At 47.7% G+C, this 144179-nt stretch overlaps 5 protein-coding genes and 1 pseudogene across 8 annotated transcripts; 3 read left to right on the top strand and 3 right to left on the bottom strand.

Moving 5' to 3' along the window:
- The first annotated feature begins 9587 nt into the window (after nt 1-9587).
- On the top strand, nt 9588-13029 carry sbp12 (SBP-transcription factor 12). The gene is made up of 4 exons (NM_001136780.1): nt 9588-10001; nt 10599-10735; nt 11106-11339; nt 12360-13029. The coding sequence occupies exons 1-4, from the start codon at nt 9688-9690 to the stop codon at nt 12671-12673; spliced, it is 999 nt and encodes a 332-aa protein (NP_001130252.1). The 5' UTR covers nt 9588-9687; the 3' UTR covers nt 12674-13029.
- Nucleotides 13030-14134: 1105 nt separating this feature from the next.
- Nucleotides 14135-17047, bottom strand: LOC103626906 (serine/threonine-protein kinase STY13-like; annotated as a pseudogene).
- A 2764-nt stretch (nt 17048-19811) lies between these two features.
- On the bottom strand, nt 19812-48612 carry LOC103628330 (remorin 1.4). Its single transcript, XM_008648550.3, has 7 exons — nt 48594-48612; nt 45225-45337; nt 44643-44722; nt 20888-20951; nt 20458-20798; nt 20301-20382; nt 19812-20122 (listed from the first exon to the last, which is right to left on the bottom strand). Exons 1-7 carry the CDS (start codon nt 48610-48612, stop codon nt 19931-19933), a joined length of 891 nt encoding a protein of 296 aa, XP_008646772.1. The 3' UTR covers nt 19812-19930.
- Nucleotides 48613-50202: 1590 nt separating this feature from the next.
- On the top strand, nt 50203-74083 carry LOC100191872 (uncharacterized). The gene is made up of 2 exons (NM_001137296.1): nt 50203-51157; nt 73307-74083. The coding sequence occupies exons 1-2, from the start codon at nt 50284-50286 to the stop codon at nt 73594-73596; spliced, it is 1164 nt and encodes a 387-aa protein (NP_001130768.1). The 5' UTR covers nt 50203-50283; the 3' UTR covers nt 73597-74083.
- Nucleotides 74084-86548: 12465 nt separating this feature from the next.
- LOC103626677 (pollen receptor-like kinase 5) lies at nt 86549-89634 on the top strand. Its single transcript, XM_008647073.3, has 3 exons — nt 86549-87656; nt 87768-88445; nt 88560-89634. The coding sequence occupies exons 1-3, from the start codon at nt 86969-86971 to the stop codon at nt 89168-89170; spliced, it is 1977 nt and encodes a 658-aa protein (XP_008645295.1). The 5' UTR covers nt 86549-86968; the 3' UTR covers nt 89171-89634.
- Nucleotides 89635-92072: 2438 nt separating this feature from the next.
- LOC100193879 (Transcription initiation factor TFIID subunit 7) lies at nt 92073-95328 on the bottom strand. Of its 4 annotated transcripts, none has more exons than XM_008682983.1 (6): nt 95087-95326; nt 94787-94926; nt 93256-93389; nt 93050-93169; nt 92888-92948; nt 92073-92467 (listed from the first exon to the last, which is right to left on the bottom strand). In XM_008682983.1, the coding sequence occupies exons 2-6, from the start codon at nt 94908-94910 to the stop codon at nt 92313-92315; spliced, it is 594 nt and encodes a 197-aa protein (XP_008681205.1). In that variant the 5' UTR covers nt 94911-94926; nt 95087-95326; the 3' UTR covers nt 92073-92312. The 4 variants fall into 4 exon arrangements, with proteins under 4 accessions (XP_008681205.1, XP_035823608.1, XP_008681208.1 ...); NM_001138956.1 differs by having other exon boundaries at nt 92075-92467; nt 94787-94956; nt 95087-95300; XM_035967715.1 differs by lacking the exon at nt 93050-93169 and having other exon boundaries at nt 94787-94956; nt 95087-95328.
- Nucleotides 95329-144179: the final 48851 nt, after the last annotated feature.

The following is a 144179-nucleotide window of genomic DNA, read 5'->3' on the forward strand; positions in this document are numbered from 1 at the left end:
CTCCAAGGAGGTGCCAGACGTGAAGCGTCACGCCGGCAACTTCGAGCCAGCGGAGACGGTTAAGGCCGTCCCTCTCGACCCCAAATAGGAAGCAGCGCTCGTCGACTTTCTCCGCGCAGACGCTGATGTCTTTACGTGGAGTCCCTCGGACATGCCTGGCATACCGAGGGATGTCGCCGAGCGCTCGCTGGATACTCGGACCTGAGTCTGATCCGTCAGGCAGCCTCTGCGCCTCGGTCATCAAGGAAGGGTCGGCCTCGCCTCGGCAGAGCCCGACCCTCCCTCGGGGGCTAAAAAGGGGGAACTCCTCTGCATCAAGATTGGGCATACTTCTCCGCGCCGAAAATTTTCAATCAAAAAAAGGGCCCCTTGCGTTCTCCTGGCAATGTCAGAAGCAGGGTCTCGAGGAGCGAACGCGGGTACATGTAAATGGCGAGGCCGACTGAGCCGAGGGACTCCTGCGCCTCCGGGTTAGGGACACCTCACTCATCACCTGCCACGAAAAATGACCCAACTCGAGAAGCCGCCCTATTGTTGACAAGCTAGGACGAACACGCAGATGGAAGGAAAAGAGAGTACGACTTCATGCAAGAAAGACAAAGTGTTCAGGCCTCAGCGGCCGCGGTGGGACACGCATCCAACAAGAAATTGTTTAAACAAGAATTAAGCGCCGCCTTGGGAAGGAGCCGCGCCCTCAGCTTCGTCCCCGCCGTCGGTGAGGTCTATCTCGGCCTCCGGTGACAGCGGAGGGGGAAGGATCTCCGCTTCGAAGGTGGTCGCCAGCACCGCGCTCGGACCCGCGGCAACTGCGTCAAGCCGCTGGACCTCTGCCAGGGCAGCATCGTCTTCGTCAGGAAGACAGTACCCCTCACTAACCCGCTCCAGGTCCACGACGTAGTGGGAAGCAAGCACGGCGAAGGCCCGCCTGACGCCATGGTGTAGCGCCTCGCGGACTCTGCCGCGCGCATGATCACCCAAGGCTCGAAGGCGGCTTTGAGGGGAGCTTCCTGAAGGGACGTCGCCGGAGCCGAGGGTACGGTAAAAATCCGAGACGGCCTCGGACATGGCCACGAGGTCAGCTTCCCTCTGCTCGGCAGCTCCGGCAAGCGCCTCGGCGAGCGCCTTGGCGGACTCGTCAAGGGCGGACTCGAGCTCTGTGAGCAACCAAGAGAAACACCTCAAGCACAAGCAAAGGAAACAGACAAGAACAAGAACCGGTGAGGACCAAGATGTACCTCCGGCTCGGACACGATGCTCCGAGGCCGCGACCTGGGCTACGGCTAGGTCGGCCGCGAGGGTCTCAGCTCGGCTTTCGGCCTCGGCAGCCCGGCCCCGAGATTGGTCCCGCTCCTCAATAACCTGGGCGAGCTCCGATCGCTGCCGTTGCGCCTCCGCACGCGCTGCTGCCGCCTCGGCTCTCAGATCGGTGCAGAGCAGCTGGAGGTCCGCTACCTTGGCATCCTGCTGAGAAAGGCGCGCGGTAGCCCCGGCGAGCGAGGACCTCATGGATCGCAGCGAGCCCCAGACATCGACCTCGCGGCGGATGAACGACGACTTGGCGGCGCTTCGGTCCGTCAGATCCTGGGGAAAGGAAACAGGGCGTCACGACGAGTGTCTCGCTCGCAGAAGGAAAAAGGTACGCCTGAAACTGCTACCTGGAGGATTTTGGGGACGTCTCTGCAGAGAACCTCCAGCGACGACCGGAGCAACCCCACCGTTGCCTCCGCACACTCGCGGAGCTCGTCCCAGGACTGGTCCTCCTGCTCATCATCGAGAACAAAGACAGGGTCCGAGGCCTCACGGGTCCGGAATCGGAGCAACGGGCGCCGGGTCTCGGAGTTTCGCCGCACAGCGATGAGGCTGTCACCCGGTTGGACGGACCGCGCGTCCACGCCCACCTCATCTGAGGCCTTGGGTGCCGATGCATCAGCCATCCCGACGCCGGCAGCAACTGGTCGCTCTCCGACAGGGACGGCGGCAACCTCGGCGGTGGCGGGCGCCGGCGTGGCCGGCAGGACAGGCGGGCTCAGGGCCACGTGGGCTGACGCCAACGCCTCCTCAACCACGATGGCCGCCTCGGCAGAAGAGCCGGCCTCGGGAGCCCGCTCCTCAGAGACCGGCGACACCCGAGCCCCCTGCGGTGAAGTACCCCGCGAAAGGGTCGGCAGGATGACAAGGTCCGGGGCGGCGCTGGCCACACAGTCCGGCACCGTCTTGAGGGCCTTCCGGGGCGCCAGGTCGGTCTGGCCATGACTGCGCTTACTGGATAAAAGAAAAAAAAAAGAGGAGGAAAGAAAGATCACGGCCGAGACATATGAATGGGAAGCCAAGACGAAGACATTCCGAGATACTCACCCACTTCGGGGCGCATAAAGCGGCCCGTCGGCACACCGAATCCCCGCTCATGGAAGGAGACGAAGCTCACGACGTACCCCGGCGGTGGGGACGGAGCGGCTCCGCCCACGGGAGGAATCCACTCTGGCCGCTGCTTGTCGGTGAGGGGGCGGAGCAAACCCTCGCCGACCAGCTCCTCCAGATCACTCGCCGTCACCGTGGAGAAAGGCCATGGATCGCGCGGGGGGATTATGGTCACTCGATCCGCCATCACCAAAATGGAAGAGATGGCGGCGCGGGGGGCAGGGAGGGCGGGTTTTTCTCTTCTCCGACTAAAGTTTCCCGGGTTGCGAAAACCTAAAGGGAAAAGAAGGGAGCGGAGCAAAGAACCGTCACCGGACCCCCTCTCGAGTATATGAAGGCCAGGGCGAAACCGTTTTCAGTGCACCGCCCGGACCGGACGCGGGATTCGAAAAGCGCGAGGCGAAACAGCCGTTCTTCGAACGGCTCGCGCACGCGCAACGGCCGCCCCGCCAACCACTCGCCTCGTCGCATTAACTCCGCGGCGGGACACGCGGCGCCTCTGGCAGGAGAAGCGGACGACGCTTCGCCTTCGCCGTAATAACCGCGTCAAAAAAGAGGTACGCCACGTCGTTCGATTTCGTATCCTTTTCCTTTGTCCTCTTTCTCTATCTCTTGCAACAGGGACCGGGAAAGGGGGATACCCCGAAAAGGATCCTTCCCTGTGAAGGAACCGGGCTCCGAGCCCCCCCTACTGATCAGAGGTTCAAAGGCTGGCCCTCCGAATGGTTCAACAGTCGCCTCAGATCGCGTGGGCCTGACACCCACTACTGGTCAGGGGTTCGAAGGCCGGCCCCCCGAAGGGTTCCATGGCCGCCTCAGGCTACTCGGGCTCCGCGCCCATTACTGATCAGGGGTTCGAAGGCTGGCCCCCGAAGGGTTCACAGTCGCCTCAGACACCGAGCGAGGGATGACCAGGGGTACGTTCGATACATAACCGAGGCTCGGGCTGCGCTCCCGAGGTACCCTAGGACATTTCCGGGACCAGCGGGAACGATCTTGTAACGGAATCCCATCGGAGGGAGGCATCGAGCCCTCGGACCCCGTCGCCAGGGGACCGGGTCCGGCAAATCACCCGCAGGTACTTTTGGGCGTGCCTCTGGGCCCCTAGCCGACCCCCAACGAACGGGGCACGGACGTCCACTCGGATTACCCGCTTGCAGCTCACCGGAGACACCATGTTCGGTGCCCATCGAGGGTAACATGGCGCTCTCCCCCCCCTCCTCCTTGCGGAAAGGCGACGTAGGGGCGTATGTAAAAAAGCCGAGTCTGTCCCTGATCGTCCTCTCGCCCTGTGCAGAGGCTCGGGGGCTGCTCTCGCAAACCTGGCTCCGGCCAAAACCGTTGACAGCGTCAACATACCAGCCCGAGAGCTTGGGCCCCGACCGTGCACCCGGGCTACGGCCAGTTCGCATGAGGGAACGACCAGACCAGCCGAAGCATTACGCAAGGCATTAAGACCTCGAAGGAGTGTAACCACTCCTCCGAGGCCTCGGGGGCTACACCCGGCGGGTGCGCTCGTGCGCACCCACCGGAACCAAATGCAACCGAGAAAGGCTGGTCCCCTTGCAAAAAAGTGCGACAAAAGCCTCCAAGCGAGTGCTAACACTCCCTTTGAGGCTCGGGGGCTACTGTCGGGGACCATAATTAGGGGTACCCTCAAGACGCCTAATTCTCAGCTGGTAACCCCCATCAGCATAAAGCTGCAAAGGCCTGATGGGTACGATTAAGTCAGGGATCAGTCCACACGAGTGACTCGATCACGCTTCGCCCGAGCCTAGCCTCGGCCAAGGGCAGCCGACCTCGAGAGACTTCCGTCTCGCCCGAGGCCCCCCTTTTTAACGGCGGACACACATCCGGCTCGCCCGAGGCCCTGGCTTCGCTTAGAAGCAACCCTGACTAAATCGCCGTGCCGACTGACTAAGTTGCAGGAGCATTTAACGCAAAGGTGGCCTGACACCTTTATCCTGACACGCGCCCCACGGCAGAGCCGAAGTGACCGCCGTCACTCACCACTCTACTGACCAGTCTGACAGAAGGACAGCGCCGCCTGCGCCACTCCGACTGCAGTGCCACTCGACAGAGTGAGTCTGACAGGCAGTCAGGCCTTGCCAAAGGCGCCATGGCGAACTCCGCTCCGCCCGACCCCAGGGCTCGGACTCGGGCTAAGACCCGGAAGACGGCGAACTCCGCTCTGCCCGACCCCAGGGCTCGGACTCGGGCTAAGACCCAGAAGACGGCGAACTCCGCTCCGCCCGACCCCAGGGCTCGGACTCGGGCTAAGACCCGGAAGACGGCGAACTCCGCTCCGCCCGACCCCAGGGCTCGGACTCGGGCTAAGACCCGGAAGACGGCGAACTCCGCTCTGCCCGACCCCAGGGCTCGGACTCGGGCTAAGACCCGGAAGAGGGCGAACTCCGCTCCGCCCGACCCCAGGGCTCGGACTCGGGCTAAGCCCCAGAAGACGACGAAACTCCGCCTCGCCCGACCCAGGGCTCGGACTCCGCCCTGGCCTCGGCCGAACAACCTCCGCCTCGCCCGACCCGATGGCTCAGACTCGGGCTCAGCCCCGGAAGACGACGAAACTCCGCCTCGCCCGACCCAGGGCTCGGACTCCGCCCTGGCCTCGGCCGAACGACCTCCGCCTCGTCCGACCCGATGGCTCGGGTTCGGCCTCGGCAACAGAAGACAGACTCAACCTCGGCTTCGGAGGAGCCCCCACGTCGCCCGACCTAGGGCACAGGCCCGCCACGTCAACAAGAAGCGCCATCATCATCCTATTCCGAGCCGACTCGAGTCACGGAGAACAAGACCGGCGTCCCATCTGGCCAGCTCCGCCAGATGGACAATGATGGCGCCCCACAAGCTCTGTGACGACGGCGGCTCTCAGCTCTCTTACGGAAGCAGGGCGACGTCAGCAAGGACTCGACCGCTCCAACAGCTGTCCCTTCGCCAGGCTCCGTCGCTCCTCCGACAGCCACGACATCACGCCAGCAAGGTGCCAAGACCTCTCCGGCTGCCACATTGGCATGTACCTAGGGCACTAGCTCTCTCTCCGCTAGACACGTAGCGCTCTGCTACACCCCCCATTGTACACCTGGACCCTCTCCTTGCGACTATAAAAGGAAGGACCAGGGCCTTCTTAGAAGAGGTTGGCCGCGCGGGGACGAGGACGGGACAGGCGCTCTCTTGGGGCCGCTCGCTTCCCTCACCCGCGTGGACGCTTGTAACCCCCCTACTGCAAGCGCACCCGACCTGGGCGCGGGACGAACACGAAGGCCGCGGGATCTCCACCTCTCTCACGCCCGTCTCCGGCCACCTCGCCTCTTCCCCCCTTCGCGCTCGCCCACGCGCTCGACCCATCTGGGCTGGGGCACGCAGCACACTCACTCGTCGGCTCGGGGACCCCCCGGTCTCGAAACGCCGACACTAATGAATCGGGATGGAGCGTGAAAAACTGAACCCTAACACTTCAGGTCTTATTTTATAGACGTCTAAACCTGGTCTGGCTCAACCAGATTACACCGTCCGACCTAAACTTTCTCTAGTTATTGGAAGCTCAAGTCTTTATATATATATATATATATATATATATATATATATATATATATATATATATATATATATATATATATATATATATATATAGTTATTAGCATACCCAACGTAGTAATAGGCGGTCCTTGAATAAATAAATTGTGGGTGGGTAGGGGAGGGGGTGAGGAGGATGGAGGCGTCGGAGTCGCAAGCCAGCTCACCATAACAACCATCGATGGATCCTTCCATGTCCATCCATCAATCAAAAGGGAGGAAGAAGGGCAGAATTTTATTTGTGTGTGTTCTGATGAAGAGGGGAAACAAAGGAGCCAGAAAACGACCTCTGACTTCCCCACTTGTTTACATTAAATAAAAGTTAATTAAGTGGCCCACTAGCAATCGGCATTATTGGCCGATGAGTAACCATTTCTATAGTCACCACTGGAGGAAGATACATGCAGGATACAGTGAAGAGTAAAGGCGTGAAGTGAGAAGCCTTCACTTGTTTGCTTTTGTCACCTCTTTGTTCATTTCATATGTCGTTTATTTTTATTTACTCATCTAGATACATTTTTTTTATTTTTTGAGTCATGGTAACTTCTTTATATTAACTAAACTTGTTTTGTTTTGCATTTCTCAAATAAAAGAGCGTTCTATGTGGGATAATTTTTACGAATAAATAAAAAACAATGCATGTTCGGAAAGTAATATTTGGGATACTCTTCTTCACAACTAGAAATGGCTCTCTCTATAGGAATAAAAACACGTAAAAATTATCTTCCAACGAGTAAACGGGGACGACAAACATTCATCATCACAATTTTATGTGGGGAACCGTTAAACTTATATGTGGCGATGTTTTCTGTAATAGGTAATGATAAAAATAAATAATTATCTTATCAAGAAATCACTTATTATACAAATATGTTCATTTTAATGTACACATAATAATTTTAATGTGTATAAGTGACAATATTTTACATTAATAACAAAAGCATGTGTCCTAATTATAATTAAAGCGTAGATGGGGATCCTCGTCGGAGATATATCCCCGTGAAAAACGGAGATGGGAAGAAATGTCCCCCACAAACATTCGAGGGGATTTTTCGTGGGGAATATTTTTTGTCCGAGAACAAGGATGAAGAACTATTCTCCGACTGAGATTTTCCCATTGCTATCCCTATACAACCGGCCAAGGGTATCTTCAATAGTTGTTAGAACCAACTCTAAATCTTAATTTTTAGCAAGATAAAAACAACAACTCCTAATCTCAACCCCCAATATTTCCGCACCTACCAAAATATAGACGCCATCACGCAAAATATATATGTTTGCATTCATATATCAATCTAGAGGTGGAAGAAAGTAGAAAAGAATAGGACATACCATCTCTATAAATAGTTACTAATACAATATCCGTGCGGTTATGATGGTCCATAAATATTTGATAAAATATTAGAGTACAACGATTACATGAAAACGAACAATATATATTATCATCGATCTTAATGTCTCACAATTTTTTTGCCAATAACCAATACAAAACTGAACTCGGAATCCGGAATGCCGCCTTCTCCTATTCCTCGACTGTTCAGCCATGTATCGCCAGCGGGGACGCCTCTCCTCTTCTTGCCTTGTTATCTATAGAAGCGTATGCTGGCGGAGAGTCACGGCAGCAGCTCGAGGCGTATCAAAATGGCCTACTTGATGTCCTCTGTGGCGGTACAGAAGAATCTAGGTGAAAGAGACAGAAACGAGCAAAAAGATGAGAGGTTGGAGGTTAATATATGACGCCAACACCGAGGAGGAGGAAGAGGAGAAAGTGCTCGTGGTGGTTGCATGGTTGGTTGCGCATGCAAGAGTAAGACTTACTTTATCTGATTGTTTGGGGAGACATGGGGGAATCAGATCTACACACTTCACGCGTGACACACGTGCACAAAACTCATGCTTTAAAGGAGCAGAGAAATTTTCTTTCTTATATAAATATATGGTATAACTATTGAGTTTAGTAGCATATAACACATTGTTGTAACACTTTGGTCTTAGTATATAGATCTATTAAGGTATGGGAATTGTAAGCTACAAAATTAAGCAGTTAAGAAAAAAAAGTTATAAGTAAAAGCAAAACTAGTTAGGATGATCTTACCTTCTATGTTTTAGAGTGAGATTTTAGAAATTATTAGAGAAACTCACGAATATGCTCCTAATATTTTTAGCCCTTTAAAATTCATTGATTTAACAAAATTTTAAAACTATGAACATGCTCTAAATGCTAAGGTGAACATTGTGGGTCTATTTGATTCAGTTGTAGATTTTTTGGAAATTTGATTCTAGCTATGAGCTGCGAAAGCTGTTGTGAGCTGACGATTATGAAAAAACTAAAATTTATTTGGTTTAAACAACTATAAACTATAGATTCTATAATAGCATGATAATTTGTAACATTGACGACAAGAATATAAAAAATCTAGGATAGAAGGTAATTCTAAATTAAACTAGAGAAATATGTAGATTTCAAAAATATATTCTACTGTTATATCTGTTTAATGTTATATCCGTTTAATTGAGATTCTATATTTTCTTACAATAAATTTGGTTCAGATTGCTGAACCAAACACGATTGCATATACACACATCTTTTTGTACCAACACTATATTTGAATAAGACATACCATACCATTCCTAATACAAATATAGAAGAGACAAAAAAGTATAAAACTATGCAAAATTTTTACTCTATGTTCTAGAGTGAGATTACGTCATTCTCAATAGGGGTATTTAAGTATTTGCCATCTTTACGAAATGTTCTTAATCATATGCCACTGACACATGTGTCACTGACATGGCAAAAAATTTGTCACCCACCTTAAAATAGTTAATTTTTCCTTCTCAATGGGAGTTTCATGGCACAATTAACTAGAGTGACACATCATCTAAGGAAGTTTGAAACTATGATGAAATAGTCTCACACAGTGCATAGTTTCATCTTTATTGTTTCCTAGGTCACATGCAAAACACAAACATCTTGAAAAAACAATGTACACATGATTTCATCCCCACGAAATTGATTTCATATCTTTCATAATAAATACACTGTCATACCATAGCCTATTTAATGCCCATGACACTTGAGAATGACCTTATAGAAAGTATTAGATAAACTCACGGATATGGTCCTAATATTTTTAGTCCTTTGAGAAACAATTATTGGTTTTTTCGGATTTTAAGGTGATGCTCTTAGTTTTGCTAGTGTTATCATTTTTATTCTTAGTCGTGGGTTTTTCTCAGTTTTGCCCTTCCAGCGCTATAGAGCAGAAGAGTAAAACTGAGAAAAAAATTACAACAAAGGGTAGAAATGAGAAAGATGCCAAAACTAAGGGCCTAAATTTAATAGTCCTTTTTTAACTATGAAGATGCTAATGCTGAAGTTGAACACTACGGTCATATACGTAAGCGGTACACATCTTTTTTTTAAGGGATGCAAACGCAAACTGAGAATTGTCCGTATAAAAATACCTCAAAAAAAAGAAACAAAAGGCACATGCAAAAAAAAAGAACAGAAAAAAAAAGAAAAAGGAGGTCAAAATATAAAAAAGACCTGCCTTTTTTTTCTATTCCAAATTCCCTTTCCCCATCTCGTCTTCTCCACAGTCCACACTGTTCACCACCTCTCCCATCCTCTCTTCGATCCCCAAATCCCGAATTGACCAGCCCAAATCGTCGCCGCGGCGCATGGAGTGGACGGCCCCGAAGCCCGCCTCATCGCCTCCCCTCCTCTGGGACTGGGGAGACCACGCCGCCACGGGCTCGGGCTCCTCCAGCGACGCCCCGGCGCGGCGCGGCGGGAAGGAGCGGGAGGCGAAGCGTGCCAGGGCCGGCGAGGACCGCGGGGGAGGTGAGCTGAGGTGCCAGGTCGAGGGGTGCGGATTGGACCTCAGCAGGGTCAAGGACTACCACCGTAAGCACCGCGTCTGCGAGGCCCACACCAAGTCCCCCCGCGTCATCGTCGCCGGCCAGGAGCGCCGGTTCTGCCAGCAGTGCAGCCGGTGGGTCGTCTTCTCGCTTGCTCTCGCTTGCCTCCTCCACGCCTCTTCTCTCGCTTGCTCTGTGCGATTGCTTCCGTCTTCCTTCCTTTGATTGCTTTCTGCAACGATGGTTCGCGCTTTTGCGCTGCAATTATCGCGTGATTTGTTGATTGGTTTGGACAAGCAGTTGTTTTTTACGTGTTCTCTATTAGTTTTGTGGCTACATGCTGTGTGTGTGTACGGCGCGTGAGCTGCGTGCGCGGTTGTGCCGTTTTTTTGGGTACGGAACTACATTTTTTTCCTGATCTAGCAATGAAAGATGCTTCCTTTCCACTATTGGTACTGTTGTACTTGTTGTGGAGAATCGTACGCATGGGTGAAATGAGAAATGGCTACTATGCCTGTTTCCCTTTTCCAGTTTTGGTATGGCTCTCGATATATGGGTATGCTTTTGGGATGAGCGTTTTTTTGTGGGCTACTGACCCGTGTCTATTTTATTCCATTAAAACTATGTGAATATTGCAGGCATATATCTCCTGTATTGCACTTTTACATGGCATTTAACCATAAATAGTGTCTATTTTGTTTTTGCTGATTGCTTGGGTTCTGGCAATCCAGATTCCATGCGCTGTCAGAGTTTGATCAGAAGAAGAGGAGCTGCAGGAGGCGTCTGTCTGATCACAATGCCCGCCGCCGGAAGCCTCAGCCAGATGCATTCACCTTCGCCTCTGCAAAGCTGCCTTCGACATTGTTTGGTAATGTTTTCATATCTTGACTACTGTTCGAAATTTGCTATCAGTGGAAGTGGACACTAGAAAAAATGGTGGTGATGGGCTCTTAGCCAGGTTCTAGATTCATCTGCATGTACGTCATGCAAACAGATGTCTTGTTACGCAAATGGCAAGCTTTCTATCTTTTATACTTAGCAATAAGTTGTCTGTTGTGTTTCTTCGTGTAATTAAATAGAAACTAGGCATTGGACTTGAGAGTATCGTGATTAGTAATATATGTATCTTGTACTATACAGCTAGCAGGATTATCGTGTTTCAATTGTATTATTCTACCTTCTTACCTCCTATTTATAAAGTGAAATATTCTTATCCCTGAACTTCTCTGCCACTGCAGATGATAGGCGGCAAATAAGTTTTGTCTGGAATAAAGCTCCTGTTAGCCATGTAAGACCCTTCACTTCTCCATGGGACAGCTCATCTGACTTAAAGCCCCCTTATGCAAAGGAAATAAGTGATGTATCAACAAAAGTTGGGACAATTACTGGACAAGTTCATTTGGATAAATCTCACATGTTCAATGCTATTCCAACACTTAGCCATGGCAAAGATGAGCCTTGGCCAATGAAAGGTTTGATTTTCCAAACATTATCCATACTTGCTGCAGAAATGTGTTCATCAAGGAAGAAGCTTTGTTAAGTGGTTTGCCATATTTGTTGACAAAGGGTTGTAAACCATCTCCGGTTTAGTCGGACCTTACCTAAAACATCTTCCGCAGTTGACACATAAAAGGGACCTTTATCCATTTTATCATCGCTTGCAGAGATGGGAAGCTGATTATTATTACACGAGTACTTTGAATTTTCATTGCAGAAGCTTGTGAACTTAAAAGTCAAAATATTTTTGTAGCTATTCATATGATTTAGCCTGCATAGAATGTATGGCGGAACAAAGATTGCTGAACTCCTTGCCATACCTCTATTCAAACTGGGCTTATAGATGTTTTGTTGTAGGTTGCTTGATTCTTTACTCTGTAAATTTACTACCAGAAAAAAGAAGAATGCTACCAGAATTGAACTGTCAGTTGTATTCACATGTTAGTTTAGGATGCAAACACTTGATTATGTTGGATTTATGGGAAATAAAATGTTGCAGGGACTGATACCATTTTCTCCAAAATGGTATTGGGACTTGGTTATTAGCGATGATGGATTTTGAGTGCCAAGAAAACGTAGATGTTTTTCTATCAATATCATATTTGGTAGCATTATTTTATTTGTTTAGTTTCACCTATTCTAGGTTTCTGAAGTCCTAGATCACTGTTGAGATAATTAATTACTCCATGTTTCGTTTATGGATGACATGTAAACTTCATTTTGCTTGCAAGAAATTACTAATAAACTGCAGGTCTATTTGACTCTCCTGCACTTACATTTTACTGTGCTAGTGACCAGTTTAATAATTCTGAGCATCAGAGTTAGAAATTGTAATTGACTGTCATACAACTCTGCTTGTTTTCATGCTAGTTTTATTGAACCATGTCATGTGATTTCATTTGCCATGCCGTTCCTGTTCCTGCACCGTCTGCACTTCGATGTTCTTTTGTTGTCCCGATGGGTGTATGACATAGTCTGAATGATCGGTTCTACAGGTCTGGACATGTCTATATCTGCTTCAAAATTCGATGGAGCAGCGGATCTTCAGCATGCTCTCTCTCTTCTGTCAGCCGGCGCTTGTGGACTGCCTGATTCTGTACATCAAACATCTTGCATTATCCAATTCAATGGTGCCAGCGAGAACAGCAGTGACCTTCATGTAACGCATGGCAGGAACTCTGGTCCAGCATCATGCGCCGATGCGCAGCATATAGCTGCCCAGCCTCAGTCTCAGCTGTTTCATTTTACCACAGATACCGGCAATACTGTTTATGAGCCCAGTTTCTTTGGTGTAAACCAGATAAATTAACCATGGAAGACACATGCCACTTGATCACTTGGATGAATAGCCCTGAAGATGGTCTGGGCCTGTGCAAGTTCTTCAACCAACCACCGGACATAAGGATCTTTGTTAATGTTATCTTCATATTTATTGGCCATACCTGAATTCAGTTGAACCGAGCTTAGGCCAGCTTATGTTTAATATGCAGTTCCAACCTGTGATTGACCCATTTTTTATGTTCTTTTTGCCCTCTGTGATGTGAGTGTGACTACTCTGTAACATTATAAGTGTGATACTATTGTAGTCTCTACTGCCCTGACGATGTAAACGGTTGGATATCTTTGAAGCTGTCCTTGATGAATCTGGACATGTATTTTGTGTGTATATATGGTCTGTTGCTTCAATACTGCCATCATTAAAATATTTGAAGGACTTCAGCTATTGCTGTTTTTTTGTGTGTTTTTATTGATACAATAGACCAATTTATGGTATAATTTCAAGTAAAAAATCAATAGTCTCCAAACCAAACAGCTGGTGTGATTTTAGGGGTGTGGAATCGTGCAATTTGGTCAGCATCACAGTTGTCTCTCCTCTATACAAGCCTCCCTCACCCACACGTCTATGTGGCGGACGGAAATCTGCAGCTAACCAGACAAATCAGCATACAGCTTCCCATGTAGGAACTACCAGCCAAATTCTAGAAAGCAAAATGTCCATGGTCGGCACAGAAAAATCCATGTGTGCGACTTCGACGACAGATGGTGACACATACAATAAGAGAGAGACAGATACCAAAAACTAAAGACGTATCATTCTGAAGTGCAGCGACTGCAGTAGTCTTGGAACGCAGGTCAACAACCAAGTACAAGGAACAGATGGTGCAAGCAAGCTTGCACAAGCCAACAGATGGTGCCACGTAGACAAGAGAAAGACATATACCAAAAACTTCAGTCATATCATCCTGAAGTGCATACTGGAAACTATAAAACCATATCATTCTGAAGTGCAGAAACCGCTGCAGGGGGTGTTTAAACGCACTAAACCTAAGTTAGTTGGCTAAAAAATTGCTGGTAGAATTAGATAGCTAATAAATATCTAGCTAACTATTAACTAATTTGCCAAAAATAGCTAATAGTTGAATTATTAGCTAAACTGTTTGGATGTACACTACTAATTTTAGTAGCTAACCGTTAGATCTAGTACATTCAAAACATCCCTTTAATTTGGTCTTGGAACGTAGGTCAACAACCAAGGGCAAGGAACAGTAATGGTGCAAAGCAAACTTGCTGATTACAAGAAACTAGCAGATGTTATTAACATAGGAAAGCTCCATTAAGGTAGATCTTGTTAACATTCAAGGAAACATCACCTATATTTCCAGAAGAGATTACTCCAGCTATGCAACTTAAAAAAATGCAACAACAACATTGAAGCTCAAACCCTAGGGTCTCTTCGGAAGAGTCAAAGAGATCCTGGCACTGACGCGAATACATTGGAATAGGATCTTTATCATTTTCCCTCTCTCGTACCCACCATGTGGCATCTAGCCACCACAGCTTCCACTTCAGTCCGTGGTCATAGGTTCAGAAATACAGCAGCGGAATCGTGCTTTGCGCACGTTGCTTACAAGTTCAATCTCAGCACTCTCAAGCAAGCAGACAATCTCAATGGTGGGCGAACTTCAGGGTTCGCATCCCAGCAACGGGTCATAATGTGGCTTAGAGAAGGCAGGCAGTCCTGAGGGATTATCGGGCGGGCACCCTTATTTACAACACCAAAAGCTGCCTGAACTGCTGTCATGTTGGTGGACGGAAGCGTGCCGGTACATGTACAGTGATATTTAATGTAGAGGTTCTTAAAGTGTTTAAATGGTTTATTTACAAAAAAATTCGTGAAGCCGTCTCTCCGCGAAGAGACGTATCTGGCTCGTAACCCAAGTAACAACAGATGCCTCACTTCACACTATACAAATTCGTCGTCTGTTCTATTGATCTGATGATATATAAACGCATTTACTTCTATATTTATTAATAGACTACATTTATATACACTCCATTATATAATAGAGTTTCTTAGTTGTCTCTTGTGTTTAGAGCACCATTTTTATGTCTCCCCACTATATATGCTCTTAGTTCCACAAGACGATACCAAAGCTATAGACATCAACTTTATGATCATAGGGCCTGTGCTGGATCATATACGATATACACGGCATTAATGAATCCAAATTATAGAGGCAATGGTAAGTTGAACACTGATATCTGATTTCTTTTTGTGACAAAAACCAATTAGACCATGTATACAAAAAAATGAAACATGTTTTCAGTTATTTTTGTTATATTGGTATAGTCGGCCACTTAACCTTCCCCACTGTGGACAAAATAAGTGCAAGCGTACCACCTCAGCAATTGTTTAGTAAAAAACTGAAAGTGAACACAATAATCCAGTAACTTTGGAGTGAGTCTATCCACTGTTTTATGTGTAAGCACGAAAGCCAGTTCCAATGTTCCATTAATATGATTTGACTTATTGAATATGCAACAATATATTGCTAATATAATGAAAACCCTGGACAACGATGCAGAATGGAACACTCAATAATACAGCTAAGTAATCCAAAAGGCTACTATGCAGCATGTACAGTTGAGTACTTGAGTTTTCCAGTAATTATGCATGTAAAGTTGGATGTACAACTCTACAAGTAGTAAGACTACGGAAGTGTCTGAAAATTTTGAATACCTGCACTTCAGGAACTTTGCGGTTATTCGACATAATACTGACCTACAGTACTTGTGAGCTATGCAAATTGTGTTTCAAAACAAATTAAGGGGGTGTTTGGTTACACCCCGCTAAAATTTAGCTCATGTCCCATCGAATGTTTGAACCTCCGTTCCGGATATTAAATGTAGTCGGATTATAAAACTAATTTGTCAGCCGAAGATTAAAAGACGAGACGAATCTAGTCCAGTTGGTTGGGTCTATATTTCATACTCTTATTTAAAAGTCAAACGCTTGATGTGACCCGGGCTAAACTTTAGCCGGAGCAACCAAACACCCCTTAAATGCCAGAGATACAATGAAATTTCTGCATAAGACAATCTTCAGTAAGGGGAAACTATAACTTACGGTGCCATCCAGCGGTAGGTTCCTGTCTCTGGTGTCATCCCTTCTGTTTTCATTTCGATCCGAGCAACTCCAAAGTCAGCAATCTTAGGCCCTGTTCGGTTGTTCCGGATTGGAGCTCTGGATTAATTCCTAGCCGGATTACTTCTCTAATTTATATAGATTTTGATGAGCTGGAATAAATTCTGCCTTATTCCGGTATAACCGAACGGGCCTAATGGATTTGTCTGCTACAATCAGAAGGTTATCTGACTCGAGATCTCTGTGAATAAATCCCAGTGCATGAACATATGCCGTTCCCCGGGCTACATCCAATGCCTGTTTCACAGCCAACCGCAAAGGCACTGACTTGGTCTGCCTTCTCGCCAGGAATTGCCGAACTGATCGGCCTTTTTCATACTCCATAATAATACACCACACAATTATAGAGTGTTTGGTTTGAGGAATGATATAGTCCATCATCTTCCTACTCCTTACTTTTTTGTTTGGTTTGTGGAATGAAGTGAGTTAATCCATCACCACCTCATTTCTCATAGTTAGTTGTTTAGTACTAATATGTGGATTGGAGTCATCCCACCAAATTTGAGGAATAGACTCATGATGAACCATTTTATTTTGGATAGAGTGATTCATCAAACCAAACAACTCATTAATTTCTTGCATGCGCCTATGAACCTTACAATATTTGGGTGACTCAGCCTCGACAACATCATAACTTCTTGTACAAATTGCTGCTCCATCAAATGGGCTCTTTCTGGATCATTCTCAGGCTTCTCCAGCAGCTTAATGGCTCTATTATATCTTCTCCATTATATGTTCCCCGGTACAGCTTCCCAAAGGCTCCCTGAGCAAAAGGACCCCCCATGTCCAACCTTCCGAGATCAATGGTCCACGCTCGTAGCTGCTCAGTATCTCTGTAGGGTGATTCGGGTCCATCAAAACTCGGCCCAATGCATCCTAATTTAGCGTGTGTGCAGCCACACGGTTGGGGCGGAAGACATTATTGCGGACCGAATAGCTTGCGGTCGGAGCATCACGGAGGCCCGGGTGCTTTAGTATGACCGTGCGGGACTCGCGTTGGAGCCCACACTGCTGTTGTCCACTGACATGGCAACAGATTTACCAGCACAGTTGGTTAGGTTGAAGCCATCGACGCTGTCTTTAGCCCTCCCCAAACTTTTGGTAATAAGGCATGTTGTAGAAGCCATTGATCTCATTGTCTTGCAGCCTCTTGCCACTGCCGCCTATCATACCATGAAACCCCGCCCCCTCAGCCATCTCACAGGATCCAATCCTAACAATAGAGCTGCTGTAGGTTGCCCATCCTCAAGCAAGAAATGCCATCTTCTCTGCCCCCTCACAATCTCTAAAACAAGGTAAAATTAATGAATTGAGCTGGCCACCACCAAACGGCATGTAATTCTAGCTTAAAACTGCAGCAGTAACTCCTTCCTACTATAGCCAACGAACGAAGCCCATTTTTCCATAAAAAAAAAGAAGCAAGAAGCGTCTACCACTAAAATAAAGAATTTTCCTAATCGCCGGGAGCGACTGTATGACAATCGTTTGGTAAGGCTCTCGAAGAAACCCAATTTTTAATAAACTAGTTTTTATCTTTTAGCTAGCAGAGACTAACTTCTTAGTTTTAAAAAACTGATAATATAATTTCTAGAAACTAAATTATAAATGGAAACACCTCAATTCTATAAACCAGTTTCTTAACAAACCGGGCCTAAGTATTCTCTCCATCACAATATATAATTCGTTTTTGGCTAAATATATATTCATTAGTTAATCTACGTGCAATCCATATATGTGTCTATATTTATTATCATTTATTCGATTGTGAACGAAAAAATTAAAAAGAACTATATGTTTTTGGAACAAAGGGAGTAATAGATAATGAGGTAAAAGAATAATTTTTTGACAGCCCTAATAATTCACAACACATATCTACAATTTCCATGGCGTACAGATCTACCTAGACCAATGCGTGAACTAAACATATCTTGCAATGCAGATAGAGATGGTAATAGGTATCTGCAATCTGATATTTGATGGGTATTTACTCCATCTATATGTGTGAAATATTTTACTCGTAGGTTTTTTATTGGGCGAAAATCTTCACCCAATAGGTAAACAGGTAGTAGAACATTTTACCCTCACACATACCCGTTAACCCGTGGTATAAAATACTCAATATAAATTTGACTCAAAAGCATGAACTTGGGTTTCAGTTATCCATATCTTTTGACTATTTTAAGAAACTTTTGGACGATAATGTCATAGAAGGCATAACAACTATTTGATGATCATGTAATGAAACATGCAACGTGTTATATGATACTATATATCCTAATATTGCTACTTTATGTAATTATCTATGGTGTTCTTGAATGGACGACTGAATGACACTAGAAATTTTGTAATGATATTTATATGGATAGACTTGATGTTTGTATATGTATTATTTTAATAGATTTTTAACCTTTGTGGATATAGGTGACCCGACATGTAACTCATACACACGAGTATGAGTATGGAGGTAAATCCATACCCGCCAGTAGGGATGAAAATGAAAACGGTAATTTTCGGATACCGGAAATCGTTTTCGAAATTTTACCGAAATTTAGGTCTAAACGGAAACGGAAACGGTTACCGAAAATACGGAAACGGAATCGGTAGAAAAACTCGGAATCGAAAACGGAAACGGTTTGAGTCTCTTCCGACCGTTTCCGAAAATTACCGTTTTTATTCGGTATTTTACCGCCGGTAATAAATTCGGTATTTTTCAGAAAAAATATTAAATCTGAACTGATCTTTATAAATTCGTAATAAATTCATCTTAGCTTAGAAAAATATAATACTAATTTTATTATTTTTCTAAAATCAAGATCTATCTAATGGTATATAGTTTAGAATCGTTTGAAACTTTTATAAATCTTATTTATAATTTGAATGAGAACTTAAGAAGTACCAAGAGGACACTAATTATATTGACTATACCAAGTAGTAGGTGTATAAATAGAATGTAAGTGCCATATCATTATACACAGCTTGATTCTACTTTATTTAAATACATAATAATGATTTTATTGTTTTATGATTTCTTACTTTATATATTTATTGTGGCCTGCTACCTTATATATTATTATTGATTTTATATAAATGTATGACTTACGTGAATTTTTGAAGTCGATTGAGGGTACAAGTTACAGTTTTTACCGATCGAATTTTTAGATTCCGATCGTAACCGGTGTAATTTTTGTACCGAACTTTCGTTTCCGATGTTTCCGAATTACCGATATCGTTTTTGTTTTCGGAGTTACCGTTTTCGATCTTGTTTCCGAGGAGAAATATGAAAACGAAAATGGTTTTTGTGTTTACCGATCGTTTCCGACCGTTTTCACCCCTACCCGCCAGTAGGGGTGGCAATAGATCACGATCCAAATGCCCCTTCATAAAGAGTTAGGCCCTTAAACAATTTTAGTTCAAAAATGAATAGATATATGACCCGATCATAATCCGATTTGATCCTTAAAATTTGTAGTGTAAAATATAGAGCCCATTACTACCCACCCGTGGATATTGATGATCCGACATGTTAATTTTTTTACGAATATAGGTATAGGATACTAATACCCATTGCCATCTCTAAATACAGATATTTAATATTATTTTAGTTATTTTGTTTATAAATCTCGTTATATTTAATATTAGTTCGCCGAAATCCAGTTATATATACTAGAAGGTGAAAATGGAGGACTATGCATCGGTTTAGTTGAACATGGTCGAGCTATTCTACCCACTAGAATAAAGTTGCGCCCTATCGGGCGCTATGCCATTTACGTAATCATATGAAATTGTAGTTTACAATGAGTAAAAAAGCCGTTGATGCAGCAACCAATTCATATAAACAAACTCAGCATGATCATAGAACAATTTGTTGTTACAAAGACACCATATTACTCAAGTTAGGATCAGGTTTCGATCAGAATACAGTTTTGAAATACAATATACAATTTGTTGGTTACAATATACGCATAACTTGGCAAAGCCAAATGCATATTACAATACAAAACGTCACTATTGCGTGCCTTTTACAACCGTCCAAAATGGCGCCCTTCATTTGGTTCCAAGTTTCAGCGTATGCAGCTGTTCTCAAAAGCAAGCACACGTGCGGGGAGGCTTTCCTGTGGATCGCATCTTGTGCGCCTTCTCTCTGATCTTTTTCCCATCGTTGTATTTTCGCTCCTCCGCCATCGCCCTTGCTCCTCCAGAGATTTTGCTGATCCTTGTCATCTCCAGGTTGTATTCTTCTAGTGCCTTTTCTCTCTTTTTGTCTAGCTCGGTCTGCAAGTTAAGAAGCTCGGCTCTGAGTCTCCTCAAACAATGTGATTTAATCAAATAAGTTGTCATGACGAATTCCTAGCGATACCATTTTTTAGGGCTTGGGGCTTGTACTATGGATGCTTTCGACGAAGGAAATACTGAATTAATAGTGCAGTGTTTCTTTAAACTACGATAAAACCTCTTTCTGCTCTTTTTGGCGTCTCGCCTTCACCTTCTTCTCAGTTTCCCATTCGGCTATGGTCTCCATCATCTTCTCATACCTAAATTTGAAGTCCATAACTCCATATTAGCATAGCTTTAATCGAGTGACCTTCAAAAAAATAGATCGTACTCACTCCTCTCTAACTCTTCCAAGCTTTGCCTTCTCCCATTCATCAGCCTTAGATCTCGTGCCGCCAGTAGCAGCCACTCCTGCTGCGCCTTCTCCATTCCGTCCAGAGCGGTATGACGTGGCTGGCCTCACGGCCGAGGGCGCTTTCTGAACAGCCTGTTCTTGCTCGAACTCCTTGCTCCCTTTCCTGTCTGCCAACCTGCTGGAAGATCCTGAACCTTTCCTCACACCCAGAGAAGTCTCAAGCATCCTGGGTGCCACCTTGTGATGATCTGCAGGCACGTCCTCAGGCTTTCCAGGTGCTGGTTTCAGTGGCCTCCTTACCGATATGTTAACTGCTAATGTCTATAAGTGAAATGCCACTAATAGTACAGTCTTTAACTCTTTATAAACCAAGAAAAGTATATCCCATGAAAACATAACAAGCAGGATACATGATCCGCTAACCTTTCACCCTCACAATGTTTCTGCAAGAACTTGTGCAGACCCTTGCTAGGCCTGCTGAAAGAGAATTAGGCTTACACCTAGTTCCTAAATGATTTTGGTGGTTGAATTGCCCAACACAAATAAATGGACTAACTAGTTTGCTCTAGTGTATAAGTTATACAGGTGCCAAAGGTTCACACTTATCCAATAAAAAGACCAAGTATTGGGTTCAACAAAAGAGCAAAGGGGCAACCGAAGGCACCTCTGGTCTGGCGCACCGGACTGTCCGGTGTGCCACCGGACAGTGTCCGGTGCACCAGAGGACTCCAAGTCAAACTCGTCACCTTCGGGAAAATCCAGAGGCGCTCCGCTATAATTCACCGGACTGTCCGGTGTACACCGGACAGTGTCCGGTGCTCCAAGGAAAAGCGGCCTCAGGAAATCACCAGCTTCGGGAATTCGCAACGGCTAGTCCGCTATAATTCACCGGACATGTCCGGTGTGCACCGGACTGTCCGGTGTGACAACGGAGCAACGGATATTTCGGCGTCAACGGCTACCTGTGGGGGATAGATATCCCCTAGGTCCACTAAAGAAGTAAAAGGCCTCACGAACGGCCCGAGGGCCCAATAATTCGTAAGGTCATTCTTTCGTGGGCCTAGGGAAAGACAACCAGCAAAGGAGACGTGAGACTGGTTAGTGCAAACACAGGCGGCCCACAACGTCGAACGAATGGATCACAACAGAGACCCGACTTTCCCGCGCTGAAGCCCTCATGCAACAGAGCCATGCGAGGATAAGTCGGCGAAGATTACGTAGGGATAAACTCAAGAGGTTCACTATCTTTTAGCTAACTGTTGTTATCGTATCACATGTACTGCTCCACGGCCGAGTATATAAGGCCTAGGGGGCACCCCTTCAGATCGATCGACCCTGTTCTACTTAGCCACCCACAAAAACTCTCTGTGCCCTCTATCCAGAGAATTCTCTTGTAACCACGCTCATATACTCACCAGGACGTAGGGTGTTACACACTTCTAAGCGGCCCGAACCTGTAAATCGTGTCCATTGTCCCTCGTGCGATCGGCACGAACCATTTTGCTACAGTTGTCGACACCGTCCTACTCCTAAAAACACCTTGAGGGGCAACCCCGGGTGTGCGGTCGGACCCAAAACACCGACAGCTGGCGCGCCAGGTAGGGGGTGTGTCGACGATCCAAGCTAGCTCAATGGCCGTCACCTTCCACAGCAAGATCACCATGCGTCCCGGATCCATATTCTGCTTCGGGACAATCTCATCCGTGGCGGACGAAGAAGGAATCCTACACCGCCTCGCGGATCTGCCGGAACGGAAGTCTCCTCCAACAAACTCCGAAAATGCTGGAAAGACGCTACCGCCGGCTCTTCGGAACAAGATCGTCTCCGGGGAGGCTGGAGCTAGAAGCTCGTTGACCCGGAAGACTCCGCTGTCTACTTCCCCGACGAAAGAATGGACACAGATCATGAGAAGGAAGGAGATCAGGGAGAGGCCGGTCGTTCTTCCCGTTCCTCCGACCTCAAAGGAGAACGGAAAGAAAGTCGCCGCGGCAGCAATACCGTTCTACCCCGACGTCCTCTTCATCGGGAGGGCAGAGTCGCCCGCCGTCTCCGACGATGAACCGACCGCGCCCGGAGAAGAACCGCCTCAGCGAGAATCCCGCCGACGAAGGAACCGACGCAGAAACGTTCGACGACATCACGCAGCTGGAGAACGGGATCCGGAGCAGCCTGTCTCGCGAGACGAGGTCTCAGAGATAGGAGAAACTCCGGAAGAACGCGTCTTCAGGGAACGAAGGAACTCCCGACGACGTGATCGCCGTCGGACTCAGGAGCAAGCCGAACAAGATGCAAGGCAACGACGCGAGAATCCGCTCTTCGGGCGCAACTTGAACCCTGACTTCGCCCGAGCTATGAACACGCCGAGCGAGGTCGGAGGCGTTCTAGCCCGGATAGCTGACGGACTTCCTCGGACCCCCGACGCCGAGGGATACCGGCGCCTGTTCACTCAGGCAGCCAACCATCTTCTACCGCTCGCTCACCCGCCGAACGATCTGCGACACGCCATCAACAGTCGTCGAGACGCGCGGAGCTCTATCAATGCTTCGCGCGAACGGCGGCACGAGAACGAAATTCGCCGTCGGGAGGAGTATGACCGAGATCATGGCTTCCCGACTCAAAGCCAGGCCACCCGAACTGAGTCGGCAACAGCTTCAACTGGTGGAACCACCCGGGGACGGTCGAGGAACCACCACCGCCACTCCCCTCCCCGGGACAGACGACATCCTCGACGACAGGAGGACACGTGCGGAGTATCTGCCCTTACTCCGCGCCTTAGGGCCATCCAATGGCCTCCCAACTTCAAGGTATCCAATTTCGACAAATATGAACCTAAGCAGGACCCAGGGGGCTGGTTGGCCGTCTACACCACCGCTGCTCGGGCTGCCGGGGCATCCGAGGACGTCATGACTGCGTATCTGCCCATCGTCCTCGGGCAAGACGCGCTGCAGTGGCTACGACATCTACCCCGACACTGCATCGACGACTGGGGAGACTTCAGTCGACGTTTCACCGCCAACTTCCAGTCTCTCTCCGACAAGCCAGCGCAACCATGGGACCTCAAATCCATCAAGCGCCGGGGGGATGAGACTCTCCGGTCATACCTTAAAAGGTTCCAGACCATGAGAAACCGCATCCCCGAGGTCACGGAGGCGGCCGTGATCGAGGACTTCTACAGAGGATCTAACGACTCGGCTTTCATCCGAGCCATACTGCAAAAGGCGCCGACTACCTCCGAGGAGCTGTTCCGGGAAGCCGACCTCTACATCACCGCTGACGAGCGGGCCCAGGACCTCATCGGAGGAGCAAAGCCCGCACCGGCGGCACCACGACGCGACGCGAACCAGCCGCCCGACAAGCGCTGGGAGAAGAGGCCTCGCGAAGAGGTACACGCCGCCGGACCACCCGCCTCTCGTGCCCGAGGAGGACCTCGTGGAGGCGAACGCACGCTGGACGACATCCTCGACGCCCAGTGCCCGTACCACAAGGACATGCGACACACTCTCCGCAACTGCCGGGATTTCAAGCACTCCGTCGGGCATGGCCGACCCTTTCAACCTCTACCACCTCCTCCGCCGAGGGGAGGACCAGATGAACCACGACAGCCCCATCAGCCAGAGGAGGGGGGAGGAGGAGCTTTCCCGCGCGTTGACAGGGAGGTCAACGTCATCTTCGGCGGACATGGGTCGCAGGAGAACAAGAGACAACAAAAGCTCAACGACCGCCAGATACTGGTGGCGACCACCGGCCCTCCCGCCCCGTACCGGTTGTCGAAGCACCCAATCACATTCACTCGGGAGGATCAATGGCTCAACTTCGACCACCCAGGCAAATACCCGCTCCTCGTCGATCCGGTGATCCGAGAGAGCCGGGTGAAGAAGGTGCTAGTGGATGGGGGGAGCAGCATCAATGTCACCTTCCCCCGTACGCTCCAAGGCTTGGGAGTTCACCTCAAAGAGCTCCACGAGTCGGACACTCCTTTCTTCGGCATCGTGCCGACGGAAGGAGAATACCCGCTGGGCCACATCTACATGCCGGTCACCTTCGGGACTCCGGATAACTACAGAACCGAGTTCCTGAGGTTCGAGGTGGCGAACTTCGACTGCGGGTACAACGCCATCATCGGGAGGCCGGGGCTGGCCAAATTCATGGCCATCCCACACTATACGTACATGATACTGAAGATGCCAGGGCCGCAAGGAATCATAACTGTACGCGCCGACTTCCAAGGCGCCGCAGAATGCTTCCGAGTGGCCATCCAAGCAGCCCTCACCACCAAGCCATCAGCGGTTCCTTCTACACCGGCGAACTCTAAGCCTGAAGAAGACCTCGCTGTGCCGGCAAACGAAGCTCAGGCCGCGACCTCTATGCGGCCGACTGAGGACACCAAGCGGATCAACCTGGGGTTCGCTGATGAGCGCAAGACGGCCATCATCAGCTCCAGTCTGAGTGACAAATAGGAAAGCGCGCTCGTCCAGTTCCTGCAAGATAACCGAGACGTATTCGCATGGCAACCTGCGGATATGCCGGGAGTCCCGAGAGAACTGGCCGAGCACAAATTGAAGGTCTATCCCCAGGCGAGGCCGATCCGGCAAAAGCTGCGTCGTTTCACGCCCGACAAGAGAGAAGCCATTCGTGCCGAGTTAGCCCGCTTGGTCGCGGCCGGATTTATTAGAGAAGTACTACACCCCGAGTGGTTAGCCAACCCTGTTCTTGTACTCAAAAAGAATAAAGTGGATTGGCGCATGTGCGTCGACTATACTGATCTCAACAAACACTGTCCGAAGGATCCCTTCGGGCTCCCAAGGATAGATCAGGTGGTGGATTCCACCGCTGGATGTTCGATGCTGTCTTTCTTAGATTGCTATTCCGGGTATCATCAGATTAGTTTGGCAAAAGAAGACGAGGAAAAAACGGCGTTTATCACCCCGTTTGGTGCTTTCTGTTATACCTCCATGCCGTTCGGTCTCAAAAACGCGGGAGCGACTTATCAGAGAGCTATTCAAACATGCTTAGCCGATCACTGGGGCAAGCGTGTGGAGGCTTACGTAGACGACGTGGTGATTAAAACGGAGAATCCAGAAAACTTCATTGAAGATTTACAGCTGGTTTTCAACAGCCTGAGAAGATATAGATGGAAACTCAATCCTGAAAAGTGCGTCTTCGGGGTACCAGCAGGAAAGTTACTCGGATTTATTGTCAGCCACCGGGGAATTGAAGCTAATCCAGATAAGATTGAAGCTATCATGAAGATGGAAGCTCCTCGATCGCAAAAGAAAGTTCAGCGACTCACTGGATGTATGGCAGCCCTGAGCAGATTCATATCCAGGCTGGGAGAAAAAGGTCTGCCATTTTATAAATTGCTGAAGAAGGTGGATAAGTTTCAATGGACTTCAGAGGCACAGGAAGCTCTAGACGCACTGAAGAAATTCCTGACAACACCGCCAGTATTGAAACCGCCCCGGCGAGCTACGCCGACTCAGCCAGCTGAAGATTTGTTGCTATATATCTCTTGCACGACTCACGTGGTAAGCACTGCGTTGGTAGTCGAGCGAGCGGAAGAAGGGCATGCCTACCCGGTACAACATCCTGTCTACTTCATCAGTGAAGTTCTGGGCCTATCGAAGAAAAAGTATCCTCAAGTTCAGAAGCTATTATATGCAGTACTTCTAACTGCCCGCAAGCTGCGCCACTACTTTGACGACCACAAAGTCATAGTGGTTACTGGTTTTCCAATAGGGGACATTCTTCACAACAAGGAAGCCATTGGCCGAATAGTCAAGTGGGCTTGCGAGTTGGGGTCTCATGATATCGAGTTCCGACCTCGCACTGCCATCAAAACTCAAGCACTGGTCGATTTCGTATCAGAGTGGACAGAACAACAAGTGCCGGATAATCCAGAAACCGCAGAAGTATGGCGAATGTATTTCGATGGCTCGCTGAAGCTGCAGGGAGCAGGAGCAGGAATTCTTTTCACTGCACCTGGAGGCGAGCACCTCAAGTATGCTCTCCAGTTGCTATTCCCGGCCTCTAACAATGCTGCCGAGTATGAAGCTTTGATACACGGATTAAACATCGCCATATCACTGGGCGTCAAGAGACTGATGGTGTACGGAGATTCTCTGGTAGTCATCAGTCAAATAAACAAGGAATGGGATTGTTCAAGTGATTCAATGGGAAGATACTGCGCCGCCGTCCGAAAGCTAGAAGATAAGTTCGAAGGTCTGGAGTTTCATCATATAGAAAGAGATCGGAACACGGCGACTGATGTACTGTCCAAGCTTGGATCCGGTCGGACTCAAGTCCCGCCCGGGGTCTTCGTGCAAGAAATTCTCCAGCCAAGCATCTCGACGGATCAAATAGAAGAATGCATTATCATAGATCAACCCGAGTCAGACTCTGATGACTGGAGGCAACCGATTATTAAATATATAAAGAATGAAGAAGAGTCGGATGACAAGAACTCGGCAGAGCGCATAGCCAGACAATCAGCTCACTATACACTCATTGGGGAGGTATTATACAGGAGGGGCGCGTCAGGCGTCCTCATGAAGTGCGTTCTCCCGTCCACCGGGAAGCAACTTCTGGAGGAAGTCCATGCTGGGCAGTGCGGAGTACATGCAGCATCCAGAACATTAGTCGGGAAGGTTTTCAGGTCAGGATTCTATTGGCCGACGGCGAAGAATGATGCAGCCGAGCTAGTTCAGAGATGCGAAGCTTGCCAATACCTGTCAAAACAACAGCACTTGCCAGCACAGCAGCTACAAACCATACCAGTAACTTGGCCTTTCGCATGCTGGGGATTGGATATGATTGGACCTTTCAAGAAAGCTCAGGGAGGATACACCCATGTATTGGTGGCAATTGACAAGTTCACTAAATGGATAGAGTTTCAGCCCATCGCCTCCTTAACCTCTGCTAAAGCCGTGGAATTCATACAAAGCATAATATTCAGATTTGGGATACCGAACAGTATCATCACTGACTTGGGATCCAACTTCACCAGTTCAGAATTCTTTGACTTCTGCGAGCAAAAAAGCATTCAGATCAAGTATGCATCTGTAGCCCATCCGAGAGCCAACGGGCAGGTTGAGCGAGCCAACGGAATGATATTAGAGGCACTTAGAAAAAGGGTCTTTGATAAAAATGAAAAATTCGCAGGAAAATGGATAAGAGAATTGCCTTATGTTGTTTGGAGCTTGAGAACCCAACCTAGCCGGGCCCTGCATGGAAACACTCCTTTCTTTATGGTCTATGGGTCGGAGGCAGTGCTACCCGCCGATCTCAAGTTTGGGGCGCCAAGATTGATCTTCGAAAGCATAGCAGAAGCCGAAGCCACTAGGCTGGAGGATATTGACATACTCGAGGAAGAACGACTGAATGCGGTGATTCAATCAGCACGATACCAGCAGACTCTAAGGCGCTACCACGACAAAGCTGTGCGGCAACGTTTCTTTTCGATGGGAGACCTCGTCCTCCGCCGAATTCTAACGGGGGAGGGACGGCACAAGTTATCACCCTTATGGGAAGGACCTTTCATAGTAGCAGAAGTCACTCGTCCCGGATCATATCGCCTCACCCAAATGGATGGCACGGAAGTTGGGAACTCTTGGAACATAGAGCACCTCCGAAAGTTTTACCCCTAGCTGTACTTCAAAACAGCCGGAGCGGCCATGTATTCTGTATAATGGAAATACATCATCAATAAAGAGAGATTTCAAAGATACTTGGCTCATTTATAATTGACTTGCATTCTTACTTAACTCGGGGTGACCACTATGCCCCACAAACGGAGCAATCGACTTAAGTCGGCAACGACTTAAGGCGGTGCAACATGCTCACGCTTACTTAACTCGGGGTGACCACTATGCCCTACAAACGGAGCAATCGACTTAAGTCGGCAACGACTTAAGTCGGTGCAACATGCTCACGCTTACTTAACTCGGGGTGACCACTATGCCCTACCAACGGAGCAATCGACTTAAGTCGGCAACGACTTAAGGCGGTGCGACATGCTCACGCTTACTTAACTCGGGGTGACCACTATGCCCTACCAACGGAGCAATCGACTTAAGTCGGCAACGACTTAAGGCGGTGCAACATGCTCACGCTTACTTAACTCGGGGTGACCACTATGCCCTACAAACGGAGCAATCGACTTAAGTCGGCAACGACTTAAGGCGGTGCAACATGCTCACACTTACTCCACAGGGGGTGACCACTATGCCCTACTAACGGAAGTTACCGGCCAAAAGTCATTAACGGCTTAAACCAGTATAGCATACTCGCGCTTATGCAGTTCAAGGGATGACCTCCATATCCCACAAACAAACTTCATAATCATCATGCAGCGTTACCACAAACTTGCGAACTAATAAATTCTGATACAATAAGGGAGTAATCACGTCATTCGAATGATAAGCCGATAACCTCTAACGAATACTTGATCATGCTAACTGCGCGCTCAGAGCACGCGAACTGTTTCTTTATTTTCCAATGTCTCTCTCAGGAACGACTGACGAAGAAGGGCGATTCGAGGAATCAGGGGCAGCAATCACATCGGCTCTTATATCTTCGGGGACAACCACGCCGGGTCTTCTCATCAAGATTCGTCCCGCCCGAATGGCCTTGTCCAGGGCCTTATCACGCTGAGCTTTGAAAGTGACAGCAGCTTCTTCAGCAACTTTAACAGCCTGCTGAGCAGTTTCTAACTCCTGAGCAATGGATTTCTTAGAAGCTCGGAGTCCCTTGATGATGGCGTCCTTTGCCGATAGCAACTGGGTAAGGCGGGCCACTTCGTCCGAAGATTCTTGCAGTTGACGGCGCTGATTGTCAAGCTCCTCCATAGTAAAACGGTGGCTCCTCTCCAAGATGGTCAGCGAGTTACTGGAATCTCGGTACAATCTGTCCAAGTTGTCGCGAGAAGCAGCAAGGATGCGTTTTTCTTCCTACAAGCAAAAATCAAACTCATTCAGAATCCAAGAGCATGATAAGGCGAAGCACAGGTTCGTAAGCTACCTTCTCAGAGTCAAGCTGAGCATGGAGAGAAGAACTCAGAGCGTTGGCATCATCCAAAGCCGCAGAGACCTGACTCAACTCGATCTGACTTTGAGAATACTTCTCCTCGAAGTCAGCGCATCGTCGAGCCATTTCAGCTTGATCCTGAAAGTGTTTTTCTTCAAGAACTGTGATCTGCCGAGTCATCCCTATCAAGAGGTATTCAAACAAAATGAGGTCAGAAGGTAAAACAACCTACGGGCAAGAGCAAAGAAGAAGAAGAAAGGACACTGACCAGCATTTGTGGCCTCCAATTCAGATACACGACCCCGAAGCAACACCGGATTCCAACACTCAAGAGATGAAGCCACCTCCGGGATGGAAGCATCCTGCGATTTCAGTTGACTGGCCAATCCATTCACCAAAGCCTGACGAGAAGAACATATGAGCATAATGGCAGCAATTCATGCAACATAAAGATCAAATTAAAGCACAGCACAGCACCTGGAGGTTGGAAAAGAACGAAGGGATCCCCAAGTCAGGAGAAATCAGCTGATAATCAGGTGTCAGACCACCACCTGAAGCAGTTTGCAGTAGACCAGCAGGAACGAGCTCAGTACATTCAGCAGAGTTTAACGCCAGACCAGTGGGGATGCTGCCCTCCAAAGCGACCCCCTGATCCGGAGTTTGAGCCACCATCATGCCGCCAGAGTGTGGAGGTGAACCCACATGAACATCCATGGAAGTGCAGGAGGGAGACCTCGCTCGGGCACCCTCGGGGGCTGGGTTAAGGTTGGCACTGCCCACTTGAGCCGGATCACCCCCGGCAACACCCTCGGGGGCTGGGTAGTGGCCTACACTCCTCACCTGAGCTGAGTCCTCCCCGGCGACACCCTCGGGGGCTGGGCGCATGTCAGCGCTATTCAAGGGATCCAAGCTCTCTGCCGTGACCACCTCTAAGGTCGACGGGCCTTCAGCTATTTCCATAGGATTAGGACGATCCAAGTCATCATCCCGACCCTCGAGACCGTGCTCTAAGGTCGACGAGGCACGGGACGACCTCAAGCCAGCATCTGGCACGGCTGCGCCAGTTTCTGTTGCATCAACGTCTGCAGTTTCCAACAACAAGTTCTCAGGGACCATATCCTCTAGAGCTTGATCAAAATTGGCCATGGACAGTTCTTGCAGACCAATAAGAGCAGACAAGGCAGGAGAAGGAACCCCACTACTACCACCGCTCGCGACGAATTGCCGACTGTTTTTCCGAGTTAATGGAGTTTCATTCTCTTCCTCCTCATCTTCCACAACAACAGCACAAACAGCATCCTCATTGGGGTCAGCAGCAGGCGGAGCACACCCATTGGGTTCAATGTCAGCAAGGCCAGTTGCAGTCATTTCCTCGGCAGCAGGAGCTAAGGTGCTGGCATCCTCGTCAAAGCTGGGCACTCGCCGGAGGCGTCTTCTTTTCTTCTTCTGCTCATCAGCAGAAGGCTCGGGCTGACTGGTTCGGCTGGGACGCCTCGGGCGAGTATTGACAGGTTTCGAGACATCCAAGGTCGCATCAACCTCTGGAAGCGGCACCACCGCCAATGTACCATCAGGAGCAGTATCAGATGAATCCTCAGCTAGCAGATCGAGCATGTCATTTATGTCTGCGTCACTAGGGTTCAGGGGCACTTCAAAATAAATCTGCCGTTCATCCTCAGGTATCTCCCCGAGCGAAGCAACTAAGGAACGGACCTCTTCAGCAGAAGGTCGCACTCTAAGACCCAAATTGCTATCTGTCACGGGCGGATTGGACACAAAAAGAGTGAAATCTTTGGGAGAAGGCAGGTTCCAAGCCGAATATGCCACTGGAGCTCCAACGTTTGAAACTTTACCCCTGAGGATCATCTCGAGTCGGCTCACCAAATCAACAGAAGGAATTCTCCTATTAGTAACTCGGGTTGAGTCGGCCAGCCCTCGGTAAAGGTATGCCGGATAGGCCCTGTCCTTCAGCGGCTGAATGTTTTTGAAAACAAAATCTGTGACCACGGCTTCGGCAGTCAGACCTCTCTCTTTTAGTAATCCAACCTCAGTAAGCAACACGCCCGCCTCGGCTACTTCTTGGTCCGTGGGAGATTCAGTCCAACTCGGAGTACGAACGTCTGCCTGTCTCCCTGAGCGGGAAGGTAGAGAATTTCCATAATTATCCATTATAAACCACTCCAGACGCCAACCTTTAATGCTGTCTTTGAGGGGTATCTCGAGATACTCGGTCTTCCGCCCCCGGCGCATCTCTAAACTGGCACCCCCGACCAATTGATGTTGCCCCCCGGCCATCCCAGGACGGCAGTGATACAGATACTTCCACAAGCCAAAATGCGGCAGCACGCCAAGATAAGCTTCGCAAAGGTGAACGAAAATCGAGATTTGGAGAATGGAGTTAGGGTTCAAGTGAGTCAGGTTGATGTGATAAAAATCAAGGATGCCACGGAAAAAAGGAGATATGGGAAGGCCGAGGCCGCGAAGAAGGAAAGGAGTGTAAACCACTGACTCGTGGGTATCTTCGGTTGGGACAGTAGCCCCGTGGCAAGAACGCCAAGAACAGAGTTCCCGTGGAGGGAGAACCCCGATGGAAACAAGGCGGAGAAGCTCAACTTCAGAAATCACAGACATATGGTTACCTGCGAAGGGTAACTGACTGTTGGGGTCGATGGCGGGGATCACTGCAGCAGACGAGTTCGCGGTCTTCCTCTTGGGCGCCATCTTGCTTCTCGCTGGCGAAACAGAGCAGGAGGCGAGTGGTAGAGAAGACTCAGATGCGGAAATGCAAGAACTAGGGCACGGAAAGCAAAGGCGGCTAAAAGTGCGACTCTTAAGGGATATTCTTGAGCCAGATACCTTTTCAAAAGTGCCCAGTCATCACCCATCGGTCATCTCCGAAATCCCGGCATGCCACGTGGATATCTAACAGTTATTTCCAAGAAAGCTGATGTGCCACCTCATCACTCGGCCATTTCCTCAGAGTAACTTGAGAAACTGGCTATCACTCGGTGTTGCCTCTAAAACGCCGACCACGTGTTCAATCGCTCGGCATTACTTCTAAAATGCCGACGCCGACCTTCAATCACTCGGTGTTGCCTCCAAAACGCCGACCACGTGTTCAATCGCTCGGCATTACTTCTAAAATGCCGACGCCGACCTTCAATCACTCGGCGCTGCTTCTAAAACGCCGACCACGTGCTCAATCGCTCGGCATTACTTCTAAAATGCCGACGCCGACCTTCAATCACTCGGTGTTGCCTCCAAAACGCCGACCACGTGTTCAATCGCTCGGCATTACTTCTAAAATGCCGACGCCGACCTTCAATCACTCGGCGCTGCTTCTAAAACGCCGACCACGTGCTCAATCGCTCGGCATTACTTCTAAAATGCCGACGCCGACCTTCAATCACTCGGTGTTGCCTCCAAAACGCCGACCACGTGTTCAATCGCTCGGCATTACTTCTAAAATGCCGACGCCGACCTTCAATCACTCGGCGCTGCCTCTAAAACGCCGACCACGTGCTTAATCGCTCGTCATTACTTCTAAAATGCCGACACCGACCTTCAATCACTCGGCGTTGTTTCTAAAATGCCAGCCCTGTATTTTGTCGCTTGGCATTACTTCTAAAATGCCAATGCCGACCTTCTATCATTCGGCATCGCCCCTAAAACGCTGGTCTTGTGTTCGATTGCTCAGGGTTACCTCTAAAACGCTGATGTCAATCTTCACATCGCTCGGCGTCGTTTCTACTATATCAAAAGAATCAGTTCAACATTCAGCAAAAGCAATGGCAAGTCATCAAAAAGAGGGGATAAACGACGGACTCCATTAAAGGGAAGATAGCGAGTTTACAAACCAACTCTTTACGAGTTGGTACTTCCCTAATTCTACTCTACATTACTACTACTACTAAACTACAATATACTATTCTACATTACTACTACTACTAAATTACACTAATTACTACTACATTATTCTAGCTATACTAAACTATACTAATATCTAAGAAGACCAGTGGCGTCTAGCCACTGGCCCTGCCCCTGCCGCCGCCGCCGCCCTTGGCGCTGCCGCCGCCGCCGCCCTTGGTGCTGCCCCTGCTGCTGCCCTTGGTGCTGTCCCTGCCGCCGTCGCCGCCGCCCCTGCCACTGTCGTCGCCGCCGCCGTCGTCATCGTCGTCGTCGTCGTCTTCACCCTCGTCGCCGCCGTCCGAGTCCTCCTCATCCGAGGAGTACTCCGACTCATCCGAGCCTTCGAGCCCGGCGCGCTCGACGGCTCGGATGTATGTCCAGACCTCCGTGGCTATCCCCTGGGAGTCGTCCGAGTCATCAGACGACGCCGGGGGAGAGACGGGAGCCGGAGACCCCTCGGGCTCGGAGGAGAACTCCTCCTCCGAGTATTCCGAGTCACCAAACTCCTCCGATGGAGGAGTCGGTTCACGCTTGCGCTTGTTGTTCTTGCCCATGATTGAAGCTTTGGGAGAGAAGAAAGGGAAGAGGCAGTAAGAAGCAGCGAAGAGATGTGAAGAAACCAGAGAAGCAAAGGGGTTATTTATAGAAGGGAAAGGCAACCGCTCACTTCTAACCGCGGTCACTGAACAGTCGCAAGGCATTCAATAAGCACTTCCAGCCACCCGAAGACACGTCAGACGGCGGACGCCGTTTCATGCAACACTACACCCATTGGGACTCCAGTCAACAGCGCAAAGGATATGATTACACTAGCCGTCCCATCACATTACTACTCAGAGGCAACCGGCTAAAACACTCAGCGTACCAAGCCGTCCCTTGCCCACACCCATTGGGGGGGGACATCCAGGAATTATCAGTATATTTTTCAAACGGTCACATCCGTGCAGGGCATGCAGTGAATACCTCAAGACAAAAATGAGATATCAGTAAGGATCAGAGGAAAGCCAAATATAACCAGCAAAGTACAAGATATGGCCGACAGAAGCGACGTGAAGACTAGACAGAGAACGTCCGTCAAACGTCCAATCAATCGCAGAAGCAAATAAATTGCACTACCTAGCAAGATATGGATGGATTGCAAACTCGGCTGCTAAAGACAAAATATACGCTGACCTGGGCAGCAAAATATTGATGACATAATGCTGACCTCCAAAGCATAATGCAAAATAGCCTCATGCCAGTTTCCACAAGTGAAAGGAAGACCTTCGAATGGATTATCCTTAAAAAAATCCATTTGAAGGTCGGGGGCTACACCCATTGGGTGCACCTCCGGTGCACCCCATGGAATATTATTCTAAACCGGTATAGCGCCGACTTCTAAGGCGTAGAGCAAGATTGAAAAGACTAATTCTCAACCGAGATGCAGGAGCGCAAATGGAGATAACCTTTGGAAGAAGACCTTCGAGTAAATTATCTTCTAAAATCTACTCAAAGGTCGGGGGCTACACCCATTGGGTGCACCTCCGGTGCACCCAATGAATTCCGGAGTCTACAACCCAAAATGCCGACCTCTAAGGCACAAGCATAAAGCCAAACTTTGGTCGGACGAGTGATCAAAACCAGAGAAGACAGCAAGGAATCATTTTTTGGACCTTGGATCTTTGAGTTGATTACCTCTAAATCAACCCAAAGATCGGGGGCTTGTGGGGGATAGATATCCCCTGGGTCCACTAAAGAAGTAAAAGGCCTCACGAACGGCCCGAGGGCCCAATAATTCGTAAGGTCATTCTTTCGTGGGCCTAGGGAAAGACAACCAGCAAAGGAGACGTGAGACTGGTTAGTGCAAACACAGGCGGCCCACAACGTCGAACGAATGGATCACAACAGAGACCCGACTTTCCCGCGCTGAAGCCCTCATGCAACAGAGCCATGCGAGGATAAGTCGGCGAAGATTATGTAGGGATAAACTCAAGAGGTTCACTATCTTTTAGCTAAGTGTTGTTATCGTATCACATGTACTGCTCCACGGCCGAGTATATAAGGCCTAGGGGGCACCCCTTCAGATCGATCGACCCTGTTCTACTTAGCCACCCACAAAAACTCTCTGTGCCCTCTATCCAGAGAATTCTCTTGTAACCACGCTCATATACTCACCAGGACGTAGGTTGTTACGCACTTCTAAGCGGCCCGAACCTGTAAATCGTGTCCATTGTCCCTCGTGCGATCGGCACGAACCATTTTGCTACAGTTGTCGACACCGTCCTACTCCTAAAAACACCTTGAGGGGCAACCCCGGGTGTGCGGTCGGACCCAAAACACCGACACTACCTGCAGGGCATTAAATGCGCGCCAGCGCGCGCAGAAGTCAGGCACGCCCATATTGGCGCACCGGACACTCTACAGTACATGTCCGGTGCGCCACCGGACATCCAGGCGGGCCCAGAAGACAGAGCTCCAACGGTCGGAACCCAACGGCTTTGGTGACGTGGCTGGCGCACCGGACATGTCCGGTGTGCACAGAACTGTTCGGTGCACCATACGACAGTCAGCCCCACCAAACGGCTAGTTTGGTGGTTGGGGCTATAAATACCCCCAACCACCCACCATTCATTGCATCCAAGTTTTCCACTTCTCAACCACTTACAAGAGCTAGGCATTCAATTCTAGACACACCCAAGTGATCAAATCCTCCCCAATTCCACACAAGGCTTTAGTGATTAGCGAGAGAGATTTGCCGTGTTCTTTTGAGCTCTTGCGCTTGGATTGCTTCTTTTCTTTCTCACTTGTTCTTGTGATCAAAACTCAATTGTAACCAAGGCAAGAGGCACCAATTGTGTGGTGGCCCTTGCGGGGAAGTTTTGTTCCCGTTTGATTGAGAAGAAGAAAGCTCACTCGGTCCGAGGGATCGTTTGAGAGAGGGAAAGGGTTGAAAGAGACCCGGTCTTTGTGACCACCTCAACGGGGAGTAGGTTTGCAAGAACCGAACATCGGTAAAACAAATCCTTGTGTCTCACCGCTTCATTCGCTTGCGATTTGTTTTGCGCCCTCTCTCTTGGACTCATTATTATTTCTAACGCTAACCCGGCTTGTAGTTGTGATTAATCTTGTAAATTTCAGTTTCGCCCTATTCACCCCCCCCTCTAGGCGACTATCAATTGGTATCAGAGCCCGGTGCTTCATTAGAGCCTAACCGCTCGAAGTGATGTCGGGAGATCACGCCAAGAAGAAGATGGAGACCGGCGAAAAGCCCACTACAAGCAACGAGAAAGCTCTATCAGGAGAGTCCCGCAACAAGGAGAAGCGGAAAGAGAAGAAGAAGGAAAAGAAGACTTCTTCCCACAAGTCGCATCGGAGTGGCGACAAAATTAAGAAGATGAGGAAGGTGGTCTACTACGAGACCGACACTTCATCACCTTCTACCTCCGGCTCCGACGCGCCCTCCATAACTTCGAAACGCCATGAGCGTAAGAAGTTTAGTAAGATCCCCTTACATTATCCTCGTACCTCTAGACATACTACATTACTTTCTGTTCCATTAGGCAAACCGCCAACCTTTGACGGTGAAGATTATGCTAGGTGGAGTGATTTAATGAAATTTCATCTAACCTCACTCCACAAAAGTATATGGAATGTTGTTGAGTTTGGTGTACAGGTACCATCCGTAGGGGATGAAGACTATGACTCAGACGAGGTGGCCCAAATCCACCACTTTAACTCCCAAGCCACTACTATACTCCTCGCCTCTCTAAGTCGAGAGGAGTATAATAAGGTGCAAGGGTTAAAAAGTGCGAAGGAAATTTGGGACGTACTCAAGATCGCGCACGAGGGAGACAAGGTGACAAAGATCACCAAGCGGGAAACGATCGAGGGGGAGCTCGGTCGCTTCATGCTTCACCAAGGGGAGGATCCACAAGCTATGTACAACCGCTTGAAGACCTTGGTGAACCAAGTGCGCAACCTCGGGAGCGAAAAATGGGATGACCATGAGATGGTCAAGGTTATTCTTAGATCCCTCGTATTTCTTAACCCTACACAAGTTCAATTAATTCGAGGTGATCCTAGATATAAGCTAATGTCTCCCGAGGAAGTCATAGGAAAATTTGTGAGCTTTGAGCTAATGATTAAAGGCTCAAAGAAAATCATCGAGCAAGGCACCTCCTCCACACCCGAAGCACAACCGGTCGCATTCAAGGCGACGAAGGAGAAGAAGGAGGAGTCTACATCAAGTAGACAACCAATCGACACCTCCAAGCTCGACAATGAGGAAATGGCGCTCGTCATCAAGAGCTTCCGCCAAATCCTCAAACAAAGGAGGGGGAAGGACTACAAACCCCGCTCCAAGAAAGTGTGTTACAAATGTGGTAAGCCCGGTCATTTTATTGCAAAATGTCCTATATCTAGTGACAGGGGCGACGACAAGAAGGGGAGAAGAAAGGAGAAGAAGAAATACTACAAGAAGAGGGGCGGCGATGCTCATGTTTGTCGAGAGTGGGACTCCGACGAAAGCTCTAGCGACTCCTCCGACGACGAGGATGCCGCCAACATCGCCGTCACCAAGGGACTTCTCTTCCCCAACGTCGGCCACAAGTGTCTCATGGCAAAGGACGGCAAAAAGAAGAAGGTTAAATCTAAATCCTCCACTAGATATGAGTCTTCTAGTGATGAAAATGCTAGTGATGAGGAAGATAACTTACGCACTCTTTTTGCCAACCTCAACATGCAACAAAAAGAAAAACTTAATGAATTGATTAGTGCTATTCATGAGAAGGATGATCTCTTGGACACCCAAGAGGACTTCCTTATTAAAGAAAATAAGAAGCATGTTAAGGTCAAAAATGCTTACGCTCTAGAAGTAGAAAAATGTGAAAAACTTTCTAGTGAGCTAAGTTCTTGCCATGAAACTATTGACAACCTTAGAAATGAAAATGCTAATTTGTTAGCTAAGGTTGATTCTCATGTTTGTAATGTTTCAATTACCAATTCTAGAAATAATGATGATGATTTACTTGCTAGGATTGATGAATTGAACATTTCTCTTGCTAGCCTTAGAAATGAAAATGAAAAATTGCTTGCTAAGGCTAAAGATTTTGATATTTGCAATGCTACTATTTCCGACCTTAGAACTAAGAATGATATATTGCATGCTAAGGTTGTAGAATTAAAATCTTGCAAACCCTCTACATCTACCGTTGAGCACACTACCATTTGTACTAGATGTAGAGATGTTAACATTGATGCTATACATGATCACATGGCTTTAATTAAACAACAAAATGATCATATAGCAAAATTAGATGCTAAAATTGCCGAGCATAACTTAGAGAATGAAAAATTTAAATTTGCTCGTAGCATGCTTTATAATGGGAGACGCCCTGACATCAAGGATGGCATTGGCTTTCAAAGGGGAGACAATGTCAAACTTAGTGCCCCTCCTAAAAGATTGTCTAATTTTGTTAAGGGCAAGGCTCCCATGCCTCAAGATAACGAGGGTTACATTTTGTACCCTACCGGTTATCCAGAGAGCAAGATTAGGAGAATTCACTCTAGGAAGTCTCACTCTGGCCCAAATCATGCTTTTATGTATAAGGGTGAGACATCTAGTTCTAGGCAACTAACCCGTGCTAAGTTGCCTAAGAAGAGAGCTCCTAATACATCAAATGATCATGACATTTCATTCAAAACTTTTGATGCATCATATGTTTTAACTAACAAATCCGGCAAGGTAGTTGCCAAGTTTGTTGGGGGCAAACATAAGGGCTCCAAGACTTGTGTTTGGGTACCCAAAGTTCTTGTTTCTAATGCCAAAGGACCCAAAACCATTTGGGTACCTAAAGTCAAGAACTAAACTTGTTTTGTAGGTTTATGCATCTGGAGGCTCAAATTGGATTATCGACAGCGGGTGCACAAACCACATGACAGGGGAGAAAAAGATGTTCTCCTCCTACGAGAAAAACCAAGATCCCCAACGAGCTATCACATTCGGGGATGGAAACCAAGGTTTGGTCAAAGGATTGGGTAAATTTGCTATATCTCCTGACCATTCTATTTCCAATGTTTTTCTTGTAGATTCATTAGATTACAATTTGCTTTCTGTATCTCAATTGTGCAAAATGGGTTACAACTGTCTTTTCACTGATGTAGGTGTCATTGTCTTTAGAAGAAGTGATGATTCAATAGCATTTAAGGGTGTGCTAGAGGGTCAGCTATACTTAGAGATTTTGATAGAGCTGAACTCGACACATGCTTAATTGCTAAGACTAACATGGGTTGGCTCTGGCACCGCCGACTAGCCCATGTTGGGATGAAAAATCTTCATAAGCTTCTAAAGGGAGAGCACATTTTAGGACTAACCAATGTTCATTTTGAGAAAGACAGGGTTTGTAGCGCATGCCAAGCAGGAAAGCAAGTTGGTGCCCATCATCCACACAAGAACATCATGACGACCGACAGGCCGCTTGAGCTACTCCACATGGATTTATTTGGCCCGATTGCTTACATAAGCATCGGCGGGAGTAATTATTGTCTTGTAATAGTGGATGATTACACTCGCTTCACTTGGGTATTCTTTTTGCAGGAAAAATCTCAAACCCAAGAGACCTTAAAAGGACTCTTGACACGGGCTCAAAATGAGTTCGGCTTAAGGATCAAGAAAATTAGAAGCGACAACGGGACGGAGTTCAAGAACTCACAAATTGAAGGCTTCCTTGAGGAGGAGGGCATCAAGCATGAGTTCTCTTCTCCCTACACCCCACAACAAAATGGTGTAGTGGAGAGGAAGAATAGGACTCTATTGGACATGGCAAGAACCATGCTTGATGAGTACAAGACTTCAGATCGGTTTTGGGCCGAGGCAGTCAACACCGCCTGCTACGCCATCAACCGGTTGTATCTACACCGAATCCTCAAGAAGACATCCTATGAACTCCTAACCGGTAAAAAGCCCAATATTTCATATTTTAGATTCTTTGGTAGCAAATGCTTTATTCTTGTTAAAAGAGGTAGAAAATCTAAATTTGCTCCTAAGACAGTAGAAGGCTTTTTACTAGGGTATGATTCAAACACAAGGGCATATAGAGTCTTTAACAAGTCCTCTGGACAAGTTGAAGTTTCTTGTGACGTTGTGTTTGATGAAACTAATGGCTCTCAAGTAGAGCAATTTGATCTTGATGGGATAGGTATTGAAGAGGCTCCGTGCATCGCGCTAAGGAACATGTCCATTGGGGATGTGTGTCCTAAGGAATCCGAAGAGCCCCCAAATACACAAGATCAACCATCCTCCTCCATGCAAGCATCTCCACCGACTCAAAATGAGGATGAGGCTCAAGTTGATGAAGAAGAAGATCAAGCAAATGAGCCACCTCAAGATGACGACAATAATCAAGGGGGAGATGCAAATGATCAAGACAAGGAGGATGAAGAACCAAGGCCGCCACACCCAAGAGTCCACCAAGCAATCCAACGGGATCACCCCGTCGACACCATCCTCGGCGACATTCATAAGGGGGTAACCACTAGATCTCGTGTTGCACATTTTTGTGAGCATTACTCTTTTGTTTCCTCTATTGAGCCACATAGGATAGAGGAAGCACTTCAAGATTCGGATTGGGTGGTGGCGATGCAAGAGGAGCTCAACAACTTCACTAGGAATGAGGTATGACATTTAGTTCCACGTCCTAATCAAAATGTTGTAGGAACCAAATGGGTCTTCCGCAACAAGCAAGATGAGCATGGTGTGGTGACAAGGAACAAAGCTCGACTTGTGGCCAAGGGATATTCCCAAGTCGAAGGTTTGGATTTCGGTGAAACCTATGCACCCGTAGCTAGGCTTGAGTCAATTCGTATATTATTAGCCTATGCTACTTACCATGGCTTCAAGCTTTATCAAATGGACGTGAAAAGTGCCTTCCTCAATGGACCAATCAAGGAAGAGGTCTATGTTGAGCAACCTCCCGGCTTTGAAGACAGTGAGTACCCTAACCATGTCTATAGGCTCTCTAAGGCGCTTTATGGGCTCAAGCAAGCCCCAAGAGCATGGTATGAATGCCTTAGGGATTTCCTTATCACTAATGGATTCAAAGTCGTAAAAGCCGATCCTACACTCTTTACCAAAACACTTGAAAATGATTTGTTTGTATGCCAAATTTATGTTGATGATATTATATTTGGGTCTACTAACGAATCTACATGTGAAGAGTTTAGTAGGATCATGACACAGAAATTCGAGATGTCTATGATGGGGGAGTTGAAGTATTTCTTAGGATTTCAAGTGAAGCAACTCCAAGAGGGCACCTTCCTAAGCCAAACGAAGTATACTCAAGATATTCTAAGCAAGTTTGGGATGAAGGATGCCAAACCCATCAAGACACCCATGGGAACCAATGGGCATCTCGACCTCGACACGGGAGGTAAATCCGTCGATCAAAAGGTATATCGGTCAATGATAGGTTCATTACTCTATTTATGTGCATCTCGACCGGACATTATGCTTTCCGTTTGCATGTGTGCAAGATTCCAATCCGACCCTAAGGAATCCCACCTTATGGCCGTAAAACGAATCTTGAGATATTTGGCTTATACTCCTAAGTTTGGGCTTTGGTATCCTCAGGGATCCACTTTTGATTTGATTGGTTATTCGGATGCCGATTGGGCGGGGTGTAAGATTAATAGAAAGAGCACATCGGTGACTTGCCAGTTCTTGGGAAGATCCTTGGTGTCTTGGGCTTCAAAGAAGCAAAATTCAGTCGCTCTTTCTACCGCCGAAGCCGAGTACATTGCTGCAGGCCATTGTTGCGCGCAACTACTTTGGATGAGGCAAACCCTCAGGGACTATGGTTACAAATTAACCAAAGTTCCTCTTCTATGTGATAATGAGAGTGCAATCAAAATGGCGGATAATCCCGTCGAGCATAGCCGCACTAAACACATAGCCATTCGGTATCATTTTCTTAGGGATCACCAACAAAAGGGAGATATCGAGATTTCTTATATTAACACTAAAGATCAATTAGCCGATATCTTTACCAAGCCTCTTGATGAACAAACTTTTAACAAACTTAGGCATGAGCTAAATATTCTTGATTCTAGGAACTTCTTCTGTTGATTTGCACACATAGCTCATTTATATACCTTTGATCATATCTCTTTCATATGCTATGACTAATGTGTTTTCAAGTCTATTTCAAACCAAGTCATAGGTATATTGAAAGGGAATTGGAGTCTTCGGCGAAGACAAAGGCTTCCACTCCGCAACTCATCCTTCGCCGTTGCTCCGCGCATCTCTCCATCTTTTGGGGGAGAGTTCAAAGCAAAAGGACTTCGTCTTTGGTATAATCTTCACTCATTTACTTATGACCAAAGGGGGAGAGAGCATTACAAAGGGCTTATATTTCACTCAAAGTATCCGTTTTTGGCGATTCATGCCAAAGGGGGAGAAAGTATTAGCCCAAAGCAAAAGGACCGCACCACCACCTAATTTTAAAAACTAATGATTTTCAAATTGGTATCTCATTATGTTCAAAAGGGGGAGAAAGTAGTATTTTCAAAATTGATATCTTAAAACCCTCTTGAACACTAAGAGGAGGATTTCATTAAGGGGGAGTTTTGTGTAGTCAAAGGAAAAACATTTGAAACAGGGGGAGAAAATTTCAAATCTTGAAAATGCTTTGCAAAATCTTACTCATTTGCCTTTGACTATTTGCAAAAGAACTTTGAAAAGGATTTACAAAAGAATTTGCAAAAACAAAACATGTGGTGCAAGCGTGGTCCAAAATGTTAAAAACAAAGAAACAATCCATGCATATCTTGTAAGTATTTATATTGGCTCAATTCCAAGCAACCTTTGCACTCACATTATGCAAGCTAATTCAATTATATACTTCCATATTTGCTTTGGTTTGTGTTGGCATCAATCACCAAAAAGGGGGAGATTGAAAGGGGATTAGGCTTACACCTAGTTCCTAAATGATTTTGGTGGTTGAATTGCCCAACACAAATAAATGGACTAACTAGTTTGCTCTAGTGTATAAGTTATACAGGTGCCAAAGGTTCACACTTAGCCAATAAAAAGACCAAGTATTGGGTTCAACAAAAGAGCAAAGGGGCAACCGAAGGCACCTCTGGTCTGGCGCACCGGACTGTCCGGTGTGCCACCGGACAGTGTCCGGTGCACCAGAGGACTCCAAGTCAAACTCGTCACCTTCGGGAAAATCCAGAGGCGCTCCGCTATAATTCACCGGACTGTCCGGTGTACACCGGACAGTGTCCGGTGCTCCAAGGAAGAGCGGCCCCAGGAACTCACCAGCTTCGGGAATTCGCAACGGCTAGTCCGCTATAATTCACCGGACATGTCCGGTGTGCACCGGACTGTCCGGTGTGACAATGGAGCAACGGATATTTCGGCGTCAACGGCTACCTGCAGGGCATTAAATGCGCGCCAGCGCGCGCAGAAGTCAGGCACGCCCATATTGGCGCACCGGACACTCTACAGTACATGTCCGGTGCGCCACCGGACATCCAGGCGGGCCCAGAAGATAGAGCTCCAACAGTCGGAACCCAACGGCTTTGTGACGTGGCTGGCGCACCGGACATGTCCGGTGTGCACCGGACTGTCCGGTGCACCATACGACAGTCAACCCCACCAAACGGCTAGTTTGGTGGTTGGGGCTATAAATACCCCCAACCACCCACCATTCATTGCATCCAAGTTTTCCACTTCTCAACCACTTACAAGAGCTAGGCATTCAATTCTAGACACACCCAAGTGATCAAATCCTCTCCAATTCCACACAAGGCTTTAATGATTAGCGAGAGAGATTTGCCGTGTTCTTTTGAGCTCTTGCGCTTGGATTGCTTCTTTTCTTTCTCACTTGTTCTTGTGATCAAAACTCAATTGTAACCAAGGCAAGAGGCACCAATTGTGTGGTGGCCCTTGCGGGGAAGTTTTGTTCCCGTTTGATTAAGAAGAAGAAAGCTCACTCGGTCCGAGGGATCGTTTGAGAGAGGGAAAGGGTTGAAAGAGACCCGGTCTTTGTGACCACCTCAACGGGGAGTAGGTTTGCAAGAACCGAACCTCGGTAAAACAAATCCTTGTGTCTCACCGCTTCATTCGCTTGCGATTTGTTTTGCGCCCTCTCTCTTGGACTCATTATTATTTCTAACGCTAACCCGGCTTGTAGTTGTGATTAATCTTGTAAATTTCAGTTTCGCCCTATTCACCCCCCTCTAGGCGACTATCACCTGCTATCAATAATAAGGGTTGCCGCAGATTGAGCATCAGATGTGTTCTCAAACCTATCGAAAGCCTTCAGCTGAACAACCTACAAGAAGGTATATAAGCAGATCAGGAAATATACTGCGATATATTAGGCATATATGCACAAGTAGATCATATGTTGTACACCTCATGCATGGGGACTAAATCAAGTAACCAATCATATGTTGTACCAAACATGACACATTATAATGCGGTCACAAAATTAGACAAGGAAAATCATAAAGATTCTAATCTCTTCCGTGCAACAGCAATTTGGGACTAAGTTGACAGGACAAAAGGCAAGTAATCAGAAGTGTAAGGAAACCAGAAAATTAGCATTCAGGGTCAGAGAATCAACTGCATGTTTAAGTATAGCACATCAGGCTTCTGTCATCTTGAACCCTCTGGTGCTAGTAACCTAGTTGATCTTGAACTAATTTAAGCTTCTTTGAAAGGGAAAAGGGCAGAGATTGTCAACAAAAATCAAGCATTATGTACTAACATAAAGAAAGCTTTATCTCTAGGTTGAGTTCTCTTGATATCAAAATCATCTGTCCAGTAAGTACATTCTGTCCAGTAAGTACATCAATTTCAGCAACGATCTTTTTGGAATTACTTGCAGGTTGAGTTCTCTTGATATCAAAATCATCTGTCACAACAATATCTCTAGGTTTCTCATCTGTGGTAGTAATTACAGCATAGGCAGTTGTCACAGAAGCGATGGCAACAACTGCAACTGGTGACTGAAGAAGACGAGATTGAACTAAATGTCTTGCCTTGTGTTTCAAAGCAAAGATCTGCAACAAAGTGCTCCTTCTGTCAGATAGTTAAGCATGTCTTTAACATCATAAACAGATAACTGAAAGAAACTAAGTCACTCGAGTAACCAACATATACGAAGGCAATCACAGAAAAATGAATCTAATATATTAAGTTCAACATATGAATCATTTAAAAAAACAACAATAGCAGAATGCTCATTCTGTTAGATAGTTAAGCATGTCTTTTAACACCAGGAATAGATACTGAAAGAAACTCAGGCACTCAAGCCGCCAACATATATGAAGACAATCCCAGAAAAATGGATCTAATATCTAAAGTTCACCATATTAATCATTTCAGAAAAAAATAATATGACTAAATATCATTCACTTGAACTGAACACCTTGTTGTTGTAGTTCCCATTGTAACTGGCAAAGGTAATTAGAACCTTTTCATCATCATCTATGATTGAGCAAAGGGTGGGACACTTTATAAAGCATCAAATAAGCAGAAGTCAAAAGATAGTACTAAAAGTGTGTAGGTAGGTCACAATTTAGTCCTACATCACCACTTTTTGCAAAGATCAAGATCTAAGGAACATGAATGTGTTTCCTAAAGGCATATTTGATTGTTGACCCAAAAATAAACAACATGCTGTCATTTATTTAGGCTAATGTGGAGACAAAAAGAATTGCAAACGAAAGTTATGACAGTCAATGTGTTGTAGATATTTGGGAGAACAACTGGGTCTGTATATGGGTTTGCATATGAAACAAATTCAAGCTCCACGAATTCAAATTTGCTAGGAGAAGTATCTTCAAAACAACTAAGATACTGAGATTTAAATCAAAGCGTTATACTACCTCCGTTCTCGAATATTTGCCACCCGCTAGTTCATTTTTGAACTAAACGGCAACAAATAAAAAGAATGGAGGAAGTACCATTTATTAAATCAATTAACTTCAGTTTTATCATTTTTCTGAGATGAGCATTTTGAAGAATTTTTAGGGCGCAATCGTGGGTGAAGTCGATCTATCTTTAAATCAAAATGTTTGGCATTTTATACAAAAACAGAAAGCACTATCTTTAAATCAAAATGTTTGGTAGTCTTATACAAAAACAGAAAGCACATATTGTGATACAAGTTTAGTTTGGATGACAATCATATTCTCGTTATGTTGATTGTCGAGCAATAATAATACAACAAAGAATTTCATGGGTTATAAATTTATAAGTTCGCAATCAACAATAAGATTAGATGTACTTTATGACAGTTTAAAAATAGTTGAAGCCAACTGGTTACCTCCCAGACAATAACAGTACCCTTTTTTTGCTGCTCCATCATTTTTGAGCGTTCGATCCAATGTTGTATCTTGATGACTGAGGGCATAGGAACATTCTTCGCTGCACTCAGTCTTTGAAAGGAGTGTGCACTGTTGCACTTCTCTGAATATGTAGACAATTTTTTGCGGCCTAACTATGGTGTAATAAATTTCCAACCTATGTTCCTGCAAACATAGAAAAATGCTCACAACCAAATCTCGAGGATGAAGTTGCCAGCATTCTAATAGAATCACAAATATACCTGGGGATCACGGAAAGTAGCCTCATCCATTGTTAGATTAGATGCCACATCTCCAACAATCTTGCATCTCTCATCATATTTTGTAGAAAGGGATTGGATTTGAATATAGAATCGATAGTTGTGAGTTCATATAAAACAGCATTAGAACAAAAAGTGGCCACTCTTACATGCCATCGTACAAGGGGCTTCATAGGACATAATCAAACTATAACACAAATTATAATGCTCAAAAGTCTTTTAGCTTCTACTAAGTAATATATGACATGTTTCCACTAAAGATGACCCCATGAGATCTATAGACTTGTAATAATTCTAGGAGCATGTAACAATAGACAACCTGTACAAACAATGTGCTTGACATATCACAAAACATAATGATGTAAAAACACAGTTCAATATGATGAGGTCTGAGATATAGAGATTAAGTTTTGTTGCCCTTTTCTGCTTCTGCAAGCACTTCAAAAACGATAAGCATCTTTTCTATGAACCATATGGTTATAATGGAAATTTGTTGTATTGCGGCATATGGTTCTTAGAGAGCACGACAGCCACATCGAAGATCTGTTTGGTGGTCGCGGAGAAGGGCACGTCTTTGTCGACCCCCATGTTACGACAATATAGCCATCACTCGTTTCTTAAATTATGTCAGCAATTTTGTTCACCTTGCTCTTTATAGACATAAACAATCTAGACAATAACTAATCAAGAAAACACACCTCCGAGTAAGTATAACATACTGTCTAATTCTATAAGTATTTTACCTTCAGAAACCTTAGTCAAACTCAGTGATCCAAGATCTGTCACCTTTTAAGTTGCCATTCATCGTTGTTTTTGCTACCTTACCGAAGTATGATAGTGTATAAAATACATGCAACCACTTATATATTATAGTCTTACACTAATTCAACTACAAACTAATGATTAATGAGCTTACTTTGGTGACAAATTTCCATGAATGATTGGCTCAGCTTTGCACTCAGAGATAATTCAGTCTCCTGAACAAGGAAACAAATCTGGAACACTCTGTTCGGTTGCGTTCAATTGTAGAGGAGCAGAAACAAGCTTCATAGTGTTGTTTGAATTGTATCCAGCTGAATCGATACAAAATTGTTATATGAAAACAGATATACTTCCACAGCAAAAAGAACAATCCTTCCATTCTGATGAACAAGCGAGTAATGAGTATATTTTTTTCTACATGAGTATATTTGAATATTTGATAGAGTATTCAGACACATTGCAATGTCAAGAGCAAATCTTATACCTCACTAAAACTTCAGGTGCCCTTTCATCTCTACGTAACTGGATAATGACCCTAATTAGTAATAAGGAAAAACAGATATAGCCATCAATAACAAAGCCATCATAGTTGTTTTGTTACATGAGTGCTATTTGAAAGAGAATGGCTTGAGAAACCAATTGAAACTGAATACAAGTGTTTTTCTTGTTCAAATGTTCAGTCAGTTACTATCGTCGATTCTCACAATCTGTAACACAAGCCAGATCCAGGAATCGGTAGCCATATTCCAGACCCAAATCTAAGTGCATTCCAGCTACTCCCTCGCGAACAAGGACGGTACCATCTCACCTGTAGAGGAGAGCGGCATGGCGCGTGCTGCATAGGAGGCTGGCGTCTTGGGGGCCCGACAGCGACAACGATAGACATGCGCAAAGCAGGGGCTAGGGTTTGGAGGCGGTGCCACTCGACGGTGGGTCTCTCTCTCTCTCGATGGCAGTAATTGAGATAGATGGGGTCGATTTGATTTGACCTAGGGACAGAGATGGAGGGCAGGACCCAGATTCAACGCGAAGGGAAGAGGAGTGCACATACCGGGTTGGTGCTCATCAGGGGCGGACCCAGAATCGCGGCATCACACGTGGGATCTGTCTGCCTAGTGTGGAGGAGGCCGTGCGGGGGAGAGAAGCCTGCTCGTCGCGCCTCCTCGAGAGGGCGACGACGGAGATAACCAGATCTTGGGATTTGGGGTTGGTGGGGAGAGGGGGACGCGACGAGAGGGACGACGAGAGAGAGGAACAAGCGGACCTTTGAAGGCTCAACCGAGCTGAAGGAAGGCTTCACTCCCCGTGCTCCTGTTTCGCGGCGCATGGAGGAGAAGCGAAAGCGCCGGCGCGGGCGCTAGGAACCGGAGGAGGTCCGTCGCCTGTCCACAGCAGCAGCAGCAACGCCTCGAGAAGCACGTCGATGGTGCTCCGCTCATGCTCCCCGTGCTCCTGTTTCGTGGCGACGTTGGGGACGGGTTGGCGCCTGAGCCGCAGAGAGGGGGGGGGGGGCGCCGCGGGGACGAAGCAGTAGCGGCAGATGCAGCACGCTCAGACTCAGCTGAAATGGAGAAAATGTTTTCGGATCCGTGACCTCGTGCACGCGTCGGCACGCGTGCGGCCGAGAGCCCGAAAGGGTTGACGTTTTAATAACTTAGATGCGTGATAGTCGTGTGTGGTGCGAATGTGCGATCTCAAAGCCGCGTCTCTCTAGCGCTGTTCATAGTCAAGACGGGGCCAGTCAGCCGGCTAGTCAACAAACACGTTCAGTTGGCACGTTCACAGAATCACAGGTCCCAGGCCAGTCTGTCAGGGTCCGGTCTGGTACCCGCGATACTAGGCAGCAGGCAGCAGCACATTGGGCATGTTTGGTTCAGCTTTTTTCTGACCAGCTTTTCTGAAAATCTAGCTGTGGGAAGAATCTGGCTGTGGAGAGAATCAGAGTATCATTACGATTACTTGTGGAGGAAGATAAAGTTGTTTATAGGGCCTAAGATCTAGAAAGTGACGGATTCCTACTATTACAACGACTCAATCGATTATGTGTTTATGTTGATTTTGGATGGTTTTTGCCTCAACGAATTTTATAGAAGCTGGCTGAAAAGCTGAGCGTTTGGCAGTCCGCAGCAGCTTTTGGTGGCCAGAAACTGCCAAAAGCCGAAACAAACAGGCCCATTGTTTGTTGGACTGTGTGCACGGGAGGAACTCGGCTGAAGGGTGGGTCCAGTCCAACTTTGTTCGGCCAGTTGCCACCGCCGGCCCAGCAGGAGAAAACATTCCATGGCCACCGCCCACCGGGTCCGTAGGAATAAGGCCCAAGCGGCCTCTGTCCACTGCGATGCGTGGCCGACCCGGCACTGTTGTGTGCCGTCGTGTGCAGGCCACCAGTCTCGGGTTCTCGGCTTCACGACAGTCGACAGCAGCACACACACTCGGGTCTCGAGCTCCCTCCCCCCGCGTGTCGCCCTCGACGGCGTCGCCGCGCCGTGCCCAGCCCCATGGATCCCGCCGCTGCGGACCGGCCGTGTGTCATCCAGTCGCTCCCGGCGAACTGCAACACCCTACCGCCGCCCCTGGTCCAGGCACTCCCGGCGAACTGCAACACCCTACCGCCGCCCCTGGTCCAGGCGCTCCCGGCCAAGACCAACCCCAGCCAGCCTTCCTCCCCCACCGCCAAACGCCGCCACGCGCCTCCTGCGCCGGGCTCGGGCCCGGCGCCCCCGAGCCCGCGCCGCACCCGCTCGGGTGGCGCGCCGGAGTGGACGCCCGCCGAGACGCTTGCGCTCGTCGCCGAGGTGGCGGCCGTGGACGACGGCTGGTCCCGCTCCGTATCCGCGTTCCAGAAGTGGGCCATGGTCGCCGAAAACCTCGCCGCCTCCGAGGCCCTCTTGTCGGGGCCCGGGAGCCGCCGGAGAGGGCGCGGGAGCAAGAGGACTGCCGGGGAGTGCCGGCGCCGCTGGGAGGCGCTGGCGGCCGAGTACGGGGCCGTGCGCCGCTGGGAGGTGCGCACCGGGGCGACGTACTGGGAGATGGGCGCGGCGGCGCGGAGGAAGGCTGGCCTTCCTGCCGAGTTCGACGACGAGGTGTATGGGGCTATGGACGCGCTCATACGGGTCGAGGAGGCGCTGCTTGCGGATGCTGCTGGCGGTGGTGCGGGTGGGGAGGATGTAGAGGGCTTGGTTGGCGGCGGCGCCGGCTGCGTTGGCGTCGAGGTGGGTAAGCAGGATGGCGGCGACTCCGTTGAGGCTGAGGTTGGCGAAGAGCAGGTGCAGCAGGATGCATCTGCTGGAGAGGAGGAGGAACAAGACGTCGATGAGGATGTGGAAGAAATGCAGGAGGATGGGGGCAATGCTGGTGCTTCAAATGACCTTGGTATGTGCAAATCATCCACTTTTCGCTTTTGAATTTTCTGATTCAGTTCTCATGTGTGCTTATGATCACGATGCCTTGCTCTGCTTACCAAAGATGTAGTCTGGTTATGAAGCTTATGTCAAGTCTGCAATGGTGTGTCATTGTATGGATGTGACTGTGCAAGTAGGATGATTTATATCAGAAAAAAATGGGGAGATTCAGCAAGGCATTTGACATAGTGATTGCCCTAATATGGATTTTTTTTTTGTTCTAGGGGATTCCGTCCTTAGTAACCGGGAACTGGGAACTTGGCCACGTTCCTCGTTCCGGGAACGTTCGTTCCGTTCTGGGAACGTGGGAACAATCTTGTTCCAGTAGTGTTAAATCCTAGTTTTTGTAGCGTTCCGCGTACCACGTTCCCGTTCCTCGATCCCATCGATCCGGGAACCTGGTTACTAAGTTCCGTCAGTGAAATTAGATGTCAGTCAAATATGCCAATACCTTTTATTTAGAAAAGGGAATATTGTTAATATTCCAGCTTCTGCATCGACCATCGATAGATACGTGGCTGTTCAAACTGTGGGTTCCACTCTGAAACGAAAATCTCACATCCAAAAAAAGGTTCACAAAATTAAGCGCTCAACCTACGACAAAAAGTCCAGCCATTATTCTAAAAGATTTCCATCATTGTCGTGTCAAACACACGACAACAACACTTTACTTGAGATCTGTCCTCTGAAGGTGATCTGCAAGGGAGCGAAAACTCGTTCATTGTCAAAAAGAACTTCATTAAGGTTTAACCATATAGCTCAACAGAGGGTACATGCTCCAACCCAAATCAAGTTCTTAAGTTTAAAATTTAACCCCTATAGCCAATTGCCAAATATATGTTGGATGCTCAAGGGTGGTGTAATATTAAACGGAATTTGCACACCTCTCCAAACACACCTAGCGATATGACAGTCAAAGAAAAGGTGTCGAATGGATTCATCTAGGTTACATCCACAACATTTAAGACCCCTTCCTTTTGTTTTTGCTAAATTATCCTTTGTTAGAGCTATGTCTTTAACTAAGTACCACATAGTAGCTTTAAATTCAAAATTGGGTGATTTCTCGAAACAATGTTCGGAGCGACCAAAGTCCTATACATAGAGCTGACCGTAAACTGACCATGCTGGAGGAGATCCCACACAAAAGTGTCTCTCCGATCAGTTAAACGAATAGTAAACACGCTAGCTACTACCTAGTTTAGAGCAGCTAGATTGTTTTATTAGGAATGATCATATCATCGTAAGAAAAAACCTCAGACAAAATATTCCTGTCGTACTCTCTACATCCCAAATTATAAGTCATTCTAACTTTCTCAGAGAGTCAAGTTTAACAAAATTTAAAGCATTTAAAACAAAATTTAAAGAATCTCAAGTTTAACAAAATGTATACAATAAAATAATAACATTTATAATATCAAATAAGTATAATTAGATTCTTCATTAATTATATTTTCATAGTATACCTATTTGATGTCATAAAATATTTGTGATTCTCTATAATTTCAGTCAAACTTAAGATGCTTTGACTCTCCAAAAAACTTGGAATGACTTGTAATTTGAAACGGAGGGAGTATTTGTTACTGGGGAAACAAGGCTCATGCTCATCCTTTCTCATGACCCATTGTAGTGCCCAATTATGGTACCTTTTCCTGTTTTGTCATATTCACTCTTATGCTGTTCTTTAGCTCAGGTTGTAGATCCTGAATGATCCTTTTTCCACAACTCAGTGTCCAATGCATGTAGCATAGACTCATTAGTCTGTTATAGTTTTTTTATATAGGACAAACAGCTTATGAAACCAGGTAAATGTGGACAAACTCTAAAAACAAGCGGTAAAAGTTTTTCAAAATTCTCAAGAAATTATGAGACATAGGGATGCATGTCCTATATCTGTGTAAAATTAAACATCAAACCCACCTCATTGGCAAGACGAAAACTTACCATCATATAAAAGAATAAAAAGATTATCAACATTTAGCTTCACTAGATTTGCTCTCTTTGATGTATTATGATATATACATGTCACTAGGTCAGTGCCCGTGCGTAACTTATATATACAAATGTGTGTTATACTGTTATGAGATGGAGGACGACATCCACGAGCCGTCCGGGATGACGTTGAAGAGAAACTCGGGCCTATGACGCACGAGCACTCTGAGTAGTGTAGTATACAAGATTTAACAAGACAATTTAAAGGCAAAAATTCAAGAATAATCTTTCATAGAACATCATAGTTTAGATATTCAAATCAATAAATATAAAATAAACATAAGCATAAATGTTTATTTAATCTATTTTTTCCATAATAGGTTGAGGTACTCTTGTATATTTCCATAAATGTTAAATCGCGAGGGGAATGGAATGGGAATGACGAATGCACGAACGTGGAGAGGGCGACACATGAAACCGCTGCCAGAGATCGACATCATCGGTTGGGAGAAGACTCTGAGCGTCCCTAGCGATGCGGGTGGGCCACAGGCGGAGGTGGTTGCGGCTGGGGAGCAAGGATTGCGTGTGATTGATTTAGAGCTCGAAGGTTACTGGGCGGTGGTCAGCTGTGGGCCCATGTGATCGGACGGTCCAGATTGACCGAAGGCAGAACGACAGAACCAGAGAGGCAGGCTACCCTTGTAGCCTTAATAAGTAGTAGAGAAAAACAGGTGCAGTCTTAGTGATATCCAGAGCAGCTCCATTCTTTAATCATATATCCATCAGAGAAATTATACAATGAGTCAGTGACATCATTTCTGCAGGAGTAATGTTGCAAGATGCAAGAGTTTAAAACGAACACCACTACCTCGTATCAATATGATAAGAGCATGCTGGAAAAATATATAAAGATACATGAGTAGGAAGCTCGTTTCAATGAAGGATTTCCAATATTCTGTATAACATCCCATTTGAAATTGCTAGAAGATATGTAAGTAATCTGAGCATAATATGAGAGGTAACAAATTTAATTTAATAATCAATGTGTTAATAGATGAGGCTCGTGCGTTGCATGAGAACATATAATATCACAATAACTTATATACAAATGAGTGTTATACTACTATAAGATGGAGGACGACATCCGCTAGCCGTCCGGGATAGCATCGAAGCGAAACTCGGGTCGCGGTCGAGTGCGCTGGCCCTATGGCGTGAGGTCGCTCGTCTAGGTGCCGCGTGAGGTGGAGGGGACAGTCTCGAGGAGGGAGCAATCTCCGAGGGCCAGTGGTGGAGTGGCGGCGCACGGTCACCGAGCCGCTCGCCTTGCGGCAGCGGAGGGATCAGATATACACACGACGCAAAATTTAAAGTTAAATGAGTAGAGTTGAATGTTGTCCATGTATGTAAATTGAGAGTTGAGACCTTTGACTCCGATTGTAAATACACGAGACCATACAGAAAGTAAAAGTGTCGACAACAATCACTTTGTCGCATGACACTATGACAGCAGGATCTGATTCCTCCGGCTAAGAGCAGGCACTCTGTATTGGAGGGATCAGGCTCTGTTGAATCATGATCTTCAGGTTCAGAATAGCATGAATGAAGGTTTACAAGGGGCTGCATTCTTTGATATGAAAAAGCAAACACATACATCAAATGAAGGTAAAGCTAAGGTGAAATTCTGTAAAAAAATCTTGAAATGCCTCATGTAGCAACAAAATGATGGAATGGCCAAACAAGGAGTACCACCTAATTAATACTTGCATAACTTGGTAATACACAGTGTTATTGATATACACAAATTGAATTGTGCGGCAATCTTATGGAGCTTACATGTATCGAATGTCACTTGGTCAAAGGGGTACATTTAAAAAGGTGAGTCTCTCCTTAGTCCTTACCCTCTGGAGAGCCCACTATTTCATGAGTTGTACACAACAATATTTCATGAGCTGTACACAACAGTATTTCATGAGCTGTACACAAATTGAAAATAAAAATATTGTACAAGGGTGCATTTCATGGCATACAAAGTCACATTGATTCTAGAGCTCGTGGTTCTTGCATATATATCTTAACAAGATGATGGATCCATCAACTTCACAAATGTAGTTGTATACTTGGTTGGCTGTACCAATCACGAACTGACAGGTTCCCCTTGAATCTGCATGTAGTGTGACACTGTAGTACTCAAGATGATCTGCTACGCTCATCCCATAGACCCACTTTTTCAAGAAAACACAAATAATATGAAACACACATAGGAAATAAATGTCCAAAATAGATAGACTAATATGTACCTGCTATAGGTCGGGTCCTCACCAGAATCATCACATACAATCTCATTTCTGGCAACTACATTTCCATCTATGCTCTCATGAAGTCAAACCTAAAGATAAATAAATACAAAAGAAATGGATGGACGCTAATCTATGAAAAGTACGCATCTCTATAAATTCTTTTCGACTATAATCAAATACATAGCTCTCTAGCGAAGTGTTGGTATGTCCATTCACTTAGGTAATAATAATACGGTGGTAATTGCGGCACAATATCGTTCTGATGGCTCACATGGATTGTTCTTGGGACTTGTTCGCCAATGCATACAACAAAAGCAGGATTGCCTATCCGAGGCTGTCCAAAAGTCATGTGCTCAACGTCCTATGATCCAAATTTAACATGTAAAAATGTAGAGATATCAATGAAGCCAACCATCTGATATATTAACAATACATGCGATGGTATCACAAAACAAGTACAGGTTATTTGTAGAGCATATATTGAAATTTGGTATAATAAATCAAGTACATTAAAAATACTTACAAATAGACTAAGGGCACAAAATAAAGCTAGATCCCCTCCAATGGAGTGTCCCACAACATTTACAGGTAGATTTCCATATGTTTTTCTTGCCCATTTAATAGACTTCAGGATCTCATATAGCAGAGTTGTATTATCATATGCAGAATAAAACCTATGATAGACCTGCAACATTAGACAGACAAGCAACAGGCAAACACAAGTCTGGCACAGGAAAAATGATAATAAAGAGTGACATATTCAAAGATGCATATATGCTATCCCAAACATTCGGTTTTTCCAAGGGACTCCATGTCTGGCACAGAAAAAACTCCACAAGTGTTAATCTTTTGCCATCACTTAGAGCAACTATACATGTGAGAATGATTATGTTTCCATGCTTAGCACATATCACCACCGTGAAATCTACACATCACATCGTCTATTACCAGGAGTTGGCATCAGGACTAAAGAGTGAAATACTTGACAAATTGTTAGGCCTAAATGTGTTAAATTTTGTTATGAGTCCAGTCAAGGTTAGTAGCCACTCTGCACATAGACAGAAACATGATCCCCATTCACCTCTACTGGGCAAAATAGTTATACTGACTCTGTCAAAAATTAAAATTTGTTTTACCTTTAAATGAATTAATACAATAATTAATGTATTTGTTTCATATATGTGTCTAGATTCATCATCGTCCTTTTGAATATAGACATAAAAACAAGAGCTACAACGACTAATATTTTGGGACGGAGAGAGTATTTGTCTTGGTTTAGAAGAACTACGGATGGCAGACTCAAACTCTGAAGCAGTGAAGCCTCGAGGAGGGTGTTTATTGCTCTGTTATCTGGACCATTTTGAATGATACTACGATAGAATTGAGCCTTCCAATGTTCGGGGTTTCCTAACCACAATCGTGTACTGCCTTGCAATCCTCTCTAGAGCAAGGAGGGCCTCTCGGTACCAAAACATCCCATATAACTTTAGCTTTCAAGGCAAAAAATATATTTTCCTTCATAAGATAAAATAATAGTAACATTACACAAAGAACTCACAAGGCAGAAGGAGCAACGATAATAGCATACGTGGCCCAATTTATTGTCTTATTTTGTTTTTATATTACTTTGTGTTGATCTTCTACAACTACTTTTGTGTGATATATCATGGCTTATCAACTCAAGGCAAGAAGCAAGGCAGAAGGAAATCAGTGCAGCCTAGCAGTAGCAGCTCTAATGTTTTAAAATATCATAAGTTAATGTCAAGGATATTAGCTTTGACATGCTTGAAGTTTTATAGACCAATATAAGATTATCAATCATGAGCTTGTGATGAAGTTAGAAACTAATTTCACCTGATGCATTTGATTGTTGTCCTCAGCAGCAGGCTCACTACTTCCATCACCCATATCAAAAAGCCCAACAACCTGTACAAATAATGTTGTTTAGGAATTCAGACATATATAGAGGTCAAATAGAGGAATTTCAGACAATGAACAATTATCATCATCAATAGGCTAGAGTTCAAATTCTTAATATATGAACTTGACATATAATAGTGCCTCTAGCAGTGTCGCCTTAGTTTAAAAGCAGTAATATGGCATAGAGAGGAGTGGAGAGGAGAGGAGAGAAGAGAAGAGAGGAAATAAACAATATCTATTGCTTTCCATATAAACTCACAAAGTTATATATATTCCAATCCCATGGAGAGATGAGGGGAGGAGAGCTACAAAAACCAATCCTGTTCTGTTTCTCCTTTCAGGCCTAACCCTATGCAGCAGCATATTCATCCAAGAAACCAACAACCTGTAACATATCCCTTATTATCCTACCCACTACAAACTTGTCATTAAAATTAAATTCAGTACTGAGTACTGACTAATATTATCTCGATCAATCTTCAAGGACATCGAACTCGATTTTGCTATGCCACAGAGAATGGTGCATGTGGACCCTTCTTCCTTATATGCATCAGGTGGTCTAAAGTTGGCTTTAACCTTTAGCCCACCTTACATTAGAGATTTGGACATCAAAAGAAAGCTAAAACATTCTAAAGCTTTTAGATCTCTAAGTTTAGAAGATGGAGGCAAACATGCCCTAGAATATTGGAGATCGCAGCTGCTGCTATCACCAAGTAACACACTAAGATATCGAAGACCGCAACTGCTGCTATCACTGTTTAAAGTACAGGATTCAGTGGTGGTGCTTTTGCTTCTACCTTAACAACTAAGATCTCAATTGAAAGTAGCCTAGAGAGGGGGTGAGAAGATGAATATGTAAAGACTATTTCACTTCTAGATATACTCTACGGAAAAATCTCTATGTCAATCTTGCAAGTAAAAATATCTTAAGTTAAAGACAAGCAAGAACACAAGACACAAGATTTAATCCGAGGTTCGGCCACACCACAAAGGTGTCCTACTCCCCGTTGAGGAACCCACAAAGCGCCAGGTCTTTTTCAACCCTAATCCTCCAAAAGCCGACCACAAAGGTGAAGGCAATCTCTTCTTATCTCAGCTCAAGGAGCGGGTGATACAAACTTCTTGGGGTCGTCCACAATTTTGGAGACTCCCAAGCAACCTCAAAAGATCTTGAAACCTAGGGTTTCAAGAACACAAAGAAAGCACAAGAGGGGTTTGCACAAGCTCAAGTCTTTTAAAAAAAGATGGGAGAGGAAAGCCAAATCGTGAGCACAAGCACAAACCTCACACCCAAGAGCTCCTCCAACAAGGTTGAATCTTGAGGAAGATTTAAGTGTGAGAGAGATGGGAGAAAGGAGTGCTCTGTCTCAAGTTAGGTGAGCAATAAATGTATAAGTGTTCAACAGCATTGAAGAAATGGGGAGAGGGTTCTATTTATAGTCACGGCTCAAAAACTAGCCGTTTGACCAGGAATCCCGCAGAAAATCGGTCAGCAGACTGACTATAAATAGAACCCTCTCCCCCTTTCTTCAATGCTGCTGAACACTTAAACATTTATTGCTCACCTAACTTGAGACAAAGCACTCCTTTCTCCCATCTCTCTCACACTTAAATCTTCCTCAAGATTCAACCTTGTTGGAGGAGCTCTTGGGTGTGAGGTTTGTGCTTGTGCTCACGATTTGGCTTTCCTCTCCCATCTTTTTTTAAAAGACTTGAGCTTGTGCATGTAAGTAGAGGGACTCTAACTCTCATCAAGAGGATGACACTATGAGTTGGGGCAATTTTTCTGTTTATTTCCTCAAACACTATACAATGCCATACCCATCTAAGGGTTGGAGACCCATATTTATTAGCCCTGGAGGCTGCACTACCACACCTTCTCACACACACTACACAACAGGATTGTCCTCTAGATGCTAAAGAGACTACAGAGGACAGTCAAAAGCGACTGTTGTCCTCTAGATGCTAAAGAGACTACATAGGACAGTCAAAAAGCGACTGCTGTCCTCTAGATGCTAAAGAGACTACAGAGGACAGTCAAGCTGTCCTCTAGATGCTAAAGGACTACAGAGGACAGTCAAAAGTGACTGCTGTCCTCTAGATGCTCAAGACTTATTCCATCATTCTCCCTCTAAGTCTTGGGCGTCGTCTTGTGGGAAAGTTGGGCCATTCCGGACCTGGAGCAAAGCTCAACAAACTTGATCTTCCCAAGGGGCTTGGTGAGCAGGTCTGCAAGCTGATCCTTGGTGTTGATGTAGCGCGCCTTGATGCTCCCTTCTGCCAAGCAGTCTCGGATGAAGTGGTATCTCAGCCGGATGTGCTTGCTCCGTTCATGGAACACGGGGTTCTTGGCCAAAGCCAGAGCGGACTGGCTGTCCACCCTGAGTTCCACCGCTCCAGTGTCTCTCCCGAGGAGATCACCGAGCAGTCGAGCCAGCCAGAGTGCCTGAGTCGAAGCAGTGGACGCCGCTATGTACTCGGCCTCACAGCTGGACATGGCCACTACCTGCTGCTTGACCGACTGCTAGCTAATGAGGCACTTGCCGAGGAAGAAGAGGATCCCGCTTGTGCTCTTGCTAGTGTCGATGCCACCGGCGTGGTCGCTGTCGCTGTACCCAACAAGGTGTGCCTCCCCAGGGCACCTCGGGTAGTAGAGACCGTGGTCGAGAGTCCCCGCAACATAGCGGATGATCCTCTTCACAGCCTGCTCATGCTCCGTCGTCGGTCGCTGCAAGAACCGACTAATGTAGCCGACGGAGTATGCCAAGTCAGGCCGTGTGTGGACGAGGTAGCGAAGGCTCCCCACAAGACGCCGGTACTGTGTAGCATCCACCTCCTCCGTCGTGCTGTCGCGACTCAGCTTTAGCCTCTCCTCCATCGGAGTGAGAGCTGGGTTGCAGTCGGTGAGCCCAGCCAGCTCAACAATGCGCTTGGCGTAGGCGGTCTGGCGAAGTGTGATCCCGGAGTCTCCCTGGTGCACCTTAATCCCCAGGTAGAAGGAGAGATGCCCCAGGTCACTCATTTGGAAGGTGGCCTTCATCTCTTCCTTGAACGCTGTCACCTCTGCATCCTTGGCGCCGGTGATCACCAAGTCGTTGACGTAGACACCCACCAGCAGGGCATTTTCTCCATTGCCCCGCCGATAGATGGCCGCCTCGTGCGGGCTTGGCATGAAGCCCATCCTCTTGAGCGTGGAATCCAGCTTGGCATTCCACGCCCTTGGTGCCTGTCGCAAGCCGTAGAGGGCCTTGCGCAGGTGCAACACCTTGCCCTCCTTGCCAGGGATCGCAAAACCTGGCGGCTGGTGTACATAGACCTCCTCCTTTAAGTCGCCGTTAAGAAACGCCGACTTGACATCCATGTGATGAACATGCCAGCCCTCCAGGGCTGCCAACGCGAGGAGGAGTCGCACGGATTCCATCCGTGCTACAGGGGCGAAGGCATCGTCGAAGTCGATCCCCTCCTGCTGCAAGAAACCGCGTGCCACCAAGCGAGCCTTATGCTTGACGATGGCGCCGACTTCATCCCTCTTCAGTTTGAACACCCACTTAAGGGTGATCGCGCGATGACCATGAGGGAGATCAGCGAGCTCCCAAGTGCGGTTCGTCTCAACCGCGTCCATCTCCGACTGCATCGCGACACGCCAAGCCGCATGTTTCTCGGCCTCTGCGAAAGACCGAGGCTCACCATCATCGCATGCAAGATGCAACTCTCCTGCCAGAATGCGAGATGCAAGGCCCGGCACCGACGGGTCGATGAGAAGGCCCTCCACCCTTCGATACCGCAACGGCTCGCCGTCGTAGCACGCGTCGACGCGCTCCTCGTCGCGGGAGAGCGGGGTCACGAGCTCCACTAGGTCGTGCTCGACACGAGCTGGTGTCGGAGAGGACGTTCCTGGAGAGGGTACCGTCGGTGCTGGAGTACGTGGTGGCGAAGAGCTCGGTGTAGCCGGAGTCATGGCTAGAGTGCGTGGTGGTGAAGAGCTCGTTGTAGCCGGAGCTGGAGAGCGTGGCGCTGGAGTCGGTGGAAACTTGGGGGCTGGGGTAGACCTGCTCGGAGAAGAGTTGCCTACTCCCCCAGCTCCCTCAAAGTGGACGTACTCGACGGTGAAGTCGTCGTACGTCGGAGTCGTGCCGTCATCCACCGCCTTGTCCCACGCCCATCCTCGCCCTTCGTCGAACACTACGTCGCGCGCCGTGCGCACACGCTGTGTTCCTGGGTCAAGGATGCGGTAGGCCTTCGAGCCCTCCGCGTAGCCAATGAACACCCCCGGGATGCTCCTGTCGTCGAGCTTGCCGATGTGACCAAGCTCCTTGGTGAACGCGAGGCAGCCGAAGACCCGTAAGTGAGAGACCGCCGGCTTGCGCCCATGCCAAGCCTCGTACGGTGTCATCCCGTTGAGTGCCTTGGTGGGCGAGCGGTTGAGGATGTAGACCACTGTCACCACCGCCTCTCCCCAGAAGACAGCCAACATCCTCTCTGCTTGAGGAGAGCCCGAGCCATCCCCACAACCGTCTGGTTGCGTCGCTCGACGACGCCGTTCTGCTGCGGGCTGTACGGCGCGGAGTAGTGGCGCTGAACGCCCTCATCCGCGCAGTACGACGCGAACTCAACCGCCGTGAGTGGAGGCTGAGGAGGTGGCTCATCAGAGGAGGCAGTGCCACAGACCCTGAGGGAGCCCGCTTCGTACGAGCAGCTGGGTTGGAGGAATCAACCCAGTAGGGTATGTAGCGGGAGTGTTTGACAGGTTTTTCGAAGTGAGTCTGGGTGACCACTTCGATCATCTTCATGATAAAGGGTGCATGAAGACACCCTTTAAGAGAAGACCAGGAAGCACGAATGATCTCTTTCCAGATCATGTCAAACACATTAATGCGAGCGAGACTGTTGGGAGCAAGGAGGAGAAGGAAGACCCGACTCTCCCCAAGGACGTTCATTTGATTCCCGCCCTTCGGGAGAACGGTCATCCTGGACAAAGAGTTAAGGTACCTGTAGTACCTATGCATGTTAGCGGTCGTCCAGATCTCCCGATCCATAGAGACATGAATAAATTCAGTCTCTTCCCGCATGGGCAGCCTAATGTCATGGACTCGCATGTTGCTGCCCTGAATATCAGCATCAGAGAAGCCCAGAATATGGGCAAAACGACGGTAACTGACTTTGTGCCAGTTCCCCTGGATGAAGAAATACATGACAGAGTAATCATACCCATCGGCTTCTTCATCTATTTTCTTGACCCAGAGGGTGGCATAAAACTGAGCTACCACCTCGTCGTTTCAGGGGTATTACATGGTCATAATATTTTTTAACCCCTTTCTCTCCAAGTTGCGGAGAGCTGACGTAATGTCAGCATCTCCAATGTTCTCACATCCTTCCCAGTTAATAAACCGATCCCTAACGACTGGGTGTTTATTGGACAAAATGACTGAATTGTAGAAATCAGTCTAGAAAAGATTTCAGAACCGAGGGTTCTGGACACCAGGATGACGAGGAGTGAGAGAAGGATTAGTGAACCTCGGGCGCTGAAGGGTGTCCACTCCCTTCAGAGAGAAGTCGACCGGAGGTTCATTTGGTCCGCGAGTAACATTCGCCGGATGCATGTGCACACCGGTGATGTAGAGTGCATCAGACGTCGAAAGATCAACGAAGTCGTCGAATGCCCCATCCTCCTCCTGGCAAGGAGCATATCCAGAGGAGGAAGTGCTGCGACGAGGTCGAGTGGGCCAACTTTTTGGCGCCTCCCGCGAGCTGGCTGCGAGGGCATAGAGGAACCCTCTCCTTCCATCCTACCAGAGCCGCGTCCTCTCTTAGAGAGGGAACGACGAGGCGGAGGAGAGGGAACCGCAGATTCCTCCTGAATCTCATCCGAGTCGCTGCTGAACTCAATCACGGATGGGTTGCGGCGATGCACCATGTTTGGAGAGCCTTTGGAAAGTTGGATCGGTTGAGGTGAGTGAGTGAGGAGGCTCAAACAAGGCTGAGAGACTAAGTCTTGAATGGTTGTGAGTGAGGGAAGAGAAGTGGGGGGCATATAAATAGGCAGTTGAGCTGGTCACCCAGGACCGGTCAACCGCTATTGAACAGCGTGGTCTGAGGACCAGAATCGGTCAAGAGGATAAAGTCGAAAAAGTTCTGACGCATCTGAAAAATTTACAGCTGACAAGTCTGAAAAGTGAAAAGCAGATTCTATAAAAAGTAAAAGCTGAAAAAGGCGCTGCACAAATTTCTGAAAAAGTGCTTCAAAAAGTGACTAAAAAGACGCTGAAGTGACCTGACAGGACATTAAATAAAGTTGCAGATTCCAAAAGCAAAAAGTCAAAAAGACGCTGCACAAACGTGACCTGACAACTGCAAAAGCTGTTGCGCGACCTGAAAAAGTGGTCTGAAAAGGTGCTGACACGGTCTGCAAAAGGACTGCGCAGACAGAAAACTGGCAGGCTGACCGGTCAGAACCAGACCGGTTCAACCGGTTTCGACCAGGAAAGTCCTGGTTATTCCTAGTTAAAATCAGCTGAGCTGAAGTTCATCTCCGAAGTTCAGCTGGCCTCCTCCAGCTGAACTAGAAAGTTCAGCTGGCCAAGCCAGTTGAGTTTCGAGTGAAAAAAAAATTAAAAAGTTTTAGCACTAAAATTCATTTGAATTTTAACATTTTTCACTAAGATTTGAATGATCATCACTAAGCTTTAAACCTATCAAACAAAGAATAGTGAATAAAGCAATCTTTGTGTCCGTTTAAAGTTAAGTTGCGAGAATCCAAGATATTTAATTCACTCCTAAGAAAGCAAAATCTAGTCTCATCGAGGGGTTTTGTGAAGATATCGGCTATTTGATTTTCTGTGTTTACATGACATAATTTGATATCTCCTTTCACTAGCAGCTTCTACTTGCTCATTTTACACAATGGTTGGCATATCTTGTGGTAGAAGCTCTTCTTCAAGAATTGGATGACTTGAGGTTGATGGGTTTGCTTGGATGCAAGGATTTTCACCAACCACTCTAGCACTCCCATCAACAGCCCTATTTGTCATCCAAATTCTCCCTTCATCATCGTCCTTTTCTTGTGGCTTCACCTCACCTATTGCAAGCTTCTTGATGGCTTTATTTGGTGGGATTTCATTTCCTGCAATATCTTTAGAAACATGCCCTTGCGAGCCATTAGATTCATCAAATGTCACGTCTATCGCTATTTCAACAAGACCGGTGGTATTGCTGAAAACACGATACCCATGCGCATTTGATGCATAACAAAGCAAGAAACCCTCGTCCACTCTGGGAGCAAACTTTGATCTCTTGACTTTCTTGTTAAGAATAAATCATTTACAACCAAATACTCTAAAGTAATCAACTTTAGGTTTGTTACCAGTGAGAAGCTCGTAGGCAGTCTTCTTGTACATCTTGTGAAGATAAAGTCGGTTGATTGCATGACAGGCGGTGTTGACCGCCTCAGCCCAAAAATTGTTAGGGGTCTTGTACTCATCCAACATGGTTCTAGCGGCTTCAATTAGTGTTCGGTTCTTTCTTTCCACAACACCATTTTGTTGTGGAGTGTAGGGAACCGAGAACTCATGTTTGATTCCTTCTTCGCCTAAGAATTCTTCAACACCTGTGTTCTTGAATTCTGTCCCATTGTCACTTCTCACTTTCTTGATTTTAAGCTCAAACTCATTTTGAGCTCTTCTCATGAATTTCTTCAAGGTCTCTTAGGTTTCACCTTTGTCACTCAAAAAGAAAACCCAGGTGAAGCGAGAAAAATCATCAACAATAACTAAGCCATACTTACTACCACCAATACTGATGTAAGCCACAGGTCCGAAAAGGTCCATGTGAAGAAGCTCCAAAGGCCTCTTGGTTGTGACCACGTTCTTTGATTGATGTGGAACGTCATGTTGCTTCCCCGCTTGACATGCGCTGCATACCTTGTTTTTCTCAAACATGACATTTGTTAGTCCAATAATGTGATTATCCTTTTGAAGTTTGGCCAAGTTCCTCATGCCAACATGAGCTAGCCGGCGATGCCAAAGCCAACCCTTGTCGGATTTTGCCACTTAAAAAGTCTCAGGCGTCACTCTACTAGTTGTGAAATCAACAAGATAGAGTTTGCCCTTCAAGCGACCTGTAAAAGCAACAAAGGAATCCTCCCTTATAAGAATCTTCACATCAACATCAGTAAATATACAATTATATCTCATTCCACAAAGTTGTGAAACGGATATCAAGTTATAGCTTAATGAATCAACTAACAAAACATTTGAAAGTGATTGGTGGTCAGAGATAAGAATGTTACCAACACCAATCACTTCACCCTTGCCACTATCCCCAAACACAATTTCTTGTGTTTCTTGGGTTAGTTGCAAGGAGTGAAACATGTCTTTCTCCCCGGTCATGTGATTTGTACATCCACTGTCAAGCACCCAGCTTGACCCACCGGAGGAGTAGACCTCCAAAACAGATTTAGGCTATGCTTTTAGGTACCCAAATTGAATTGGGTCCTGCAGTGTTAGTTATAGCTTTGGGTACCCACACACTTATTTTCATGACTTTTCTTTTAGTGTAGGCACCCACATATTTAACAACTAGTTTTCCTGAATCCCAAGTCAACATATAATCACAAAGGTAAAAATGCGAAATGGGAGCTCTAAACTTTTCTCCACTTGTGGAGACCACATCCTTCGTCTTGCCTTTTGTGTAACTCAAGTTTACCTTTGCTTGAGTTGACTTGTTATTTGAGGAATGAATCCTCCCCAAGGCATCATATAGGGTGGTTCCCTCTATGAACTTGGGGGATCTCCACCCCTTATGCTCTATGCTAGGAATTACCTTATGTGAGTTGTACCCAAGCCCTTTTCTCCTATTGTTAAGCTTCAAGGACTTGTACTTGGGTTTAACTTTCTTTAACCCATCATTGCTAGAACATTTCTTCAAAATTTCTTTGACCTTAACCTGTGGGCTTTTCTTCCTTTCATGGTTAGTCAAATAACAAGAAGCATGGTATTTGACACAATGTTTGCAAATGATATTATTTGAAGAGCTAGACTTACAATCAATAAAGATGAAACATTAATGTTCTTACAATTTTCAAGTTGCACTTGAAGTTCTTGATTTTGGACAGTCAAGCTTAACATGCTTGATTCAAATGTGTCCTTTTCATTTGCAAGATTAGCTATATAGGTTTTCATATTCGACATTTTTTTTTCTTTATCCTCTATAGTTATCTTGACTAAAGATACTTCCTTAGTCAAGGCTTCTAGCATTTCATCTTTATTGAGTAGCAATTCTTGAAGCTCTAGGTTTCTCTCATTTTCAAGGATGAGCAAGTCTTCTTGAGCATCAAGAGTTGCTTTTCTTTTATCTAGCTTCTCCATTAGTTTAGTAATTACATTGTATCCATTTAAACCAAAGTTTTTAATCATCTTATTTTTCATTGCAAGTTGTTCTTCATCATCATTAATAAATTCATCATTAAATAAATGTACCTTGTCTCCTTTTGCCATGAGGCAAGTTGGAGTGTAGGAGTCGTCATGGAGGTTGGTGAAGAGTTGCGAGCTTGAAGTAGATTGGATGACAACGTTTGCCACCACTTCCTCTTCTTCGGAGCTAGAACTCTCTTCATCTGAGTTCCATTCTTCACCAATATGGTTTAACCATATTTCTTCTTCTTGAAATATCCCTTGTTCTTGTCTCCCTTTTTGAACTTGTCCTTCTTGTATTCCTTTTTGTTAGGACAATCCGCTATGAAATGACCGGTTTGGCCACATTCATAGCATGCCCTCTTCTTTCCTTTCCTTTGAAACTTGTCATTTTTCCTTACAAACTTCTTGAATGTTTTGATGAACATAGCTGTGTCTTCATCACTTGAGCTATCTTCATCACTTGATGTCTCGACCACTTTCTTTGCCTTGTGGTCTTTGTTCTTCTTAGGGGTGTCTTGTTCATTTGAGATCAAGGCATGAGAGTCTCTTGTCTTGATTGGGGCTTCTTCGGATTCATGTTGTTGAATCTTTGCAAATAATTGATGAGGCGTCATTTCCTCATAGTCGTCACGATCTCTTATCATCCTTGCTAGACTCTTGTCCTTTTCTTTGTATGCTCTTATGAATAGTCTAGTGACCTTAGAGTCACTCCAATCTTCACTTCCAAGCACTCTTATTTTGTTTACCAACACAATTAACCGATCAAAGAGTGATTGAATTGACTAACCCTTAGTCCAATCATATCTAGCAAGCTCACTCTCCAAAGCTTCAATTCTATGTCTCTTAGCTTTGGGGTCTCCTTCATGTGACATTTTAAGAATATTCCAAATGTCACGAGCATCTTCTCTTCCTTGGACTTTCCGGTATTCTTCCGGACAAAGACTTCATTTTATTATGCTCACCGCTTGAGCATTGCGGTGAACTTCTTGCATCATTTCCGGAGTCATCTCTTCTCCTCGGGCGGGCATATGCATACCTACATTGACAATCTCCCAAAGACTAGGATGTACACCGATTAGATGCGACTTCATCTTATCGGCCCACTCGTCATAGTTCAACTCACTAAGAGTTGGTAACTTTCCAAGTGGGGCGGAAGAGAAGTTGGGAATAAAATTTCTAGAATAATCAAATTGAACTTTATTGAACTCGTTACCTTTACTTTTGGTGGATGATCCTTCGGTGGTGATACTTACCTTGCTCATCACCTTTGACACCAAAAGTTCTACCAAGTCATCATTGTATTCAAATTTTCCCTTACCTTTATCTTCTTCGGCCTTTCTTCTTGATTCTTCTTCTTCAGTCCTTTTCTTAGCATCTTCCTCTTTCATTTTGAGGAACATCTTCTCGGCAATCTTCATGGCGAGGTCGAGGATCTTGGGGTCCACTTCCTCACCGGAAGATGTGATGGGGATTTCCTCGAGGAGAGGATCCACATGGTCCCTTTGAGTAGACATGATCGTTTCCTCACGCGGTTAAGCGTAAAATGAGGTACGAAGCTTTGATACCAATTGAAAGTAGCCTAGAGGGGGGGGGGGTGAATAGGCTAATCTGAAAATTTTCACAAGAAACTTCGAAAGATTGTTAAATACACAGTTCGATTGGTGCAGGCCGGTTCAACAGCTACGTGCGCAAGTTGAACCACTCTGAACCAATCCAACTGTTTTATAAACTTTAGACTATAATCTACTCGAAAAAGTATTTCGCGAGTCCTTTTGAGAAGTAAGGTATAACTAAGAATGAGAAGATGAATATGTAAAGGCTATTTCACTTCTAGATATACTCTACGGAAAAATCTATATGTCAATCTTGCAAGTAAAAATATCTTAAGTTAAAGACAAGCAAGAACACAAGACACAAGATTTAATCCGAGGTTCGACCACACCACAAAGGTGTCCTACTCCCCGTTGAGGAGCCCACAAAGGGCCGGGTCTTTTTCAACCCTAATCCTCCAAAAGCCGACCACAAAGGTGAAGGCAATCTCTTCTTATCTCAGCTCAAGGAGCGGGTGATACAAACTTCTTGGGGTCGTCCACAATTTTGGAGACTCCCAAGCAACCTCAAAAGATCTTGAAACCTAGGGTTTCAAGAACACCAAGAAAGCACAAGAGGGGTTTGCACAAGCTCAAGCCTTTTAAAAAAAGATGGGAGAGGAAAGCCAAATCGTGAGCACAAGCACAAACCTCACACCCAAGAGCTTCTCCAACAAGGTTGAATCTTGAGGAAGATTTAAGTGTGAGAGAGATGGGAGAAATGAGTGCTTTGTCTCAAGTTAGGTGAGCAATAAATGTGTAAGTGTTCAGTAGCATTGAAGAAAGGGGGAGAGGGTTCTATTTATAGTCACGGCTCAAAAACTAGCCGTTTGACCAGGAACCCCGCAGAAAATCGGTTGAACCGCCCCCTGACAGGTCAGCAGACTGTCTACCAGTCTGACTGGCAGACTGACTGGCAGACTGACCTGCAGGCTGGTCAGACATGATAGGACCGGTTGAACCGCCCCCTAGGGCAGTTGAACCGCCCCTGACAACCCTGGTGACCTGACTGCCGGTCTGACTGGCAGACTGCAGGTCAGAAGTCAGAGGGGTCAGAGACCAGTTGAACTGCCCCCCAGGACCAGTTCAGCTGGTCTAGACCAGAGAGTTTAGGAGAGAAAACCCCAGCTCAACTGCCCGGGGGCAAGTTCAGCTGGTGTATGGTCAAAGAGGTCCACAGCTGAAGTTGAAGTTCAGCTGGAGTTGAAAGCTCAACTCAGCTGCAGCTGAAGAAGCTCAACTCAGCTGAAGTTATGTTCAGCTGGAAAGCTCAGCTGCAGTTGAAGAAGTTCAACTGCTTTTCAGTAAAAACACTCTAGGTTTCTCAAACCTAACCATGGTCAACCAAATAATGTTAAAGTGATTTTTGGTTTTCAAAAATAGCTTTTGAATTTGGGGACTTGAGCTATAGCAAACACCTTTACTTGTGCGGAAAAGAATAAGGAAGAATTACATCATGCAACACAAGATTTTACATAAAATTTTATACGTCTGTTGCATGAAGTCCTTGGTGCTTCCTTAAGTTCCTGTTTCTTTCTAATCATACATTGGGAACAGAAACTGTTAGTACTCTTATTTGTTTTGTCATTAAATCACCAAAACCCTCACTTGGGGTTGATTGCACTTACATCAATCCATCTTAATTTGTCCAACCGAACTCTGAATGAAAAAAGGAATCGCATTTCAGGAATGATTGACGAGTTAGCACAATGCAGGTTCAGAACCTTTGGTTATTTCCAAAATAAAGACTTGCATGTATGGCTATAACAATTTATACTTTTAAAAATGGATACTTATTGAGACCTGATAACCACATTCAGCTAGCTTAGCAGGAAGGAGCATGCTAACTCATAATGCCTTGTAATTACTGAATACTGATGAACCAGCAAAGCCATACCTCATTGATATCCTCAAGTAGCTCTGACAAACAAATTAGGGGACATGACAAACAAATTAGGGGACACTACCTCTGCGTATCTGCACAAGGGCCCAAGAGAGGTGGGGCCCGGCCATAGGAACGGAGCTCAGCTCCCACACCGTGCACCAGTGAATGCGAGCAGCTGGTCTGGCCTTCCAGTAATCCGATCTGCATGCAGGGTGATCCAGGATTCACGTGGATAAGGATGAAATCAAGAGAGCGCTAGCTAGGATCACACGCCAATAGCACAAGGAAGGAAGGAATGAGCGAGCGAACCTTGAGGAAAACATCGCCGACGGGCTTCTTTGTGTGGCTCTCCGTCGTTGGTCGCAACCCCCGCCACCGCCCTCACTCGTCGCACATCGCGCTGTGGTCACGGTCGGGGCTGCCCTTCCGTCCGGTCGACCGGTCGAGCATGGGGCGATCAAGCAGGACTCGAGGAGGAGGTAGCGGATTTATGGCGACGGATCGGGGTAGCGGGGCCGAGTGTGGGTTGTTGGCTTGTTGCGCCCGTGGGCGTGGCAGGCGGGGGGTGGGGGCGGGCGGAGGGATCATGAGCTAGAGGGGGAGATCGTGGAGGGAGTGGGCAGTTTGGAGGGAGATCGTGGGGGATTCCTTTGCGCGGGCGTCTGGGAATGAGCGGGTGCTCCTGAGATGGCTGAGATCGACGATGAACAGGAGAGCACGGGACGAAGACGGCGCTAGCAGGAAGAGCTAGAGGGCGAGGGCTCGCTGGGCAGAGAAAGCAAGGGAGACTGGCCCTAAAGCCAAGCTGGGTCAGGGTAAGAAGTGTGCGGCCTCCTGGCAGCTACTTGGGCCGCACCAAAGAAACACAGCCCACGCGACCTATGTCGTCGTCACGGCTTGCACATTTTTATGACCATACCGGCCAGCCAACATAGCTTCTACCGGCTTATAAGCCTTCCTTCTTCAGAGAAAGCAATCGTGGTCAAATGCTCCTGCCAGTGTCAAATTGAGGCAACTTTTTGCGCGAGCAGACGTGGGTCCGGTGTGTGCAAAACTAAGGGTGGCTGTCACGTGGGCGCCTGTAGTCTGCAATGTGGGCTCAACGTCCGGAGTGTGTGATGGCTTGCACGATAGGAATGGCTGAATGGGAATGGGGGATTTTGTCACATGGGACCGGAGTGCCCCAAGTCAGGAGTTGCTCGACGTCCCGCGTCACAGAATGTGATGGTTTGCCGGACAGCAGCGGCGGAGGAGCCATTATGGCTTAGTGTGGCATCAGCCATACCTTACTTTTAATAACTCTCATATCTTCTACTATAACAACAAAATAAGACGTGGTGTGGTGGATATGTTGTCTCTAATCTAGCAGTAGGTCTTGAGTTCGATTAACAATTCTTGCAGATTTCATTTTTTGAGTGCCGGAGAGGGATCACAATTCTTGCAGATTTCATTTTTTGAGTGCCGGACAGGGATGAGGGCAAAACAGGAAATGAAAAAAGGCAGAATAGAAAATGGCAGGCTACCCTTACAGCCTTAATAAGTAGTAGAGATTTAATCCATTGTTACTGTCTTGTGGTCAATAAAATATGAAGCAATTTTCTTGCTTCAATGCAATAATAAGGTGATTCCCAGTTGAAAGCAGTCAATAGAAGTGATTTACATTTGTAGCTTAAAATTCCTCAAAATATTCATATCAAATTTTAAGATGTCTAAGGTGTGTTTGGTTTAGCTATAAATTTTTGAAAATCTAATTCTAGCTGTGAGGAAGCTGCTGCGAGCTGACAACTATTGGAAAGTTGAAATTTGTTTGATCAAAACAACTATCAACTATAGATTATGTAAGAGTATGATGGTTTGGCAACATGGTAAGAGGGGTGCCGCGCCTTTCGTACGAGCCGATTTGACAGTATGCCATCGCCGGCAAGAGGGTAGTACACCATGTCGCAGGGGCCCTACACCCGTAGTGCTAGGCCCAAGCGTCTTGGCTGTAGTCATGCCCAGTCCAACACATACATGGCGGCGTCCTACACAAGTAGTGCGTATGGCAGCAACTAAAACGATAGGTGTTGCATCGTCGTTTTTCATGGGGATGGAGCCTCACGGTCACCGAACATCAAAGTGGGGGCTAGAGAGGTGTTGAAGGCAGCAACATTAGATATGAACAAACGACATGGATGTTGGGCGATGAGCAACGTTGAAAGGTCGACATGAAAGAGGTACGATGGCTAAGCCACGTCGCCGACCTCCGAAGTCCGACATAGAGAGGCAGTGGCAACTCTAGCCGCCGTTGGGAGGCGCCGTCAGGTGAGAGTCAAGCGACAACTCGGGTGAGGGCCTCCAAATAGAAAATAAAATGATTTGGTCCTATTAACAATGGCAATTGGGTAGTATCTTCGAAAATTTGGATGACTGGAATCTTAAAATATGGGTTAGAAGGAGATTCTAGATTGAACTAGAGGAATATTCTGCTCATGTACACCTTTGGTTGGGATCCAAGATATCTAGCTTAAAAAACTGAACCAAACAAACCCAAAATTTGTAGGATCTGGTTAAAGCATCTTGTCCTATATGGAAATTTTTGGCATAAAACAGTCGATTAGAAGTGATTTAGGTTTGTAAAATTGTACCGAACAATATTTTTGTAGCTTTAAATCCTAAAAAATATTCATATCAAAGTTTAAGCCGTCTAAACTTCGTCGGATCTGCTTAAAGCCTCTTGTCCTAGTATGGAAAGTTTTGACATAAATATAATTTCATGAATAGTATCAACTAGCCAATATTTGTAGCAAACGGGCATCAATAGTCAAGTAACACAACATTGCATTGTTTGATAATGTGCACAATCATGTTAGACATAGATGGCATGCTTCGAGTTTAAGAACTGATTTATGTTCATCAAATGTACGTCTGTTCGGGGCGTCGAATAGATGGTGTATGCTGCAATGAGCCAACACAATACGAGTTCCCTGTGATTTCAAGTCCAAACTCTGATCCATAGCTTGTACTACCAGCCTGTATTCTTGTTCCTTTTGTCTTGTCTTATTTTTGTTGCTGCTGCCTTACTTTCTTCGCAATATATTTGTGTTGAAGGGCATGAGACGGGGACGAGTGTGGAACCCGAGAGAAGCCAAGACATCGCATCGGAGCTGGCGAACAAGTTACACGATAACGCGCAGCACATACATGCCATACTGAAGGAAGAGGCTGCCCAGGATGGTGGCCAGAACCATGATCTCGGTAGTTCGATGCTGCCTGACGCAATGGAGGCCGCCCGCCGAAAAGCAGATGAGCTGATCCAATCGCTCGGTGGGCTCGTCAGCTACCTGAACCAATTCACCGAGCTGGTCAAGGAAACTGGGTTTGAGAACATCGCGACCTGATTGATGCGTGAGACGCAGGGCTTCCTTTGGAGGGTTAGATCTTAGCGCTGTAGTTTCGTTTCTGTGTGTCCGTCATCTTTGTAAATATGACGGCGCTGTATGACGACCACCACCCAACCCGACTGGTGTAGGGTTTGTAGCAGACACTGTCTAGGTGTCTCGACACCGCTGCTGTTCTGAGGGCTTCTGGCCCCCTGATTAGTGAGATGAGATGCTCACTTCTGTTCGTTTCAGTTCTGTCCCTGAAAGAAAATTCCCTGATGCTGAGAGATTAGTTAATTTGGTAGCAGTAGCAGTTGTTCTCAGATGCATCACATATTCACATGTGAGACATAATATGGGAGGGTGACGCAGGTGTAGCATCGTCCACAGTGAGGATTTGTGAAGGAGGTAGGTGTCCTGGGATATGGCATTTGTTTTTGTTGGGACCTGCTCTATTTCAGATGTCTGAAATATAGTATGTTTATAGATACCGATCTTTATCGTTAGATCATGAGCATGTAAAACTGATTTTGATGTAGAAAAAATAAAGCAAAGTGAATATAGTAATCCTCCGTCTTAAAATATAGCTCTTCCTAGCCTTTTTTTATCCATCTTCAAATAGATGATAATAAATATAAACATATTCACTTCGTTATAAAATATTAGTCTTTTTAGCTTTTAATTTTTATATTTATATTTGTCGGGGACCATAATTAAGGGTACCCTCAAGGCTCATAATTCTCAGCTGGTAACCCCCATCAGCACAAAGCTGCAAAGGCCTGATGGGTGCGAACAAGTCAGGGATCGGTCCATTCGAGGGACTCGATCATGCCTCGCCCGAGCCTAGCCTCGGACAAGGGCAGCCGACCCCGGAGGATCTCCGTCTCGCCCGAGGCCCCCCTCCAGCAACGAACACATTTCCGGCTCGCCCGAGGCCCTGTCTTCGCCAAGAAGCAACCCTGACCAAACCGCTGCGCCAACCGACCAGATCGCAGGAGCATTTAATGCAAAGGTGGCCTGACACCTTTATCCTGACGCGCGCCCTTCAGTCGACAGAGCCGAAGTGATCGCAGTCACTTCGTCGCTCCACTGACCAACCTGACAGAAGGACAGCGCCGCCTGCGCCGCACCGACTGCAGTGCCACTTGACAGAGTGAGGCTGACAGACAGTCAGGCCCGACCTCAGGCACCATAGGAAGCTCCGCTCCGCCCGACCCAGGGCTCGGACTCGGGCTAAGCCCCTGAAGACGGCGAACTCCGCTCCGCCCGACCCAGGGCTCGGACTTGGGCTAAGCCCCGGAAGACGGCGAACTCCGCTCCGCCCGACCCAGGGCTCGGACTTGGGCTAAGCCCCGGAAGACGGCGAACTCCGCTCTGCCCGACCCAGGGCTCGGACTTGGGCTCAGCCCCAGAAGACGACGAACTCCGCTCCGCCCGACCCAGGGCTCGGACTTGGGCTCAGCCCCAGAAGACGACGAGCTCCGCTCCGCCCGACCCAGGGCTCGGACTTGGGCTCAGCCCCAGAAGACGACGAACTCCACTTCGCCCGACCCCAGGGCTCGGACTCAGCCCTGGCCTCAGCCGACGGTCTCTGCCTCGCCCGACCCAGGGGCTCGGACTCGACCACGACCACGAAAGACAGACTCAACCTCAACCTCGGAGGAGCCTCCACATCGCCCAACCTAGGGCGCGGACCGACCACGTCGACAGGAGGCGCCATCATTACCCTACCCCAAGCTGGCTCAGGCTACGGGGAACAAGACCGGCGTCCCATCTGGCTCGCTCCGCCAGATAGGCAATGATGGCGCCCCGCACGCTCCCTGACGACGGCAGCTCTCCGCCCCCTTACGGAAGCAAGAGGACGTCAACAAGGACTCGACAGCCCCGATAGCTGTCCTTCCGCCAGGCTCCAGCGCTCCTCCGACGGCCACGACATCACACGAACCGGGTGCCAAAACCTCTCCGGCTGCCACGACGGCGTGTACTTAGGGCGCTAGCTCTCCTCCGCTAGACACGTAGCACTCTACTACACCCCCCATTGTACACCTGGATCCTCTCCTTACGCCTATAAAAGGAAGGACCAGGGCCCTCTTACAGAGGGTTGGCCGCGCGGGGACGAGGACGAGACAGGCGCTCGCGTGAGGCCGCTCGCTCCCTCTCCTGCGTGGACGCTTGTAATCCCTTACTGCAAGCGCACCCGACCTAGGCGCGGGACGAACACGAAGGCCGCGGGATTTCCACCTCTCTCACGCCTGTCTCTGGCCACCTTTCTCCCCCCTTCGCGCTCGGCCTCGCGCCGACCCATCTGGGCTGGGGCGCGCGACGACATTTCACTCGTCGGCCCAGGGACCCCCCGGTCTCGAAACGCCGACAGTTGGCGCGCCAGGTAGGGGGCTGCTGCGTGTTGACGAACAGCTTCCCGTCAAGCTCCAGATGGGCAGTCTCCAGCAACCTCTCCAGCCCAGGATGGTGCTCCGTTTCGGGAGTCTTGAGTTCATGTCCCTCGACGGCAGCTACGACATGATACTCCTTCCACCGCCGTGCGACAGCGACAATGGCGGCCGACAGCCCGCCCGCCGGCGGCGGAATCGACGACGTCTTCCCCGCGTGGTGGAAGAACAACATTCGAGCTCACCCCGTCCTCTCCCCCGCCGACGGAGGAGGAGGCGGGGCAACCAAGGCCAAGCAGGAGGCAGCGCCTCGTCGACTGTCGAGCGAGTCGACGGCGCCAGCGCCCCAACGGGGGGCGCGTCGGGCATCGACCTCGCGTTTGAGACGAAGACGAGCGCCGTCTCCCCGCGACACGCCAATTCCGAGCAAACGGACGACGCCAGCACGCTCGCGAAAGGCTTGCTGGACGTCACCCTCGTACCTGAGACGACGGTGCAGTCAGTCCCCGACGTGACTTCATCACCGCCCGTCGACCAAGAGGTACCGACCGATTCCCATCTCACGCCTTTCGGATTCAGCCTCGACCCTCCAAGCAGCTTCGCTTTGGCGGACGCTCTCGTAGAGGCGAGTCCAAACCCTCTGGGGTTTCGTGTGCGGTCACCCTGGGACCGGCTGACGGACGTCTCGACCTACGGGCCCTCGAGGTCCGAGGAAGATGACGAGCCCGACTTCTGTTGGGATTTCTCTAGACTTGGCGACCCCAGTGCCATGCGGGACTTCATGACCGCATGCGATTACTGCCTTTCCGACTGTTCCGACGGAAGCTGCAGCCTCGGCGACGAGGACTGCGGCCCAAGCCGCAAATGGGGGTCCCTCTGAAGGCAACCATCTCGGTATGCCGGAGGACGGTGATCTCCCTAGGCCGGTGCCTCGCGTTGACATCCTGCGGGAACTAGCTGTGGTACCCGTTCAGGCGGGGGGCCATGACCCACAGCTCGAGCAAATCCGCGGGATGCAGGCCAGGCTCGACAAGGGAGCAGGAGCGCTTGAGCCGATCCGCCGGGACGTCGGGCAGGAATGGGCGGGCCAACCTCCGGCCGGAGAAATGCGTGATCTACCTCAGGGCTTCCAGCACCGCATCGCTGACGATGCCAGGATGAGGCCGCCACCCGCTTCCATTGGGGTCGGCCAGAACCTGGCTGCAGCAGCAGTGCTTCTCCGTGCGATGCCGGAGCCATCAACCACCGAGGGGCAGCGAATCCAGGGAGAGCTCAAGAATCTCCTGGAAGGCGCCGCGGTCCGACGGGCCGAGAGCTCCGCCTCCCGAAGGCAGGGGTACCCCTCGGAACATCATGCCGCGACTTCCCGATTCATGCGGGAAGCCTCGGTCCACACCGGGCGCACGCGCAACACAGCGCCTGCGGCCCCGGGTCGCCTCGGCAACAAGCACCATCACCGCGACCGTCGGGCCCACCTCGACGAGAGGGTGCGCCGAGGCTACCACCCCAAGTGTGGAGGACGCTACGACAGCGGGGAGGATTGAAGTCCCTCGCCCGAACCACCTGGTCCGCAGGCCTTCAGCCGGGCCATACGACGGGCGCCGTTCCCGACCCGGTTCCGACCCCCGACCACTATCACAAAGTACTCGGGGGAGACGAGACCGAAGCTGTGGCTCGCGGACTACCGGCTGGCCTGCCAACTGGGTGGAACGGACGTTGACAACCTCATCATCCGCAACCTCCCCCTGTTCCTCTCCGACACCGCTCGCGCCTGGTTGGAGCACCTGCCTCCGGGGCAGATCTCCAACTGGGACGACCTGGTCCAAGCATTCGCCGGCAATTTCCAGGGCACATACGTACGCCCTGGAAACTCCTGGGACCTCCGAAGCGGCCGACAGCAGCTGGGAGAGTCTCTCCGGGACTACATCCGGCGATTCTCGAAGCAGCGCATCGAGCTGCCCAACATCACCGACTCGGATGTCATCGGCGCGTTCCTCGCCGGCACCACCTGCCGCGACCTGGTGAGCAAGCTGGTTCGCAAGACCCCCACCAGGGCGAGCGAGCTGATGGACATCGCCACCAAGTTCGCCTCTGGCCAGGAGGCGGTCGAGGCTATCTTCCGGAAGGACAAGCAGCCCCAGGGCCGCCCACCGGAAGATGCCCCCGAGGCGTCAACTCAGCGCGGCACCAAGAAGAAGGGCAAGAAGTAGTCGCAAGCGAAACGCGACGCCGCCGACGCGGACCTTGTCGCCGCCGCCGAGTACAAGAACCCTCGGAAACCCCCCGGAGGTGCCAACCTCTTCGACAAGATGCTCAAGGAGCCGTGCCCCTATCATCAGGGGCCCGTCAAGCACACCCTTGAGGAGTGCGCCATGCTTCAGCGCCACTTCCACAGGGCCGGGCCACCCGCGGAGGGTGGCAGGGCTCGCGACGACGACAAAAAGGAAGATCACCAGACATGAGAGTTCCCCGAGGTCCGCGACTGCTTCATGATCTACGGTGGGCAAGCGGCGAACGCCTCGGCTCGGCACCGCAAGCAAGAGCGTCGGGAGGTCTGTTCGGTGAAGGTGGCGACGCCAGTCTACCTAGACTGGTCCGACAAGCCCATCACCTTCGACCAAGCCGACCACCCCGACCACGTGCCGAGCCCGGGGAAATACCCGCTCGTTGTCGACCCCGTCATCGGCGACATCAGGCTCACCAAGGTCCTCATGGACGGAGGCAGCAGCCTCAACATCATCTACGCCGAGACCCTCGGGCTCCTGCGTGTCGATCTGTCCTCGGTCCGGGCAGGCGCTGCGCCTTTCCACGGGATCATCCCCGGGAAGCGCGTCCAGCCCCTCGGACAACACGACCTTCCCGTCTACTTCGGAACGCCCTCCAACTTCCGAAGGGAGACCCTCACGTTCGAGGTGGTCGGGTTCCGAGGAACCTACCACGCGGTACTGGGGAGGCCATGCTACGCGAAGTTCATGGCCGTCCCCAACTACACCTACCTCAAGCTCAAGATGCCGGGCCCCAACGGGGTCATCACCGTCGGCCCCACGTACAAACACGCGTTCGAATGCGACGTGGAGTGCGTGGAGTACGCCGAGGCCCTCGCCGAGTCCGAGGCCCCCATTGCCGACCTGGAGAGCCTCTCTAAGGAGGTGCCAGACGTGAAGCGTCACGCCGGCAACTTCGAGCCAGTGGAGACGGTTAAGTCCGTCCCCCTCGACCCCAGCAGCGACGCCTCCAAGCAAGTCCGGATCGGCTCCGAACCCGATCCCAAATAGGAAGCAGTGCTCGTCGACTTTCTCCACGCGAATGCCGACGTCTTCGCGTGGAGTCCCTCGGACATGCCCGACATACCGAGGGATGTCGCCGAGCACTCGCTGGACATCCGAGCCGGAGCCCGACCCGTCAAGCAGCCTCTGCGCCGATTCGACGAAGAGAAGCGCAGAGCCATAGGCGAGGAGATCCACAAGCTAATGGCGGCAGGGTTCATCAAAGAGGTATTCCATCCCGAATGGCTTGCCAACCCTGTGCTTGTGAGAAAGAAAGGAGGGAAATGGCGGATGTGTGTAGACTACACTAGTCTAAACAAAGCATGTCCGAAGGTTCCCTACCCTCTGCCTCGCATAGATCAAATCGTGGATTCCACTGCTGGGTGCGAAACCCTGTCTTTCCTCGATGCCTACTCCGGGTATCACCAAATCAAGATGAAGGAGTCCGACCAGCTCGCGACTTCTTTCATCATGCCCTTCGGCATGTACTGCTATGTCACCATGCCGTTCGGCTTGAGGAATGCGGGCGCGACGTACCAGCGGTGCATGAACCATGTGTTCGGCCAACACATTGGCCGGACGGTCGAGGCCTACGTCGATGACATCCTAGTCAAGACGAGGAAAGCCTCCGACCTCCTTTCCGACCTTGAAGTGACATTCGGATGTCTCAAGGCGAAAGGCGTGAAGCTCAATCCCGAGAAGTGTGTCTTCGGGGTGCCCCGAGGCATGCTCTTGGGGTTCATCGTCTCCGAGCGGGGCATCGAAGCCAACCCGGAGAAGATCGCAGCCATCACCAGCATGGGGCCCATCAAGGACTTGAAAGGCGTACAGAGAGTCATGGGATGTCTTGCGGCCCTGAGCCGTTTCATCTCGCACCTCGGCGAAAGAGGCCTGCCTCTGTACCGCCTCTGGGCGAATAACGGTTCCCTCGGAAGCCTTCTCCCGAGACCTGCATCAACCCTCCGTCAAGATCGACGACACGCCCGAGCCTGAGGCACCCTCGGCCTAGCCCGAGGTACCCTTGGCTCGGTCCGAGGTACCCACGGTTCGGCCCGAGGTACCCTCGGCCCCCGAGAATGAGGCACTGCGCGTCGAGGAGGAGCGAAGCGGGGTCACGCCTAATCGAAACTGGCAGACCCCGTACCTGCAATATCTCCACCAAGGAGAGCTACCCCTCGACCGAGCCAAAGCTCGGAGGTTGGCGCGGCGCGCCAAGTCGTTCGTCTTGCTGGGAGATGGGAAGGAGCTCCACCATCGCAGCCCCTCAGGCTTCCTCCAGTGATGCATTTCCATCGCCAAAGGCCAGGAGCCCCTACGAGAGGTACACTCGGGGGCTTGCGACCATCGCGCAGCACCCCGAGCCCTTATTGGAGACACCCGGGGGCTACACGCACCCCTGGGAAGGGCCGCTCGTCATCGCCAAAGTTCTGAAGCCCGGAACGTACAAGCTGGCCAACAGTCAAGGCGAGGTCTACAACAACGCTTGGAACATCCAACAGCTACGTCGCTTCTACCCTTAAGATGCTTTCAAGTTGTTCATATACCTCGCTCCCACGCAAAGTTTAGTCATCAAGGAAGGGTCAGCCTTGCCTCGGCAAAGCCCGTCCCTCCCTCGGGGGCTAAAAGGGGGGAACCCCCTCTGCGTCGAAATTTTCCTCGAAAAAAGATCTTTTCTGCCAGAATGTCTTTCGTGCTTTTCGACTACTTCGAAAGTGGATCCTGAAAACGACGGAGTACACGTAAGTAGCCAAGGCTGACCGAGCCGAGGGACTCCTACGCCTCCGGGATACGGATACCTCACTCATCACCTTCTGCGATAAGTAACTCACATTCGGATAAGTGATTCCGCGGACCGAACAAGTCTTCACGTTCGAAAGCTCCTCTGCCGAAGCGATTCTTCGAGCCTTCTCGACTGCGTCGGTGACAGAACCCTATGGACGGGTAAGAGTGCGTGTAAGCGGCAAGGCCGACCGAGCCGAGGGACTTCTACGCCTCCGGGATACGGATACCTCACTCATCACCTTCCGCGAGAAGCAACTCTCGCTCACACAGACAATTCTGTTACCGACGAAAAAGTCCAGATACTCGAAACAAGAGGAAAAGAGACGTAGCTTTACAACACAGCGAGGGTGTGTTTGGGCCTCGGCGGCCGCAGAAAACACACGCTACAAGATAATCCGATCCTGCAGGCTCCGATCTTGACGGTTGAAGGGAGCAGCAGCACCCTCGGCGTCGACAACACCTTCGGCGAGGTCCGACCTAGCCTCGGACGGCAACGCGGTCCGAGGATCTCCACTCTGAAGGACGACGTCATCACCACGCCCGGGCCATCGCCGCCAGGGTCTTCTCCGAGAATCCGGCTCGAGCAGGCGGCTCGGCTGGTCACCCCGAGGCCTTAGCCAGCTGTCCCCCGAGGACATCAGCCCGACCCAAGGCCTCGGAAGATCAACTCCGGCGTCGGTCCCGCTAACGGACGACCCGGCCAGGCTCCGGCCGACCAAGTCTTCTTTTCGAGCCAACTCTGCCTCTGTCCGTGCTGACACCGCTACCCCTGGCCTCGGCTCATCGAAGAGCGACCGAGGGGTTCCTTTAACTAAGCAAGAGAAGCCTCGGACAACAAGGCTGACCGAGCCGAGGGACTCCTACGCCTCCGGGATACGGATACCTCACTCGTCACCTTTACACGGGGCGACTCACGCTTGGTGAAGCGGTTCAGACAACCAACAGGCGAGTCTTAGTGCTCGAAAATAAGGAAAAAACACGGCTCCATGCCCAAAATTACATACATGTTCAGGCCTCGACAGCCACAATGAACAAAAATACTGGCATTCAAAGTGCCATTACAAACGGAACTCCGGTTCCGTCCCCGCGGGTATGAACAACCTCCACATCGGGGAGCCTGCGGGGCGACGAGTTCCGGGTGACTCGCCAGCAACCTCTGCAGCAGCAGCCATGGTCCCAGGATGGACACGACCGCCGGAAGGCTCTCATTCACGTTCCCGCTCAAGGGACGCGAACCAGCCATCAAAGCCAAAGAGCGGGCCGCTCCGAAGCGCACCGGCAGGTCCTCGTTCCCGTCCTCGCCACGAAAGCGAGGAAGAGGGCGGAATGTTGCATCCTAGCTCGGCAGCAACAGTTCGCCTTCCCCGGCATGGCTGGAGGACGCCTCCTCCACAGAGCTGGAGGATGGTTTCCACCACCAGAAGCTGGAAGAAGAGGTGGCCAGCCGGCCCGCGCGGGAGGTAGAGCCCCGGCTCGCCTCGCTCTCCGCCCCAGCAAGGATGATGAACATCCTTGAAGCTGAGGGCGGGACCAAGATCACAGCCCGGCTTGCCTCTCCCCATCCAGGGGCTGGAGGTCACCGTCTTGGGTGACCGCCGGCGGAGGGGTGCAGCCGGGCTGCGTGATGAAAATCCTTGAAGCCGAACGATGGCTGAAAGGTACCAATTCCCACGGAGTTGCATTCCCCCAACGACAAGGCGGAAGGACTGCGGGCATCCCCCATCCGGGGGCTCAGAAGGTGGAAAGACACGATGCATAAGGAAGCACGAAGACATGGTCGCCTTTCAAGGGGGTCACCCTCCTTTTAAAGGCGACTCTCCCTACTTGCGTCCCCAGCCGTCGCGGGCTGAGTCTTCTCCAACACGCTCCAAGGTCCCCCCCTACGGCACGGGGGCTAGGTCCCACACGTCATGCAAGCTGGCCCAGAGCAGAAGAAGCCAAATCGCCGCGCGCGGTGCATGCAACCGCCCGGCGGTTACAAGCGGTCCTCCACTTTCGCCCAGACCAGCGGGCGAAAGGGCGGGCAGCCATGCAGGCGGCATGCAACCGCACCAAGTGGGCGCACTTCTCCGACTTCCAACACGCCCAGCATGGAGGCCCAGGCCCACGCGTCATGCAACCGGCGCGCCGGGTGCTGCGTGCGAGCAACTGCCCCGCCACCCGCGCCACTGCCACGCCTCCTCGACTGCAGCACCAGTATCGCAACTCGAGGCAACCCTACGCACGACCCAGCAACGCCAGCCTGGCGCGACGGTCAATGCGGCCAAAAATGGGCCGGCAGTAATAGCGGTGGCAGGCGGGCAGGAGTAGCGGTCACGTCGTCAGCCAGGCTTACATCCTATCCAGGGGCAGTGAGAGAACCCTCTCTCACGGCGTGAAGACGACGCGCCCGTGTTCCGTTCCTCGAATGGCTCGCGCACGCGCAACGACCGCCCCGCGAACCGCACGCCCCGTCGCATTAACTCCGCGGCGGGAAAGGCGGCGCCTCTGGCAGGGGAAGCGAGCGGCGCTTCGCCTTTGCCATAATGACTGCATCAAAAAAGGTACGCCACGTCATTCGATTTCGAATCCTTTTCCTTTTCCTCTTTCTCTCTCTTACGACAGGGACCGGGAAAGGGGGATACCCCAAAAAGGATCCTTCTCCGTGAAGGAACCAGGCTCCGAGCCTCCCTACTGATCAGAGGTTCGAAGGCTGGCCCCTCGGAGGGGTTCAACAGCCGCCTCATAGCGCGTGGGCTCCACACCCACTACTGGTCAGAGGTTCGAAGGCCGGCCCCTCGGAAGGGTTCAACGACCGCCTCAGGCTACTCGGGCTCCGCGCCCACTACTGATCAGGGATTCGAAGGCTGGCCCTCGAAGGGTTCACAGCCGCCTCAGACGCAGAGCAAGGGATGACCATGGGTACGTTCGATACATAACCAAGGCTTGGGCTGTGCTCCCGAGGTACCCTAGGACATTTCCGAGACTAGCGGGAACGATCTTGTAACGAAATCCCATCAGAGGGAGGCATCGAGCCCTCGGACCCCGTCGACAGGGGACCGGGTCCGGCAGATCACCCGCAGGTACTTTTGGGCGCGCCTCTGGGCCTCTAGCCGACCCCTAGCAAATGGGGCACGGACGTCCGCTCGGATTACCCGCCAGCAGCTCACCGGAGACACCATGTTCGGCGCCCACCGAGGGCAACATGGCGCTTTCCCCCCTCCTCCTTGCGGAAAGGCGACGCAGGGGCGTATGTAAAAAAGTCGAGTCTGTCCCTGATCGTCCTCTCGCCCTGTGCAGAGGCTCGGGGGCTGCTCTCGCAAACCCGGCTCCGGCCAAACCGTTGACAGCGTCAACATACCAGCCCGAGAATTTGGGACCCGACCGTGCACCCGGGCTACGGCCAGCTCGCATGAGGGAACAACCAGACCAGCCAAATCATTGCGCGAGGCATTAAGACCTCGTAGGAGTCAAACCACTCCTCCGAGGCCTCGGGGGCTACACCCGGCGGGTGCGCTCGCGCGCACCCACCAGAACAAAACGCAACCGAGAAAGGCTAGTCCCCTTGCAAAAAAGTGCGACAAAAGCCTCCAAGCGAGTGTTAACAATCCCTTCGAGGCTTGGGGGCTACTGTCGGGGACCATAATTAGGGGTACCCTCAAGGCTCCTAATTCTCAGCTGGTAACCCCCATCAGCACAAAGCTGCAAAGGCCTGATGGGTGCGAACAAGTCAGGGATCGGTCCATTCGAGGGACTCGATCACGCCTCGCCCGAGCCTAGCCTCGGACAAGGGCAGCCGACCCCGGAGGATCTTCGTCTAGCCCGAGGCCCCCCTCCAGCAACGAACACATTTCCGGCTCGCCCGAGGCCCTGTCTTCGCCAAGAAGCAACCCTGACCAAACCGCTGCGCCAACCGACCAGATCGCAGGAGCATTTAATGCAAAGGTGGCCTGACACCTTTATCCTGGTGCGCGCCCTTCAGTCGACAGAGGTGAAGTGACCGCAGTCACTTTGCCGCTCCACTAACTGACCTGACAGAAGGACAGCGCCGCCTGCGCCGCACCGACTGCAGTGCCACTTGACAGAGTGAGGCTGACAGGCAGTCAGGCCCGACCTCAGTCCTCAGGCACCATAGGAAGCTCCGCTCCGCCCGACCCAGGGCTCGGACTCGGGCTAAGCCCCTGAAGACGGCGAACTCCGCTCCGCCCGACCCAGGGCTCGGACTTGGGCTAAGCCCCAGAAGACGGCGAACTCCGCTCCGCCCGACCCAGGGCTCGGACTTGGGATAAGCCCCGGAAGACGGCGAACTCCGCTCCGCCCGACCCAGGGCTCGGACTTGGGCTCAGCCCAGAAGACGACGAACTCCGCTCCGCCCGACCCAGGGCTCGGACTTGGGCTCAGCCCCAGAAGACGACGAGCTCCGCTCCGCCCGACCCAGGGCTCGGACTTGGGCTCAGCCCCAGAAGACGACGAACTCCGCTTCGCCCGACCCCAGGGCTCGGACTCAGCCCTGGCCTCAGCCGACGGTCTCCGCCTCGCCCGACCCAGGGGCTCGGACTCGACCACGGCCACGGAAGACAGACTCAACCTCAACCTCGGAGGAGCCTCCACATCGCCCAACCTAGGGCGCGGACCGACCACGTCGACAGGAGGCGCCATCATTACCCTACCCCAAGCTGGCTCAGGCTACAGGGAACAAGACCGGCGTCCCATCTGGCTCGCTCCGCCAGATAGGCAATGATGGCGTCCCGCACGCTCCCTGACGACGGCAGCTCTCCGCCCCCTTACGGAAGCAAGAGGACGTCAGCAAGGACTCAACAGCCCCGACAACTGTCCTTCCGCCAGGCTCCAGCGCTCCTCCGACGGCCACGACATCACACGAACCGGGTGCCAAAACCTCTCCGGCTGCCACGACGGCGTGTACTTAGGGCGCTAGCTCTCCTCCGCTAGACACGTAGCACTCTGCTACACCCCCCATTGTACACCTGGATCCTCTCCTTACGCCTATAAAAGGAAGGACCAGGGCCCTCTTACAGAGGGTTGGTCGCGCGGGGACGAGGACGAGACAGGCGCTCGCGTGAGGCCGCTCGCTCCCTCTCCTGCGTGGACGCTTGTAATCCCCTACTGCAAGCGCAGCCGACCTGGGCGCGGGACGAACACGAAGGCCGCGGGATTTCCACCTCTCTCACGCCTGTCTCTGGCCACCTTTCTCCCCCTTCGCGCTCGGCCTCGCGCCGACCCATCTGGGCTGGGGCACGCGGCGACATTTCACTCGTCGGCACAGGGACCCCACGGTCTCGAAACGCCGACAATATTTAAATGAATGATAATAAATCTTGACACATATATAAACCAAATACATTAATTATTATATGAATCATTTAAAAAGATAAAATATATTTTATTTTGGAACGGAATGAATATATACAAACTACATTTATAATTTATAGGTTAATTAATAAATGTATATTTAGTTTAAAATAAATTATATTTTGGTATGGGAGAATATTAGAAGATAAAAATCAAACACATGACAATTAGAAAAAGTGCAAAAGTGAATCATGAACCTACGCAAGGCTAAAACCTGCTCTCGCATCCAACTCCAATCAGGAACGGAATGACACAGAAAACCGGCCGCAGCGCCAACAGACGCGGCTGCTGTGCTGTGTTTGCCTGCCGTCTCTTCTCTCGCCAATTCTATTCTTAGGCTATCTACCTCCCTCCCCACCTGGCGTCGCGACCCATCACCGCATTTCCTTCCCGCCACCTCCTCTCTCCCCTCCATTCCTTCACCCCATGCACACGCGGGACGCGTAGCTTCGCCCTCGCCTCCTCCCACTACGACGCGCACGGGCGTGCGTGCATGCGGCGAGCGGTCACGGCCCCTCCGGCAAGGCGACCACCGCCGTGCGCGTGAGAACACCGGCTCGGCTCGTCTCGTCGGACGACTCGCTCGGCGCCGCCCGCGTCCCCATGGCGCGGCCGCGGCCGCACGGCTGCATCGTCCACGTTGCCTTCGTATTCGCGTTCGCGTCTGCCGTCCTCCTGCCGCCGGCCGCGGAGGGTGTCCAGGAAGGCGACGTGCTGGTCGCGTTCCGGGACACGCTGCGCGGTCTGGACGGCGCGCCGCCGGGCCCGCTGCGGAACTGGGGCACGCCGGGTCCGTGCCGGGGCAACTCCTCCTCCTGGTACGGCGTGTCGTGCCACGGCAACGGCTCCGTGCAGGGCCTGCAGCTGGAGCGGCTCGGCCTGTCGGGTGGCGCGCCCGACCTGTCCGTCCTCGCCGTGCTCCCGGGCCTGCGCGCGCTCAGCCTCTCCGACAACGCGCTCACCGGCGCCTTCCCCAACGTGTCCGCGCTCGCCGTGCTCAAGATGCTCTACCTGTCGCGGAACCGCCTGTCCGGCGCCATCCCCGAAGGCACGTTCAGGCCCATGCGTGGCCTCCGCAAGCTGCACCTCTCCTCCAACGAGTTCTCCGGCCCCGTCCCGGAGTCCATCACCTCGCCGCGCCTGCTGGAGCTGTCGCTCGCCAACAACCACTTCGAGGGCCCGCTGCCGGACTTCTCCCAGCCGGAGCTCAGGTTCGTCGACGTCTCCAACAACAACCTCTCCGGGCCCATACCGGTAGGGCTCAGCCGCTTCAATGCAAGCATGTTCGCAGGTAGCAATTCGATCGATCCGTCGATTCTCGCTCGCCTCATCTTTAATTTTTTTTCCCCGGCCTCTCTGTACGTTTTGTTGATGAACGACGACGACCTTACATGCAATGCAGGCAACAAGCTCCTCTGCGGCAAACCACTAGAAGTGGAATGCGACAGCTCGGGGTCGCCGCGCACCGGCATGTCGACCATGATGAAGATCGCCATCGCGCTCATCATCCTTGGCGTGCTGCTCTGCGTCGCGGGCATCACCACGGGCGCCCTCGGCAGCCGGAAAAGGAAGCCGAGGCGCGCGGCCGCCGAGAGGCTGGGAGGCGGCGACCAGACGCCCTCCAACCCGAAGCTCAACACCGCGCCGGCCGTCAACATCGAGAACGCAGCCAGCACCAGCCAGCCGCGCACCGCCGCCGCGGCCGGGGGCGCCGCCTCCGCCGCCGCGGCCGCGGGGAAGCGCCCGCGCCGCGACGAGCACGGGCGGCTGGTGTTCATCCAGGAGGGCCGCACCCGGTTCGAGATCGAGGACCTGCTCCGGGCGTCGGCCGAGGTGCTGGGCAGCGGCAACTTCGGGTCGTCGTACAAGGCGACGCTCTGCGAGGGCCCCGCCGTGGTGGTGAAGCGGTTCAAGGACATGAACGGCGTCGGGCGGGAGGATTTCTCGGAGCACATGCGTCGCCTCGGCCGCCTCGCCCATCCCAACCTCCTCCCACTCGTCGCCTACCTGTACAAGAAGGAGGAGAAGCTCCTTGTCACCGATTACATCGTCAATGGCAGCCTCGCGCAGCTCCTACATGGTACTCTCCTACCACAACAACATTTTTTTGGCATACTCTCCTACAGTACATACAACAAGAAAATGAAATTAAACATAGCTGGGTGATTCTGAACTTGAACTTGATGATGATCAGGTAACCGAGGGTCGCTCTTGGACTGGGGGAAGCGTTTGCGGATCATCAAGGGCGCGGCGCGGGGGCTGGCGCACCTGTACGACGAGCTGCCGATGCTGACGGTGCCGCACGGGCACCTCAAGTCATCGAACGTGCTGCTCGACGGCGCGTTCGAGGCGGTGCTGTCGGACTACGCGCTGGTGCCCGTCGTGACGCCGCAGATCGCGGCGCAGGTGATGGTGGCGTACAAGGCGCCCGAGTGCATCGCGCCGCAAGGGAAGCCGTCCAAGAAGAGCGACGTGTGGAGCCTTGGGATCCTCATCCTGGAGATACTCACCGGCAAGTTCCCGGCGAACTACCTCCGGCAGGGGCGGCAGGGCAACGCGGACCTGGCCGGGTGGGTGCAGTCGGTCGTCACGGAGGAGCGCACCGGCGAGGTGTTCGACAAGGACATCACGGGGGCCAGGGGCTGCGAGTCCGACATGGTGAAGCTGCTCCAGGTCGGCCTGGCCTGCTGCGACGCCGACGTCGACCGGAGGTGGGACCTCAAGACGGTCATCGCGCGCATCGACGAGATCCGGGAGCCCGAGCCCGCCGCCGCCGCCGCCGCCTCCGAGTCGTCATCGTCCTAGGCGAGCACCCGCGCATGTACTAGACCAAGCAAATCCCACTGATCGATCAGCAAGTCGTCGTGCGTGCATGCCTGAGGTACCTCCTCCGAGACGAGGATTTACATACGCGGCGGCCATGCGCATGAATGAATCGTCGGTTGCTTATATGGTTCAATCAATCAATCAACTAAAGTTGGATGCGTTGGTGGTCGACTGATCGGTTTGATGAACAAATTAAAGCGTTTGAGACGGGATGGATCTTGGTAATACGGTTTCTGATATGCTCATGGGGAATTTTTCAATCGTGTAAATTGGTTTAGCTTAATTAATCTGTCAAAGGAAAAGAGGTCTAGTGACAGTGTTAGTAGTGTGTGAGAGGATTTAAATTCGTGTCTTGTAATTGCGATTAATTCGTACAAATCCATACTATTCATACTCAAATTAAAATCATGTTAGAATATATACATACTAGTGTTTAGATGTTTCTCGAATAATTTCCCAAGTATTGTTTTTTTTAGTTTGCTTGTGTGCTTCCTGCATCTGCCATCTGGGGGGAAAATGTATCTAGATGCGATGCATACTTGATTTCCTTTTTTTTGTCTGCTCCGTATCCAAGTGAAAACTTCCTTCGTACACTTGAATTTTGTGAGCGTGTTATTGCAAAGAATTAGGCGTTTCTTAGGAAGGTCTATATCTAGATTTGCAAATCATCATAAGTTAACTTTAACTAAAATTAATATGTGGGAGAGAACATTTTGATCACAATCTTAGCTTTATTCCCATTAATGTATACTCATTCACTTTCATGCATGTCATTACTTTGTTCCAAACTATAACACACTGCTTTTTTTTCTAGTATGTACCGAGTTATACATTATGTCAAATCATGTAAAAGATATGTATTCAGAAAAGACTTAATATTTTATAATATAGAATAAAGAACTATTCAGGAATAAAATGGGAAATGAGAGAAAGAAAATTTTCACAAGACAATTTGATTTTCTAAATATATAGTTTCCAACTCTATACCAACTACTATATCTCAACTTTATACCAACTACTATATATTTTATCATTTCTTTTTAACTCTATTCTTCACCCACCAATCTCTTATTTTTCCCCTCTGATCTAGGTGTTCACAGTAGGTGCATGCACTGAGCGACAATTTTGGAGTTGGAGATGCATGTACTCTAGAAATAGAGTTTCTGGTTCCCTTGAGTAGCCTAAATAGTTCGTCGCTGCGACAGTTTTCTACTGTATTTCAACTCTATCTCTATAAGGTACCGATTAGAGTTCATCACTGCGGATAGCCTAAAGATCCATTACCTAATCTCTAAAAACTAAAAAGAATAGATATATTGTGGAAACGACTATTGTGCACAAGACTTGTATTAGATGCAAATGTGTTAGACTACCCGCAACGGTTCCCTCTAAATTTTTTCCCTTATACCGCACTATGGAGCCACCTCATCCTAATTCTATCCCCTACTTTTCTCTTCCCGGCAATGGTTACCCCTAAATTCTCCCCCTATTACCCACCCAACCATAAAATATCGTTTTCTACACCTATTTATCATCCAACATCAATTTTTTTCCAAATACCAAACTCCAACGTGCACTGTCATGTCGTTGTGCGCGCAGGGAAGGGGGCTAGCGCCCTCACGCTGCATCTGGCGAATGCCTGTAGGCTCCCCTAGTACTAGTACTGTAGCCGTTAGGGGTGTTTGTAGAGACAAACGGTGCAGCACATAGGGTGACACTGGCGCCACTAACCGAGGGAAGGGGGAGGTCAAGCGGTAGGTGGTGCAGATAGTCTTAGACTGAACACAGCGGCTACCGCGCGCGCGCCCCCTCCCTTGCATGGTGGCTACAGACGCACGCGGCAGCCTGCAGCACGGCACCCTACAGCGCTCCCCACGCCGCGGTACTCTTCTCTCTCCCCTCAGCTGCAGCGCGCATCCAAGTCCCCCCTTGTGTTGTACATGTGGGCCCGCCTTCAATTAATAGTAGAAGAAAAATTGATAGTAGATGAAAAGTAGTATAGAAAATGATATTTTATAGTTGTAGTGGGGTATAGGGGAAGTATTTAGGGGAAACCACTGCGAGAGATGAAAAAGTAGAGGTAAAACTATTGATGATGTGACCCAGAAAAATGATATAGGGAGAAAAATTTAGAGGGAACCGCTGCGGATAGTCTTAGCGACTAGTGACTGTAGGCCAACTACGTGGAACGCTCGACTCGCGATAGATTAATGGCCCATACTGAGAGAACTTTGAGCGGTGGAACATGACCTACAACTTGTTGTTTATTTGTTTGGCTTTAATCAGTACTAATTTTACAGTGTTTCTATAAATTATAGTTATAGAAGTTAAGTTTAAATAGCTGGCTTTAATCAAAGTGAATAGACTGCTAGAATTCGGTACACGTTCGGTTGCTATTAATAGGGCTCGGTTAGCAGCGAAACTAAGGAAAAAGAAAATCAAGATCGATGGCGATGGCGTGTCCTATAGCTGGCCAGGCATTAGACAACACTAGAGTGGAGTTCTATAATAAAAAAGACTGCCAATAATACAACTTATGTACTCCCTCAATCCCATAAAAATGTCGTTTGACTCTTTTGACCTCAAGTTTGACCGACTCATCTTTTTCTAATTTGTGAAAACGTAGAAAAAATCAGTTCCTAGCTAAAGTAAATCATATGATAAACTAAATCACAATGAAAATAAATAATAATTATGATTTTTTGAATAAAATAAGCCAGTCAAACTTCATAGCAAAAAAAGGCAAATGACACCCTTTGCGGGACAGTGGAGTAAATTTTACCAGTCTCTTGTCGATGGGACTAATTCTTTCGTACTACCGCTAGCATTTGCTATTATCATCCTAAAATTTTTCTTGATTTTAAAACGAGTTCAAATCAAATTAAATCCAATAAAATGCTACTTAGCAGTTGTTATTTATAACTATTTTGCTAGTACATGCAGTAACATCATCTTGTTTGGCATTATAGCGTCACATCATGTTTACCGTGACAGTACATGCTTCAGCGAACAACAAACACATTGTTTGTTACAAATATATACATTCTGATTTATTCAAATTGCGAAGTTTGGCATGGCTCGCCTGGACCACTGAGGCTGCACCCAGTCCAGGTCCTCCATTTCAGTTATCTGAATCATCACTGTCGCTCCTCTCAGGATCAGCTTCCTCTCCATTCGCGGCGGGCTCCTGAACCCCAGGCTGCTTTGCTGCACGAGCTACTGGAGGTTTCTTACGATCACCACCTTCTTCGCCTCCTGTCGCACTGGCGTTCTGGTCTACTAGTAGTCAAGGAAAAATGCCATCTACAGAGTTCGCAAAAAACGGTGAAACAAAGCTGTAGGCAGAGAATCCTTCAACCAACAGACCAAATGCATGTCAGACTTATCGATGTTATAAGCAACCAATTCAGAAGTATAACTGGTGTTCAAGTGTAGCTTTCAAAACATTAAACATCTATCTGAAACCACTATACAGACAAGATTCAAAGAAACACGTCATTGTGCTTGTCAAAAAGGGAGGGAGCTCCATGTAGGCAAACCGTTTGTCAACCAACGTTAGTAGCCAGAAAAATACTGAGAAAACTATTACCTAAATAAATAGTAAAAAAGAGTACTATATACCATTTTTTCCCAGCTGCTAGAATACAACACATGCTACCATTTAGCAAGTGGCAGGCGAAGAAAACAAAAGGATACTGACAGATACTCCATGCATGATACTGATAAGATGCTTCTCAACTTGGTTAACCAGCTCTGCCTGCAAAATTGTACGAGGAATAATCAGAGTTCCACCTAGAAGTGTTTCTATGAACATGAACTGGGTAACAAGTAGAGCTCGAGGGCAATAAATTTTATTACGTTCAAGTCTGGTTCTCTGCGGAAACGTCGCCTGCGTGCATCCCTCATTGGAGGAGTAAGCCCATGCTTGTACTCGACTCCTTCTGGAGCAGGATCATTTTCTTCTCTTACCATAATCATCTGTTTCAGTTTGTTTTCAGTGGACGATTTGAAGATACGAAGTTTAATAAATAAACAGGTGACATACATTAAACATGCACTTTTACCTGACCAACATCAGCAGTTTTAATTAGTACAGAATCATCATATGTTTTGTATGACTCCACCACAGCAGGTAGATCCAAGAGAGATGCAGGAAAGCTCTCATTACCGATCATAAATGTGCCATTTCTTCCATCCTCTGTAAGAACAAATATCTCATCAACGCACAAGGGAACAGTTCAAAATTTCAATTCTTAAATACATATCTAGTCTAGCGTAGAGTTCAAGTTATATGCTCACAAATAAGAGGGGCCATAGTGTTTCGCTGTGATGCACATAGTGGATGTAATATCCAATGAATCACATATAATCTTTGCCTCACTCTGAAGCTAAAAATTCCTAAAAAAAACAAACTCTCAAGCTAAAAGCTTCACAATAAGGACTTACCATGCCCAACGTGAAACAAATTTAACTGTTTGGAGTCATACTTAGTTACTGATCTTGAGTTATTTCTGAGACTACCAACAGCAATCTAACTATTTCATGATTTCATCTGAATCAGAGAATGTGCTGCATGAAGCATATGTGAGCCAAGTAATGCTCCCAAACATCTTATGTAGGAGAAGAGAGAAATCATTAAACACAGGGAAACATGATTTGCAAAGTACAATTAACAAAAGCATGAAGCACAACACTTGGATTCCTAATTTTTGAATTGTTCACCATTAAATTATTACATCAGCTGCTAAATATTGACCAATGCATCCCATAGTAAATGGATCTTCAGTACGTGATTAACATCAAGGCTTATCTAAAGGTAAAGCAATCAGATTGCTGAAACTGCTACCTTGAACCAGAACACAAGCTTGGAATGTTTTGCTCAGATTTGCTTCGACTGTCGATTATGAAAGAACCCTATTATTCTGATCGACTAACCTATAAATACTTAAGCACCTCAAGGAATTTCCAAATGAACAATCTCTTAAACTCACAAGCAAACTGATCCATGCTAAGTCAATAATCCCAACGCCAATTGCATAATAAACCAACAGTCTAGCACCACACATAAACCTATCACCACAAAGTCTGGAGCAAGAACAACCATCCTAATAATCTCAGCCACCTAGCGCAGGACAGGCACAATGGAGTGTGTGATCTCTGGCCTCTAATTCTTTAACGGTCATCTGTTCCAACAACTCCGAAGAACGGAACAGCAGTTAGTCATGCTAGGGCAAGACCCGGCATACCCAAGCCAAACTCCCAACGAGCTGTGGCAATCAGGACCAGAGAGCCACTAACATAAGTATATAACATCAATTAACAGAATAATAGCCTCACGCGTCGCCAGCGCCTTGGAAGCCCGAAGCCCCCACATACCACGGGTTACCAGCCTCACGCGTTCCCGGCGCTTGGAAGCCCCACTGCACCTGACCTGACTTCTTAATTCCGTTTAAAAGTCTACAGGCACGTAATTCCCGAGCAGCAAATTCATGAACCGCGGTTTCCGAAGGGGCTTCTTGCCTAGTACACGCTAGGTTTTCGGAGAAAGGGGGTAGGATTCGAGGATGAGAGACGGGGGAAATGAGGTAAACTAACCTGAGAAGGAGAGGTCCAGGGAGGCCTCGTCGGGGTTGGAGGAGGAGGCGGCGGATTCATTCATGAGGCGCTCGATCCGCTCTGCGACGGATGGCGGCACGCGGAGGATGAACTGCTCCTCCATCGCAGTCCCAAATCCACTGGGACAGTGGATCGAAACTTAGGGATCTCTGACTCAAGCGAAATAACACTAATCAGGAAGAGACAGTGGGGAACAAGGAAAATAAAGGAACAAGAACTAAGGGAGCAGAGAAGATCGAGAATAGGTAAGGCCGGAAGGAGATAAACTCATCGACTCACCGTTCGCTGGAGGTCGCGAGACCCACGCTGTGCCGCTGATTTTCTCCACTGTCCCGAGTCACGCAGACTCCGTGGTGGCTCTTCTCGCGCGGAGCAGCAGTCTGGCGGAGAAAGAAGCACTCTCTGGCTTGGCACTGGTTTCCGCGGAGGCTCGTCGCCGGCGAGAGAAATAGGTAGCAATTATTTCACGCTGGGCAGGTTAACGCCGTGCGTGCCGCTTGTTGTGCTAGTCGGGCCTAATTGTTACACGGAGTGATAATATTCTAAGACCAACTCCAGCAGTCTGCCTCTCCGTATCCCTAAAACGCGCGGCCAACACATTCTCTCTCCTCTCCGTATCCGTCTCCGTTTCCAGCAACACTCCCCATCCCACTCCGCATGCAGTCTATGACACCTGGGGCCCGCCAGCAGGCGCGCGCGCACGCAGAGAGCTGCGGAGAGGAGAGAGAAAGTGTGGAAATGGGGAGTGCAGGGACACGACGTCCATTTTGCGGAGAGGGATGCGGAGCCTGCTGGAGCGCGCAATAGTGCCTCAGACCGTGCAAAATGCGGATGCGGAGTGGGATACGGAGTCTTGCTGGAGTTGGTCTAAGACTTAGAATACTATGCGCTGTACCGCGGGTTGATAACCTAGAACTAGAGAGGCTCTTAAGCAAAGTTGTCGTGGCCGAAGGGTAACTTTCTATCCAATCTGTCGGATCATACATCAACGACTCAGACCAATTCAACCCTAAACCGAAACGGTATGGAACGTTGTCCGCCAGATGACGATCGACGATCACGTTTTAATGAAGCAGGATGTGATCTGCACCGCAGGATCAAAGATCTACGACCACGCGAGCCACTCAATCGAAGGGGTATGGTCTTCTAATCATGGCATTCAAACACAGATCTAATCATGGCCACTGAATTGAAAGCTGTTTGCAGCAGATGGCGAACACAATGACTGAAATGCAAGCTCAGATGCAGCAAGAATGCCAGGAGATGCGTCAGGAGCGACAGGAAATGCGACAAGAGATGAGACAAGAACGACTGGAACAACAGTAGCAACCACCACTACCTCCACCATCACCACCAGTTCCACCTCGGGACAAACACCGGGAATTCATGAGTCACAAGCCACCTACATTCTCCAGCTCTTCAGATCCTGTACATGCTGATGATTGGCTGAAATCAGTGGAGAAGATGCTTAGTATTGCTCAATGCACAGATCGGGAGAAGGTGCTCTATGCGTCGGGTTGTCTCACTGGCCCCGCTGCTTATTGGTGGGACTACTACATTGCTGCTCATGCTGCTGCTAATACTATTACCTAGGCAAAATTTTCTACATAATTCAGAAACTACCATATTCCTGCTGGCCTGATGCAAATAAAGAAGGAATTCTTATCACTGAATCAAGGCAACATGTCAGTCAGTGAATACAGTGATAAATTTATTCAGCTGTCGAGGTATGCTCCAGATGAGGTTGCTGATGATGAAATGAAGAAGGAGCATTTCATGGAGGGACTTGTTGGGCCACTTCAGTATCAACTGGTTTCTCACACCTTCCCATCTTTCCAGAGGCTTCTGGACAAGGCTATAGCTAGTGAACACAAACGTGTTCAGCTCGGCGAGATGAAGAGGAAGGCTATCACCTAGGGGTAGGGGAGCAGTAGCATCCGTCCTCGCTATGTTCCACCCCAGGGTACACCAGCTCATCCTGGAGGAGGGCAACATCCTGCTCAGTATACACCACAGGCGACTCCACAAACTCCACATACTCATCAGGCTGCCCCCACTGACACCCCAGCAAGACCTGCAGGACAGGGTACAGTCACCATTTGCTTCAAGTGTGGTGAGGTTGGGCACTACGCTAAAGCTTGTCCGAAGAGGATCTCCAACACACTTGTTCGGAGCAATGTCCAAGGCAAGCAACAGACTCCAGCTTCTGGCAAGAGATTCAGTATTGCCAGATTCAACCAAGTTAGTGTTGATGCTACTGCTGATAGAGCCGATATTGTTATCGGTACGTTTTATATTAATTCAGTTCCTGCAGCTATATTATTTGATTCTAGAGCTACACATTCGTTCATTTCTGCTCGCTATGTCAACACAAATGAGTTACCACTGCAAACTATGCAAAAACCCATGATAGTAATAACCCCTAAAGGGCCTATTGAAGCAAATCATATGACCAACAGATTAACACTGACAATCATGGGAAGAGAGTTCTGATCTATGTTTGTAGTATTAGAGGAAAGCAGTATAGATCTAATACTTGGTATGTCATGGTTAAGGAAAGCAAAGGCAGATATACATTGTGCTAGGGGAACCGTAGAACTCACCAGTCCAAAAGGAGAAAGATTTGAAGTCATGATTACCATAACCCCCTCTACCAGACCCGTCGTATATCTAGTAGATGGTAAATTTGTGGGCAAAAACATCCGTATGGTTAGAGATTTCCCATATGTCTTTCCAGAGGAGTTACCCAGGATGCCACCCGATAGGGAAGTTGAATTTGTTATTGATCTCTTACCTAGAACCGCTCCTATTTCTAAAAGGCCATATAGGATGTCAGTGGAAGAACTAAAAGAACTTAAGAAGCAACTAACAGAATTACACGAGGCGGGGTACATTTGTCCGAGTTCCTCACCTTGGGGAGCACCAGTTCTGTTTGTACAGAAGAAGGATGGTTCACAAAGGATGTGTGTTGATTATAGATCACTTAATGATGTCACAATCAAGAATTAGTATCCTTTACCTCGTATTAAAGATTTATTTGATCAGATGAGAGGTGCCAGAGTATTCTCTAAGATTGATCTCAGATCGGGTTATCACCAAATGAAGATTAGGCCTTCCGACATTCCCAAGACGGCTTTCTCTACCCGATATGGTCTATATGAGTTCACGGTCATGTTGTTTGGCTTGACTAATGCACTAGCCTACTTCATGAATCTGATGAACAAGGTGTTCATGGAATATCTTGATAAGTTCATCATGGTATTCATCAACGACATTCTGAATTATTCCAAGAATGATAGTGATCATGAGGAACATCTGCGATTGGTGCTACAAAAGTTAAGGATCAACTCTATGCCAAGTATAGCAAGTGTGAGTTTTGGCTTGACGAAGTACCATTCCTTGGGCACCTCATTTCTAATGGAGGAATATCAGTGGATCCTGCTAAAGTGGTAGAGATAGTAGGATGGAAGATACCGAGTTCAGTTACTGATATCCGGAGTTTCTTGGGACACGTAGGTTATTATCAGCGATTCATTGAGGGATTCTCCAAGATAGCCAAGCCTATGACCTCACTATTAGAGAAGGGAAAGGAGTTTTAGTGGTCTCGTGAATGTCAAGACAGTTTCAATCAACTAAAGTTTAGATTGATGTCACCCCCAGTGTTGATTATGCCAGATCTGTAAAAGGGATTTGATATATATTGTGATGTGTGCCGCCAGGGCTTGGGATGTGTTCTTATGCAAGAAGGACATGTCATTGCCTACACGTCTCGCCAGTTGCGGAAACATGATTTGAACTACCCCACTCGTGACTTAGAATTGGAAGTCGTAGTGCACGCTCTCAAGATTTGGAGGCATTATATAATGGGAACTAAGTGCCAAGTCTACATTGATCATAAGAGCTTAAAGTATATCTTCACTCAGAAAGATCTCAACCTAAGGCTACGCCGTTGGATAGAGCTCATAAAAAATTATGACTTGGAGATTCACTATCATTCGGGCAAGGTGAATCTGGTTGCGGATGCCTTGAGTCAGAAGGAGCATGTGCATGCAGCTATTGTCGCCCAGTTACCCGATGAGTTAATAGAAGATTTTAAAAGAATCAACCTGGGAATAGTTGCACATACTGAAGGGATCACTATTGAAGTGGAACCTACCTTGGAGTAAGAAATACGCAAGGGTCAGATCGGTGATGCTAAAATTCAGGAAATCAAAGATCTGATGGCAGAAGGTAGAGGTCCGAACTTCACGGAGGATGAACAAGGCAAAATATGGTTCAAGAACCGGATATGTGTTCCTGAGATTGACAGCCTCCGTGAGACCATACTGAAGGAATCCCATGACTCTGATTAGTCTATTCATCCTGGTAGCACCAAGATGCATCAGGATTTGAAACAGAAGTACTGGTGGTATGGGCTGAAAAGAGATGTAGCTGCACACATGGATGTATGTGATGTATGTCAAAGAGTCAAAGCTGAACATCAGAGGCCAGTTGGACTGCTGCACCCATTAAAAGTGCCTGAATGGAAGTGGGAGGAAATTGGTATGGATTTCATTGTTGGGTTACCTCGCACCCCGAAATGTTATGATTCCAAATGGGTGATCGTGGATAGATTAACCAAAGTGGCTCACTTCATTCCGGTCAAGACCACTTACAAGGGTTCTCAGTTGGCAGAGTAATATATGGCTCGAATTGTGTGCCTATATGGTGTATCGAAGAAGATTGTTTCTGATCGAGGATCTCAATTTACCTCAAGATTTTGGCAGAGTCTTCATGAGAACATGGATACGAAGTTGAACTTCAGTTCAGCCTATCATCCTCAAACTGATGGCCAGACTGAGAGGACCAACCAAGTACTTGAGGACATGTTAAGGGCTTGTGCTCTTAAGCATGGAGGCAGTTGGGACAAGAGTCTGCCATATGCAGAGTTCTCTTACAATAATAGTTATCAGGCCAGTCTAAAGATGTCAGCATTTGAAGCTTTGTATGGTAGAAAGTGCAGAACTCCTCTGTATTGGGACTAGACTGGTGAAAGACAGTTCTTTGGGCCTGAAATTATTCATGAGGCAGAAGAACAAGTTCTTATGATCCGGGAGAACTTGAGGGTAGCACAGACTCGGTAGAAGAGCTATGCTCATAATCGGAGAAGACCGCTGGAATTCGAGGAGGGTAATCACGTGTACTTAAAGGTGTCACCAATTCGTGGGATAAGAAGATTCAAAGTTAAAGGCAAGCTATCCCCTCGCTTTATTGGACCCTTCAGAATCTTTAGGCAAGTTGGGGAGATGGCCTACCAGCTTGAGCTATCAGATCATCTGTCTGATGTACATGATGTGTTCCATGTATCTCAGCTGAAGAAGTGTCTCCGTGTCCCAGAGGAACAGTTACCAATGGAAGAACTCAATGTGCAAGGTGATCTAACTTCCACGAAGCATCCTATGAAGATCATTGACATCTTGACTCGGGTTACAAGGAATAAAGTGATCAAAATGCGCAAAGTGTAATGGAGTCATCATGGTGAAGATGAAGCTACTTGGGAGAGAGAAGAACTACGAATAGAATTTCCCCATCTCTTCCCTAGTTCCTCTTAATCTCGGGGTCGAGATTATTTTTAAGGGGGTAGGATTTGTAATACCCAACTTGTGAATAATAAGAGAAGGATTAGTCTTCCTATATGTATTGCTCTCTACTTATTAGAACACACGAATAATTATATTTAAAGTGAATAATTCTCTAATGAAACATAAATAATCCATGCATCATGTTGGAGTTTATTTGTTTGTGCATTCACACATAACAATAATAGTAATAAAAATATATTGATGATGAGGATGAGGTTTAACCTAATTTGGAATTTAGAAATTGGAAATAACATAGAAAGGGGAAAAGAAAAAAATACTACACAATATAAAGAAAATAAATATATTCTCTTCATACTGGTATTTGAATTTGTGCATTTAGTCTAAGTATAAATTTCACAACAAAATTTTGAATTTAAATTTGAAATTTAAAAATATAAAAGAAAAGAAAGGAAAAAGAAAAAGAAAAGAAAGTAAAAAGAAAAGGAAAAGAAAAAGGAAAAAAACATACCGCGCCTGGGCCGCCAACCTGCAATTCGACCGACCTGGCCTTTACCCTTCGTGCGGCCAACCCAGTTGCTGCCTGGCGCCGACAATCATGGCCCACTAGTCAGCTCCTTGCACCATTGTCTGTCGCTGACATGTGGCCCCACTAACCAGTCCAACCGAACCGCGCGCTTTCAGCAATAGCACTGACTGGCGGGCCCCACTCGCCAACCGGACTCGCCCCCACGTTCGCCACCCCTCACTTGCGCGTGGGCCCAAATTACCGGGAGCCTCTCCTATTCAGCGCGTGACCCGAGCAGAGCTCAACGACACACCGATTTTGCCGGACCGTTGTGGCCGCCCCGACCCCTCCCCTCACGTGCAAAAAATCATCAGCGGGAGCTCTTGCTATCTCGTTTCCTCACACCGGTACCAACACTTGAGACCCTTAGCGTAGCAGAGAGAGGTAGGGCAGCACTTGGGGCGGCCGCCACACGGCAATCGGGTCCACCCGATGTTCGAGGATCCGCTAAGGGTTTGGGGAGTTCCTCTACGGTGCTTGGTGGGTGCTCGCGACCGTGGGTAGAAGAATCGACCATCGGGGTGACCGGAATTTCTCACCGTGCTTCGGACTCTGCCGCGCTCGGCGGGTAGAGTACATAGACGTGCTAATCAAGGTGAGAATGCCGCTCTTGTGTTCACGTTACTATTCAACACGTATTGCCTCAGCGAATTGGGGTTTGGGTCACCGTGGCGTGTGGTATAGCACACCGACGACGGCTGCGCCGGGCGATGCCGCGCCGCCTGAATGGCCATCAGGAGATTGACGACGAGCGCCGACCGTGGATCTCCATAGGGACGATTGAGATTAGATCCGAGGAACCAATGCGAGGACCATAGATGGCCTGATGAACAACCGTGATTAAATGACGCGTACCCCTTCGTCGTTTTAAATCGGGGCCATGAATCAGTGATCATGCGGTCGGGAGAGAGTTGATGTCGTGGGCAATCCTCGACCATGGATCTTGGATCGTGCGCTCAGTGTGATAAACCAGTTTGCAAAGAGGAATAGATTTAATCTCGATCGTCAAGTTTCGATCGGACAACTGGGATTCAAGGATACCGCTTCGGTCATAGAATTTGCTAAAGAGCCCCTGTAGATTAACGAAATCAACCCGCAGTCTTGGTCCTTTATAAAACCATTACGCAGAGGCCTTGGTTTTTACAGTATAAACCCTGAACTTCCTGGAATTTATGTGTGCAGTACAGAGAACTGGTAAATTGGATAAATTAATATAGAAAATGATTTTCTAGTGTAAAAATAATTCCAGAACTTGTTTAATACATAGAAAATCCATTTTAATTCCTTTTTTATCCATTCCAGTTGCATTAATTTTGTATTAATATTGTTTATCATCTGGTAACTCTTTTTAGTCATAAAACATATATTAAAATTATCCACTTAACCTAGTATATAATAAACACTTAATAACTTTGAAAAATCATAACTTGTTATCCGTAATTCTGAATTTAGTGATTCTCGAACCTACGATCTCGTTGTGACGCGTAGATTATTATTATGAATTCTGTTCTCATGTTTTGTGTGATGTTAATTTCTTCTATACCATGTTTGTTTGTATTGCTTCGAGTAGACGAACAAGTGACAGAGGACCTAGGTGTTTAGCAGGTGGAAACTGCTGAGCAGGAGCTCATTGAAGGCAAGTCGTGCCCTTGACCACTTTTATTTACCCAATAATATTTTCTATAATTATTTTGGCATGCTTAGGTTTAATTTTGATGGGACCCAATAGGTCACCCTAGTTTGGTCATCTTTACACCTAGTTTACCCCTGAACTTTTGTGTAGTCTTTGCTATTGTTGTATGTGGTTTTGGGTGTTAAGATAATCATTACACATGGTCATGCTTTATTATTATTGTTCTATTCTGTTGATGATAAGACTATTATGTTAATTGGAACATGGAGCTTAACTTGAGAAACACGTGCCACCACAAGGGTGGAATGGGACACCCTTGGCTGACTAATTAGGAAAGCTAGTGGAGGTCTACCTTACCCAAAAGGGGCAACGACAGTAGAGGAGTTGGCAGTGTAGGGAGGTTCTCCGGTTGATTTTGCTGCGATGGCTTTTCAGATGAGGGATTCCTGCATTGTGCTCCCTAGAAACTATAGCGAGTTTTCTGAAGCTAGTGGAAGTTTGTAATGGCCTCGTAGTGTTACCTGCCTCGCTTCCTTGGTAGAGGTGTATGGGATTCATGACCCCTTGTCAAATGGGTAACATGACTTGTGGGTAAAGGGTACAACCTCTGCAGAGTGTAAAACTGGTAAACTAGCCGTGCTCGCGGTCTTGAGCAGCTCAAAACTCTCGCATGATTAATTTATGGAATTAAACTCAATTTGTCATTTCCATCGCATTGTGGTTTTATTATTAATTTTGATCTATTATTACTCTGGTTTGGTATATACTTACATTTAGTGACTACTAATAAAATTTGACCAACTTATTAAAAGCAATGCTCAGCTTTAACCCTTATTTGTTGATCAGCCTTACACTTCACATGAGCTCCCACCTTTGGTGAGTTCATGCACATTATTCCCCACAACTTGTTGAGCTATGATCTTTTGTGAGCTCACTCTTGCGATATATAACCCCCCACAGGTGAAGAGCGGGTAGTCCATGAGGAGGTCTACAATGAGGATTATGAGCTTATCTAGGTGACATCTCCTAGTCATCTTTATGGCGCCAAGGAATAATATTTAGTTTACTTTATTGTTACCATTTATTTTTTGTAAGATACTTCCGCTATGTAATAATGATTGTGACATTTATCTCTATACACTTTGTCATTATATGTAATGTTCTTCTTTGGCACACATATGAGACGCACCCGACTTTATCCCTTAAATTCGGGTGTGACATATCTCCTTCTAAATTCTCAGTGACTTGTAAAGCTAGCAAGAGACATCAAATTGTGTGGTGATCCTTGTGGGGTCTAAGTGGCCCTCGAGATTGAGGAGAAGCACTCAACTGGTCTAAGTACCGCTTGAGAGAGGGAAAGGGTTGAAAGAGACACGACCTACGTGCCTCCTCAATGGGGAGTGGGTTCTTCGGAACCGAACGTCGGGAAACAAATCGCTTGTGTCTTTGTGTTAATCTTGTATTGCGATTTGATTCTTCCTCTCACCTCTCTCTAAGTTCTCTTGGTTGAGTTCTCTTTTGAATTAGATCCCAAAGTTATTTGCATTGATTGAGCAACTCGTGGCAAGAAGAACTATCTTCCGCACTTCAATTTCATTATTACTCCTGCTAATGCTAACCTCAGGTGAAGTTCTTATTCAAAGTTTATAATTATTAGGTTTTACCTGTTCACCCCCTCTAGACGACTTTCAATTGTTATTAGAGCCCAATAATTCATTAGAGTCTAACAACTCGAAGTGATGTCATGTGAACACGCCAAGAAAGAGGTGCCGCTAGGGAAAGCATGAGCCTTCGGGAAAGAAGCATGAAGACAAGACTTCGTCAAAGGAGGTCAAGATATCCGACGACAAGCACAAGGTGGACAAGGATGAATCCACCGGATCCATCAAGTCGCACAAGAAGAAGGGCGATGTTGGGGGGCCTTCATCCTCCGAAGGTCCTCAAAAACGTGATTTAACAATATCTTCCAAGTGTGACATGTGAATAGGTACCTTCAGACTTGGGCTAAAAGCATATACGATGTAAAAAGCATGATCGTGACGAAGGTTGGAGTCGCTCCGAAGCTATGTGCAGGGGAGCTTCGGCTAAATGGCGGAAAAAGGAACCGACTTAAAGGGGAAAAGGCTATCTAGTCCTCATAGGATTGCCTATAAGTTAATAATAAATGTAAAGGGCATGAATGTAATTTCTCACAGGCTGCGTCATGTGCCTATAAATAGATGAACAGTACCCCTGTACTGTTCACGCTGACTGGTACTTGCTCGTGTGTCACGCTTGTACTTTTACCTTCTGTCAAGCCGAAGGTATATATGTAATTCAATATTGTTTCTATTTTTCCATGATAATATAATAAGGATGAATTGATAATGCTGTATAATTGTTCATGTTGTCTCTTATATTTCATATGTTTCTCCTTTTATTAACATATACTTCGATGATGAAGGTATGTTCTTCATGACCTTCGTCTGAAGATCATTATATCCTAAGGGAAATAATGCTTCGAAGGACGAAGGGCATTAACATTTAATATTTTGTGTTGCCTTGTTCTTAATTCATAGCACTTGAGAACAAGTCCCCAACATTGGCGCCCACCTCCGGTGAACCCTTTTCGACCACCTTCGGCAAGCACTGACCTTCGTCATGCCGCCGAAGAAAGCTTCAGCGACAAGGGCTGCCGCGCTGCAACCACTGGACCCAAACCAGTAAACTCTTTCTCTCCGAGAAGCTCGGAGCCAGAAAAGGAAGGCCACCAGTCCAACACTTCAGGAAGAGGAGTTGGACCAAGAAATCAGGGACATGGAGATCATCCATCAGCAAGTACAAAGAAAGAAGGAGAAGATGGCACGACTGGCTGATCTTCAAAGGAAGATCGACGAAGCCACTGAAGAAGTGCGTCATCTTGCTCAAGATGAACAAGATCGAAGGCCCCAACACAAGGAGCTTCGCCAAGAAGGCTTATTCAACACAAGGGACATGGAGATCATCCATCTTGCTCAAGATGCATGGTATGATGATTTTAATCATAATGCCTTTACTTTTGATGATGCTTCTCCCTTGGCAGCAGAACTGCAGGCTACCCCATGGCCCCCATCATACAAGCCACCTCAGCTTCCCATGTATGATGGGCACTTAGATCCAAAGCAGTTTCTGATGAGCTACGAAGCAACTATATCTTCATATGGGGGCAATACTGTAGTCATGGCGAAGTCCTTCGTCATGGCAGTACGGAATGTAGCCCAAACATGGTATTCTTCTCTTCGGCCAGGGACTATCACGTTGTGGCAGAAGCTTAAGGACATGTTGGTTACCAGCTTCCAAGGCTTTCAAACGAAGTCGATCACAGCTCAGGGTTTGTTCCAATGCACGCAAGACCACGAAGAATACCTTCAGGTATATGTACGAAGGTTCTTGCGATTGAGGGCACAAGCGCCTACGGTGCCCATTGAGATTGTCATTGAGGCCATGATCAAGGGTCTTCGCCTAGGACCTACTGCCCAATATTTCGCTAGGAAACGCCCACAAACTCTAGAGAAGCTGCTTCAGAAGATGGATGAGTACATCTGGGCCGACAATGATTTTCGCCAAAGAAGGAAGGAAGCTTACAGATTCTCCGAAATGACCAGGGGCTTCAGAGGAAGAATCCATCCAAGGCACGTCAGGTCAATCCATAACTCCACTCAGAGTGACGACAAAGGAAGTCAGTCTCAGAGGTCACAATATACCTACCAATCTTCGGGGCAACAACAAAGCTCTTTCAGGCCACCAGCTCCAAGGGGCAGAGGCGCCAGGGGCTTCGGAGGAAGATTTGGGGATCAGCCTAGAAAGATTTATTGCTTATTATGTGGTGAGGACAAGGGCCATACTACAAGAATGTGCCATGTCACCATTTAGAAGCAAAAGGAAATAGCAGAAGCCGAAGCTCGGCAGAACCAGCCGAAGCAGGTCTTACACACTGCTTCGTGTCACTCTCCTTACATACCAGAGTATGTGAATAATCATCTTGCAGCTTCTGTTGCTTCGACTAGCCATTCACAGGCTTCCTGGCCACTACTCCCGCCTCCACCACCACTACAACCGACCTATTCCCAAAGCCAGCAGCCAGAAGGGCACCAACACTCTCAACGGCAATGGGAATCCAGGGAGGAATTCATAGCTCGCACAGTCAACAGTACTGTGCTGGAATCAAAGCACATCTATTGAGAGATATCCTACCTTCTGAAACACTTTTTTTATTTTATGCCATTTTGTTTTTTTAATAAGGGACAAGTAATGCAAATCCAGTTTTAATTCCTTGTAATAGTTTCGCTTCTGTTAAAATGGAATATATCTTCTTCACAGAGTTACGAAGCTCGAAAATTGCCGAAGCTCAAAAAGTCGTTCCTAAGGGAGCGCAACATAAGTTTTGCCGAACCTACAAAAAGTCATTCCCAAGGGAGCGCAGTGTAAGTTTTCTGCTCAAAAGTCGTTCCTAAGGGAATGCAGAGCCAAATACCGTCGAAATATAAGGCAAAGCGCGAAAAGTCAACGCGAAAAATACCGCCGAAATAGAAGGCGAAGAAGTTCAAAAGACGTTCCTAAGGGGATGCAAAACTTACACTGAAAAATAAGCGGTGAAGCCGAAAAATAAACGGCAAAGAGATTTTGATCGTTCCTAAGGGGACGCAGAGACTGTGTGTTTCAACGTGGATGTGTGTCTTCGGCATTAGCATCATTCTTTGCATCATATCATCGCATCATCTCGCATATCGCACCGATGACACGAATTGGAAACGAAGTCGATCTTCGAAGACTACTTTATAAAAAATGAAAATGTGCTAGGGCACAAAGTTAGCTGAGAGATACAACTTCGTCAGCTCTATTGCAGAAGAAGGGATCCTTTGTTTACGAAGCTGGGAAGTTTTTTACGAAGCATGGATATTTTCACGAAACATGGATATTTTTACGAAGCACGGATTTTCTTCTTTGTGAAGCATGAAAAGAAGGGAAGGTGTTTTTTCGCCAAAGGCTCAAAAACGGTATGTATATAAAGTTTCATGCATCGCAAAGAACTGAATTACAAATAACTTACACATTAAATTCAAAAATATACACATCGAATATTACAGTCTTCATACAACGAAGCTACATTGATTGTCTAAAAATGTTTTTACAATATCAGTCTTCATTCAGGACCTTTTCCGCAATTTCATTCAACAATTTGTTAACAACTTTGTCAACAATAGATTCAGCTATGTTGATGATTTCTATTGCTTTCTTTGTTTCTGAGTCGGCCAGGGGGTCAAACGGCTCCGGTGGAGGAGATAGTTCAGCTGCGGTAGAAAAAAATCAATCAGTTCGAAGTCACGAAAACAAATGACGAAGCTAAAGGCCATTAAACGATACCTATTCGTCTCTCGCGTTCTGCAGCTTCCTCAGCTTTTTTCGCTGCTTCTCGAGCGTCATGAATATCTTTTTCGCTTTTATTCATTATTTCGTGAGCCATTTCTCGGCCGCCATTTTCCCAGATGTCAGTGTAAATTTTTCTGCCCATTAAACATGCTTCGACCGAGGGATCCTTTGTGTCATCCACGGAGAGGGCAGCTTCGGCCTGGGCCAAGGTCTTAACATGATTGCAACCCGCCTTCTCCAAGATGGCTGAAACTCCTCTCGCACCAGAGAACGCTCAGGCATCCCTGCGATCACTTAAAATTTCCTCAAAAGCTTCGGCTTCTCCGCTTATCAACTCGATAACACCCTCAGGGTCGCCTCGTATGAAGTTATCTTCGTTTGAATAGGCGCCCACGTTGGCGAAGCTAGCCTTTATCTTCTCCACGCAGTCCAACGATTTTTCAAAACATCTTTCCTTGGATGCGCGAAGTTCTTCAACTGTTTTTTCTAAATAGTTTTTCCAATATTCGCTGGCCTCTCGGTTAGCTTCTGCGAGAGCACATTTTTCTTTGGCCTCTGCCAATTGTTTCCGAAGGTCCTTGATCCCATTCTATTGGATATCAGCTTGAGCCTTGAAGCTGGCTTCATCTTCTTTCACTTTGTTCACCAACAAAAATCAAAATTTTGTCTTTTTCAAGACCTTCGTTCTTTAGTTCAATTACCTCTGAATGAAGGTTGTTCAGAGCTATTGTATATCCTTCATCTTCAATATTTTTCTGTGCCCTAAAGTCATTGCTAAGAATTAAGCCCTGCAAGAGGGAGATAGAGTTAAGTATAAACAAATCAAACGTTTTGTTTTCAAAATACTAATTTAGCCTTTATACCTTTATGCTGTTATACGCTAAGATGTCAGCAAGCTCATCCTTCGATAAAACCGAAAGGCCATCTTCCAGTGTCGGAAATCCGATGCTTCTCCCTATCTCTCGGCATACGAATATCTCTTTACTATCCGGGAGACAGTACAAAAAATCTTCCTCCCCGCTGCCATTAAACACTAATGCCCCCTTCGGGTATTTTAATTTTTGGGCATAATGTAGTGCTTCTAGCTTTTCTGCTTGAGAAAGTCTCTTCCCCGAAGCATGGCAAATGATGTAATTAGTGCTTTCTTCTAAAGTTTCGGAAGCAGGAGCTTCAGTCCTTTCAGGTGCAACTTGTTCTCTTGCCTTTTCTTCAATTATGACAGGCTCTGTCTCAGAAGGCTCTAAAGGCCCAGCTTCGATATCAGCTTGAATTACTGCAGTTTCAATTTCGGCCTGCTCTGTTTCAGCTTCAGTTTGCGCTTTCGAAGATTCGGCAATTTTCCTTGAAGGAGTCGAGTTCAAAGTCTTTACTGTTTCTAGCACATCTAGTACGTTTGCCATCCGTCTCCTCTTGGGAGTTGCGGCAGAACTTTTTTGTGCCTTCGGCGCTGTTACCTCTGATGAAGGGCTTAAAATTTCTAACACTTTTGTTTCTCCAATATTTGACTCTTCAGCCTTACCCTTATCAGTCTTCGTCCCAGCTAGCTCAGCTGAGGGTAGCTTCGGCATTGTAGTTGGCTCTTCAGTCCTTTGCGCAGGAGGAGCAGTTTCTCTTGATTCAGCAGCTGAAGAGGCCTCCTCGCCTAACTCAGGCACCACGGCTGGTTCAATATAACATGGCCGGTGGGTAAGTACCTTCATCTTTTTGCCCGCAGCCTTCGGCATAGGTTTAGCCGAGGCGGCTAGAGCAGTAGCTTTTCTCTTCTTCCCTTGCCCCCGCAGCGGGTAGTGGTAGTCGGGGTGGACGAAGCCAATAGCGTCAAAAATTCTGTTCAATCTCTTCTTTCCTCGACTTCCGAAGGCTGTGGATAATGCATTATCTTCTGCCTTGGAATATTATCCAAGCAATTCATCACTTGTAACTTCGATGCATTTTAGCCAGTCATCGTTTGGTTCATCAAATTTATCCCCATATCTGAATGTATACTTCAGCCGGACCAGTTCACCTTCGCTAGAGTTGGTGATTGTTGGAACTTGCTCTCCTAGGCAAGATGATCCAACGGGGGAGTGAAAGGAATGCAAACAAGGTTTAACTCGAGATGGCGATTGCTCTGTTAATCTAGCCTCTCAAGGGCACTGTACGGGGGTATTTATAGGTGCCTGAGTTCCCAACGTCTCCATATAAGGACGCTTGTGCCCTCAGGCACCTGGATTATCCCCAGAATATTCCCTACAAGGGAGGGTTACAGACTGTCATTACATAAAAGATATTACAAATTGGGCCCGTAACACGCTTCTCAATGCGGGGCCTGTTACGATGGGCCGAATCCCAAGAGGGCCTCCATGTCGGGTGAGGACGTGGGGTGGGAAGACTTCGTCGTAAGCCTTTGCCTTGCGGTGAGGAGGGCGGAGGGTGGACCACGCCGTCATCATGCTTCCGTTGGTGTGACTAGGTGACGAAGGCCTAGAGCGAAGGGTAGCGTCTTCGCCTTTGCCTCAACATTTGCCCTTCGAGGGACCAGTTCGACTGAGTCATCTAGTGCCGAAGACGTCGCTAGATGGTGGAGACGCTGCCCTCGCTCGAAGTGGTTCCGCGAGGGTTTTTGATGTGACCATTGACGGACGTGTACTGTTGGACTGCGGGTTTCCCGAAGCGTCGCATCCTGTGTATAAAAAGGGGGGAGGCGGCGCGGCTCGGGCTTTCTTACCTTTCTGCGTGTCGTGAAACCCTAGCATTTTGAAACCGTTCGCCCGCTCGCCTGCCCTCCTTGCTCTTGTTCATCGGAGATCTGGCCCGCGTCAAGTAGACCACGCGCCGCCACCGATGGTATGTAGCCATGCCGTCTTCTTCTTCATCCGCCACGAATACGCCACCGGGCAAATCGTCGTCTGAGGAAACCATGAGCGATCTGGCGGCGGAGCTGCACCCGGGCCACATGGTTGAGTTTGGCGTTTCGCGGATCTCCTCGGTTCGCGAGCAAGACATGCAACAGCTGGTGTATTTTGGGAACGAAGTTGGACGATTGCCGGTGGTGGAGGAGATTCCGGAGCCAGAGGGTGAGATTGTTGTGTTCGAGGCATTTTTGTGACACCCCAGGTGTTACTTAGGGTTTTCACCCAAGACTACACAAGTAAGCCCATCATCACATGTGACTTAAGTTGGGAAAAGTACACCAAAGTTGGAGCTCAAGATCTTAAGTAAGTGCAACCCACCTTAGAAGTCATACCTTGGCTTGTTATGCACATATATTGGGGAGAATTGCCCAAACCCTAATTCAAACCCCTTTGGACAAGTGGAGCACTAGAAATAAGCATGAATAAAAGGGTATGATAACCACATGATCATGACTTGGGCCAATTATAAAAGATGTAGTACACTTAATACCCTACAAATGATAGTAAGAAAGTGACCCCAAAAAGTATTCAGAAAAACCCCAAAAGATCCACCCAAGGGGTGAGCACAAAGGAAAAATCAGAATTCTCCTAAGTCCAAAACCACCCCCTTTCCAAAGATCAAACATGTTCACCTTGATCCCAAACTTAAAACCAAATGACCCAATTGACAAAGTGGCGCCAAAATACCTCTAGAACACCCTGGAGAAGTTTGAACCAAACCCAAAGTCGTTTGACACGACTTGGCACAAGTTTTGTCTCGGTTTGGACAGCTAGGACAAAGACAACTTCCCACCCCATATCTCCCTAACCCGACCACATCTCCCCTTGGAACTCACATGAACTAGGTAGCCCTAGGTGCAGGGAAGAGATCTCTCACAGGTCTTAGGGCAAGATTCACACGTTTTGGCCGCTCAGCAGAGGGTAGAACACGAGCAGAAGCAAAGAGCCATGCGTTCGACGCGCTCTGAGCTCGCCAGAGCACGCCCGCGCGCGCCCCCGCGTGCCCCGCGTTGCGCCAAAGCCAAGCCGGCGCCGTTGCTCACGCCCGCGCCTATAAAGCCTCCTTAGACGTCGACCGTACTCCCCCGCGCACGCTCGACCTCATCGGAGCCAGAGACCACCGGCGTTTGCCCTGCAAACGGCGTGCCCGCGGCCACCCGATCCCCCGCCACCGTAGACCGGCCAGCAGAGCCCTTCCCAGCCACGCCCGACCCTCGGAAGAGACCGTGCATGCCACGGTGAAGCTCCCCGAGCAAGGAATCGTTCTTTGCTTCACCGGTGAAGCCAGTCCACGGTCGCCGGACTTCACCCGACCGCCGGTGAACGTAGACCGGGTAAATCTCTGCCCCATTTTTCGATTCCTTGCGCACATAGCCTCTACGTCATCCCGTGGAGCTCATCATGTCATTTAATTGAACTAGATCGCTGTGGTTAAGCCGGAGCACCCGCCGCCGACGAGTTCACCCGCCTGCGCACGTGGATCGGCCGATTCCGGCCACCACCGCCGTCGAGCCGTACCTCGCTGTGACCGCCACGACCTCCCGAAGCCAGCCCCGCCCCTCGCCGGACCTTTCTCGCCGCCGGTAAGCCGCGCCGCCCTTTTCCTTTCCGCGGCTACTGTTTACATAAGGGGAGGGACCTTGGGGAAGAAGAAGAAAAGGCCAGGGGGTTTTGTGCGCTGTCAGTGACTCAGGGAAATGTAACACCCCAGGTGTTACCATGGCTAGAACCCACCTTGATACTAAAGTCTATGAGCACCTGTGGAAGAACTTAAGGAGCAAAAGCATGAGGGCCTTGGAAAGCTAGATGTTAACCAAGGATTGTGAGTAACCAAAAGCATTACTCTAATCCTTGCACACTTACTACCTTGGATAAGAGGGGAGAAGAACCCTAGACCTCTCTTAAACCCTATCTCCCAAAACCCTAGATAAGAGGGAAAAGAGAGTGAACAAGTGTGCAAAACATGAGTAACATTTACCCAAACCTTAAGTAACCTTATAACCAGCAATTAGGGGAGGGAAATATTGCAAAAAGACCCCTGGAGAAACCCCAATTCAAATTTCCAAGTGGAGAGAGAGCTAGAGCTCTCTATTTCTCTCTAAGTTAAAAACTATACCTACACTAAAGATCAGTTGTGTTCACCTCGAAGCTGGCATCAAATCCACCTATGTCCTATACCAAAAATGTGGCATACCACCCAAGGCACCCACTGGAAAAAGCTGAGCCCGAGACTTGGACGTTTGACATGCCTTGGCATGGTTTTTGTCGCGAGGTGGGCAGTGTGACACACCCGATTTGGCGACCAGAGATCTCCCTGCCTAGGCCATATATGCCATGGCAGCTCACGGATGAGAGACAACCCTAGGTGCCAGGAAAAGACGCGCCAGATTTTTGCCAAGATTCGCACGTTTGCGACTTGGGTGAGCTGTGGAACACGGGCAGATTGTAAGCTCCACGTGTTCGACGCGCCCTGAGCTTGCCAGAGCACGCCCGCGTGCGCCCCGCGTCGCGCCAACAGCCAGCCGGCGTCCTGTCCCGCGCCCGCGCCTATAAAGCCCTCCCAAGCGTCGGTTACACTCTTCCGCGCACGCTCAAGCCTCACCGGAGCCCAGTTCACCGCCGTTTGCCCGTGCGCAGCGTGACCGCGGCCACCCGAGCCACTGCCGCCGTAGACCGGCCAGTCCAGCTTGCCCCAGCCCCATCCAACCCTCAGAGACGAGTGTGCACAACTCAGTGAAGCTCCCCGAGCAAGGAATAGAAGCCTGTTTCGCGGGAGAGGCCAGTCCACGGTCGCCGGAGTTCACAACCCCACCGAAGTGCGTGGACCGGGTAATCCACTCAACCTTTCTTCGATTCCTTGTGCACACGGTCTCTACGTTACCCCAGGAAGCTCACCGTGCCCTTGGATTGAACCAGATCGCCGTGGTTTGGCCGGTACACACGCCGCCGACGAGAACACCCGCCTGCGCGCGTGGACCAAGCGATTCCGGCCATCCCCGCCGTCGAGCCGCACCTCGTTGTGACCGCTAGAGTCTCCCCGAGCCAACCCTGCCCTTCGCCGGACCTATCCCGCCGCCGGTAAGCCGTGCCACCCTTTTCTTTCCCGCGGGTACTGTTTACATTGGGGGAAGGACTGCGGGTGAGAGGAAGAGAAGGTCAGGGGGCTTTTTGAACTGTCAGTGACCCAGGGGAATAGTGGCTCAGAGGTAGATTTGTGCGAGTTGATTTAGTTTAAACCCAGGGACCTCGGTGTAAACTGTTTTTCCAGGAAACTCTTATTAAATCTGTTTTTAAATTGAACAGAGACTTTAAAAATTCATAACTTCTATTTAGTTCATCCAAATTTGGTCAAACCAATTTTGTCAGGCTCTAAATAATGTAACCTACTTAAGAAAAATATAAAACCCCCTAGGTGCTATAGAAAACTTTAAAGCTCTGATTTATTTATAGTTTTAGCCAAAAGCTCAATAATAGAAAGAAAAATAGTTGTGCTATTTAACTAGGGTTAGAAAAATTTGGAGAAGTGTATATCTACCTACTGACCTGTTTAAAAATGTTAAACCTTTCTGTCCACCCCATTAAGTTAGTTTTTGCCCCTTATTTTACAATATGCTTAAGGTTAAGAAAAATAGAAAATGTGATTTAAATAATGAACGAGAGGGCACCCCTATTTTTGTTAGGGTACTTATTCAATATAGTTCACTGGAAAAATCTATCCTACCCTGGTTTAGTATAAAATAAGTGGGATACCTTTTATTTGAATAAAACAAGGAAAACTTAGAAAAACCCTACAAAAATAACCCCAAGGTGAAAACACCTCCACCCTTGGGATAGTTAATGTTTTGTTATTAAGAACTTAGGAAAAATATGAAATCTGCTGTTTGACATTTTTCAAATACCAATGTAGTAGAAAGTGCCTTTTTGACATTAAACTTTAGAAAAATCATAATTAAATAACCACCCCTTAGCTTTCTGTGATTTTTGGCACAGAAGCCTATTATTACTGTTAAATGCTAGCAAGAATAACCTTTAGGGCAGAACCCACTCTAATTAAGAGTTGTAGTACAAAGTGGCCCATTTACCCAATTTTTATTCTTTTTGTCTTAAGCTTAGCCTTTATTTGGGGAGCCTCAAATTCTTAAAACAGGCTAGAATAGCAAATGGCAACCCACTGTAATTTTTACAGAATTTTTGGAAATTATTACACCACTGTCGTAGTTCAAACCTCACTAGAAACCCTAAGTAGAAATTAAAGAAAGGAAAAGGAAAATGGTAATTAATGTCATCCTAAAACCCTTGTAATTTGTCCACTGAAATATATAAAGACAATACAAATCCACTATGTTATCCCCAATGAAAACCTAAGCCTAAAGAGTAATAAGCCTAACCCACTAGAAGCCCCGCATGGCTAAGAAACCCTAAGTTACTCCTCAACTTAGTTTTCTTTTTAGCATAATGTTATTTAATCCTGCATAATCATGACATCCATGTTCATTGCATTCGATAGACTGTAACCTTGCTAACAGAGAGTACGTCCTCGTGCCGGAGCAAGGAGCTGCTCAGGAGGTAGCCCCGGACCCAGCATCAGAGCCTGCACCAGATGACCTGCCTGCCACTGCTTTGGAAGGCAAGCCCCGGTTTTATGCATAACCGTTATATATGCTATTTTACTGCACTTAATGTTTGTAGGCTTGTACTGTGCACTTAAGTGTAGGAGTTGACTGAAACCCTAGTTGCATGAACTCAGGATTCCCTTTGAGATGGATACTAGTATGCTAGGTCGAGTAGCTGCGTTATTAATTAGGATCTCGGTAGAAGTCGAGTGATTTTTCTAGCACTCGCGCGAGGTCAGGAATTGGTTGTATCCACTTTGATAACAGAATGGTGATGGTCTGTGGACACGGGTCCATGGGGACGCGTGGTCTACGAGATGAAAATTGGAATAAGGATTAACGTGCGGATACCTGTGTCAAGCGTTTGAACGTACTAAACACATGCCGAGAAATATGGTAAATTGGTAAGCCTAGTACCTCAGTGAACCTGGCAGTGGACATATCCCCTCACGCGACCTGAGACGTGGTCTCCCATTCCGGTTATGGTGGGTACAAGTGCGGTCACTGCACGACGGCAGTCGGGGTCAGTGAGGCATTGTACGCCAAGGCGGTGAGCCCTGATCTGCTGACGGGGAATCGATGGGGACGGTTGATGTGTGTGGGGACGGAGTGCCCCTGCATGTCGTGTGTTTAGGTTTACCTTGCAAGGATAAAAACTCGATTCGAATCGTCTGCTTCTCGCAGCTAATGAGACTGCTTGATCCATTGTACTGCATTGAGTAACAAGTGGAAATATGGTGAGTTGATATAAGATGTTGATTGCTAATAATGTTTGCTACTATGTATGAGTAGCTAGTACACTTTTAGCCTTAAGAGAGTCACACTTAAATTGACAAAGTTAAAACTTGACTTAGAAACTCAGCTAGTGCTTTTGGCAACCAAACCCCACAGCCAAACAGCTGCATGTCTAGAGGTAGAGGAGTAGACTCCTCACACCGGGTAAGTCTAGCTGAGTATTAGTATACTCAGCCTTGCTTGTGGCATAAATTTTTACAGGTTCTCTGGAGGAAATGGTTGCTGGAGTGACTTGGCCGTCCATCTTGCCACCGGGTTGGACTGTCGAGTGGGACCCCGCCTCGGCTGAGGAGGAGCATGAGGAGTGATGGGACAGGCTTCCCCATCTCTCTGTTTATTTACCGTTAGTTTCATTCCACTGCACTTCGAACAATGATGACTACTTTTGCAAAACTCCCATGATGATGTAATAACTTAATACTCTTTCATGCATGGTTTTATGCTTTATTGTATTTGCTCTGTGACTCACCATCGAGTGAGATTGTGGTACTTGATCCTGTCAGTGGCCGTGTCGGACTAGATCCGAGGGATTGACGGGTTATTCCCATTTAAGTGTGGTCTAGCCTTTAAAGCGGGACTTAAACACTTAAGTTGGAATAATTCGGGCAGTTCTGCCACAGCTGGTATCAGAGCTTGTACCACCACAGAGGAATCAATAAAATGTGAATACCATCATTTTTCCAAAATAAAACTTGGTAGAAACAGTGTTGGATAGATAGTAGGACGAGCAGGATGGACCTAGGACGTGAAGCCTTAGGATGATAGAAGGGGTAGCTAGGTGGCTAAGTGATTAGGCCCTACAGGCCATTTTTACAGGATGGGAGTTCTTCCCTATTCCTTTTATCTTGTTGTGAGGTCGTTCAGGACGAGCATGCATGCATTCTTAATTAAGCAATTGGATAACTGAGTAAGGACTTAAAAACAAGATAATAATCAACTAGGTCCCCAGTGCCTTTTTATTTAACTAGAAAGAGGATGAGTTTTATTTTTTTCTTGTTCTTTTTATAATTCTTTTTCTTTTACTTATGCTTAATCGTACACAGATGACTTCCCACGGATCCTCAGAGGACGGAAATGCACTATCCCACACTGACGGGCTTGCACGAGAGGGCTTTCCCCGCATTTTGTGGGAGGTACTTCAGGGGGCCGGATACATGACACCCCCTCAATACGCGGTGCAGCAGTTCGAGAAGCACCGAGTACCTCGCTGTAGGGTGAGGATGACTTTGGAGCCTCATCCCCTGCAGCCAGGCTAGCGCTCCTTGGACTCCGAGTCTTTTGGATACCGAGCTGAGGACACGATCGAGGCAATCGCTCTACACGGGTTGACCACTTTCTGCGGATTCCATCCCTTGGAGCTGGCTACCCACCCCATTGGCTTGTTCCCCGCCGAAAGGGAGGACGACCCAATGTGGAAGGATCGAGTGGAGCATGCCAAGGATATCTGGGCCATCTACCCAGGACAGACTGCGCACTTGACCGTACGGTGCATGAATGCCCTGTACCGTCTGCAAGTGATGCGCGGTGAGGCGATGTCCCATCTGATGGCATTGTTGGAGGCGACAAAGATTACCTTGGACAATAGGGAGGAGCTTGTGGTTGATTTGTCCACTGAGATGGTGGAGAAGGACTTACAGGTGGAGCAGCTATCCACTGATATCCAAGAGTTGGAGGAATTGGTGGGTACCCGGGAGAACACCATCGAGGTTCTCGAGGACCAGCTCATTAACACCCAGAAGCAGCTTGCCGAAGCTAATGAGCACCTGGATATGCATCATCAGGAGATCCAAGACATGGAGGCCAACGAGGACATCGACATCGAGGGAGGGGAGGAGCCTGCCTCTAGTGTGAACACTGCTGGCTCAGGGAGACCACCTTCCCTCGAGTCGAGTGTTGCCTCGTTCGCTCACTAGATGTCTAGGGTAGAGTTAGACGTTGGTGATGGTAGGACTCCTCGCAGCTAGCTTAGCTTTTGCACCCTTGGGGTACTAGGCTAGATAGAGTTGAGTCTTTTGGGACAAATGATGTAACCGTGATAAACTCTCTTGGAAGCATGTTTGATGGATGCTGTTATCAGTTTTAAATTCGGAAGGAAAATTTTATGCCTGTTTAAAATTCTTTTGTTGAAATTGGAGTCTATCATAGTGCTTTTGACTCTTTTCGCCGCAATTAAATCTTGAACTTGGAGATATGGTGTTAAGTATGTATGTGGTTTTTCAGATGGCCGGGAGGCAACGTCGTGGCCAAAATGAGCGCATTCCTCCACCGCCGCCACCACCTCCCACTCTGCAGGAGCTCATGGCTCAGCAGAATGAGATTTTGAGGCAGCTAGCTCAGCGTCAGCCACCACCTCAGCACTATGGTGGTGGAGACCATCAGCGTCACCCCGCGGCAGCTACCTACCAGGAGTTCCTCAGTACTCAGCCTCCATTGTTCACAAGGGCGAAGGACCCACTTGATGCAGATGTATGGTTGCGAGTGGTGGAATCCAAATTCCCACTACTCCATGGAGCTTGTTCAGAGGTCACTAAAGTCAGGTTCGCCACCCAGCAGCTTCGCGGACCCGCAAGGACTTGGTGGGACCATTTTCTTGCCATGCAGCCAGAGGATCGAGAGGTGGAATGGAGGGAGTTCAAGGCAGCTTTCAGGGGACACCATATACCAGCCGGGATTATGGACCGAAAGCTTAACGAGTTTTTGGCACTCACTCAGGGCAACAGGACAGTGTTGCAGTATGCCCAGGCTTTTAATGACTTGTGCCAGTATGCTGGGTATCACGCAGATACGGATGAGAAGAAGAGAGACAGGTTCAGGAGGGGGCTCAGCACTAAGCTCCGTGACCGTCTCAACACCGTCAGGGCCAACAGTTACAATGAGTTGGTCAACATGGCTATCTCCCAGGAGGACTGCATTACAGCTCGACAAGCGGAGAAGAAGAGGAAGACCCCTGTGGCAGGACCTTCAGCTCAGCCATAGCGCTTCAGGATTGTGTCCGACGCCCAGAATAGGGGACCCCAGCAGCAGCAAGGAAGATGGGTGATCCGACCACAGCAGCAGCAGCAGCAGGCACCCAACCGCACCCAGTTTCCAGCTCAGAGGAACAATCAGCAGCAGCAGTACCACTAGGCAAATGACAACAGGTGTTTCACATGTGGCAACACTGGGCATTACGCCAAAAATTGCCCCAGGAACCAGCAGAGGCAGGGGCAGAATGTCAATCAGAACCAAGGCAAGAGGCAGAAGGTGCAAGTGAGGCAGGGCAGGCTGAACTTCACCACCATGGCTGATATTCCAGAGGGAGCACCCGTCATGACTGGTATCTTTACAGTTTTGGATTATCCTGCTATTATTCTTTTTGATTCAGGTGCATCACATAGTTTTATCAGTGCCCAATTTAGTGCCAAGTGCCAATTGCCTTTTCACCACACCAATGGGGGTATTACAATTTCAACACCAGGAGGCAGGGTTGCCACTTACCAAATTAACAAGAATGTGCCTATAAAGTTTGGTAGTCTGATAATTAAAACCAACCTCCTCATTTTGGGGTTGGATAGTGTGGATATCATATTGGGAACTGACTGGTTGACCAGAAATCAGGCTGTGATGGATATTGCAGCTAGAGCCATTGAGGTGCACTCACCAACTTGTGGTGGAACCACACTATATTTGCCTGACCAGGGTTGTACCCGATCTTGTGCCTTTGTTATGTTAGAATCCCCAGTGGAAAGGATCCCAGTGGTCTGTGACTACCCAGATGTGTTTCCGGAAGAATTGCCAGGGATGCCACCTGACCGAGACATTGAGTTCGCCATCGAATTGCAACCCGGGACTGCTCCTATCTCCAAGAGACCCTATAGGATGCCTCCCGCGGAATTGGCAGAATTGAAGAAGCAATTGCAAGAACTGTTGGACAAGGGGTTTATTCGCCCAAGTACTTCACCATGGGGATGTCCAGCTTTGTTTGTGAAGAAAAAGGATGAGAGTTTGAGGATGTGTGTTGACTACCGCCCTCTCAATGCGGTGACTATTAAGAACAAATACCCGCTGCCCCGTATTGATGTTCTGTTTGATCAATTAGTGGGAGCCAAGGTATTTTCCAAGATAGACCTTCGCTCAGGTTACCATCAGATCAAGATCCGTGCCAGTGACATTCCCAAGACGGCTTTCTCTACCAGATATGGGCTGTATGAGTTTTTGGTGATGTCTTTTGGGCTGACCAATGCCCCGGCCTATTTTATGTACCTGATGAACTCAGTGTTCATGCCAGAGTTGGATAAGTTCGTGGTCGTTTTCATTGATGATATTCTGGTCTATTCCAAAAATGAAGATGAGCATACTGAGCACCTGCACATCGTGCTTCAGCGGCTGCGCGATCATCATCTTTATGCTAAGTTGTCTAAATGTGAGTTCTAGCTGAAGGAAATCAAATTCTTGGGTCATACAATTTCTCAGGATGGGATATCAGTTGATCCTGAGAAGGTACAAGAAGTGATGGATTGGAAACCCCCGACTACAGTGAGGCAGATTCGGAGTTTTCTGGGGTTGGCAGGGTATTATCGACGATTTATCCCGGATTTTTCCAGAATTGCCAAACCAATGACTGAACTGTTGAAAAAGGGAGTCAAGTATAATTGGAGCCAAAAGTGTGAAGATGCCTTTCACACTTTGAGGCAGCATTTGACAACAGCCCCAGTGTTGGCTCAACCTGACAACACCAAGCCATTTGAAGTTTATTGTGATGCTTCTGGTACTGGATTGGGATGTGTCTTGATGCAAGAAAACAGAGTCATTGCTTATGCTTCCCGGGCACTCAGGCCCCATGAGCAGAACTACCCTACACATGATCTGGAATTGGCAGCTGTGGTTCATGCTCTTAAGATATGGAGACACTACTTGATGGGAGCCCACTGTAACATCTACACTGATCACAAGAGTCTCAAATACATCTTCACTCAGGCAGATCTAAACATGAGGCAGAGGAGATGGTTGGAGTTAATCAAGGACTATGATTTAGAGGTGCATTACCATCCTGGTAAAGCCAATGTTGTGGCAGATGCCTTGAGCAGAAAGGCCCAGTGCAATTGTATAAGCATAGATACAAGAGTTACCACCCTGTGCGATGAGTTGTGCAAGCTGAACCTGGAAGTTGTTCCTTCTGGTGAATTAAGTTATATCTCGGTGGAACCCACATTGCAAGAGCAAATAGTGAGGGCACAGATTGAGGATAAGGGTGTTCAAATGATTAAGGTAATGGTCAAGCAAAAGGCAGAGAAATACAAATGCTTCCGTCAGGACAGCAAGGGAATCCTATGGTTTGGAAACCGATTGGTTGTTCCCAAGGACCCTGAGCTCAGAAAGAAGATACTAGATGAAGCTCACCTTTCCAAATTCTCCATGCATCCGGGTAGCAACAAGATGTACCATGATCTCAGATCTTTATATTGGTGGACTAGAATGAAAAGGGAAATTGCCCAGTACATATCCGAGTGTGACACTTGCCAGAGGATAAAGGCTAGTCACTTGAAGGCAGCAGGCCCTTTGCAACCCCTTCCCATACCATCATGGAAATGGGAGGACATTTGCATGGACTTCATAGTGGGATTACCCAATACCTCCAGGCACCATGATTCTATTTGGGTTATCGTGGACAGGTTGACCAAGACCGCTCATTTCTTGCCAGTGCACACCACCCACAAGACAGAGAAGTACGCAGAAATTTATGTTGATAAGATAGTAAGATTGCATGGTATTCCAAAGACCATTATATTTGACAGAGGAGCACTGTTTGCGGCACGCTTTTGGGAGAAGCTGCAAGAATCACTTGGGACCCAAGTAATCCGAAGCTCAGCATATCACCCTCAAACAGATGGCCAGACAGAAAGGGTGAATCAGATTTTGGAAGACATGTTGCGAGCATGTGCACTACACTACGGAAAGGATTGGGACAAGTGTCTGTCTTTGGCAGAGTTTTCTTACAATAACAACTATCAGTCCAGTCTGAAGATGGCACCTTTTGAAGCCTTATATGGGAGAAGGTGTAGGACCCCACTGAATTGGTCTCAAGCAGGAGAAAGGAAAATTTTTGGGCCAGACTTGGTACTTGAGGCAGAGGCAAAGGTCAGGACTATTACCAAGAACTTAGAAGCTGCTCAGGCCAGGCAAAGGAGCTATCATGATAAGAGGCGGAAGCCTCTATAGTTTGAGGTGGGAGATCATGTCTATCTTAAGGTATCACCCACCAAGGGTGTCCAGAGATTCGGGATCAAGGGCAAGTTAGCTCCTCGCTACATTGGACCCTATGAGATCAAGGCAAGTTGTGGACCCGTAGCTTACCAATTGGAATTGCCACCCCACATGTCAGCAGTTCACAATGTGTTCCATGTATCTCAGCTGCGGAAATGTGTTCGCCTACCCACTGAGGTGCTGCCAGAACCAGACCTTGAGATAGAACCAGACTTGTCCTACCAAGAGTACCCCGTCAAGGTATTAGATCAAAAGGAAAGATCAACTCGGGCAAGGTCGGTCAGAATGTACAAGGTTCAGTGGAGTCACCATTCAGCAGAAGAAGCTACATGGGAGACTGAGGATTTTCTACGCTCTCGCTTCCCCGACTTTCTGCCCAAAGGAGTCGGTATGTAACCCCAAAAACCCCACCCCCACCTGCCCTTTGAATTCAATTATAAGAAAAACTTAGATAACAAGGATAGTCTAAGTTGTGGATTTAACTTAAGAAGGGCTTCCTTCTGAAGTTGCAAAGAGAATGACATTCGAAGAGCAGTTAATAAGAGAAACTTGAGTGTAAAGGAAGAATAACACCAACACACCTTCAAGCACCCTCCAAGGGCCTCTACCTAAAATCTCGGGACGAGATTCCTTTAAGGGGGAGGGCTGTAACACCCCAGGTGTTACCATGGCTAGAACCCACCTTGATACTAAAGGCTATGAGCACCTGTGGAAGAACTTAAGGAGCAAAAGCATGAGGGCCTTGGAAAGCTAGATGTTAACCAAGGATTGTGAGTAACCAAAAGCATTACTCTAATCCTTGCACACTTACTACCTTGGATAAGAGGGGAGAAGAACCCTAGACCTCTCTTAAACCCTATCTCCCAAAACCCTAGATAAGAGGGAAAAGAGAGTGAACAAGTGTGCAAAACATGAGTAACATTTACCCAAACCTTAAGTAACCTTATAACCAGCAATTAGGGGAGGGAAATATTGCAAAAAGACCCCTGGAGAAACCCCAATTCAAATCTCCAAGTGGAGAGAGAGCTAGAGCTCTCTATTTCTCTCTAAGTTAAAAACTATACCTACACTAAAGATCTGTTGTGTTCACCTCGAAGCTGGCATCAAATCCACCTATGTCCTATACCAAAAATGTGGCATACCACCCAAGGCACCCACTAGAAAAAGCTGAGCCCGAGACTTGGACGTTTGACATGCCTTGGCATGGTTTTTGTCGCGAGGTGGGCAGTGTGACACACCCAATTTGGCGACTAGAGATCTCCCTGCCTAGGCCATATCTGCCATGGCAGCTCACGGATGAGAGACAGCCCTAGGTGCCAGGAAAAGACTCACGCCGGATTTTTGCCAAGATTCGCACGTTTGCGACTTGGGTGAGCTGTGGAACACGGGCAGATTGTAAGCTCCACGTGTTCGACGCGCCCTGAGCTTGCCAGAGCACGCCCGCGCGCGCCCCGCGTCGCGCCAACAGCCAGCCGGTGTCCTGTCCCGCGCCCGCGCCTATAAAGCCCTCCCAAGCGTCGGTTACACTCTTCCGCGCACGCTCAAGCCTCACTGGAGCCCAGTTCACCGCCGTTTGCCCGTGCGCAGCGTGACCGCGGCCACCCGAGCCACTGCCGCCATAGACCGGCCAGTCCAGCTTGCCCCAGCCCCATCCAACCCTCAGAGACGAGTGTGCACAACTCAGTGAAGCTCCCCGAGCAAGGAATCGAAGCCTGTTTCGCCGGAGAGGCCAGTCCACGGTCGCCGGAGTTCACAACCCCGCCGGAGTGCGTGGACCGAGTAATCCACTCAACCTTTCTTCGATTCCTTGTGCACACGGTCTCTACGTTACCCCAGGAAGCTCACCGTGCCATTGGATTGAACCAGATCGCCGTGGTTTGGCCGGTACACTCGCCGCCGATGAGAACACCCGCCTGCGCGCGTGGACCGAGCGATTCCGGCCATCCTCGCCGTCGAGCCGCACCTCGCTGTGACCGCCAGAGTCTCCCCGAGCCAACCCTGCCCTTCGCCGAACCTATCTCGCCGCTGGTAAGCCGCGCCACCCTTTTTTTCCCGCGGGTACTGTTTACATTGGGGGAAGGACTGCGGGTGAGAGGAAGAGAAGGTCAGGGGGCTTTTTAAACTGTCAGCGACCCAAGGGAATAGTGGCTCAGGGGTAGATTTGTGCGAGTTGATTTAGTTTAAACCCAGGGACCTCGGTGTAAACTGTTTTTCCAGGAAACTCTTATTAAATCTGTTTTTAAATTGAACAGAGACTTTAAAAATTCATAACTTCTATTTAGTTCATCCAAATTTGGTCAAACCAATTTTGTCAGGCTCTAAATAATGTAACCTACTTAAGAAAAATATAAAATCCCCTAGGTGCTATAGAAAACTTTAAAGCTCTGATTTATTTATAGTTTTAGCCAAAAGCTCAATAATAGAAAGAAAAATAGTTGTGCTATTTAACTAGGGTTAGAAAAATTTGGAGAAGTGTATATCTACCTACTGACCTGTTTAAAAATGTTAAACCTTTCTGTCCACCCCATTAAGTTAGTTTTTGCCCCTTATTTTACAATATGCTTAAGGTTAAGAAAAATAGAAAATGTGATTTAAATAATGAACCAGAGGGCACCCCTATTTTTGTTAGGGTACTTATTTAATATAGTTCACTGGAAAAATCTATCCTACCCTGGTTTAGTATAAAATAAGTGGGATACCTTTTATTTGAATAAAACAAGGAAAACTTAGAAAAACCCTACAAAAATAACCCCAAGGTGAAAACACCCCCACCCTTGGGATAGTTAATGTTTTGTTATTAAGAACTTAGGAAAAATATGAAATCTGCTGTTTGACATTTTTCAAATACCAATGTAGTAGAAAGTGCCTTTTTGACATTAAACTTTAGAAAAATCATAATTAAATAACCACCCCTTAGCTTTCTGTGATTTTTGGCACAGAAGCCTATTATTACTGTTAGATGCTAGCAAGAATAACCTTTAGGGCAGAACCCACTCTAATTAAGAGTTGTAGTACAAAGTGGCCCATTTACCCAATTTTTATTCTTTTTGTCTTAAGCTTAGCCTTTATTTGGGGAGCCTCAAATTCTTAAAACAGGCTAGAATAGCAAATGGCAACCCACTGTAATTTTTACAGAATTTTTGGAAATTATTACACCACTGTCGTAGTTCAAACCTCACTAGAAACCCTAAGTAGAAATTAAAGAAAGGAAAAGGAAAATGGTAATTAATGTCATCCTAAAACCCTTGTAATTTGTCCACTGAAATATATAAAGACAATACAAATCCACTATGTTATCCCCAATGAAAACCTAAGCCTAAAGAGTAATAAGCCTAACCCACTAGAAGCCCCGCATGGCTAAGAAACCCTAAGTTACTCCTCAACTTAGTTTTCTTTTTAGCACAATGTTATTTAATCCTGCATAATCATGACATCCATGTTCATTGCATTCGATAGACTGTAACCTTGCTGACGGAGAGTACGTCCTCGTGCCGGAGCAAGGAGCTGCTCAGGAGGTAGCCCCGGACCCAGCATCAGAGCCTGCACCAGAGGACCTGCCTGCCACTGCTTTGGAAGGCAAGCCCCGGTTTTATGCATAACCGTTATATATGCTATTTTACTGCACTTAATGTTTGTAGGCTTGTACTGTGCACTTAAGTGTAGGAGTTGATTGAAACCCTAGTTGCATGAACTCAGGATTCCCTTTGAGATGGATACTAGTATGCTAGGTCGAGTAGCTGCGTTATTAATTAGGATCTCGGTAGAAGTCGAGTGATTTTTCTAGCACTCGCGTGAGGTCAGGAATTGGTTGTATCCACTTTGATAACAGAATGGTGATGGTTTGTGGACACGGGTCCATGGGGACGCGTGGTCTACGAGATGAAAATTGGAATAAGGATTAACGTGCGGATACCTGTGTCAAGCGTTTGAACGTACTAAACACATGCCGAGAAATATGGTAAATTGGTAAGCCTAGTACCTGAGTGAACCTGGCAGTGGACATATCCCCTCACGCGACCTGAGACGTGGTCTCCCATTCCGGTTATGGTGGGTACAAGTGCGGTCACTGCACGACGGCAGTCGGGGTCAGTGAGGCATTGTACGCCAAGGCGGTGAGCCCTGATCTGCGGACGGGGAATCGATGGGGACGGTTGATGTGTGTGGGGACGGAGTGCCCCTGCATGTCGTGTGTTTAGGTTTACCTTGCAAGGATAAAAACTCGATTCGAATCGTCTGCTTCTCGCAGCTAATGAGACTGCTTGATCCATTGTACTGCATTGAGTAACAAGTGGAAATATGGTGAGTTGATATAAGATGTTGATTGCTAATAATGTTTGCTACTATGTATGAGTAGCTAGTACACTTTTAGCCTTAAGAGAGTCACACTTAAATTGACAAAGTTAAAACTTGACTTAGAAACTCAGCTAGTGCTTTTGGCAACCAAACCCCACAGCCAAACAGCTGCATGTCTAGAGGTAGAGGAGTAGACTCCTCACACCGGGTAAGTCTAGCTGAGTATTAGTATACTCAGCCTTGCTTGTGGCATAAATTTTTACAGGTTCTCTGGAGGAAATGGTTGCTGGAGTGACTTGGCCGTCCATCTTGCCACCGGGTTGGACTGTCGAGTGGGACCCCGCCTCGGCTGAGGAGGAGCATGAGGAGTGATGGGACAGGCTTCCCCATCTCTCTGTTTATTTACCGTTAGTTTCATTCCGCTGCACTTCGAACAATGATGACTACTTTTGCAAAACTCCCATGATGATGTAATAACTTAATACTCTTTCATGCATGGTTTTATGCTTTATTGTATTTGCTCTGTGACTCACCATCGAGTGAGATTGTGGTACTTGATCCTGTCAGTGGCCGTGTCGGACTAGATCCGAGGGATTGACGGGTTATTCCCATTTAAGTGTGGTCTAGCCTTTAAAGCGGGACTTAGACACTTAAGTTGGAATAATTCGGGCAGTTCCGCCAAAGGAAATAGTAGCGCAGGGGTAGAAATGAATGGATTGATTTAGAAAGAACCCAGGGTCTTCGGTGCAAAGTAGTTTTCTAGGAAACCTTTTAAAATATTCTGATTTAAATCTAAACAGAACTTGAAAAATTCATAACTTTAGTTTGGTTTACCCAAATCGAGTCAAACCAATTTTGCCAGATCCTAAATAATGTAAACTACTTAGGAAAAATATAAAACCCCTAAGTATTGCAGAAAACTTTAAAGTTATGATTTAAATAATTAACTGGTCAAAAGCTAAAAGAAATAAGGAAAAGTAGCTACACTATTTGACTGGGGTTAAGAAAATTTAGAGAAGTACTTAATCACTTCCTAACCTGTTTAAAAATAATAAACCCCTCTGTACACCCCTTTAAGGCAGAGTTTGCCCTTTTAATCACTTTTTTGCTTAAAGTTAGAGAAAATACTAAAGGTGGGTTAAAATAAGAACCAGGGAGCACCCACATTTTTGTTAGCCCCCTTATTCAGTATAGTTCACTAGAAAAATTTATTATACCCTTGTTTAGTGCAAAAGAAAGGGAATACCTTTTAATTTAGAAAAACAAGGAAACCTTAGAAAAACCCCAGAAAAATAACCCCAAGGAGAAAACACCCCAAACCTTGGGATAACTAATGTTTTTTTATTAAGAACATAGGAAAAATATGAAATTTGTTGTTTGACATTTTTCAAATAACAAGATAGTAGTAAGTGCCTTTTTAACATTAAACTTTAGAAAATCACAATTAAATAACCACCAATTAATCTTCTGTGATTTTTGGCACAGAAGCATGTTATTACTTTTAGATACCAGCAAAAATGACCCTTAGGACAGAACCCACACCTAGTTAAGAGTTGTAGTGCAAAGTGACCCCTTTGGCCCAACTTTTGTTATTTTTGTCCAGGGCATATTTTATTTATTCTGGACCTCAAATTTATAGGACAGACTACAGTGATAAATAGTAGCCCACTGTAAATTTTTCAGAATTTTTGGAAGGAGTTGAATCACTGTTGTAGTTCAAACCCACACTAGAATTCATAAATAGAAATTGAAAAATGGGAATTAATAGTGGAGACTAATGTTACCCTAACTAAACCAGCAAAACCCCTTGAGTACCCACTAAAACATTTAAGGGGCATTCCAGGTATTAATCCATTGTGCTTAGGCAAGAACCTCAAACCTAAATTAATAAGCCTAAAACCCTAAGAGCCTCTTATGACAAAGAAACCCTAAAATGATTAACTAACTTAGTTTTCTGCACTAAGGCATAATTGTTATTAAATTCTTCATATCATAGCATGCATATATCTTATTCATTGCATTCGATAGATTGCAACCTCGCGGACGGAGAGTACATCCTCGTGCCGGAGCAAGGAGTTACTTTGGAGGTAGCCCCGGATCCAGCACTAGAGCCTGCCCTAGAGGATCTGCCTGCCCCAGCTTTGGAAGGCAAGCCCCGGTTTTATGCATAACCTATTTATTATGCTATTTTTCTACACTTAATGATTGTAGGATTGAATGTGCACTTAAGTGTAGGAGTTGTTTGAAACCCTAGTTGCATGATCTCAGGGATCCTTTTGTGATGGATACTAGTATGCTAGGTCGAGTAGCTGCTTTACTAATTAGGGATCTCGGTAGAAGTCGAGTGATTTTTCTAGCACTCGCGCTGTCAGACCCGGGTTTCGGGGCACCAAGACCCGGGCGCGAACATAATCACCAGGTATGCTGGGACCAAGTCTCACACATATGATGAATCATGGCACATGATCGAATGTCACATCTTTACTACATAACAAGAGTTTTGTATAAAGATAAATAATTACATTATAAGGAGACAACGGTCCAGCAACCCAAAGTTGACTGGGAGACGACGGCCTAGACCACTCACGAACTCATCGCAGCATCCTCCAAGCGCCTCATCCTGCGGTACCTGTTCTTGACCTATGGGGGGTGTGAGACAGCAAGAGTGAGCTCACATACGTTCATCGCTCAACAAGTTGTGGGGAATAATGTGTATGAACTCACCAAAGGTGGGAGCTCACGTGAAGTGTAAGGCTTACCAAAGAGGATGGTTAGAGCTGAGCATTGCTTTTAAAGTTGGTCAAAATTTTATTAGCAATTACTAAGTATAATTAAATACCAGCCCAATTTAGTAGAACAAAAGTAACAACCTCACCTGCGATGCAATGCATATGACAAATTGAGTTTAAGTTCCATAATTTAATCATCAGAGAGTCCTGAGCTGCTCATGACCGTGAGCTCGGCTAGTATACCAGTTTTACACTCTGCAGAGGTTGTACCCTTTACCCACAAGTCGTGTATCCCATGTCGCCAGGGTTAGCTAGACCCTTAGACACTACCGAGGTGAATGGCTAGGGATCCACTACGAGGCCTTTACAAAGTTCCACTAGCTTCCAAAAACCCGCTACAGTTTATGAGAAGCGCACTTGCAAGAATCCCCCGTCTGACCGCCATCGCAGCAAAATCAACCCGAGAACCTCCTTGCATGCAACTCCCCTACTGCCCTTGCCCCTTTCGGGTAAGGTAGTCTTCCACTAGCTTTCCTAATTAATCAGCCAAGGGCGTCCATAAACCCTTATGGTGGCACGTGTTTCTCAAGTTAAGCTCCATGTTCCAATTAACATTAATGGTCTTGACATGAACATAAATAAAATAACAAAATAACTGGAACATGGATATAATAAATGATTATCCCAAAACCATGTAAAGCAATAGCAAACTACCCAAGTGATTCAGGGGTAAACAAGGTAATGAGATAAACAATCTAGGGTGACCTATCGGGTCCCATCAAAATTAAACCTATGCATGAACATGTGACATTAAAGAACATTATTGGGTAAAAAGTGGTCAAGGGCACAACTTGCCTGGGACTTGAGATTCCAGGTACCAACTTGCTCTTCAGGTGACTCGTAACCTCACTGCTAGTCGCAGCAATACAAACAAGCATAGTATAAAGAGTAAATTAACATCACACCAACATATATACAAAATACATATTAATATTCTACGATGCGTAACATGATCGTAGAAACAAGAATCACTAAATTCGGAGCTACAATTATTAAGCTATGAATTTCCGAAATTATTTAGTGCTTAGAATAGATTAATCCTAATGAATAATTTTAATTCTAGTTTCATGGCTAAAAAGTGTTACTAGTTGATAGACAATATTAATACAAGACTATTGCAACTGGAATGAATCAATTTAGAGCTAACATGATATAAATATGAATTTTACAAGTTTCTAGTATTGTTTTTGTATTAAAAATCATTTTCTAAAATAAATTCTGAATTTCCTCAGGCTTCTAGACTGTGGACACAATTTTAACAAAGACCAGGGGGTTCTGCATAAATTCCAGGACAAAACGGTAATGGTCTTATAATGGCACGGGATGGCGGGTTATTTTAAGACAAATGCGGGGTCTCTTTTGTGAAACTGGCTCAGCGAAGGGGTATCATGAAGTTTCGGCAGCAGGATTAGATCTGGACGCCTCAGATTAGATCCGAGCCGGGACACAATGACAACCCTTGGATCACGATCCACCGGTCCGGATCCAATCACAAGGGGAGGTACACTCACCCTAATCTCGCCCCTCCATATCCGATCCAACAGTCATAAGCCCTTTCCCCGAAGCACTCAATCTGGGTCGTTCATCAATCTAACGACGGATGGGAGCCTCTCTTCCTCCGTCGCTAATCAGAACGGCGGCGCGCTCACACCGCACGGCGGCGGTCATGGGTGGCTTGATCAATCAACCGCATCAATGTCCCGAACTCTGATCCGATGAGTAACAATCATAGCAGGGGTCAAAACGAGCGTGACAGGGACAATCTTACCGATGGCTTGAACAACGAGGAGACCCAACCACGGCATAACGCAATCCAGCGATGTCTGCAGAGCTCCGGCGAGCGATTGGGTTGCCGCGACGACCGTACCTCCTTGACTCGGCCACAGGCGCTTCCCCAGTGATGAGGCGAAGTACCCAATGACAAGCCCAAGCGCGCGCGCCACGGGTCCAGCCATGGAGGCTTGCTTCCAGGGGAAGGCCACGGCCACGACGTAGACTGGTGTCGGCTGTGCCATGTCGATGCGGAGGTACTCCTGGAACTGGGAGATTGCCTCCAAATCCGGCGACTATGACGGTGATGACGCCCAGGCGAAGGCGAGGAGGGCAAGGGAGAGGAGCAGCGCAGTGGATGCCGTCGCCATGGAAGCGGGGCGGTTCCGAGACGGGGGCTAGGAGTTGGGTTAGCGGCGGCGTTTGATTTATACGAACGGTACGAGGTCGAGATGGGTTGAGAGAAACGCGCGGATTTCGGTAGAGGAGACCACGGATTCCGCACGCCACGCGCGGGTTGTTGCTGTGTGCGCGCGAGGTTGAGCTGGGCTCCCCATGAATCGCGGCTGGGCGAACGGAGCCACGCCCGAGTCCGCGGAGAGGAAGACGACTTTCCCCAGTGCGGTCGGCTGACATCCCAGGCCCCACGAGCAAGTGTCTGCGAAGGGAGATGGTGTGCGAGGAGCGGACGCGCGCTCGTGACTTACAATGCGGGCCCGCCAGCGTGGGGAGCGAGCAGATGGGGTGATGGGCCGTGCGGCTGAAAAGGATAGGTGGGCCGGAATGGGAACACACGACCCAGGCAGGGTTTCTTTCTTATTTATTTTTCTGTTTTCTTTTCTTTTCATTTTTTTTCTTTTCTTTCTTTCCAAATTCAAGACTTCAAGTCCAAATTAAATTCTCATTTTGTTGCAAATTTACCCTCAGAATAAATATTCATTTTAAACATACTCATGTGGAAAGAATTTATTCATTTATTATGTTGTGCAACACTTCATCTTTCCTTTTCTAGGTTATTTTTTCAATTTCCCTGAATTGTGACTTAGGTTAACTTTCCAATCTGGACTTTAATATGTTTCTAAATGTGCAAACAAATAAATCCAACATGATGCAACATTTGTTATATAGGTTATTGGTTATTTACTCAATAAAAAGGTGTTTATTCACATGTACTATTAAGTGGAAGCCACACACATAACGAGATAAATCTCTATTGTTATTATTTACAATTTTGGGCATTACACGCGCGAGGTCAGGAATTTGTTGTACTCACTTTCATATCATAACGAGGTTGATTTGTGGGCAACAATCCATGGGGATTGGTTGTCTACGGGATAAAAATTTGAATAAGGATTATGGTGTGGTACCGTGAGTCAAGCGTTTGAACGTACTAAACATATGCTGAGAAATATGGTAAATCGGTAAGCCTAGTACCTGATTGAACCTGGCAGCAGATTGCCCTCCTCACGCGACCTGAGACGTGGTCTCCCATTCCGGTTATGGTGGGTACAAGTGTGGTCACTGCACGACGGCAGTCGGGGTCAGTGAGGCATTGTACGCCAAGGCAGTGAGCCCCTCTCTGCTGACGGGGAATCGATGGGGACGGTTGATGTGTGTGGGGACGGAGTGCCTCGCCACTTCGTGTGTTTAGGTTTACCTTGCAAGGATAAAAATTCGATTTGAATCGTCTGCTTCTCGCAGCTAATGAGACTGCTTGATCCATGCTGCTACATTGAGTAACAAGTGGAAATGAGATGACATGGCAAAAGTTGTTGATTGCTAAATGTTTGATACCATGTATGATTAGATAGGTATACATTTAGTCTTAAGAGAGTCACACTAAAACTTGACAAAGTTAAAACTTGATTTACAAACTCAGCTAGTGCTTTTGGCAACCAAACCCCTCAGCTAAACAACTGCATGTCTAGAGGTAGAGGAGTAGACTCCTCACACCGGGTAAGTCTAGCTGAGTATTAGTATACTCAGCCTTGCTTGTGGCATAATTTTACAGGTTCTCTAGAGGACATGGTTGCTGGAGTGACTTGGCCGTACATCTTGCCATCGGGTTGGACTGTCGAGTGGGACCCTGCCTCGGCTGAGGAGGAGCATGAGGAGTGATGGGACGGGCTTCCCCATCTCTCTGTTTATTTATCGTTAGTTTTATTCCGCTGCACTTCGAACAATGATGACTACTTTTGCTAAAACTCCAATGGTGATGTAATAAATTTAATACTCCTTAATGTATGGTTTTATGCTTTATTGTATTTGCTCTGTGACTCACCATCGAGTGAGACTGTGGTACTTGATCCTGTCAGTGGCCTCGTCGGACTAGATCCAAGGGATTGACGGGTTATTCCCATTTAAGTGTGGTCTAGCCTCTAAGGCGGGACTTAGGCACTTAAGTTGGAATAATTCGAGCAGTTCCGCCACAGCTGGTATCGGAGCTCGTACCACCACAGAGGAATCAATAAACTATAAATACCATCTTTTTTTAAAGTAAAACTTGGTAGAAACAAATGTTGGGTAGATCATAGGACGATCAGGATAGACCTAGGACGTGAAGCCTTAGGATGATAGAGGGGTAGCTAGGTGGCTGATTGAGTAAGCCCTACAGGCTACTATAAGGGATGAGAGTTCTTCCCTATTCCCTTTACGTTGATGTGAGGTCGTTCAGGACGAGCATGCATGCATCCTTAATTAAACTAATGGATAATTGGGTAAGAACTTTAATACAAAATAATGACCAACTAAGAACCCCAGTACCATTGTCATAATTATAGAGAGGCTGAGTTGTGATCCCTTTTCTTTTTATAATTCTTTTTCTTTTACTTACGCTTAACCGTACACAGATGACTTCTCATGGATCCTCGGACGAAGGGAATGCACAGTCCCACACTGACGGACTTGCACGAGAGGGTTTCCCCCGTATTTTGTGGGAGGTACTTCAGGGAGCTGGTTACACGACGCCTCCCCAGTACGCGGTGCAGTTGTTCAAGAAGCACCGAGTGCCCCGCTGTAGGGTGAGGATGACCCTAGAGCCTCATCCCCTGCAGCCAGGCTGGCGTTCGCTGGACTCTGAGTCTTTTGGATACCGGGCTGAGGATACTATCAAGGCGATTGCTCTTCATGGATTGACCACCTTCTGCGGATCCCACCCCTTGGAGCTGTCCACTCACCCCATTGGCTTGTTCCCCGCAGAGAAGGAGGACGACCCAATGTGGAAGGACCGAGTGGAGCATGCCAAGGATATCTGGGCTATCTACCCAGGTCAGACTGCTCACTTGACGGTGCGGTGCATGAATGCCCTGTGTCGTCTGCAAGTGATGCGTGGTGAGGCAATGTCCCATCTGATGGCATTGTTGGAGGCGACCAAGATCACTTTGGATAACAGAGAGGAACTTGTGGTTGACTTGTCCACTGGGATGGTGGAAAAGGACTTACAAGTGGAGCAACTATCAAATGAGATCCAAGAGCTTGAGGAGTTAGTGGGAACGAGGGAGAACACCATCGAGGTTCTTGAGGATCAGTTGATCAACACCCAGAAGCAGCTTGCAGAAGCTAACCAGCATCTGGATATGCACCACCAGGAGATCCAGGACATGGAGGCCAACGAGGATGTCAATATCGAGGGAGGAGAGGAGCCTGCCTCCAGCTTGGACACTGCTGGCTCAGGGAGACCACCTTCCCCCCGAGTCGAGCGTTGCCTCGTTTGCTCACTAGGTCGTCGAGATAGAGTTAGAAGTCTGTGGCGGTAAAACTCCTCGAAGCTGGCTTAGCTTTTGCACCCTTGGGGTACTAGGCTAGATAGAGTTGAGTCTTTTGAGTTACTGATATAATCTTGACAAACTCTTTTGGAAGCATGGTTGATGAATGCTGTCAGTCTTAATTTTAAGAAGAAAAGTTTAGACCATGTGGAATCTTTTATAATTATGCAAAAATATATTGGTTTCACCCTGTTGACTCTTTCACCATGATTGAACCTTGAACCTCAGAAATGTGATATTGAAAATACATATGATTTTTCAGATGGCAGGAAGAGCGCGTCGTGGTCAAAATGAGCGCGTTCCTCCACCACCGCCACCACCTCCTACTCTACAGGAGCTGATGGCTTAGCAGAACGAGATCTTGAGACAGCTAGCTCAGCATCAGCCACCACCTCAGCACTATGGTGGTGGTGATCATCAGCGTTACCCCGCGACAGCCACTTATCAGGAGTTCCTCAGTACCCAGCCACCATTGTTCACCAGGGCAGAGGACCCACTTGATGCTGATGTATGGCTGAGGGTAGTGGAATCCAAATTCCCGCTACTCCATGGAGTTTGTTCAGAAGTGACTAAGGTCAGGTTCGCCACCCAACAGCTTCGTGGACCCACGCGGACATGGTGGGACCACTATCTTGCTATGCAGCCAGCTGACCATGAAGTGGAATGGAGAGAGTTCAAGGGAGCTTTCAGGGGGCACCATATACCAGCTGGCATTATGGACCGAAAGCTCAACGAGTTTCTGGCACTCACTCAGGGAAACCGGACAGTGTTACAGTATGCTCAGGCCTTTAATGACCTGTGCTAGTATGCCGGATATCACGCAGACACGGACGAGAAGAAGAGGGACAGGTTCAGGAGGGGGCTCAGCACTAAGCTCTGTGACCGTCTCAACACAGTCAGGGCCAACAGCTATAATGAGTTAGTCAACATGGCCATTTCTCAGGAGGACTATATCACAGCTCGTCAGGCAGAAAAGAAGAGGAAGACCCCTGTGGCAGGACCCTCATCTCAGCCACATCGCTTTAGGATCGTGTCTGACACTCAAAACAGAGGAACTCAGCAGCAGCAAGGACGTTGGGTGATCCGGCCACAGCAGCAGCAGGCACCCAACCACACCTAGTTCCCAGCTCAGAGGAACAATCAACAACAGCAGCAATACCGCCAGGCCAATGACAACAAGTGTTTCACTTGTGGTAACACCGGGCATTATGCTAAGAATTGCCCCAGAAACCAGCAGAGGCAGGGACAGAATGCCAACCTGAATCAAGGCAAGAGACAGAAGGTGCAAGTGAGGCAAGGCAGATTGAACTTCACCACCATGGCTGACATTCCAGAGGGAGCACCCGTCATGACTGGTAACTTTTCAGTTTTGAATTATCCTGCTATTATTCTTTTTGATTCTGGTGCATCACACAGTTTTATCAGTGCCAAATTTAGTGCCAAGTGCCAATTACCTTTTCACCACACCAAAGGGGGTATCACAATGTCAACACCGGGAGGCAGGGTTGCCACCTACCAAATCAACAGGCAAGTGCCTATAAAATTTGGTAGTCTTGTGATTAGAACCACCCTTCTCATCTTAGGATTGGATAGCGTGGACATTATATTGGGAACATATTGGTTATCCAGGCATCAGGCAGTATTGGATATTGCAGCAAGGGCCATTGAGATTCACTCCCCTGCTTATGGCGAGACTACTTTATATTTGCTTGATCAGGGTTGTACCCGTTCTTGTGCATTCACTATGATAGAGTCACCAGTTGAAAGAATCCCTGTGGTCTGTGACTACCCAGATGTCTTTCCTGACGAATTGCCAGGGATGCCACATGATAGAGACATTGAGTTCGCGATTGAATTGCAACCCAGAACTGCTCCTATATCCAAGAGACCCTATAGGATGCCTCCAGCGGAATTGGCAGAACTGAAAAAGCAACTGCAAGAGTTGTTGGACAAAGGGTTCATTCGCCCAAGTACTTCACCGTGGGGATGTCCGGCCTTATTTGTGAAGAAAAGGATCAGAGTTTGAGAATGTGTGTTGATTACCGCCCTCTCAATGCGGTGACCATCAAGAACAAATACCCGCTGCCCCGCATTGATGTTTTGTTTGATCAGTTGGTGGGAGCCAAAGTGTTCTCCAAGATAGACCTTCGCTCGGGCTACCATCAGATCAAGATCCGTGCCAGCGATATTCCCAAGACGGCTTTCTCTACCAGATATGGGCTCTATGAATTCTTGGTGATGTCTTTTGGGCTGACCAATGCCCCGACTTATTTCATGTACCTGATGAACTCAGTATTCATGCTAGAGCTGGACAAATTCGTGGTCGTTTTCATTGACGATATTCTAGTCTATTCCAAGAATGAAGACGAGCATACTGAGCATCTACACATCGTGCTTCAGTGACTGCACGATCATCGTCTTTATGCTAAGTTGTCTAAGTGTGATTTCTGGCTAAGGGAAATTAAATTCTTGGGTCACACAATTTCTCAGGATGGGATATCAGTTGATCCTGAAAAGGTACAAGAAGTAATGGATTGGAAACCTCCTACCACAGTGAGACAGATTCGGAGTTTTCTGGGATTGGCAGGGTATTATCGACGATTCATTCCAGATTTCTCCAGAATTGCCAAGCCAATGACTGAACTGTTGAAGAAGGGAGTCAAGTATGATTGGAGCCAGAAGTGTGAGGATGTCTTTCATACACTCAGGCAACACTTGACAACAGCACTCGTGCTAGCTCAACCCGACAACACCAAGCCCTTTGAAGTGTATTGCGATGCTTCCGGTACTAGATTGGGATGTGTCTTAATGCAAGACAGCAGAGTCATTGCTTATGCCTCCCGAGCACTCAGACCCCATGAGCAGAACTACCCCACACATGATCTGGAATTAGCAGCTGTGGTTCATGCTCTCAAGATATGGAGACATTACCTGATGGGAGCTCACTGTAACATTTACACTGATCATAAGAGTCTCAAATACATTTTCACTCAAGCGGATCTTAATATGAGGCAGAGGAGATGGTTAGAGCTAATCAAGGACTATGATTTGGAGGTGCATTATCATTCTGGCAAGGCCAATGTTGTGGCAGATGCCTTAAGCAGGAAGGCCCAATGCAATTGTATGAATATGGATGCAAGAGTCACCACCCTATGTGATGAGTTGTGCAAACTAAACCTAGAAGTTGTTTCCTCTGGTGCTTTAAATTATATTTCAGTGGAACCTACCTTACAAGAGCAAATAGTCATGGCATAGATTGGTGACAAGGGTGTTCAGGTCATTAAGGAAATGATCAAGCAGAAAGCAGAAAAATACAAATGCTTCTGTCAGGACAGCAAGGGAATCCTATGGTTTGGAGACAGATTGGTTGTTCCCAAGAACCCTGAGCTCAGAAAGAAGATATTGGATGAAGCTCACCTTTCAAAATTCTCCATGCATCCTGGCAGTAATAAGATGTTTCATGACCTCAGATCCCTATACTGGTGGACCAGAATGAAGAGGGAAATTGCCAAGTACATATCCGAATGTGACACCTGCCAGAGAGTCAAGGCCAGTCATTTGAAGGTAGCAGGCCCTTTGCAACCCCTTCCCATACCATCTTAGAAATGGGAGGACATTTGCATGGATTTTATCGTGGGATTGCCCAATACCTCCCGGCACCATGATTCCATTTGGGTCATTGTGGACAGGTTGACCAAGACAGCTCATTTCTTGCAGGTACACACCACCCACAGGATGGAGAAGTATGCAGAAATTTACATTGACCAGATCATTCGCTTGCATGGAATACCAAGGACTATAGTATCAGACAGAGGAGCACCATTCATGGCACGATTTTGGGAGCAATTACAGGAATCACTTGGGACCCTGGTAATAAGGAGCTCAGCATACCATCCTCAAACAGATGGCCAGACAGAAAGGGTAAATCAGATTTTGGAAGACATGTTGAGGGCATGTGTGCTACACTATGGAAAGGATTGGGACAAGTGTCTTTCATTGGCAGAATTCTCCTATAATAACAACTACCAGTCCAGTTTGAAGATGGCACCTTTTGTATATGGGAGAAGGTGTAGGACCCCGCTCCATTGGTCTCAAGCAGGAGAAAGGGAAATTTTTGGACCAGACTTGGTACTAGAAGCGGAGGAAAAGGTCAGGGTTATTAAAAACAACCTAGAAGCTGCCCAGGCCAGGCAAAAGAGCTATCATGACAAGAGAAGAAAGCCTCTATAGTTTGAAATGGGAGATCATGTTTATCTTAAGGTGTCACCCACCAAAGGTGTCTAGAGATTTGGAATCAAGGGCAAGTTAGCTCCTCGCTACATTGGACCCTACGAGATCAAGGAAACTTGTGGACCTGTAGCATATCAATTGAAGTTGCCACCCCACATGTCAGCAGTTCATGATGTATTCCATGTATCCCAGCTACGGAAATGTGTCCGCTTACCCACTGAAGTGCTACCTGAACCAGAAATTGAGATAGAACCAGACTTGTCTTATCAAGAGCACCCCGTAAAGGTATTGGACCAAAAGGAGAGATCAACGCGGGCAAGGTCGATCAGAATGTATAAGGTTCAGTGGAGTCACCATTCAGTAGAAGAGGCTACATGGGAGACTGAGGATTTTCTACGTTCTCGCTTCCTCGACTTTCTGCCCAAAGGAGTCGGTACGTAATTAAAAACCCCACCCCACCTGCCCTTTGAATCTAAATATAAGAAAAACTTAGATGTTAAAGGTGTAGTAAGCTGTAGAAATGACTTAAAAAGGGCTTCCTTCTGAAGTCGCAAAGAGAATGACAATCGAAGAGCAGTTAACTAGAAAAACTAGGATAAAGGAAGGAACCACACACCAACACACCTTCATGGCACTCCTCCAAAGGACTCTACCAAAAATCTCGGGACGAGATTCCTTTAAGGGGGGGGGGGGGAGGGCTGTAACACCCCAGGTGTTACTTAGGGTTTTCACCCAAGACTACACAAGTAAGCCCATCATCACATGTGACTTAAGTTGGGAAAAGTACACCAAAGTTGGAGCTCAAGATCTTAAGTGCAACCCACCTTAGAAGTCATACCTTGGCTTGTTATGCACATATATTGGGGAGAATTGCCCAAACCCTAATTCAAACCCCTTTGGACAAGTGGAGCACTAGAAATAAGCATGAATAAAAGGGTATGATAACCACATGATCATGACTTGGGCCAATTATAAAAGATGTAGTACACTTAATACCCTACAAATGATAGTAAGAAAGTGACCCCAAAAAGTATTCAGAAAAACCCCAAAAGATCCACCCAAGGGGTGAGCACAAAGGAAAAATCAGAATTCTCCTAAGTCCAAAACCACCCCTTTCCAAAGATCAAACATGTTCGCCTTGATCCCAAACTTAAAACCAAATGGCCCAATTGACAAAGTGGCGCCAAAATACCTCTAGAACACCCTGGAGAAGTTTGAACCAAACCCAAAGTCGTTTGACATGACTTGGCACAAGTTTTGTCTCGGTTTGGACAGCTAGGACAGAGACAACTTCCCACCCCCATATCTCCCTAACCCGACCACATCTCCCCTTGGAACTCACATGAACTAGGTAGCCCTAGGTGCAGGGAAGAGATCTCTCACAGGTCTTAGGGCAAGATTCACACGTTTTGGCCGCTCAGTAGAGGGTAGAACACGAGCAGAAGCAAAGAGCCATGCGTTCGACGTGCTCTGAGCTCGCCAGAGCACGCCCGCGCGCGCCCCCGCGTGCCCCGCGTCGCGCCAAAGCCAAGCCGGCGCCGTTGCTCGCGCCCGCGCCTATAAAGCCTCCTTAGACGTCGACCGTACTCCCCCGCGCACGCTCGACCTCACCGGAGCCAGAGACCACCGGCGTTTGCCCTGCAAACGGCGTGCCCGTGGCCACCCGATCCCCCACCACCGTAGACCGGCCAGCAGAGCCCTTCCCAGCCACGCCCGACCCTCGGAAGAGACCATGCATGCCGTGGTGAAGCTCCACAAGCAAGGAATCGAACTTTGCTTCGCCGGAGAAGCCAGTCCACGGTCACCGGACTTCACCCGACCGCCGGTGAACATAGACCAGGTAAATCTCTGCCCCATTTTTCGATTCCTTGCGCACATAGCCTCTACGTCATCCCGTGGAGCTCATCGTGTCGTTTAATTGAACTAGATCGTCGTGGTTAAGCCGGAGCACCCGCCGCCGACGAGTTCACCCGCCTGCGCACGTGGATCGGCCGATTCCGGCCACCACCGCCGTCGAGCCGTACCTCGCTATGACCGCCAGGACCTCCCGAAGCCAGCCCCGCCCCTCGTCGGACCTCTCTCGCCGCCGGTAAGCCGCGCCGCCCTTTTCCTTTCCGCGGCTACTATTTACATAAGGGGAGGGACCTCGGGGAAGAAGAAGAAAAGGCCAGGGGGTTTTGTGCGCTGTCAGTGACTCATGGGAATAGTAGCGCAGGGGTAGAAATGAATGGATTGATTTAGAAAGAACCCAGGGTCTTCGGTGCAAAGTAGTTTTCCAGGAAACCTTTTAAAATATTCTGATTTAAATCCAAACAAAACTTGAAAAATTCATAACTTTAGTTTAGTTTACCCAAATCGAGTCAAACCAATTTTGCCAGATCCTAAATAATGTAAACTACTTAGGAAAAATATAAAACCCCTAAGTATTGCAGAAAACTTTAAAGTTATGATTTAAATAATTAACTGGTCAAAAGCTAAAAGAAATAAGGAAAAGTAGCTACACTATTTGACTGGGGTTAAGAAAATTTAGAGAAGTACTTAATCACTTCCTAACCTGTTTAAAAATAATAAACCCCTCTGTACACCCCTTTAAGGCAGAGTTTGCCCTTTTAATCACTTTTTTGCTTAAAGTTAGAGAAAATACTAAAGGTGGGTTAAAATAAGAACCAGGGAGCACCCACATTTTTGTTAGCCCCCTTATTCAGTATAGTTCACTAGAAAAATTTATTATACCCTTGTTTAGTGCAAAAGAAAGGGAATACCTTTTAATTTAGAAAAACAAGGAAACCTTAGAAAAACCCCAGAAAAATAACCCCAAGGAGAAAACACCCCAAACCTTGGGATAACTAATGTTTTTTTATTAAGAACATAGGAAAAATATGAAATTTGTTGTTTGACATTTTTCAAATAACAAGATAGTAGTAAGTGCCTTTTTAACATTAAACTTTAGAAAATCACAATTAAATAACCACCAATTAATCTTCTGTGATTTTTGGCACAAAAGCATGTTATTACTTTTAGATACCAGCAAAAATGACCCTTAGGACAGAACCCACCCCTAGTTAAGAGTTGTAGTGCAAAGTGACCCCTTTGGCCCAACTTTTGTTATTTTTGTCCAGGGCATATTTTATTTATTCTGGACCTCAAATTTATAGGACAGACTACAGTGATAAATAGTAGCCCACTGTAAATTTTTCAGAATTTTTGGAAGGAGTTGAATCACTGTTGTAGTTCAAACCCACACTAGAATTCATAAATAGAAATTGAAAAATGGGAATTAATAGTGGAGACTAATGTTACCCTAACTAAACCAGCAAAACCCCTTGAGTACCCACTAAAACATTTAAGGGGCATTCCAGGTATTAATCCATTGTGCTTAGGCAAGAACCTCAAACCTAAATTAATAAACCTAAAACCCTAAGAGCCTCTTATGACAAAGAAACCATAAAATGATTAACTAACTTAGTTTTCTGCACTAAGGCATAATTGTTATTAAATTCTTCATATCATAGCATGCATATATCTTATTCATTACATTCGATATATTGCAACCTCGCGGACGGAGAGTACATCCTCGTGCCGGAGCAAGGAGTTACTCAGGAGGTAGCCCCGGATCCAGCACCAGAGCCTGCCCTAGAGGATCTGCCTGCCCCAGCTTTGGAAGGCAAGCCCCGGTTTTATGCATAACCTATTTATTATGCTATTTTACTACACTTAATGATTGTAGGATTGAATGTGCACTTAAGTGGAGGAGTTGTTTGAAACCCTAGTTGCATGATCTCAGGGATCCTTTTGTGATGGATACTAGTATGCTAGGTCGAGTAGTTGCTTTACTAATTAGGGATCTCGGTAGAAGTCGAGTGATTTTTCTAGCACTCGCGCGAGGTCAGGAATTTGTTGTACTCACTTTCATATCATAACGAGGTTGATTTGTGGGCAACAATCCATGGGGATTGGTTGTCTACGGGATAAAAATTTGAATAAGGATTATGGTGTGGTACCGTGAGTCAAGCGTTTGAACGTACTAAACATATGCCGAGAAATATGGTAAATCGGTAAGCCTAGTACCTGATTGAACCTGGCAGCAGATTGCCCTCCTCACGCGACCTGAGACGTGGTCTCCCATTCCGGTTATGGTGGGTACAAGTGCGGTCACTGCACGACGACATCGGGGTTAGTGAGGCATTGTACGCTAAGGCGGTGAGCCCCTCTCTGCTGATGGGGAATCGATGGGGACGGTTGATGTGTGTGGGGATGGAGTGCCTCTCCACGTCGTGTGTTTAGGTTTACCTTGCAAGGATAAAAACTCGATTCGAATCGTCTGCTTCTCGCAGCTAATGAGACTGCTTGATCCATGCTGCTACATTGAGTAACAAGTGGAAATGAGATGACTTGGCAAAAGTTGTTGATTGCTAAATGTTTGATACCATGTATGATTAGATAGGTATACATTTAGTCTTAAGAGAGTCACACTAAAACTTGATAAAGTTAAAACTTGATTTACAAACTCAGCTAGTGCTTTTGGCAACCAAACCCCTCAGCCAAACAGCTGCATGTCTAGAGGTAGAGGAGTAGACTCCTCACACCGGGTAAGTCTAGCTGAGTATTAGTATACTCAGCCTTGCTTGTGGCATAATTTTACAGGTTCTCTAGAGGACATGGTTGCTGGAGTGACTTGGCCGTCCATCTTGCCACCGGATTGGACTGTCGAGTGGGACCCTGCCTCGGCTGAGGAGGAGCATGAGGAGTGATGGGACGGGCTTCCCCATCTCTCTGTTTATTTATCGTTAGTTTTATTCCGCTGCACTTCGAA

This window comes from Zea mays, chromosome 5, assembly GCF_902167145.1.
Source record: "Zea mays cultivar B73 chromosome 5, Zm-B73-REFERENCE-NAM-5.0, whole genome shotgun sequence".
Lineage (NCBI taxonomy): Eukaryota > Viridiplantae > Streptophyta > Magnoliopsida > Poales > Poaceae > Zea > Zea mays.

Bases quoted from the DNA above. Each gene is read 5' to 3' on its own strand.
- sbp12 (NM_001136780.1), top strand. From the start codon at position 9,688: ATGGAGTGGACGGCCCCGAAGCCCGCCTCATCGCCTCCCCTCCTCTGG. The intron at 10,736-11,105 runs GTAATGTTTTCA...CTGCCACTGCAG, and splicing joins GCTGCCTTCGACATTGTTTG to ATGATAGGCGGCAAATAAGT. The intron at 11,340-12,359 runs GTTTGATTTTCC...TCGGTTCTACAG, and splicing joins TGAGCCTTGGCCAATGAAAG to GTCTGGACATGTCTATATCT.
- LOC103628330 (XM_008648550.3), bottom strand. The intron at 20,799-20,887 runs GTATCCTGCTTG...TTTCACTTATAG, and splicing joins GTGAAAGGTTAGCGGATCAT to ACATTAGCAGTTAACATATC. The intron at 20,123-20,300 runs GTTTTATCGTAG...CTTAACTTGCAG, and splicing joins GCCAAAAAGAGCAGAAAGAG to ACCGAGCTAGACAAAAAGAG.
- LOC100191872 (NM_001137296.1), top strand. From the start codon at position 50,284: ATGGATCCCGCCGCTGCGGACCGGCCGTGTGTCATCCAGTCGCTCCCG. The intron at 51,158-73,306 runs GTATGTGCAAAT...TTTGTGTTGAAG, and splicing joins TGGTGCTTCAAATGACCTTG to GGCATGAGACGGGGACGAGT.
- LOC103626677 (XM_008647073.3), top strand. From the start codon at position 86,969: ATGGCGCGGCCGCGGCCGCACGGCTGCATCGTCCACGTTGCCTTCGTA. The intron at 87,657-87,767 runs GTAGCAATTCGA...CATGCAATGCAG, and splicing joins CAATGCAAGCATGTTCGCAG to GCAACAAGCTCCTCTGCGGC. The intron at 88,446-88,559 runs GTACTCTCCTAC...GATGATGATCAG, and splicing joins CCTCGCGCAGCTCCTACATG to GTAACCGAGGGTCGCTCTTG.
- LOC100193879 (XM_008682983.1), bottom strand. From the start codon at position 94,910: ATGGAGGAGCAGTTCATCCTCCGCGTGCCGCCATCCGTCGCAGAGCGG. The intron at 93,170-93,255 runs GTAAAAGTGCAT...AAACTGAAACAG, and splicing joins AAACTGCTGATGTTGGTCAG to ATGATTATGGTAAGAGAAGA. The intron at 92,468-92,887 runs GTATCCTTTTGT...GACTACTAGTAG, and splicing joins CATGCATGGAGTATCTGTCA to ACCAGAACGCCAGTGCGACA.